The sequence below is a fragment of the Betta splendens genome, chromosome 2 (genome assembly GCF_900634795.4).
Source record: "Betta splendens chromosome 2, fBetSpl5.4, whole genome shotgun sequence".
Lineage (NCBI taxonomy): Eukaryota > Metazoa > Chordata > Actinopteri > Anabantiformes > Osphronemidae > Betta > Betta splendens.
This window is the reverse complement of record NC_040882.2, coordinates 27,329,085-27,468,694: the sequence shown is the minus strand read 5'-3', so window position 1 is coordinate 27,468,694 and position 139,610 is coordinate 27,329,085. Positions and strand designations below refer to the sequence as shown.

The 139,610-nt window shown below is 43.7% G+C and overlaps 11 protein-coding genes and 3 long non-coding RNA genes across 34 annotated transcripts in view; 5 read left to right on the top strand and 9 right to left on the bottom strand.

The window, feature by feature from the left end:
* The window catches only part of LOC114851323 (L-amino-acid oxidase-like), a 4,112-nt gene extending 2,238 nt beyond the window's left edge, over positions 1-1,874 (bottom strand). Inside the window, exons 1-6 of one of the 4 annotated variants that reach the window (XM_029143099.3) lie at positions 1,730-1,874; positions 1,292-1,515; positions 1,111-1,223; positions 822-1,023; positions 533-601; positions 298-434 (exon numbers count right to left, since the gene is read on the bottom strand). In XM_029143099.3, the coding sequence (XP_028998932.1) occupies positions 298-434; positions 533-601; positions 822-1,023; positions 1,111-1,223; positions 1,292-1,515; positions 1,730-1,742 (758 nt within the window). In that variant the 5' untranslated portion in view covers positions 1,743-1,874. Of the gene's footprint in view, positions 1-297; positions 435-532; positions 602-821; positions 1,024-1,110; positions 1,224-1,291 lie in introns of all 4 variants that reach the window. The other 3 variants (XM_029143097.3, XM_055513642.1, XM_029143098.3) reach the window with 3 other exon arrangements.
* A 5,199-nt stretch (positions 1,875-7,073) lies between these two features.
* LOC114846844 (low affinity immunoglobulin gamma Fc region receptor III-A-like) lies at positions 7,074-9,499 on the bottom strand. 10 transcript variants are annotated; one of them, XM_041068841.2, is made up of 9 exons: positions 9,382-9,492; positions 9,249-9,290; positions 8,630-8,890; positions 8,290-8,544; positions 8,079-8,228; positions 7,925-7,978; positions 7,799-7,846; positions 7,648-7,719; positions 7,082-7,533 (listed from the first exon to the last, which is right to left on the bottom strand). In XM_041068841.2, the coding sequence occupies exons 1-9, from the start codon at positions 9,410-9,412 to the stop codon at positions 7,526-7,528; spliced, it is 921 nt and encodes a 306-aa protein (XP_040924775.1). In that variant the 5' UTR covers positions 9,413-9,492; the 3' UTR covers positions 7,082-7,525. The 10 variants fall into 10 exon arrangements, with proteins under 10 accessions (XP_055369830.1, XP_055369818.1, XP_055369835.1 ...); XM_055513855.1 differs by having other exon boundaries at positions 7,074-7,719; positions 7,799-7,870; positions 7,925-7,975; positions 9,382-9,499; XM_055513860.1 differs by having other exon boundaries at positions 7,075-7,719; positions 7,925-7,975; positions 9,382-9,495.
* A 4,193-nt stretch (positions 9,500-13,692) lies between these two features.
* Positions 13,693-16,223, bottom strand: LOC114843769 (sialoadhesin-like). 2 transcript variants are annotated; one of them, XM_055514028.1, is made up of 6 exons: positions 15,960-16,223; positions 15,743-15,805; positions 15,405-15,656; positions 15,022-15,270; positions 14,284-14,442; positions 13,693-14,011 (listed from the first exon to the last, which is right to left on the bottom strand). In XM_055514028.1, exons 1-6 carry the CDS (start codon positions 15,988-15,990, stop codon positions 13,974-13,976), a joined length of 792 nt encoding a protein of 263 aa, XP_055370003.1. In that variant the 5' UTR covers positions 15,991-16,223; the 3' UTR covers positions 13,693-13,973. The 2 variants fall into 2 exon arrangements, with proteins under 2 accessions (XP_055370003.1, XP_028986431.1); XM_029130598.3 differs by having other exon boundaries at positions 14,284-14,439; positions 15,960-16,217.
* A 419-nt stretch (positions 16,224-16,642) lies between these two features.
* LOC114851033 (uncharacterized) lies at positions 16,643-18,429 on the bottom strand. Of its 4 annotated transcripts, none has more exons than XR_005897405.2 (5): positions 18,200-18,429; positions 17,669-17,980; positions 17,393-17,580; positions 17,056-17,212; positions 16,643-16,982 (listed from the first exon to the last, which is right to left on the bottom strand). It is a non-coding gene; the product is annotated as an uncharacterized LOC114851033 (long non-coding RNA). The 4 variants fall into 4 exon arrangements; XR_008696544.1 differs by having other exon boundaries at positions 17,393-17,612; positions 17,766-17,980; positions 18,200-18,426; XR_005897404.2 differs by having other exon boundaries at positions 17,393-17,612; positions 17,722-17,980; positions 18,200-18,425.
* Positions 18,430-18,891: 462 nt separating this feature from the next.
* On the bottom strand, positions 18,892-22,392 carry LOC114851032 (low affinity immunoglobulin gamma Fc region receptor II-like). The gene is made up of 6 exons (XM_055514153.1): positions 22,252-22,392; positions 21,869-22,117; positions 20,969-21,112; positions 20,327-20,398; positions 19,602-19,681; positions 18,892-19,361 (listed from the first exon to the last, which is right to left on the bottom strand). The coding sequence occupies exons 1-5, from the start codon at positions 22,346-22,348 to the stop codon at positions 19,611-19,613; spliced, it is 633 nt and encodes a 210-aa protein (XP_055370128.1). The 5' UTR covers positions 22,349-22,392; the 3' UTR covers positions 18,892-19,361; positions 19,602-19,610.
* A 6,137-nt stretch (positions 22,393-28,529) lies between these two features.
* On the top strand, positions 28,530-31,775 carry LOC114851031 (uncharacterized). Of its 2 annotated transcripts, none has more exons than XM_029142553.2 (4): positions 28,530-28,664; positions 29,266-29,341; positions 29,428-29,481; positions 29,968-31,775. In XM_029142553.2, exons 2-4 carry the CDS (start codon positions 29,275-29,277, stop codon positions 30,708-30,710), a joined length of 864 nt encoding a protein of 287 aa, XP_028998386.1. In that variant the 5' UTR covers positions 28,530-28,664; positions 29,266-29,274; the 3' UTR covers positions 30,711-31,775. The 2 variants fall into 2 exon arrangements, with proteins under 2 accessions (XP_028998386.1, XP_028998387.1); XM_029142554.2 differs by having other exon boundaries at positions 28,602-28,702.
* A 21,203-nt stretch (positions 31,776-52,978) lies between these two features.
* Positions 52,979-72,149, bottom strand: LOC114843750 (Fc receptor-like B). Its single transcript, XM_055503012.1, has 6 exons — positions 71,930-72,149; positions 71,710-71,772; positions 58,622-58,873; positions 58,227-58,487; positions 53,513-53,767; positions 52,979-53,336 (listed from the first exon to the last, which is right to left on the bottom strand). The coding sequence occupies exons 1-6, from the start codon at positions 71,958-71,960 to the stop codon at positions 53,071-53,073; spliced, it is 1,128 nt and encodes a 375-aa protein (XP_055358987.1). The 5' UTR covers positions 71,961-72,149; the 3' UTR covers positions 52,979-53,070.
* A 2,755-nt stretch (positions 72,150-74,904) lies between these two features.
* Positions 74,905-77,266, bottom strand: LOC129605065 (uncharacterized). The gene is made up of 4 exons (XR_008696553.1): positions 77,120-77,266; positions 76,182-76,253; positions 75,460-75,539; positions 74,905-75,208 (listed from the first exon to the last, which is right to left on the bottom strand). It is a non-coding gene; the product is annotated as an uncharacterized LOC129605065 (long non-coding RNA).
* Positions 77,267-77,743: 477 nt separating this feature from the next.
* LOC114843744 (Fc receptor-like B) lies at positions 77,744-78,924 on the bottom strand. Its single transcript, XM_029130576.3, has 4 exons — positions 78,830-78,924; positions 78,610-78,672; positions 78,272-78,523; positions 77,744-78,139 (listed from the first exon to the last, which is right to left on the bottom strand). Exons 1-4 carry the CDS (start codon positions 78,858-78,860, stop codon positions 77,877-77,879), a joined length of 609 nt encoding a protein of 202 aa, XP_028986409.2. The 5' UTR covers positions 78,861-78,924; the 3' UTR covers positions 77,744-77,876.
* A 7,634-nt stretch (positions 78,925-86,558) lies between these two features.
* LOC114843738 (butyrophilin subfamily 3 member A2-like) lies at positions 86,559-105,368 on the top strand. 3 transcript variants are annotated; one of them, XM_055513334.1, is made up of 8 exons: positions 86,559-86,634; positions 86,906-87,073; positions 88,036-88,151; positions 90,393-90,490; positions 90,555-90,896; positions 90,979-91,260; positions 101,546-101,668; positions 101,832-105,368. In XM_055513334.1, exons 3-8 carry the CDS (start codon positions 88,096-88,098, stop codon positions 104,654-104,656), a joined length of 3,726 nt encoding a protein of 1,241 aa, XP_055369309.1. In that variant the 5' UTR covers positions 86,559-86,634; positions 86,906-87,073; positions 88,036-88,095; the 3' UTR covers positions 104,657-105,368. The 3 variants fall into 3 exon arrangements, with proteins under 3 accessions (XP_055369309.1, XP_055369308.1, XP_040929256.1); XM_055513333.1 differs by lacking the exon at positions 86,559-86,634 and having other exon boundaries at positions 86,716-87,036; XM_041073322.2 differs by lacking the exons at positions 86,559-86,634; positions 101,546-101,668; positions 101,832-105,368 and adding exons at positions 91,347-91,469; positions 91,565-92,888 and having other exon boundaries at positions 86,792-87,073.
* Positions 96,716-99,770, bottom strand: LOC114868999 (uncharacterized). Its single transcript, XM_029172758.3, has 9 exons — positions 99,441-99,770; positions 99,039-99,272; positions 98,726-98,968; positions 98,581-98,649; positions 98,384-98,503; positions 98,177-98,242; positions 97,970-98,044; positions 97,752-97,801; positions 96,716-97,631 (listed from the first exon to the last, which is right to left on the bottom strand). Exons 1-9 carry the CDS (start codon positions 99,475-99,477, stop codon positions 97,605-97,607), a joined length of 921 nt encoding a protein of 306 aa, XP_029028591.1. The 5' UTR covers positions 99,478-99,770; the 3' UTR covers positions 96,716-97,604.
* Positions 105,369-121,859: 16,491 nt separating the features above from the next.
* On the top strand, positions 121,860-128,976 carry LOC114843730 (uncharacterized protein DDB_G0271670-like). Of its 2 annotated transcripts, XM_055513835.1 has the most exons (8): positions 121,860-122,259; positions 122,344-122,778; positions 123,403-123,438; positions 123,595-123,702; positions 124,942-125,247; positions 125,326-125,571; positions 125,644-125,838; positions 125,937-128,976. In XM_055513835.1, the coding sequence occupies exons 2-8, from the start codon at positions 122,748-122,750 to the stop codon at positions 126,041-126,043; spliced, it is 1,029 nt and encodes a 342-aa protein (XP_055369810.1). In that variant the 5' UTR covers positions 121,860-122,259; positions 122,344-122,747; the 3' UTR covers positions 126,044-128,976. The 2 variants fall into 2 exon arrangements, with proteins under 2 accessions (XP_055369810.1, XP_028986382.2); XM_029130549.2 differs by lacking the exon at positions 123,595-123,702 and having other exon boundaries at positions 121,866-122,259.
* Positions 128,977-133,242: 4,266 nt separating this feature from the next.
* LOC114843722 (high affinity immunoglobulin epsilon receptor subunit alpha-like) lies at positions 133,243-135,639 on the top strand. Its single transcript, XM_055514079.1, has 5 exons — positions 133,243-133,322; positions 133,589-133,627; positions 133,853-134,155; positions 134,234-134,478; positions 134,582-135,639. The coding sequence occupies exons 1-5, from the start codon at positions 133,292-133,294 to the stop codon at positions 134,675-134,677; spliced, it is 714 nt and encodes a 237-aa protein (XP_055370054.1). The 5' UTR covers positions 133,243-133,291; the 3' UTR covers positions 134,678-135,639.
* A 3,076-nt stretch (positions 135,640-138,715) lies between these two features.
* LOC129605078 (uncharacterized) overlaps positions 138,716-139,610 on the top strand; it is a 3,690-nt gene continuing 2,795 nt past the window's right edge. Inside the window, exon 1 of the long non-coding RNA XR_008696568.1 lies at positions 138,716-139,450. This is a non-coding gene — a long non-coding RNA (uncharacterized LOC129605078). The remainder of the gene's footprint in view (positions 139,451-139,610) is intronic.

Here is a 139,610-nt window from a genome sequence, read left to right as displayed (position 1 = left end):
ACAACATGTGCTTTAACTGCAGATTTCATCTGTAATTTGAGGGTGTTTACATCTAAATCAGGTGAACAGTTTGCATATGCCGTACATACGGCACATTCATGTTTCCTCTTGTATCTATTTGTAAATAGGCCACTTCTGGTTAGATACTACTGCTACATTTTGTTGACTTTGTACATGGACCTTACACAGTGAGAATGAAGTTGACTCTAATATTATCTACATTTAACATTTTTCCACTGAAATATTTGAATACAAGAACAGTGGATGTTAGTTGGAATTAAAAGAACTGGGCCTCACGTAATGTTGTCATTGATGTCTGCCTGGTCGTAGATCATCTCACTCAGCGCCGTGTACATGAGGCTCTGCTCGTTGAGCAGGTCTCCAATCATCCTCACGGCTTCAGAGCTCAAACACGTTTCTTCTTTCAGGTACTCCTGTTGGTGATACATGGAATTTATGCTGCAGTATCTGCACTGCGATGAAGGTGAGTCACATGATTTCTTATGTTCCGTAATATGTTAAATCTCCGCACCTTCACAGAGTAACGGTCGTATTTTCTCAGTGCAGCCAAACAGCCACGAGTCTTCACTTCCTCTTCCACCTGCAACACACAAAAATGAACATTGGCTCAGATAATATGAACATAACATGACATAACATAACATAACACATCATTTTTGCTTTTGTGCTAGAGAATAAAGGACAAAAACTGAGGAGAAAGTGAAAGTGAAGAGAGATTATAATGGATGAAGCTGCAGCAGTTGGTTGCCTGCTTATTAAATAGTCTGAAGAGCGGCGGCAGTGAGGAGCGCCTGCCGTACCTTCTCCAGCGCGTGCTGCAGCAGCTGGTCAGCTCTTTTCCCTTTTTCGCTGGTTCGTACGTTGTAGTGAAGGACGTCAGGGTGTGAGTTCGCTGTTTCTGTTCTAACCTTCTGTCCGTTAACCAGGACAAAGGTGTTTTTGTCCTCCATGATGAAGTCGTTGAGTTGGACGCCCAGGTGGTCAGCAAAGTAGAGAACGATGCTGTGGACAGACGGTCGGTGAGACTGGAGGACAGCAGTGTCTGTACTGGCCCAGTGTGGGCGGAACCAAGACTCCAGCTGTACTCACTGGTGGGGGTCTGGGATCCTCATGGCCCCCAGCTCAGCGTACCAATTCTCTTCTTCCTTCCTGTAGGTCTCCACTCGTCCTCCAACGCGACCGCTGGCCTCCACCACGGTCACCTTTTACAAACACAACCATTAAGTCCATGACGGACAGAAGACGTACTGTAGCAGCGCTGTGTCGGTACCTGGTGTCCTGCTTCCTTCAGCAGTTTGGCAGCCGTCAGTCCGGCCATGCCAGCTCCAACTATCACGACATGATGAGCCGTATTGATGGGCGTGAGGCCGCGCTTGGCTGTGCGGAGCAGCGTATCGTAGTCCCTGTCGTGCAGACAATCAGCCAGGATGTCTTTGACGCTGAGGGCAGCGCTGTGGCTGAGGCCCAGTGTGAGCAGCAGCACAGCGACGCAGGCTGTGAAACCATCAGGACGTTGTGTTTGAATGTGTCTGCGTGGCATTTTACAGCTGCAAACAGAACCGTCTGGACAAAGGTTTTAGTAATTTATTGCTCACTCAGCATTAAGTCTATCTGTGCTTTATTCTTGCAGTAGTTGTAGTCAGAGTTGAACACCTGTGTTAAATACTGCAGTAATTTTACTTGTGCTCAAGACTATCAGGATACTCACATAACTGATCCATCGTCCTTCTTTGGAGCCATGAAGAGAAAAAAAAACTGTTTCATGAATGAATGCGTCCACCAGCTGAGATATTATTAATTAGCATTAATATGAAGACTGCATCTCTTACCTGTCAAACCTTCAGATACTAACTCCCAAGGGAAATGGCCTCTTTTATACTTCTTAATGGAGGCAGAATAACTTGTCTTTCTGGCTAAAAGGTGAATAGGTTCTTTCTCGGGAACAGGTTTTATGTTTGTTGAAATATCATGGGCATCTCGCCAACATTATCTGAAAGAATGGAGTTACAGTTACACCTCAGACGAAGTGACTATTATTTACTGTGTGGCAGCACTACAGTACAGCTAGTTGTGTTTGAAAACTAATACTCTAACAAATATTACAGTTTTTCTTGATTGCTAAATCAATCAAGTAGACTGTAGACTGTTCAGTAAAGCCAGACATTCTAGGGATCGAAATAAACAATTTAACAGTAGTGTCTAATAGGAAAATGTTGTCTAGGCTATGAGGGATATCTGAGAATGGTTTTCATTCTATGCACAACGTCCTAGTGAAGCACTGGAGAGCGTTCGGAGCCAGATTCAGACTTCAAAAGAAAACCACAGGAAGTCTTTTCTTTCTGTGGTCAACAGTTTTTATAGCTCCTCCCTCTGAGATCTATGTAATCAGACATTCCTTCATATTCATATTGGTTTCTTATTTGTAACTTCTTCTACTTATATGTATATATTTTATTCTATTTATATGTCTGTATGTTCGATTTTTATATGATCTGTTTTATATGTGCAATTTCTTATCGTATATGGAGTATCTGGGACAAAAGTAATTTCCCCTCAGGGATTAATAAAGTATTTCTATTCTATTCTCTTTTAAGAGGCCTCGTTACACCATCTGAAGGATTGGTCAGGATTGGATTGATTTTCTTTTGTTTCTGTAGAAACGTTTCACCGGAGCTTCTTCATTCTGAGGGAAGTTGGCTGAAGGCCACACATTTCTCCTTCAGTGAGGTTTCTCCTCCCACATGTAACGATGGGCTCGTTATGAGAACAGGTGACTGGGGGTGAGTAAGGGTGAACTTTCAGGTTCCTCCTCCATCGTTACAGAGTTGTTGGGTTTGTGTTTTCTGTTGGACCTGTGAAGTGGTCTTGATCTTCTTTGGAATAGATGAAAGGACAGCATGATGAATGGAGACAGACTGAGTCTGAGGCCTCATCCTCTGTTGAGGGAGGGTCCATTAACTTGTACATGTAACGCTTCCCTCACCCCTCTCTTCCAATGTACAGTTCTGAGCACTTTTCACTGCACTGGACTGCATAAACTATCTTGCCCTTCTTATGTCTGATCCTTTGGGTGAACAAGTTTCTGTCTTGTGTGACTGACTTGACCTGACTGATAATCTCCACTGGCATCCAAGCTCCTCCTCCATCTTTACAGAGTCGTTGGGTTTGTCTTTTCTGTTGGACAGAAAGTACAATGCTGTAGGTTCCACACTGTAGCAAAAATAAAAAAATAAAAGTGGTCTTACAGTACATAAAACTGGACGTGAAGCAAAGTTTACCACCAAAGCATCACTAAAATCTGCAGATGTGAAGGAGAAGACACTGTGTTCAGATTGTAATAGGAATTAAACAACCGACTAATGCAGATGCTGAAGACTGGATGTACTTTGGTTGCGCACAGGTTTTATGCACAAATAATATTAAGGCCGTTAAATTATTTACTGACCAAGAAGCCACTGATCTGGAACCAGATTCAAATATGATACAATGAATGTCAATGTCACATGTCAGAAGAGAAAGAATGGTGTGCTTGTTTTTAACGTAACTTTATTCTTTTTTGATTTTTTACACGTAATGAGCAGATCGAAATTGTGTTGATATCTGGTGAAGGCAGTAACCAGGTCAATGCAGCAGATTTCAGTGCAAGACAACTTATGAGACCACCCATCTCCCATGCTACAGTTAGCAAACTGCTTGCTAAGTTTCATGAAATGGGTTCAGTGTTGGATTTGCCAAAATGTGGATGCATGAAAACTGTCACTAATGAAGAAACATCAGTGGCTGTCCTAGCTTCATTCAGCAAGAGCCCACAGCGTAGCACTCGCCACATGTCACTGGAGAGTGGCATTAGTCGAACATCCCTTCAGCGGATATTAGCACCTTACAAATGGCGCCCTTACAAACTCCAGCCACTGCAGCATCTCAGCAACAATGACCCAGATCAGTGCACAGAATTAGCAAAATGGCCAAAACAAAACAAAAAACAGTGAAATATGTTGCAATGACCTGGTTACTGCTTTCACCAGATATCAACACAATTTCGATCTGCTCATCACGTGTTAACTTCAACATGTCAATGGCTTTGAACAAAGAGAAACTTGCAAATAACTCATGAAAGAATAAAGTTAAAACCAAGCACACCATTGTTTTTTTGTGAAAAAAGAATAAGTTTGATGTGTCACATGACCCTTTTTTCTATTGAAAAAACAAAAGTTAGATCCAAGATGGCCGACTTCAAACAGACACACAAACAGCACGTTAATATCACCAACTATTCCCATTTTATTTATCCATAGTGTATCCATATAAATGGCCCACCCTGTACATCCACTATCTAGACCAGACCTGGACATCGTACCCCCGGGGGTTGACTGCATGCATGGACTAAAGCTGCATTGCTTTCATTTTGAAGTTGTTTTTTATTCACATGAATAATGGCGTGATACATGTTGCAATGATAGTTTTGACAAAATGACTTTAGCTTTGTGCTAAAAATAAGAAAAGTAGATGCTGAATGCAGGCTCTTCAACAAAATTTGGACCACTAAGTATTTGTTTACTGAAGTCAGAGGTAAAGCCGTGTGTTTAGTTTGCGGGAAACAGATCACAGTCTTTAAGGACTACAGTTTGAGTCTGCATTACGAGATGAAGCACAAGGAGAAAGACAAAAACATGACTCGTAGCTTTGGAAGCTACGCCAAGTTCTTTTTTTTTAAACTGAAAGAACTCACACCATCATGTGATCACCTCCTCAGGTACTCATCCATGTTACGTACATTGCATTGCATGGTGAGTTTTCAAGGCAATTTGAAGATCTCAGAACAATTGTAGATGAAATGCACATGATTTCCTCTCCCTTTACCATCCCTTTTACATCCCTGATGTAGACTAAACTGTAGTCTCAATAACGTAATTCAAACAGTGATGGGAAAGTGTGTGCTGCAGTAGAGAAGACACCCAGCAACTGTTTCGGAAAGAGCACGGCGACGTGGGAGCTATTTTTAAAAGGTAAGTCAAAATTATTAAAACACATCAGTAAGCTGTTAGTCTGTCTGAAGTATCTGACATTGGTTCAAATATACATAATTTATGACAAATTGTCTAAATGTGTTTTGTTTTTTTGCCCTCCGATGCTGTCATTACAATGTACATGATACTACATCATCAAATGTATGGAAAACAATGAACACAAATGCACCAGAGTGATTGGGTGGTGGTGGAACAAAGATAGAACTTTAAGTGTTTCTGTCCATTTTGTCTTCCAGCAGACAGGTGGCGCTGTTTCATCCAGTATTTACCCTGTTTGTTCATTTGTGGTGTCACGTGATTTTCAGGTTTGGTTCCTGTTTGTAATAGAGGTAACTTGTTTTACATGTGGCATTAGTTTGGTAAGTTAGTTTGATTCATGTTTAGTGTCAATTTTAATGACAGTGTGAGTTGCAATGTCTGTGACGCAATATTTAACCAACATAATTGTTATCTTTACATTTTTTTGGCATATTTATTGTGTGTCTGTATTTATTCACTACAATGTAACGTTGAAATAACGCTGCCCCCTCAATGTTGATTCACCTTTCAAAATCTAAAAATAATCCAATGGTTTTTCAACCATAATTATAATGTTGCCTCAACTTTGAAATACCTGCTGGGTTTTCACGTGATTAACAGTTTCCCAGTTTCACCTCTTCATGTCTCTAATGGACCAATAGCTGTAGAAAAGTACTTACGCCGGCCAGCGAGCTGCCGTAGATCTGCACACGTTTATACTTCACGTAGTTATCGATACATCTGACCGTAGGGTCTGGGTTCTCGTGCGTTAGTACCCTTCGTACATGAGGCCCCTGGTTATAATAATAACTAGGTTATAATTAATAATGGTTTCCAATAAAATATCCTCTTGCACAATAATTTGTCTTTCTGACGTTTTTCTTTAGCAATTTATCTGCATAAAAAGTTCACTCATGAACAGATAATGTTGTATGTTCTTTTTTAGTAATGTTGCTAAAAGTCTGACAATGATCTTGTAAAACTGGAGAAACCTGAACAGTTCATCATAATACAGTCAGATGTTTATTACTTTCGCATTAAAGGTTAAATAAACAGTGAATTTCATCAACATGTAGTAAGTGGATCAACTGGATGACTCACCCTCAACTGACAAAATTCCATTCCTGGAATTGAACACAGTTTAGGTTCAAGTTCAGACCTGCTGTTACCAGCGTATTAAGCTCAGATTCTGGCTTTGTGCTTGTGCATTTGTAGGTCTATTATCCCGGAATTTAAGGAAAGGAATATATATAAGAGAAACACAAACCTGATTTTTGATAAACCTTTATCTGGATTTTAATTAATGAATTAAAAAATGTCAAGAACAGTGTTTGCAGGGAGATATTTCATAAAAAAATGTACAAAACCACCTAACCTGAATTGACCTGAATTTTATGAAGATTCTGTTGAAAATACACCTAAGCAGTTATTTTCTACATTACTTTATGTAAAGAATATCCAGACGAGGTCCAAGGTCATCACCTGGGGGCTCAAGAATGAAACAACATGACCAAAGGTCTTGACAGTAGAGGTGTAAATCAATTTTTATATGAACACAATTTGATAAACTACTCATAAGTGAGGTCAGTGAGTCATAAGTGAGTGAGTGAGGTTGTGTCTGATTGATTCAGATGGATCTGCCATGTTCTCCATCTTGAGGTGTCATAAATGCCTGCAATCATTCAGGGTTTGTGTTTATCAGCGCTTTCTGATTGGCTGCAGAGGAGCAGGAAGCGTTCAGCTGCGTCTCTGTGAGGCTGTCACAGCGAAATGACACAGACAAGGAAACTGGATGTGTGTCATGCAGTCCAGCCCACGATGCGCTCCAACCGGCTCTGGCTGGATTTCTGCTTGTTAATATGCAGAGCTAGTGTTAGCATATTAGCTGCTAACAGTGGCCCAGAAATAAATAGGAACAAACTTATACCAAATACCAATACCAGAGTATTGTCAAGTTATCATAAGAATAATCCACTAAAACATCATCCTGGGTTCAGCGGCTGCTATGACAAAGCTTTATTACATTAATCTCTGTGTTATTTTAGCTAAAGGACGTGGAAGCAACTCCTGACCTGGATGCAGGACATATAGATTAGATCAATATTACAGGTAATAAATGAATACATTTAAATTTGAGTATAGTCTTTTAATTTTGCAGAGCAGAAATCACTGCACAGTTTGGGAACAAGTAAAGTTCCACCACAAACCAGACATCAGGAACTACAGACATTTTACTTTGGTCCTCCACTACTGTAAGCTATGGAGTATAGAAGTACAGGAGGAGAACGGAAGCAGTAAATAGTGGTATGAGGTGATCAGTGGATCTGAGTGAGCTTTCATCAAGGCCAAATGAACTTCTTGTTTCTTGGTAGAAAGCGTCACCAGCAGCTGCACCAACAATGACACAAGACCAGACCAACAACTGACAGAGCTTAAAATGAAACAACCTCCCCTTCCTCTCAGAAATCTGTAAATGATAAGGAACAAAACTAATTCATCTTCATTTATTTTGACATGTGCATCATAGGAACACAACCCGGTCCCTAAATGTTGGACCAGCGCCTCAGGGTTCAGGTTGTACCTATGACAGAGTAGAAGGCGTCCTCTGGGGAAGCGGACTGGGACCCAGTGGAGGCGGCCGACGACGCGGCTTCTGCATGAAACAAACGGTGTTGTTTGAGCCATGTTGCACCCTTTCCTGTGAAATGGAAGCTTCCTGTTGATGCACTCACCCAGCGGGGACTCACACAGGTGCACCAGGTAATAGGACGCTCCATCCTCTGAGGAGACAGAGGCAGAGAAGGCTGTGGTCTGTAACTGAGCAGAATGTCCTGGGTCCAGTGGCTGTAGGTTCTCACCTGTGTGTGTCCTGCCTGATCCAGGTGTTGGTGCAGACGGGTGTCGATCTACTGCTGTACGGAGAACAGAGAAAAGTAACGCGCTTCAACCTTAGCAACAGTCAACGTATTCCAGTTCCGGCCACACTGCTGAATCCTTGCTTCTATTTGTCACCTCTGCGCCTGTTTGCTTTGACGAGCTTAATAAATCCCATCACCACCAGCAGAACCGCGAGTAAAACCGTGACCACGAGCCACGAGGTGAAGGATGAAGTGTTGAACTCATGGACGTCTCCGGTGGAGAGAGCGTCGCCTGAAGGAAGACCTACAACACGCTGCAGGTGTCACATCTGAACATGTTCTATCCACATGTTGCCTCCTCTCACCTCGCTGCCGTGACACGACCACCAGCCGGCTCTGTGCTGATGCTGCTGCTCCAGAGATGCTGCACCCGTAGAGTCCTTCATGCAGGCTGCTGACCCTGTGGATGGTGACATTTCCTGTGGAGCTGCTGCTGATGAAGACTCCGTCTTTATAGAAATGAGCTAAAGGCGATGAAGCCGTCCTGTTTCTGCATCTCAGAGTCACAGCATCTCCCTCCATCACAGGAAGAGCAGGAACCTCCAGCATCACAGAACCATCTGAGCAACAAGCAGCGTGTAATGAGTCCTGTAGTAACGCCATCGCAGGGTTGAGCTCGTAAAGATACTGCTGGATGTGAGTTACCAGTGACAGTGATGATGACGCTGTTGCTTCTTCCTCCTCCTCCATCGTTACACCAGTATTCTCCACTGTCGTCTGCATAAACATTTGTAATGGTGCAAGAGGAGCCTGTGGGTATTACTTTATTTGTTGTTTTACATGAAGGAATTGTTCCTCTTAACTTGTGTACGACTTCACAATAAATGACTCCGTCACAGTAAAACGTCAGAGGCTCATATTCAAAGAGCTGTGCTCTGTTTGGCTCAATACGAAGAGAAGCTGCATCTGCAAGAAGAACGAGACACAGTAAACAGAGCAAAATGACGTCAGGGAAACAGCCTGTGCATTAAATAGGTCAAAGGTCGGGACTTCTGAATTTAGAGCAGATGTGAATAGAAATTCTATTTTCTGCTGACGCTTTGAGGTGAAACAGTTAATGTGGGTCAAGAAAAAGCACCATGAGACACTGTCACATTCAGTGATGATGGACGCTGCAGTGGTGACGTGTGTTTAAGAAGGTAATGATGGTCATCAAAAGCAGACATGACCTTCTTCCTTCAGCACCAGAACCATTAGAACGAATCTACCACCACCTGAAGGAGACCCCGTCTGAGCCGGAGGAACGTTCTGCGTGGGAACTTACCCGGTGTGTGGGCTTCACACAGCAGGATCATCACATTCAACACTAGAGTCAAAGCAAAAGCCAGAGGTGCTCATCAGACGTCTCCTGCAGCTGCAGCTCCCATAAACACAGGGACTAAGATACAGACTCTCACCCAGGTTCCTGCTCAGAGCTCCGGCCTCCATGATGTCCGGCTGCAGAATGTTCAGACCGAACGATCGGGAGCTGCAGAGGTGTCACTTCCTGTTTTATGGTTGTTGCTGTGATGTGCGTCATGATTGTACTGTTGTTGATGAGGTATCAAACATCACGACAAACACCAGGACTATAAATACACACGCAGCCTCCAGTCAGTAGCTGTAACCAGTGTTTGTGCTTCTCAACCCAAAGGTCACGGAGGCATCAGCATCGCGGCATAAATGGATCTGAAGCCCGTTGGACCCAGGCTGAACAGCACGTCCACCATCAGCTTCTCTGTTCCCTCTTCATCTGCTTCCTCCTTTCTGTGGTTTAACTCTGTTACCGACCACAGGCACCTGAATTCACCACAAATATTTAAACAGGTAGGAGCTGCATGTCAGATAAATACTGCACTAATGTAAAAGCTACGCTCATGAACAGACGTATTTAATGTGTGTAACATCAGCCACACACCAGATGCTGCTGCTTTCACAGACACAGACGTGTACGAGGGGTCGTCATCGTTCTGTTTAGAGAAAAGTGGAAGTCAGCGCTTTCAGAGCTCCTGAAACCAACATGTCACAAACAGGCTCAAGGTTTGCATCAAACCAGAGACAACACCGTCCAAATGACAGTGAATGAGTTTAGTGTGAATAATAATCAAAGCAAAATAACGGCCTGGAGGAGAGACAGGCAGGGAGAGCGGGGGGGGGGGGGCGACCCCCCCCTCCATGAGCTAAGAACCTCAGACAATGACACAACTGTTGCTCAGTGGTTTAAGGTGTTCATACAAACTAAGCGTACGTCACCAAAGGGTCGTCCTCCATCTTCCCACAACTCAGCAACCTTAAAGAGAAGTGAGAGAGGACCAGAGCCATGAGGGCTGCAAAAGCCTTGATATTTTTAAAAATAAAGTGAAAATGCAGCTTGTACCTGATAAGCTCTTTGTGCTGCATTTCTATGTATGAAAAGTGCTGTATGAATAAAGATTCATTCATTCATTTATTCATTTAACAAAGGAAGTAAGCAACAACTATCTGATGGGTGCTCGGGACAAAGCATCAGTCATTACATTAACACTGCTGATGTGAGTTTTACGGCTGAAGAAGTAGCATCTCAAAACCTCTGGTTTGGATTCTGCAAAGACTGAAGGAAGGTTAGAGGAAAAAGATCTGAAAACAAGCAAAGGAAAACCTCTAGAGCCAAAATAAAGCTCAAAATGTCGCAGAGCTCTCTCTCTCTCTCTCTCTCTCTCTCTCTCTCTCTCTCTTTCCTCTCTCTCTCTCTCTCTCTCTCTCTCTCTCTCTCGCTCTCTATGACTCAATAATTGTCATGATTTTCTAGCGATAAAACCCACTGGACAATCACCCCGTGCTCATTCTGCTGCAACAGTACGGCTCCAGCCCCACTGGACTGGCGTTGATCCAAGCGTGGAGCAGGACAGGATCTGAACAGAGTCGAGTTTTTAGACATTAAAAAGCATTCTGACAATGTGGGGTCCAAGTGAATTAGCTTGGGCCTTCACAAGGTCAGTCAAAGGAGAAACAACGGAGGAAAAGTTCTTACAAAAAACACGGTAGTAACTCATCATTCCAAAAAGCGGCTCCTTTTAGTGGAGGGTTTTCCCTCCATTTAACACTTTGTTCAAAGGAAAGATGCAAAATCATGGAGAAACACACAGTTCAGTGAAAAAAAAAGTAAAGATAAGACTTGGCTGTTGAACCTGTTGTCTACCAGAACCACGAGCTGGGTTTGGTTCACTGCACACAATACTAGTAATCCACTAGATTTAACTACAGTCCAGGCTGAGACCAAATTAAACACAGTCACTGCTTATGTCGCATCCAGCTGCAGCTGCAAAGACAGAATCTGCTTAAAAGACCAGCACAACATCTGTCATCCACCGCTACACAAACAGACACAAGCCTGATCTTCATTCCCAACCAACACCAGTCACACATAAAGCAAGTTCAGTTAATCGTTTAGAGACGAATGTAAGGTTCCAAAAAATACTAATATGTGACGTCAATAATAATAATAATAATAAAAAGGACAAAGGAATAAACACTCTGTCTTTTTTCTATTGTGAAAATCGTTGAATCACCTTCATTACTCACCTGAGTCTCATTCATCTTAGAGGCACTTAAGAAAATAGAAGGTCATTAAATATTAACTTTGATCCTTTGATTATTACAATGTTACCAATATCATCACTATTAAATTGAACAACAATGCTGCCAACTTTCTAAGAACAACCATAGTTCTGTATCAAACTCAAACCATGTGCTCTTTATTCTCCACAAACAGCTGGTGTTTGTGACGACGCGTTCACAGCACCGACAGCAGCACGAACACGCAGAAAATGACAGGAGGAGCAGAACCAGCGGGTCCAGGTGGGTTCTGGCTGCTGGAGGAGCGAGGAACAGCTGGAAAACAAGGTCAAAGGTCATGTTCTTAAATGGACGCCATCCTTATAGAAATCTGCTGTACTTTCAAGGAAACTTCACAGCATCATCAGACCAACACATGATGAACATAGATCACGTTCAAGCGTAAAAGTAAAGAGGTAAAAGTAAAAATCACTTGTTGAATTGAGTTTAACCATTAGAGTCTTGGCTTTTGTTTTGATACAGGGTTAATATTTACTCACGTGCGTGTGAATCACCAGATCATCACAACAGACATCAACATCACACTCATCCCTGTAGAGAAGACAAATGCAAAGAATGAGAGGCAGAAGGTGTTTTACATGATAATTCTCCCGTTTCCAGGTGTAAATGCAGATAAGTGAGCGGCTGCTGGTCCTCGTGTTCTGACCCAGTCTGAGGCTCATGACGTGTGACCACAGCACAGGTCAAAGAGGTGAAGGAGGCGCCTCCTCCACACGCTGGGTCAGTGTGGTGTCACAGAGAAGCAGCTGAGGGACAGAACATCTGGTGAGGAGCCAGTATGTGCTCAGTCAGACACATTTACTATTAGACAAACCTCCAATACGTGAAGGTTTTTACCTCCATTAAAGGTTTCACTTCATCTTTAGGGGCCCTTTGGTTGAAGATGTGTGGTTTGTGCAGTGAGAACAGTCACTAACGTCATAAGAACCTGCTCTGAATGTGTGTGTGTGTGTGTGTGTGTGTGTGTGTGTGTGTGTGTGTGTGTGTGTGTGTGTGTGTGTGTGTGTGTGTGTGTGTGTGTTCTGGTTTCTGCTCGTATTAAAACACTTTGTCTCGCGTGGTTTCTGTGTGTTTCTCTGTAAACGCTGCGTCTGTGACCTCTCAACCAAACCACAGCAGACAAAACGCAGTCACTCATATTTAACTGAGCACAAACCTCTGCTCTGAGGCAGCAGCAGCGTCTCCATCACGCGCTGGAGCTGCGTTGCCATGCCAACCAGGTCAGAGCTGAACGTCCAGCATCACCGCACACTGACAGAAACAAAGCTCCGCTTCACTGAGCTTCACTCACAGCAAAAGTATCAGATACTGTAATGATGGAAACACACAGAACCACAAACTGGAGGCAAATAACAGTGACTGGTTGTAGTTGAGGAAGTTAACTTTAGTAAAGGTGGTACCAATAATAAGGATGAAAAATGAAAAGGTTCTAAGCTGTACTAAATGTCACTAACTGAATATGAGAATTCATCATCATCATTGTATTTCCCACTAAAATCCGAGCATGAGACCTTGTGTCTGAGAAAACAGTGCAGCTTCAATGTTGATACACAGTAGAGACGTATACGAGCTCAAAGAGCCTCAGTTCACATCTTTATGTACTTCACTTCATCGTAGGTTGGATAATGTGTCTCACCTGAGACCTGCAGCCAACTCTCTGCTCCATGAGATCCTACAGAACCGCACACGTGGAACCTCCATCGGACCAGAAGTGCTGTGAACGCTCCTGGATGGAGCTGTTACTGTCACCGCTGAAGGAGACGGAGCTGTGGACAAAGAGCTGCAGTCTGGATGGAACCACTGAGACCACGCTCCACGCCATCAGCCGCGTTCTGTAAAGGTGCATCAGCAGAACCGTGGAGAACATGAACGAGTCGCGTCACCGCGTCCATGCACTGGAGCAGCAGTGACGGAAGCTGTGGAGCAGCCTCCATGTCGTCCTCCTGCAGATCCACCGAGCAGCAAACGCAGACGCTGCTACTGCACTGGAGGGAAAACCTGATGCTTCACCTGGAGACGAGCTGCAACCACCGAGAACCACAGAGAACCAAAAAGAACCAAAAAGAACCACCGAGAACCAAAGAAAACCAAAGAGAACCCAAGAGAAGTTTGTCTTTAAGGCTGAAGTCACTTTATTGGCAATGTTCAATTTACAGAACAAAAAGGGCTCATAGTTGTTGAATGCGACCTCGTCAGAAGGTGCTGAACTTTAAGCAATAGTTACTGCGACGATCTGAGGATCCACAGATGAAATGATGGATCTGGAACCTAGAATGTTTTCATTCATCAGATAAAACTGGGCTGGAGCGTCACAGTTTGAGATCAGATCACTGTGATAAAGCACTTTGCTCCTCAAAGTTCCATGAACGATGATTCAACAAACAGGGGTTGTCCATTACTTTTTCCTTTCTGTGGCTAATTGTTCCCAGCAGCCTAGAAAACATGAAAAACAACCAAATGAAATGACAATTAATGGTCGTTACAAATAACCACAATGACAGAAAAACACAGAATTGTTAACAGTTTTGCAGATTTCTTAAGACGTGTAGGTTGTAGGTGAGAGAAACAGACAGACACAATGATCTACACTTTAATAGTGACTGGAGATGATCCAGCGTAGGAGCTCTGTCTCTTCCACTCATTCTATGTGTTGAACCATGAATCAAGTCATTTTGTACTTTTGACAACGTCTGCGTTTTCTGTACCTCTGTGTTTCCGACACTGAAGGAGTCCCACCACCAGCATCATCATCATCATCATCATCATCAGCACAGACACACGGAGGAAGAAGAAGACAGGACTCTGAGACGTCTGTGGATCAAACGCTGGCGTCGTCTCTTCAGAGGAAGGAGGAATAAATGCTGCTGAAAAAACAAGCAGCTTTAATCCAGTTTGTTTATACAAACCCCATTCTTCAAGTCAACTAAGGGCGCAGCAGTAGAAATCATCTGTATGAACAGCACCAGCACAAGCTTCAGTTGCAGTGAACAACTCATCAGGTCCAGAATCAGCAGCACGTCTCCATTTAAAACACAAAGGCTGGAGACAACAACGTTCACGTTCTGGACCCAGAGGACGAGTTTGACTGGAGTCAGATGAACATCCATCCATCAACAAGGAGACAAGGAGCCTCCGTTCATCATCTGTAGATCAACTATGACGACCCTGGACCCGTGGAGGAGGTTTCACACCTTCACTCACAGCAGCACTTTAGCTTCTCTGAGCTAAAGCTGCTACTGTAGGTTTACATTTAGTGATGTAGTAACATGTTGCATATACACAAACACCTGATTGATGAACATATAATATTCATATTCAACATTAATTCAATTATTATTGGTTTAAGGTTTGTGTCACCTGTTACTGCACAAACAGACAGAAACAACTGAAAACGCTTCATAGTTCACATCTTCATGTAGTTGATGCATCACACTGAGTCTGACCTGTGACCTGCAGCCAACTCTCTGCTGATTCTCCCTGAGATCCTGAGATGCTGCACTTGTAGAATCCTCCATCAGACGCAGAGATGCTGCGAATGGTTACGCTGCCTGTGTGTCCAGTGTTGATGAGGCTGCCGTCTTTGTAGAAGTCAGCTGGGAGGTTGGAGGGGGATCCTTTCCTCCTGCAGCTCAGACTCACAGCTTCTCCCTCCACCACAGGCAGAGCAGGACTCACCAGGATCACGTCAGCAGCTCAACAACAAAGCAGACAGTGTTAAACAGGACCCTGATGTTTGACACAGTCGTACAGTCATATTATTTAAACACATGGATCAGATCAGAATGAATCACACATCACATGTGACAACATGAGCCGTTGAACCCACCAGTGATGCTGATGTTGACAGATTTGCTCCTGTTTCCTCCTTCATCCTCACAAACATATTCTCCACTGTGTGAAACATAGGCAGGTTTGATGATCATTGATCCTGTTGATGTTTCCCATCGATCAGAACCTGAGGAGTCCGTTTTCATCACTCTCCAATCAGCTGCTTCATCAGAACCAGCACAACTTAAGGAGATGGATTCATAATCAAAGAACTGCAGCCTGTTTGGATCAATGAGGAGAGAAGCTCCACCTGAAACACACACAAACAGAGATTTAACCTGTGTGAAAGTAATATGTTAATGTTCACACATGTCCTTCAGTGAATCAGTCTCTGACCTCCTTCCTGCAGGTTAAAACTGTTCTGACTCTGAACCGTGAGCAGCAGCAACGTGTGAAACACTGGAGAGAATTACACATAGAAAAACACATGATGTACAATAACGCACAACATGAAGCTCTGAGTGTAAAAGAGTCTGAGCTGCTGATGTGTGAAGGTTAGGAAAATAAAAGCCTCATAGATCAGTTTAAAGCTGTAAGTGGAGGCAGGACTCACCCCACGCTGCTCTGACTGCTGTGACCTTCATGCTGCCTGGTTGTGACTGACGTTCAACAGAGAAGCTGATGATGAAGAAGAACCTCCTCTTCCTCAGCAGGAAACGCTGGTTACAGCGTTCAGGCTGTTTCTGCCTGTTTGGTGACTCAGAACTGGTTCATACCAGTTAATACCAGTAGGTTGTTGTGGCTGAGGACATGTATGTGTGTGTAGAGCAGCTGGTGCCTTGCTCATGGGTGGAGCAGCAGAGGAAGAGGATGGTTCCTATTGGCTGCAGAGTTTGACATGAACGCGTTTAAATCTCACTCTAATTCAGTTCAATTGAGGAACTGAGGAAAGTTTGAACTATTAGGTTAAACAGACGCGTCTGCTAAAGTCAGGACCAGAACCTCCACAAGCTGTTTGACCCAGTTTGATGCTCAGAGGCTGCTTGGTTGGTTCAGTTTAGCTGCTGTCGTCAGCGTCTCTGCTAAACAAACACGTCAACGTTCTCAATCATCTGTAAACTAAACGTCCAGAGATCAGTGAACGCATCTTAAAGTATCAGTATCTGAGCAGAGCTTCAGACTGAGACTCATCAGTTAAAACCACTCGTTCCATGAAGTATTACTATAAGTATTTATACCATGTGCGTGTTTTTATACGCGTGTCTCTTATTTTTTAGTGAAATGAGACCAGAGTCATGACTTTAACCTTTTATTGATGCACATGAAAAATAAAAAGCTTATTATGTTAAGAAGCATCAGTTGATCATCATGTGATGCGTTCACAGACTCTAATGCATGTGTTAGTGGCGTCGTGTGGTTTGTGTTTCTCAATAATCGCTGACCAGAGGAGACGACGCTCACTGTGTATTTTAACACTCGTATCAATGAGCTCCAGTGTTTGTATTTAGCTGTTTTCTGTTGCGTTTGCCACAGTGAAGCCGCAGCAGCAGCAGCAGCTGCAGAATCACCATGACGACGGTGGAAGCTGCTCTGACCAGGTGGAGACGATAGAGGCGGTCTGAGCAGAACCGGGTCTCTGTGGGAAGAACAGAGCCTCATCACACAGAACTAGAGGAACGGGTCCAGATCCTCACGTTTACTCCTCTCACCTGTGACAAGCAGCCTCCGCCCGCTGACCGTCCAGCTCCAGACACCTGACACCTGTACAGGCCTTCATGGGTCTTAGAGACCCTGAGCAGAGACAGGGTTCCTGTGGAGCTGGTGCCGATGAAGACGTCGTCCTGGTAGAAGACCGCTGGGACGGCGCTGAAAAATGGACACTTGGTTTAAAACAGGAAATTAAAGATCTAATGTCCGAGTTCAAACATTATAAAACAAAACACAGCAAAAGAATATTCATGATTCAAGTTGTACAGACAGGTGAGCTTCACATCTGAACTTTGGTTCTAAATTAAATATATATCAAAATAAATAATAGCTACAAACCTATACGACGTCTACAACAGAAGATGAATAGAGAAATATATTTTCCTGTACAACCAAAGTAAACAACAGCCATAACAGATGGTTATTATCGTTTGGACCCGTCCAACATGTGTCATTTATTCCAGTGCAGCTTCAGTTTCCCACAGTTATTCAGTCCAGCAGCAGAAACACCATCACTGTCGTGAAACCTGAGCCCAGATGAGACAGAGGCCTGTGTGAGCTGGAAGACAGAGGAAACACTTCATTACATCCATAAAGTGTAAAGAGTGTTTTTACCACAGTCACTGAGTGAGTAACACATCACGTAAGACAGTCTGTGTGTGACGGACTCAGTGACTGATGGGACGTCCTGATGAACATTGACCCTTCTGACCCGTCACCGGCTCCGTGGCTCTGACTGACGAGCAGCTCTGTGCTGATTCTCCAGAGTCATGGATGCTGCACCTGTAGAGGCCTTCATCAGGTTTAAGGAGCCTCTACTTCAACCAGGAGCCGTCCTTCACAAACCTGCTTCTGCAGAGCAGAGTCACAGGTTGCCTCTCCAGCACCTGATGGACCGGACTCTCCAGGACCACAGAACGTGTCAGACTTGGGCAGGCGTCGGACCCACATGCACAGCACAGAGGCAAGGTGATGATTAAACACAGGTTTATTTTGTAATGCAGGGTCAGACGGTCCAGGTCATACACAAAAGGCTCAGCAATGAAGTACAAAGAGGGAGCAGGCAATCTCGAGTCCAGTACGCAGGCAAGGTTCGATACACGGAAGATCTCGGTGACGGTACAGACAAGGGATAAGCAAACTCACGGTCAGTTGGTTAGTCCAGGTTCAGGCAGGAAACGACGGTCAAGGAAATCAAGATCAAAAACACTAGGGAACTAAGAAACTCAACAATCTGGCAAAGGACTATAGGAATAGGTGGTGGCTAAATACACAGAGTGATTACATAATTACTGACAGGTGTGGATACTGGGAACCGGTAAGTGACAGCTGACAGAGACAGGAAGTTTAACAAAATAAAACAGGACGTGGCGAGACACATGGCGTGAAACATGACAGAACGCGCTGGTTACGGACATCAATACACTGAATGCAGCGTTTATTTACCCCCCAGGGAGAGAGTAAAAATGCAAATGTAGGAAGCTCAGAAATTATTATCTAGACTATTAATTACCAAACAGATTAAACTTAAACATTTATATTATCAATTATGTTATTGAATGGCTTCACTTAATATCTTAAGTTAAGTAAAAGCAACATTTTATCACTAATTTATAATTAAATTAAGATCATTAAATCACTGAAATCATCAAAAACAAGAGACACTCAAAACAAATGTATTGTTGTCCTACTTTATTTTAAATTCAAAATCAGAATCTACCAGAATGGTAGATTCTGATTTTCTGATTTCTGATTTTCTGAACAGCGGTGAGACCCTCTGCTTTGAATCAAACTAAAGCTAATGAAGGTATAAAAGACAGTGAAACATAGTTTCTCATGCATCAGTCATTTGAATATAATAAACAGGAGCCCCCATTGTAATGCACCTCGCAACCAGACTGTAAGTATGCCATACAATGTACCATGTACAGTAGATAGTACATTATGTACAGTATATATGTTAATATGTATATAATAGCAAACAGTGTAACATCACAAACTAAGAAATTAAATATGAAACAGAGATTTACAGAGATGTTCATCCTGAGAGTGCATTTTTTCCTCAGACAAAACAGAAAAAGTTTAGTTTTTTGTTACAAAGGTCCACAGCAAAATAATATTAAAATCCAGATGAGGGTTTATGAATAAAATTATCTCGGGTTCGTGTCTGTTACTTTGCTTCAGTAGAACTGCATCAAATTCTGTTTCTTTTTAAAAACTAGGAGTTTCATAGACAATGAGACCAAGATCGATAACATAGACCTCATTTACAGTAGAAGCAAACAGTTTAATTTGAGGAGTTTGTTCTCTGTAACCTAGAAAACAGAAATAAAAAGTGAATTACAATTAATGCAATACAAATACAAACGAAGAATGCATTTATATGAAATCACTGTTGTGTTTCTAATAACCTTTTTATGAATAATAGATTTTTGTGCAGATACAGACAGCTTTACTTTTATTTAATACTGGTGTTCTAAGAATCATATGAATAAATGAAGTAACCTTAAATATAAATATAAAACATTTAAACAACATGAACACTGACCACAGAAGCTCATTCCTTCCTCGGGACGATAACAGCATATGTTGACTTGTTTGGATCTGAAACGTTTGTTGACCTGGAAACTGAAACGTAGGAAGAAAATAACGAGAACATCAGACTTTAACCGTTGATAAAAGTCTGTGAACGAAGGTCTCTGTTATTAGTAACGTTTCATCTGTCATGAGACATTAAGCAGATTCTTTCTGTAATTGCGTTCCAGACTTGAACCATCATGTGCTTTTCCAGTGTAGATTCTGAGGCTCCATCAGTGGTTCAACACGTCTGCATGCACTAATGTGTCACCTTTGTGCTGCATGATGACGTATCACCTGACTGAGGTTCTGCTGCATCTCATCAGGCTTCAGCTTTTTTAGCTCGTGTTTCACGGTTCCCTTCTCGTCATTCTCGTCATTCTTGTTCTTTTCATTGTTGTTTGTGGGGTCAAACCACCGGCTCTGAGACGACGTCTAAAAGCGGGTCCGCGTGGACCCAGACGGTGGTTTGGTCCACGCGGACCCGCTTTTAGCAGCATGTGTGAACATGTGGAGAAGACGTTTAAACGTGGTTCATCTGTTCTGCTCAAAAACCACACTTACAAACAGACACTGATGCTGAGTTACCTCACGTCACACAAAGACTTGGTCTCATATGAACGTGAGTTACATTAATAACAGATACTGACAGTTTAAACGTGACCGACACTAAAATAAGACCTCACTGGAACTTACCTTCCCTCTTTCTCTTTGCTGTGACAGTAGAATAAGTCACATCGTTTGGATCAGCTGCGTTTTGCTCTGGACCTGAAAAAACAACAAATCATTTCTTTGTTTATTCCAACACACAATTAGAGTGAGAATGCTGTTAATATAATACCAAGCGATGGCAACATCAGGAAAAAGGAACATGAGAAACTAGAGAAATACCAAGGGCTCAGAGAAGAACTGGAGAAGGCTTGGAAGGTGAAGGCCACAGTGGTGCCTGTGGTGATCGGAGCACTGGGGGCAGTGACCCCCAAACTGGAGGAGTGGCTACAACAGATCCCTGACTCTATTCAAATAAACTAGTATAATGATGTTATGATTATTATGGTTTGATGCAGCGTTAGCGTTCAATGTCTAAACAGTGTTTCTCAATGACATGGCTGCAGTGAATTCTGAGACATCTGAGCAATTGGGTGAAATAATACTACTACTACTACTACTAATAATAATAATAATACTACTACTAATAATAATAATAATAAATATTTGATTTGTTTACTTGCAAATTATCCAGCGTAGATCATGTGACCAGAACAACGTTCTCTAAGAATTATCCTGTTTTACCTTAAAACATACTTGTATTTCTGACGACTACTGTGTTTTCTGTACCTCTGTGTTTCCGACACTGTACAAGTCCGACCACTAGCAGCAGCACAACCACAAACGTTAAGGTGAAGACAGCTGTTAACACAGGAAGGAGCCTGTTGGAGCCAGGACTTGGAGACGTCTGTGGATCATCTGCTGCTGTTGTCCCTTGAGAGGAAGGAGGAATATGTGCTGGTTAAAAATAAAGTCATGTCTTCACCTAAAGTGAACTAAAGACACAGAGTGAGAAACTTTACAGAATAAAAAAAACTCAACTATGAAAAACAAAGAAGAAGAAGAGGTAATTTGAAAGAGGAGTCCAAAACAAACCTTCCTTCAACAGAGGAGGATTTAGACAATGTAATATTTATTACAGACTTAAGAGTTATTTGTCCCACAGTGAAGAACCTGTCTTCAATCATCATCTGTCCCCATAAAAATCAGCCATTATCGACTCTGCAACGATGGACCTGCTCTCTACCTCCAGTCCTTTGTCCACATAACGTGTTCTCTACAGGTGTGAAGTGAAGCTAAGGAGGATTAAGGTTGGACTTAACTGGACATGAGGTAAAACGTTTCTAAAGAAGACAACTGTTAAAACGAGTCAATGTTGAGTCACGTTCACCTGGATGACAACAACCTCCACTTACAGCAGCAACTTAGCTGTTTCCTTCCAATGACAGGACTTAGGTCACACTGTTCAGTTGTTTAAATGCTAATAGTAATAATAAATGCTGCAGCTTTAAGAAGCTGCTACGTTAACATTTAGTAATACACCATGTTAGTGGTGACATACACATGCAACTTGGGATCAGTTCATTCCAGTTATTATTCTGTTTAATAAATATATAATATTCAAATCATCATGATTTTAAATATTATTTGTATAATAAATAATATTATTTAGCTATCGGTTGGTCTCACCTGTGACCTGCAGCCAACTCTCTGCTGATTCTCCCTGAGATCCTGAGATGCTGCACTTGTAGAATCCTCCATCAGACGCAGAGATGCTGTGAATGCTCATCTCTCCTGTATAAGTCGTCCTGATGAGGCTGCCGTCTTTGTAGAAGTCAGCTGGGAGGTTGGAGGGGGATCCTTTCCTCCTGCAGCTCAGACTCACAGCTTCTCCCTCCACCACAGGCAGAGCAGGACTCACCAGGATCACGTCAGCAGCTCAACAACAAAGCAGACAGTGTTAAACAGGAGCCTGATGTTTGACACAGTCGTACAGTCCTATTATTTAAACACATGGATCAGATCAGAATGTATCACACATCACATGTGACAACATGAGCCGTTGAACCCACCAGTGATGCTGATGTTGACAGATTTGCTCCTGTTTCCTCCTTCATCCTCACAAACATATTCTCCACTGTGTGAAACATAGGCAGGTTTAATGATCATTGATCCTGTTGATGTTTCCCATCGATCAGAACCTGAGGAGTCCGTTTTCATCACTCTCCAATCAGCTGCTTTATCAAAACCAGCACAACTTAAGGAGATGGATTCGTAATCGAAGAACTGCAGCCTGTTTGGATCAATGTGGAGAGAAGCTCCACCTGAAACACACACAAACAGAGATTTTTTAGAGATTTATTCATATTTATACATTTTCTTCAGTTAATCAGTCACTTACTTCCTTCCTGAAAGCTGTGAATTGGTTTTTGAACTGTGAGAAACAACAACGTTTGAAACACTGGAGAAACAACAGATACACATCAGATACAATTATACTGAGCACAGAGTAAAAACACATCATGTACAGGACAGTACATGAACCTGAGCTCAAACCCAGTTCTTTCACTGTAATGTGACTGCTAATGCTGATGGTTAGCAAAATAAGAGTCAGAGTATCATATATTGGTTGAAACTCTACAGTAAGTGGAGGCAGGACTCACCCCACGCTGCTCTGACTGCTGTGACCTTCATGCTGCCTGGTTGTGACTGACGTTCAACAGAAAGGCTGATGATGAAGAAGAACCTCCTCTTCCTGCAGGAGACGCTGTTTCTACCTACAGTATTATAGTGTCACAGTGCTTTCAGAACTACTAAAAAGGAAGAAGAGTTGGTGGACAAGTGATGAAACAGGAGGCACAATAAGAAGAAGAAACTGAACTGAACCCAGAGCAGGTTGTATGAGGATCCTACACGATGACACGAGGGTTAGATTTTGTCATCCAGGTGGAGAAAGTTGACTTGAGTGGACTTGTCAGTTGGTCCTGTAAAGACCACAGTGGTAAAGACCATGTCAAGACTCATGTGAACTGGTCTTGACATGAGCAATTTTTCTGGGCAACATTTCTGCAAGCCAGTACATATATTTATTACTGTGCAAAAACCCTCCAATGACCTTATACTCACTGTACCTGTACTGTACTGCGTTGCACTGTGCCAACACAAACTGTTCTGTCTCTGTGTTCTCTAAATCTGTACTTGCTGTTGTGTGAAGTAATTTCCCCACTGTGGGACTTTTAAAGGTTTTTTTTATCTTGTCTTTTACAGAAACATGTCTACACAGCAGGGAAACGACCAGACTTCACAGAGCAACTAGACTACAACCAGTACACTTACTAAACTCTGCCCCCTTCTGACCCCGTCCCCATCCTGCTGGACTTTATGATGCAATCATAGACCAGTCATAGCTCTATTTTACATACGTTTAACAGGCTGAGAAAGGGAAGGGAGCAAGATAGAGCAGAATCAAGTGAAAAGTCATGTCTGCACATGTTTAGCCTTTATTTGAATTGAGTGAAGTGTCCAGTAGCATTATAGTGAGCACCTTGAAATAACCCTATTAGCTCTAACGCATAGAAAACAGTCTTTCTTCAGTAAGACAAGTATTAGAATAACAACACACATACAGTAGTACTATAAAAGTGATGGGTTTATCAAATAAACTCAATGTTTTATGCCTCAACACTGTTGTGTCTAATTTGTTTGGATGTTTGGACCATTTTTGATTTGATTCCTGCATGAAAACGTTACCAGATAGTCAGGTTAGTTAACTTTTTGCTTCATTCACACATTCCACAGATTAAATAAAAACAATTTTTGTGTTATTGTAAATGATTTTTAAATTATTTTAAAAGTCACAAATATTGTTTAAAAGAAAACTACACCGAATTTTAATAGGAGTTGAAAAAAAAAAAAAAAAACACTTACACAACTGAACCCAACAAATCCCACATACAGCAAGCATTTAATTAAGACAGCAACAGTGGAAAAACTCCCTCTGTAACGAGGAAGAAACCTCCAGCAGAACCAGGCTGGGTGTGGGCGGCCATCTGCCTGGACCGGTTGGGGTGAGAGGACAGAGAGAGAGAAAAGCGCAGCAACAACAAGTAGCAACAGAGCACAGGCAGGATGGTTGGACCAGAGACTGGACACAGGTGGGGTGGTTGGATCCACAGCCCATCACAGACACGTACCTCTGAGTCCGAGATGGTTCCTGTGACTAACAATCAGTGCCAGTGACCTGAACCATCTCTAACTATAAGCTTTATGAAAAAGGAAGGTTTTAAGCCTAATCTTAAAGGTGGAGAGTGTATCAGCTTCTCGAACGTGAAGAGGGAGCTGGTTCCAGAGGAGAGGAGCTTGGAGCTAAAGGCTCTGTCTCCCGTTATACACGTCCTTATTTGGACATGAGGAAAGACCTTAGGTAGTGGTAAAAGCAGGCCTTCACAGGCTGGGGTTTTCAGAGCTCTTTGTAGAGGGTCCGCTGGTAGCACACAGCAGACCTTTTCCGACCTCTCAGTTCTCTCTGCAGAGGAACAAGCAGGTGAATTCGGTCTCTGCCTCTCTTGCTATTACTCTCTTGTAATCATTATCTGATTGTATTATTTACCATATATAATAAATCTGTATGCTATTGATTTAAACTTCAAAGTTGAGTCCGTGTGAAATCTCTGCCGTGGTTGAAGCAACAAAAATACACGACAATAAGAAGGAGCCTTATTATATTATTATGCATTGAGTACTTTGTAGGTGAGTAGGAGAATTTTAAATTCTATCCTACATTTTACAGGCAGCCAGTGCAGAGAAGCTAATGTAGGAAAAATGTGATCTCTCTTTCTAAGTCCTGTCAGAACTCTGGCTGCAGCATTTTGAATAAGCTGTAGGCTTTTTAAGGAGCTGTTAGGACATCCTATGAGTAAGCAGTTACAGTAGTCCAGCCTAGAGGTAACAAATGCATGGATCAGTTTCTCTGCATCGCTCTGAGAGAGGATGCTTTTGATGATTGATTTTGATGATGATTTTAGCTATATTTCTAAGGTGGAAGTAGGCGGTTCTGGAGATTTGTTTAATGTATGATGTAAAAGAGAGATCCTGGTCAAAGATGACACCAAGGTTCCTCACAGTAGAATCTGAAGCTAATGTTATGCCATCCAGGGTGGCTATCTGACTCAATAGTGTCTCTCTCAGATTTCTAGACCCAACAATAAGAATCTCAGTTTTATCTGAGTTTAGTTGAAGGAATATTTGGGACATCCAGGATTTGATGTCTTTTAAACAACCCTGAATTTTGACTAGTTGATCTGTTTCATTTGTTTCCAAATACATATATAGCTGAGTATCTGCGTAACAATGAAAATTAATAGAATGCTTTCTAATAATCTCACCTAGAGGAGACATGTATAGGCTGAACAGAATTCTAGTGCTTTTTTAGACATATTAGACTGTCCTTCCATGCAATGCAGTTTACATTTATTTTGTTATAACGCCAATGCCTTTCTAGTTGCGGTCCTGTGTTTTAGCCTCACAAACTGTGGCCTGTCTGTGAGGTTGTTGATGGTTCAAACAGCCAGATGTTGGTCCACACCTGCCACCTCCAGCTTCCTCCGCATCAGTGCAGCTGGATGGTGTTAAAGGCACCGGAGAGCCGCTGCAGGTAGATCAGGGGTGGACAGTCCTGGTCCTTGGGGGCTGACGTCCCTGCTGGTTTTCCAACTCTCCCTGCTGATCACCTTCATCAAGTGTCACTTAGCTTTTTCACCTGCTGATTGACGGAACACACCTGATCGAGGTGATCAGTGGTAACTGGGGCAGATAGAGTTGGTGAGTAGTGTGTTGCATATGAATTTACAAAAAATATTATTAGCCATGACTTTAAGCATGCGGCGGTGCGGTGGTTATTCACCTCACAGCAAGGAGGTCCTGGGTTCGATTCCCGGAGGTGACCGGGGTGCCTTCCTGTGTGGAGTTTGCATGTTCTCCCCGTGTTCGTGTGGGTTCTCTCCAGGTTCTCCGGCTTCCTCCCAAGGTCCAAAAACGTTGGTTGATTGGCTTCTCTCCATTGCCCGTGAGTGTGTGTGTGAATGGTTGTTTGTCTGTGTTTCCCTGCGATGGGGTGGCGACCTGTCCAGGGTGCACCCTGCCTCAGACCCATAGCCAGCTGGGATGGGCTCCAGGCCGTTGTTTGGAACTGTGTATTTCAATGCTCACAATGCTGGACAACTAACACACTCACAGGACCTGTACCACCATCAGCCTCTCTCCCAGTGCATAATTAAGTAACAGATTTATATTTTCATCTCCAGTCGATATCGACTAAAATCAAACTGTCTTCAGGTTAAGTTTTCGAGAAGATAGAATACAAAGATCAGACATCCGTTTTCTCGTTAAAATTGCTATAAGCGCAAAAGGAGGAAAAAGGAATTTATTCAAAGCACAGTGGTAAAAAAAACTATAAACCAGCTGAACATAGTTTTTTCAAAATCAGACAAAGAAATTAATTTGAAGCCTTTCGCATTTTTGAGAAAACGGCTTCTCGTTTTCCCAGCTTTAAATCTGGTGGGGAAAATGTGGGAAGGTGAACACGGAGGAGATGCTAACTCCAGACAGAGAGGCCCCGGTCCTCCTCGGGAATGGAACCCAGGACCTTCTTGCTGTGAGGTGATAGTGCTACGGTGATCAGGTTCATAAACACTGGGTCATTTTTCAAATTACACACATTACAGCATTTTGTCTGATTTGGTTCATCAAGTGTCCTTTATCTGATTTAAACATAAATAAAAATTGTATTTTCTTTTAAATGTTCCCAACAGCGTAGAAAACATGTAGAAAACTAATTAAATGACAGTTAATGTTTGTTATAGTTGGTTTATGATTCTCTTTTCAACACAACTATTATGACAAAACACAGAATTAGATTCCACATAGATGGATTTAGAAATAAAATGTTAACAGTTCCTAATATGATTATATATTTTTTTATTATTAAACTCTAGAAAAGTGTAATTTGTTTTCACTGATGATTCTTACCTGAATCTGGTGTCTCAGAAGAAAAGCATCCAACTATATGTAAAGACAGGAAACAAACTCAATCAAACCCTGTGACTGTCACAAACGCAGCTGCTCAAGGACACAGCACTCTGTACAGAGGCAGTGGAGCGGTGGCAGGGACCGTATTCAGCCACTAGATGTCGCTGTGTCTCTTAGTGGGGAGTGTGACTGCGCTACGACGCTCTATTTAAGACACATCTGGTGCCGGAGGCGGGTATTGAAACGAAACCCTTCTGCTTCCCAGCTCCACCTACTGAGCTGCTGGACCACATCATGCATGTCTATTCCAATGAGCTGTGATGATGTTATAATTATGGTGCTTCATGTCTCAACACTGTTTCTGTGGCTGCAGTGAACAGAAAAACCACAGGTCAGAGTCTGAGTGAGTGGATGAGATCAATAATAAATACTGTATCACAGCTTTGTTTAAAATAGCAGCATGTATGAAGTGAATGTGTCTTCAACCCACAGTTTGACCTAAAGCTCGTAGAGTCTGATCGACTCTAAAGTTCTACAACTGCAAACAAAGACGTGTAGGTTGTAGGTGAGAGAAACAATGATCTGCACTTTAATAGTGACTGGAGATGATAAAAGCGTAGGAGCTCTGTCTCTTCCACTCATTCTATGTGTTGAACCATGAATCAAACCTTTAGTCATTTTGACCTTTTGACAACGTCTGTGTTTTCTGTACCTCTGTGTTTCCGACACTGAAGGAGTCCCACCACCATCATCATCATCATCATCATCATCATCATCATCATCATCATCATCATCATCATCATCATCATCAGCACAGCCACACGCAGGAAGAAGAAGACAGGACTCTGAGACGTCTGTGGATCAAACGCTGGCTTTTGCATGACCCAGCTACATTCTTGCATCCACAGATGCTTTTCATCACTGGTTTTCTTGTCTAGTTTATGTTGGTCCCACATTTTATGGTTTTCTGTTTTAACAGTGTGCCTTGTTGGTTCCACTGAGTATTTGATTATTTAGTCCCTTTGTTAGTTTGTGCGCAGGTGTTTTCTATCATTGTGTATATTGTCATTTGTCTTTTTTGTTTAGAACACCTTGTGTTACTGTGCCTCTGTTGCCAGTGCTTTTAAAACCACCCCAGTTTTCTAGTTGTGCATTCGGGTCCAATCAAACAGGTGCATTGTAACAAAACGCCTCCACTGGGACTGTTAATAGTTAATGCGGTGTAATAACTAGAATAGTGTCATAAATGAACAACATCCATCCTTCAGATGGCATCAAGTCTAAAGTTCAACAGTTACTCATTTACAGAAGAACGATAAAGTTTGTAAAAGTGAAAGAAAAGCTTTGTGCAGTCACTATTATAGTTTCCACCTCTTGTAGTGGGTGGAGTATTTATTAATTTTATAGTCTTCTGTGCATTTGTTGCTGGTCAGATGATGGTGGATGACACCGAGTCACTGTGAGTGGTGCTGTGCTCAGTGTTCATCGTTCTAGTTGGTTTGTAATGTCTCTTATTGCTTTGTGCGTCTTGTTACCAATTTATCTTGTTTTGTCTGCTCAGCAGTGACTTTAGTTATTCAGGAAGTGTTTCTTGGTATTTGTTGGTTAGTACCTGTTTGCTAGTATTTGTTTGTAGTATTTTGTGATTATACACAGGCCTGTGCAGTGCTCTTTTTTTTTTTTGCCTATTGTGTTTTGTTGCCTATTGTGTTATGTTACACTTTCTAGTTTACAGGTCCTTCCCTTGGTTGTGTTCTTGTGTGCTGGTGTTTGTCTGACTGTCAGCAGCCTCATCACTCGGCTCTGGACGAGTACTGTTCATTGTCCTTCTGCTCCAGTTAGCGGTTCTAGCTGGTTTCTAGTTGGTTTCTAGCTGGTTTCTAGTTGGTTGGTCGCCCCCCTCCCCACTTTGTAGAAATGTGATGAGTTCTTACATGTTTATTCATCTTCAGTCATAGGCTCTCTGTTTAACACATTAAGTAATTGGTGATAATGATGAATATTATTCTTGTTATTATTTCATATTGTATAATTTGTCTGATGATTTTTTATGTTTACAGAACTTCAAAATGAAGAAGGCGAGTCTGATGTTGTTCTCAGGTTGTTTCATTGGTTTATTGATCATAGTGAGCAGAGGTAAAGACACACATTAATTAAACCATGAACCTACGCTACAGAATATGTGTACTAAGGTTACATATTACTACATTTTTTCATTCCAGATGCATCTGTTTCAGCATCAGAGGCCAGTGAGGAGCAACGTGAAGCGCAGAACGGTACGTGTCCGGATTTGTGTTGGGCCTAAAATAATGTCTACTTGTTCTGGTAATATTTTCTTCATCAGATTCTATGCTTTTACTCTCTGGTTTATCACTTTATTATTTTAGGAATTTTTTACAGAATTGTACTAAAAACAAGTCTCTGACATGGCTTAAGTAAAGTAAAGAGGTCGGTACAGAGAATAGCTTAGACGCAGCCAACGGCTCAGACGGGTCAGTCTCCAGGCAAAGTCCAATCACGTGGCAGAGGTGCGAGAGACAGTTGCTGTGACATTCCTCAGTTTTACAAACTATTCAGCCAGAAAAAGAAAATGACAATTATGATTGTGCTAAAAGAATGAAGTTAATTGATCAAACCACACTATACTGACACTATGACATGTGATTTATTGGTTGTTGTCAAAGGACACTGTAACATGAAGGAAGGAAGAAGCAGGAACCAGTCTGAATGATTTGACGGATTTTGTTTATGTTTTATTTTAGGTGGGTTCTCATTTAATAGTCACCTGACACCTTTTGAAGTGGTCTCTGCTGTGATCATTGCTGCGGCCGTTGCTGCGGTCTTTGCTGAAGTCTTTGCTGTGGACTCTGCTGCGGTCTCTGTTGTGGTCTTTGCCTTTGTCTTTGCTGCGGTCTTTGCTGTGGACGCTACTATTGTGGGCTTTGATGAGGTCACTAATGTGGTCTTAGCTGTGGTCTTTGCTGTTCTATGTAAATACTTGGTTAAAGAAATATCAAAATTGAATAAAAAGGTAGTGGATTTGACACAGATACAGAAACAATCCCAGTGTATGCTGGAAGAACTGGGTGGATGGGAGACAGTTTTCTTTTTACTGACACGCCTGAAGCTGGACCAGGAAAAGCAGAGACAGGAGTTCACTGAGAAACTGAAGAGAACAAAGAAAGAGATGGAAGAAACAAAGCAACAGCTGCAACTGGTTGAGAAGGAAATAAAAGAGAGTGAGAAAGAAATGGCAACTGATAAAACAGAAGAAGGTTTGAGAAACAAACAAAAGGTGTTAGATGCTCTGAGGAAACTAGACGAAAGAAAAGGGGATTTAGACAGACGGATAATGAATGTGGAGAAACTGCAGCTGGAGACAGAAGCTGCAATCAAAACAGCAACACAAAGAAAAGAAAAAGTGGAGAAGTACAAAGAAATGATGAAATCACAGCTAAATGGAAAAGAAAGTCAAAGTGAATCAGTTCATCTTCACAGCGACTAAAGTCTGTGACACTGAGGTCCAAAGTCAGACATGTTTCATAATTTGTAATTAAATCAGACACGTTTATAATCACATTGTAACGTACTGTAGATCATTGTCTGTTATTGATTAGTGCAACAGCTAAAATTCAACTTGTTATTTGTGTGTGGTATATTTATGTACCATATTATATTTTATTACACATACTGTGTCTGCTGCACGTCTGAAGAATCAACAATGGTCATGTTAACATTTGTATTTTGACAGAATTGTTGTTAAAGGAATTTTTCCAGGAAACAGACATTTGCTTTTGAGTAAACACCAGTTGTTGATCACACTGGGCCAGAAGTTAGAATAGAACCAGATGTCCAGCTGATGTTTGAGGGTCTAGAAGCTCATGCTTGAGTCTGAGAGCGTGGTCAATGACTCGTACCTGGAACCGTAGGGTTCTGAGGCTGACGCTTCTGCAGGAGAACAGCTTCTCTTCACACTCTGCTGGTTTTCGTTCTCACCCATGTTTTGATAATTACATGTCATCAATTGTAATAAATCTAAAAGTATTAGTTTAAATGTTAAAGCAGTGGTGGTGTGAGTTTGTGTATTTCAGTCAGATTTCTGTTTTATCACTGTTTTATCTCTGTGATGTTATAGAAACTTAATTATTTATACACTGCTCCTATTGATGCTCTGTAATCAGTGCAATTAGTGTTTACGTGTCTTTCTTCATTAAAATTAAAAATTAGATTTTTGTTGAGTGAGTTAAAGTTTATTACAATAGAGATGGCATCAAGAAAACACAGGTACTGTAGACGTCTGTGTTCTGCGCTGTATTGATCTTTATCCAGCAGGTAAAGAAGAAAAAGACTGAAGCTCAATTGTTAAAAAAAAAAAGAAAAATCAGTTTTGGCAGTGAATCAGTTCAATGACCCAGATGTTAACAAGAACCGGGCATTTAGTAGAAGTTGGATGAAACTGAGCTAATTTTTTAGACTGGGCTCAGAATAATCTGACAGTGCATCTCCGTCTAAATGACAAAGGCCTCGTTTGAGGACAACAATATTCACACAGGGAAGACAAGTGGTTGGAGGGCGAATGTCGGCCCCTGGACAACGTTCCTCACAATAGTAATAATTGATTACTGCTAGCTATGGATTACAGTTAAAATCAGGGGTTTTATATGGTTATAGGTGTGTGTAGGTAATTAAGTAAGGGAAAACAAAACATGAGATCAATTTTATTTATCTCACAGTGGGAACATTCGGTTTCTGGAGCTGCTACAAAGAAACAGCAAGATGCAGAAACAGTTGGTAAATAGGAAATGTGGAAATGGAAAATAATGTTTTTCTATGTTATTATTTAGAAATAAACATGTAACGTGTAAACTAACATGTAACAGATCTGTGACGCACATATTTATGGTGTATATTTTAAAGTGCTGCAGACACTTGTGTTGTCCAGTCTGACAGTGAAGGACTAGCGCTCCTTCCTACACTGAGAGCATCCGTCTCCACTGAAGGAGCTGCTCAGAGCTCATTCATGTGCAGTGGATGAGAGGATCGGTCCGTGATGGATGTGAGCTCATCCTCCTCCAGAGTCCAGTAAACAGGGCCGACCTTCCTCTCCTGCTTCTTCAGTCTTTCCTGCCTGCTCCTCAACAGACCACAGCTTCTGTTGGTGCCTGGGTTAAAGGGGCCTGTTGTGTTTAATGTGCAGCACCAGCACAGGAACTGGCTGCTTGTGTGTGTCTCTGCCACTGAGAGCGCTGTGCATCGTGTTGGGGCACAGGTATTGACTTTGAGCCTCAACAGTAGATGTTGAGCGGCTTCGGACGTTATCACGCCATTCAATGGTCATTATCAGTGGTTATCAGCCCATACGTATGAGCTGGTAGGTTCCCATCTACCTGCTGGCAGCGGTGAATAGGTGCAGTAGGTCGCTGTCATTGATCCATAAGGTTGATCACGGCTCGGATGATTTAACAGCAGAGTCAGTGGGGGCTGTTGAGCGGTTGTTGTTCCGACGGGAGGATCGAAGTTTTTGATTTTGATTTATTAGCGAGCATAACTTAGCAAGTAGCTAGCGGTATTGTGTTAGCTAACTGTAACCTGAACCCCCACCCGTTATCCAGCCCTAACCCTAACCACAATGACCTCTAAAGCTGCTGAACGTAGCAGCTTAGCTAGCTGTTAGCTGTTAGCGAGGAGGCAGAGCGGGAACCTACTGGCCCGTACGGATGCGCTGATAAGTTCTGATCAGCCCATTCCTTATGGCTGATAACATCCGAAGCGGGTGAGATGTTTATGTGCACCAGTCCAGTGCAGCTCAGTGCCCCTGAAACACAGCAGCATCACAGACTGGGTCTTCATTATTACCTGTCAGTATAAACCAGAAAAGCATTATTAAATCTGCTGAAACAAATGCTTTCTGTACAACTTCACAGAGGATAAAACACAACCACTCCTTTTGTGTATGTGGATATGACGCCATAAAACTACTGCACCGTTTCTTTATCACCTGCTCAAAGTCCTCCTGCTCTGTTTTATTGTTGTTTTGTCAGTGTAGCTCACTGGTTCCTATGGTGCAGTTCAATTATCACTAGAGTTCATAACTTAGAGCTATTTATTTGTTATGAGTTTGTTACATAACTAGAAACCAGTTTCTGTTAAAGAATAAATTATCTTCATCACAAGGTTTCACTTTCAGTCGTATGTGAAGCTAATTCTAGTCCTGCGAAATATTAAAAATCCTGAAATGCACCAAAGTGCTTTGTATTAAACTGCTTATATTTCGTGACTTATCATGTAATTATGACACAAGAACGTTTTTAATGACTTTTAAAAGTTTAAAGCAGATTCTGTCTCTTTCTGACATCACTCAGATTACAGCTACATTTATACAGTCGTAGCACTTCAAAGCGACCACCTTTTTTACCGCAGTACGTGCGCGTCGCCAGCGCGCCACGGGTGCGTCCCCGACTAAGGATTCTTAATCCTGCAGCCAGCTGAAAAAAATCAGGGTGCTAGTCTCGTGTTAACCACCAGGTGGCGCAAAGATGTGAGGTCCGACTGTTCATTTCTATCTGTGTCTGCACATTAAGCACAAAAAACGATGTCATGGAATTGTATCATTAAATGTAGAGTAGTTCATTTTTAAATATTATAGATTATTATGCGTCTTTGCTCGCTAGTGTGGGCTAGTGTTTGTTGTCAATTGCCGAAGCTGCTGATGTTTTTACAGTTTTCAGGCCAGCCGAGAGACACAGTCCCTCCTCCAGCCAATCCAATAGAATAATATAAGTATAATAACATAAAATAGGAATCTATATTTATTCATCAATCTGTGTTATAAATGTATTTTATATGTATATTTATACTCGTCTTCTGGTTTGTTGATCATGAGGAAAAAACACAAAACAAACTTGGTTTTCGTTTCAGCTCGTAATATTAATTAACGGAATTCAAGTGTTGTTGTTTTTTTTTCGACACAACGCACGGAGTTGGATTTAAAGCTGATTTTTCGTTTTGAGAAAAAAGCAGAGAACGAAAAACTAATTCTATAATGACCTATAGTTTGCTCTGATTCTGAATGAAACGTAAGAGCCTGAAACTGCGGTCAAGTGAGCCGTCGTTCGTTCGTCCGTCGTTCAGCCGCGCTTCAGAAACGTCTTGCGCCCGTATTACGCGCTTTACAGCAGAGCACAAAACACGCTCGTCGCGACTTCCTCTTTTCATAGCGAGACGTCTGGTTTGTTCAAAATATGGAAAACTACGAAACAAAATATTGCATATATAGAAAAACTGTCGCCTAATAAAGATATGTGTACTTTTACTGTAAAATTAAGCATTTATTAGTATTTAAAACTACCATGTCATACTGTGAAAATTTTATAATTAATAACTTAACTTTGGTGCATAGTTCCAGGCTCAGACCACTTTCTCCTTATTCTACTAGAGGTGTACTATTACCCCACAAAGATTTGTGTATTTTTACTGTATAGTTTTGGATTCATTAGTATTCAAAACTACCAGTTCATACTGTAACTGTATAGGCCGTATAGTCAACTTTAATGATCAATAACTTGACTTTGGTGCATAGTTCCAGGCTCACTTTCTCCTTATTCTACTAGACGTCTACTATCACCACACAAAGATTCGTGTATTTTTACTGTATAGTTTAGGATTTAGCAGTACTTGAAAGTACTATGTCATACTGTAATACAGTCAACTTTCATGATTAATAACTTGACTTTGGTGCATAGTTCCAGGCTCAGACCACTTTCCCCTTCTTCTACTAGTGATGTACTATCACCCCACAAAGATTTGTGCACTTTTACTGTATAGTTTAGGATTCATTAGTATTCAAAACTTCCAGGTCATACTGTAATACTCTATGGGCCTTATATTCAACTATGATGATGAATAACTTGACTTTAGTGCATAGTTCCAGGCCCAGATTATGTGACTTTTCATATAAAAAACTGTGAGTGAGGCTAAGCACACACACATTAAATCCTTTTAACATCTGTTAGGACTCCAAAGTGTGACTTTTAATATTGAAACTAAATGTTTAATGTTTAATATAAAGTCATGGAACAGTCAAAAACTGAATATTTATGTGTGAAACATACATTAACGTGGTGGAGGAGTTTGTGTGCCTGAATGACCCTGGGAGCTATGTTGTCGGGGGCTAAATGCCCCTGGTAGGGTCTCCCAAGGCAAACAGGTCCTGGGCTGGGCTGAACTGGAGGAAGTGTCCGGAGAGAGGGAAGTTTGGAGTTTGCTTAGACTGTTGCCCCCGCGACCGCCCCCAGAAAAAGCGGTTGAAAATGGATGGATGCTGAAATCGTTATTTGTTCTCATTAAACCATTTCCCATGTCTGGAGTTTGTTTTATCAAAGTTATTGCCGTCTCTGTTCTTACACATTGTAATATCTAGTTTTGAACACTAAAATGTAAATACAAAATGTATATAACCAAATATTCAGGATTAGATTTAATGCAATTATTCTCTCTTCACAATACAGACTTAAAACAATAAAAAAGAAAGTTACGCAATACACTGTTTGTAGTGCAGTACTTATTGGTTTTATGCTTGACTGTAAGGGCCATTCAGCATAACATGGTACTACTAAAATCCTAAACTATACAGTAAAAGTACACAGATCTTTGTGTGGTGATAGTACATCTCTAGTAGATCAGGGGGAATGTGGTCTGAGCCTGGAACTATGCACCAAAGTCAAGTTATTGATCATCAAAGTTGACTGTATTACAGTATGAACTGGTAGTTTTGAATACTAATAAATCCAAAACTATACAGTAAAAATACACAAATCTTTGTGTGGTGATAGTACACCTCTAGTAGATCAGGGGGAAAGTGGTCTGAGCCTGGAACTATGCACCAAAGTTAAGTTATTAATTATAAAAGTTTCACAGTATGACATGGTAGTTTTAAATACTAATAAATGCTTAATTTTACAGTAAAAGTACACATATCTTTATTAGGCGACAGCTTTTCTATATATGCAATATTTTGTTTCGTAGTTTTCCATATTTTGAACAGACCAGACGTCTCGCTATTAAAAGAGGAAGTCGCGACGAGCGTGTTTTGTTCTCTGCTGTAAAGCGCGTAATACGGGCGCAAGACGTTTTTGAAGCGCGGCTGAACGACGGATGAACGAACGACGGCTCACTTGACCGCAGTGAGCCTGAATGACAGATGATGTGTCCAGGTAGAGCTTAACCGGAAATGTATGCTTGTCAAATGCAGCAACAAGAGAATCGGGGAAGTGGCGTCACCGTCTGAAGCAGACAGTGATGTGACGTTCCAACGATGGTGCTGAGGAGCCGCTTATTCATAGGCAGATGACTTGGATCAAGTTGTCAATGCGCGCTAGTGTTTGTTGTCAGTTGCTGATGTCGCTGCTGTCTTTATACAGTATGTCCTCGTGTTTAAGTGTCGGGTCCGTGTACGTTTTAACGGTTCGATTTTCCCTCCAGAATAAAAGCTGGGAAGACGAGAAAACACGTCGTTTTAGAACATTTTAAACCCGGAGGACCTGTTAATGTGTCTGAACAGGCTCCCAGTAAGTCCAGTAACTTCGTATTGTAACGAGAAACCCCCAGCATCTCGTTTAAAAGGGACAAACGGCATTTATTCAAAGCAGTGTGTTAAAAACGAATAAACGAGCTGAAAACGGTGTTTTCAAAACCACACACATTAATGGATTTAAAGTCGTTTCCTGTTATCTTGTTTCGGGGAAAAACGAATCGACTGTGGCATTGGAGCATTTTGCCAGAATGAGTTTCGCAGAGAAAGGACATTTGGTTTCCAAACCGCGACCTAAGCGTCCCCTTAACTCCACGTTTGGGGAAGGATTTCTTGGTGGGGACCAATGATTATTTTCGAGGGGATTATGGATAGACAGTTTTTCGAGGAGTTCATAATCAAACGCACAGTGGGGCCATATATTAGAAAGTATTTTGAAACACCGCATCGGTTTTTCCAGGACAATGACCCCAAACATGTCGCTGCAGGAGCCTGTCTGGAGGCGGAATCAATCAGCTGGGTGCGAACACCGACAGAGTCCCCTGATCTGATCTCCTACTAATTAAACGACATCTTGCTTCTAAAACCAATGGTCTTTTTCTTATACTCCTGACATTAAAAACCTTTCACTTCACTGGTTTAAACGCCGTTCTTATGGACGTTCACATAAAATCTGTAAGAGGATTTTATTTAATATAAATAAATACATTGTATTAAATCTTTCTCTATGGCGCGTCAGAACGTCAGGACTCAGTAGATCAACAACGCATTAATGCAGCAGCTTGTTTGTTTTACATGTGCTTATTGCGCACGATAAACGTTTTTCACTGAATGAAAACGAAAATAACTCCTGCTCTGCAGCATGAACCACTTTGACCACTTTTAAGGTGCTCAATTAAACAGTTAAAACACTAAGACATAGTCAATGTGTCCTTTAAACGGAAGCTGCATTATTATACTTTACCGTAATGACATTTACCACAATATCTGCAGAAAAACAATGTTTTATTACACAGGCAACACAGTGGATTTGGAACTCGCTTCGCGCGAGTTACAGCGTCTGATGTTGATTCAGTTGCAAACTTCAGACCCCATCCCCTACTACGTATTTGCACAGAGACATTAACATATTGTCTCCACTCGGTCAATAGGTGTAAAATACATTAGCTCCGAGACAAAGAAAAGCTCCATGGGAGATCGAGCGCGTGATCAGCTGCACCTACGTAGCTGTGAGACGCCAAAACCTTTCACTTGACTTTTTTAAACGCTCTTCTTATGGTATTTCACACAAGTCTGGCAGACTACCACTGCTAACGAATATCATATAATACAAATAAATAAATTGTAATAAACTCTCTCTGTGGTGCCAGAACGCCAGGACTCAGCAGATCTCCGACTCATTAATGCAGCAAGTTGTTTGTTCTGCATATATTGATTCTGCAGAGTAAAAGGGCTGTTTTACACTTATTTGGCCGAAGACAAAACTCAAAAGAGTGACACCCATCAAGTTTTAACAAGTGTGCAATAAAAGAATATAAACAGAAAACGCTTGAAAGCGTTTCCGTTTTATATTCCGTTTATTTCGTTATTACTCCTTTCACCTGTAACACATAAAGTCATAGAGCTACAACCATGTTCCTACAAAGTTAACCAGCTGTTTATTTCGTTATTCCCTCTTTCATGTCCGTCTGTTGAATGAAAGTGGGCGTGGCCAGCCACGTCCCAGAGCGGTGACACTGGGGGAAGGGGAACGCGCATCAACACGCAGGACAAAGATCTGCGTTTCTCTGCTACTGTCACGGCTTCCGAGGTAGCGGACCCACATGCACAGCGAAGGCAAGGTTTGAGTGGTAACACAATTCACTTTAATTCGTGGTCAGGCAGGCGAAGGTCAATACACAGATCAGGCAGGTTCAGTACAGACAGGGGTTAGACAAGCGGTGGTCAAGGCAGGCTAGGGTCAAACTCACGGCAAGGCAGGATCAGAGATGAGACGAGAATCAGGGTCAGGAGAAGCGAGGTCATACACAGGTTCAAGATCATGAGGATAACGCTGGATTGCTGACTAATACACAAAGACAATCTGGCAACGGGTTGGTGTGAGAGGTGGTGCTTAAGTAGTGGCAAATGATGGCTAGATGGGGATCAGGTGTGTGGTCTGGAGCAGGAAGTAAAGCTGGCAGTAACTAATAATGGCTGGGGCAGGAAGTGACAAGAACATAAAACCGGAACAGAACATACACAATGGTGCAGTGACTGAGTCCATGACAGAACCCCCCCGTCTAGGGCGGATTCCCAGACGGCCCAGGGAGGTCCGGGTGGGCTTGATGGAACTCCCGAATGAGACTGGGGTCCAGGATGTCCCGTGCCGGGATCCATGATCTCTCCTCTGGTCCGTACCCCTCCCAGTCAACGAGGTACTGCAGCCCCCGACCCAGCCGCCGACTGTTCAGCAATGCCCGGACCGTGTAAGCCGGGCCCCCATCGATGAGCCGTGGTGGAGGAGGTAGGGGCGTGGGAGGAACCAGAGGGCTAGAGTGGAATGGCTTGAGTCGACTGACATGGAAGGTAGGGTGGATACGCATGGTTCTAGGCAAGCAGAGTCTGACAGAGGATGGGTTAATGATACGCTCTATGACGAAGGGTCCAATGAATCTTTGCGACAGCTTACGTGACTGGGTCTTGATGGGTAGGTCCTTGGTGGAGAGCCACACCTGCTGACCTACGGCATAGCTGGGTGCCTGTGACCGATGACGATCCGCTGCCCTCTTGTGGCGCTCTTGACTTGCGAGCATAGCGCGGCGCGCTCTTAACCAGGTGCGTCGACAACGGCGAAGGAGGGCATGTGCGGACGGGATGACGACCTCCCCCTCCAATGATGGGAAGAGTGGGGGCTGGTAGCCGTATGCGCACTGGAACGGTGACAGACCTGTGGAGGAGCAAGGCAGGGTATTGTGGGCATATTCTACCCAGAGGAGCTGTTGGCTCCAGGTGGATGGGTTGGTGGAGGCAAGAAGGCGAAGCCCGGTCTCCAACTGCTGATTGGTCCTCTCGGTCTGGCCGTTAGACTCCGGGTGGTATCCGGACGTCAGGCTGACCTGGGCACCGAGCAGGGAACAAAACTCATGCCAGAACCGAGAGACAAACTGGGGGCCCCTATCGGAGACCACGTCCTTGGGGAACCCATGGAGTCGGAACACGTGCTCAAGCACTGCCTGAGCCGTCTGCTTGGCCGACGGGAGTCTGGGCAGAGGAATGAAATGGGTTAATCGGGAAAATCGGTCGATTACTGTGAGGACGACTGTGTTCCCCCCGGAGGGGGGTAACCCTGTGACAAAATCCAGTGCTATGTGGGACCAGGGTCGATGAGGCACGGGCAGAGGCTGGAGGAACCCCGGAGGACGCTGGTTAGGGGTCTTGTGGGTCGAACAGACTGGGCAGGCTGCCACGTACTCCCTGATGTCTTTGAGGACTGACGACCACCAGAAACGACTGCCCACCACAAAAGCTGTCCGTTGGACTCCCGGGTTGCAGCTAAAGGTGGAGGTGTGGGCCCAGTGGATCACCTCCCCCCGAAGCTCCGGGGGCACGAACAGCCGATTCGGCGGGCACGCTGGGTGTGGAGGCAAACCCCGGGTGGCCTCCTTCACCCGAACCTCGATAGACCAGGTGACCGCCCCTACTAGGCAAGATGCAGGCAGGATAGTCAATGGCGTCTCCACCTCCTCCCCTGACTCGTGGACTCGGGATAGGGCATCCGGCTTGGTATTCTTTGACCCTGGACGGTAGGAGAGGTGGAAGTTGAAACGGGAGAAAAACAGGGACCAACGGGCTTGGCGGGAGTTCAGACGCTTAGTGGTATTGATGTATTCCAAATTCTTGTGGTCGGTGAACACCAGGAACGGCTGCTCGGCGCCCTCGAGCCAGTGACGCCACTCTTCCAGAGCCACCTTGACCGCGAGTAGTTCCCGGTTACCAATGTCATAGTTGCGTTCTGCAGGGGAGAGTTTGCGGGACAAGAAGGCACATGGATGCAGTCGCCCACCTTCAGGATCACGCTGGGACAGTACCGCACCCACGCCGGAGTCAGATGCATCTACCTCCACCACGAACTGACGAGCCGGGTCCGGCATCCGCAGCACCGGGGCCGAGGTGAAACTGGCCTTGAGCTGGAGAAACGCCCGATTGGCTTCTGGGGTCCACTGGAAAATTGTCCTGGGGGAAGTGAGAGCATGAAGAGGGGAAGCGATCGTGCTGAAGCGGCGGATAAAGCGTCTATAGAAATTTGCAAACCCCAGGAACCGTTGGACGTCCCGACGAGACTGGGGAACGGGCCACTCTGTCACAGCCTGGGTCTTGGCGGGGTCCATCTGAATTCCCTCCGGGGAGATCACGAAACCTAGGAACGAGATGGTGGTGACATGGAACTCGCACTTTTCTGCCTTGACGTATAACCGGTGCTCCAGCAGTTTTCTCAGGACCTGGCGTACATGATCACGATGTTCTTCTTCACTCCGAGAGAATACCAGGATGTCGTCTAAATAGACGAAAACAAACACGTTAATCATGGGGCTTAGCACGTCGTTCACCAGCGCCTGGAAGACGGCCGGCGCGTTGGTGAGTCCAAATGGCATGACAAGATATTCATAGTGTCCGGTGGGGGTGTTAAACGCCGTCTTCCACTCATCCCCCTCTCTGATGCGCACTAGATGGTAAGCATTCCTCAGGTCAAGCTTGGTGAAGACCTTGGCGTCGGCTAGGAGCTCGAAAGCGGACGAGAGCAAGGGTAAAGGGTAGGAGTCCCGAACGGTGATGGCGTTAAGCCCCCGGTAATCAATGCAAGGTCGCAGGGACCCGTCCTTCTTCCCCTCAAAGAAGAACCCGGCCCCCGCCGGCGAGGAGGATGGACGGATGAGGCCAGCGGCCAGGGACTGGTTGATGTACGCCGTCATGGCTTGGCGTTCCGGAGCGGAGAGCTGGTATAGCCTGCTCTTGGGTGGCGTGGTTCCGGGGCGGAGATTGATCGCGCAGTCGTGTGCCCGATGCGGCGGCAGGCGGGTGGCTTTGACCTTGCTGAATACGGCTTGGAGGTCATGATAGCAGGATGGTACCTCAGACAGGTCGATCTCCTCCATGCTGGACTCCGGGGACGGTTCTGCCGTGGTCTCGGGCCCTGCCCCGAAACATAAATCGCGACAGCCGGCACCCCACTCCACCACCTCCCCGGTCCTCCAGTCGAGGCGGGGGTTGTGTCGGCGAAGCCAGGTGTATCCAAGAACGACTGGGTGATAGGAGGACTCGACCACGTGGAAGTGAATCTGCTCGGAGTGGCCGTCAGCAAATGTCAACGTTACAGGGCCGGTGCGGTGAGTCACCCTCCACAGCCGGTCCCATCCAAGGCTGTTGCTTCCATCGAGGCGGGCAGGGGAACCGTGCTAACACCTAGCCGTCTCACAAGTCTGGAGTCCATGAGGCTGGTGTCAGCACCTGAGTCAACCAGGACCGCTTGCTGGACAGACTGGGGTTTCACGGATAAGGTGACGGTGGGCATGGGTCGGGCGGAGGCATGACACATAGAGGACTGGCTCACCACTATCCTCCGGGCTAGTGGTGAGCGGGGGCTTTTACTGGGCACGATACAGCGATGTGGCCAGGCTGGCCGCAATACAAGCACAATCCGAGTGCCCGTCGGCGATTCTTCTCGGCTTCGGGCAACCGAATCCGCCCCACCTCCATTGGTTCGCCGGTGGGTACTGACTTAACCACTTCTATGGGCTCCACCAATCCCGGGGCATAGGGCGTGGTCCGACGCGCGGTCGGCTGCGGAATCCCTCGTATCGTCAGATTGGGTGGGGCCGCCGCACTGCGAGACGGCGGTCGAAGATGGCGGGGGGGTGTGGCTCGCTCCTCCTCCCTGCGTTCGCGGTCACTGCTCCACAACCGGCGATCCACCTTGATGGCGAGCGCGATGACCTCGTCCAACTCCGACGGAAGCTCGGTGGCCGCCAGGCTGTTCTTGACCCGCCGCGCCAATCCTGCGAGGAACACGTCGATCAAAGCGGTGGAGTCCCACCCCGCCTCCGCAGCTAGTGTGCGGAACTCGATGGCGTAAGCCGCCGCGGGTCGGTCGCCCTGACGGAGACCCGTTAGTCGCTGGGCCGCTTCGCGTCCCGGCGTTATTTCTTGAAAAATGCGCTTCAGCGCTAGGGAGAAGGCAGCGAAAGTGTTCAGACAGGCGGAGTTATTCTGCCATTCGGCCGTTGCCCACAGCTCTGCTCTGCCCGCCAAGTGGGAAACGGCGTACGCCACCTTGGCTCGCTCGGTGGGAAAGTCCGGCGCGTGCAGCTCAAACTGGATCTCACATTGGGTGATAAACGCTCGACAGTCACCTGAATCTCCGGAGAAGCGTGCTGGAGCTCCCAGATGAACGTTCGGTGCAGGAGGACGCGGAGTCGGAGCGACGGGCACAGCTGGAGCGGGTGCCGGCGTCAGCCCCGCGGCGAGTTGCTGGGTGAGTAGCCTCAGTTGTTCCCCATATGCATTTACCTGCGCCTCTTGTCGCGCCGCGTGCTGAGCCAACTCCTGGAGCAGCACTCCGGTCTGCTCCTCCTGTTTGCGGATCCGTTCCGCCTGGGCTTGGAGCTCGGTTCGGATGGTCTCGGCGCTGGCTGGGTCCATGTTTGGCCAGATTGTACTGTCACGGCTTCCGAGGTAGCGGACCCACATGCACAGCGAAGGCAAGGTTCGAGTGGTAACACAATTCACTTTAATTCATGGTCAGGCAGGCGAAGGTCAATACACAGATCAGGCAGGTTCAGTACAGACAGGGGTTAGACAAGCGGTGGTCAAGGCAGGCTAGGGTCAAACTCACGGCAAGGCAGGATCAGAGATGAGACGAGAATCAGGGTCAGGAGAAGCGAGGTCATACACAGGTTCAAGATCATGAGGATAACGCTGGATTGCTGACTAATACACAAAGACAATCTGGCAACGGGTTGGTGTGAGAGGTGGTGCTTAAGTAGTGGCAAATGATGGCTAGATGGGGATCAGGTGTGTGGTCTGGAGCAGGAAGTAAAGCTGGCAGTAACTAATAATGGCTGGGGCAGGAAGTGACAAGAACATAAAACCGAAACTGAACATAAACAATGGTGCAGTGACTGAGTCCATGACAGCTACAGCCTCGGCTGCGTTGGGTTGTTAGTGTCCCTTTCACCTCTACCACATGAAATGTGTTCCTGCTAAGTTGATCTTGAGCTGCTATCAGAATCGTTTTTATTCCCCAGGTTTGAACAGGGCAAACATTATTTTTATTTACAAAAAAATTAAAACGTTCACATGTGATTTGCCCGCTTTGATGTAGACAAAACTCATGAAAGCATTTTACTTTACATTCCGTTTATTTCGTTATTAATATACATGTAATTGCAAATGCTGCACTGAGCTCTCTTTTACTTTGATGAGTTTTGTGTCTACGTCAAAGCGGGCAGAACAACGTCCATCCGTGCGTCACCGCTGAAAGCGGCTGGTGAACCTCTTGGGAACATGGCTGTAGCTCTGCAATGACTTTATGTGGTACAGGTCAAATGGAAAATAACGAAAGAAACGGAAATATAGAACGGAAACGCTTTCAAGCGTTTTCTGTTTAAATTTTTATTGCACATTTATTAAAAGTGTACTGTCGTTTTTTCGTAATTCTTGGTGACGTTACAGTGCAAACCGTATGGGATTTTTTTTTGTAAATAAAAATAAACCTGGGGAATAAACGATTCTGATTCTGAAAGCAGCTGATCAACTTCGTAGGAACACATTTCATATGGTACAGGTGAAAGGGAGACTAACAACCCAACGCAGCCGAGGCTGTAGCAGCAGAGAAACGCAGATCTTTGTCCTGCGTGTTGATGCGCGTTCCCCTTCCCCCAGTGTCACCGCTCTGGGACTTGGATGGCCACGCCCACTTTCATTCAACAGACGGACATGAAAGAGGGAATAACGAAATAAACAGCTGGTTAACTTTGTAGGAACACGACTGTAGCTCTGCAATGTCTTTATGTGGTACAGGTGAAAGCAGTAATAACGAAATAAACAGAATATAAAACGGAAACGCTTTCAAGCGTTTTTCTGTTCACCCAAACTTGATGGGTGTACAGTCATTTTTTCAGAAAAATTTTAGCATTTGCATGTTGTTATAAATGAATAACGAAATTAACAGAATCTACGTTTGAAAAAACTGTGCAGAGTTCCGTGTCTACATGAAAGCGGGCAGAACAACGTCCGTCTATGACTCACTGCTGAAAGCGGCTGGTGAACCTCTTGGTAACATCGCTGTAGCTCTGTTAAATAATACAGGCAGCCAGCCCTATTAATAATTTGTTAGTATCTTGTATGCCTAAATATAAAAATGTTCAGTAATAACAACTTCTGCTTCCACCGGGATTCGAACCCGAGGTAAAAAATTGACACATCAAGGCTGTTAAACAATAAACAAACCATTACACCACGGAGGCGTTGAACTGGGCCTCTACATGGGCCTATATAACATATGTATAAGACAGCGTCATAAAGGCCAATGTGGGGGCTGATCGCCACCTATAGGCCAAATAGACGTAACACAGCTCCAACGCGCTAAAAACCCGGTGATACCGCGCTGAAAATGCAAACAGATTGCCGTAAAGGCTGACACTTTTAAGTGCTACGACATTATGTCCTGCACAAAGCATAGGGCTCATCAGATAAGGGTGCTACACACCGGTACTAACTATTTCTTGCAGAGCAGAAGGGAGGAAAATTCAAAGCTATAGCACAGCTAACGAGGCTTCAGCAAACTATGTTTCAATGATTAAATGCAGTATTTTTCCAACAATCAGAGCAATCGCATTTCACAGAGAATGTGTCATATTCAAAGAACTGGAGCCGGTTTGGATCAAAACGAGAAACAGCTGAAAACAAAAAATAGAATTTTTTTTTTTGAACTAGTATCGAAATAATATGGACTTGATGTAATAAATAAGTCATGCATGCAGGTAAAAGCTACATACAAGTACAACACAGTAGAAGCTGACCAGTGGAGAGGATCAAAAGACTTCTCCCTGAAACCGTAAATACAAGACTTTAACAAACATGTAGGAAAAAGAAACTGGTTTGTTAACTTTCTTAGACAAACTGTGGACAATGAGTTTGAGTCAAAATCCCACAACTGATAATAATGTCAATAGTAATAAAAAACACAACCTGTTTCAGAATGAGCGCAATAAAAAGACAACACAGACTCTTCCTCTGTCAGTGTGTAACTGAGTGAGTGCACAGCCTCAACCCACGACCCATAGATGTGAACATGTTCTGCACAAAGCCACAGAAATACAGTCAAGAGTTTATTATGAACATGAAACTACTGAGCCTGAAAGAAAAGGTCGACTGATCGACATCCACAAACTGTAAAAAAAAAGGGAAGAAACCTGAAACACAAACATACGAGGTTGATGAAGCCTCTGCAGACGTTTGACACTTTACATCACAGAGAAACTGAATTTATTTTTGTTTTTTTTCAGAGGTTTTCTCAGCGCAGGAGGAAAATCTGTGGAAATTAAAGTAAAACATGTTTAATGTGTTCACATTAAGTAATTCTGAACCTTGCATCCTGCTTATTTTAACAGCAGGACACATTTTTAGTGTCAAATAGTCCAGTATCATGTGTGACTTTACGCTGATGACGCTCTTCTTCTTCTGCTCTGTCTTTTTTACCTTCACGTTCCTCCCGGTGCCGTCTCCTCAGCACCAGCAGCAGCAGAACCACCCATATAACGGTAACCATGGTCCTCATGAGCAGGTAAAGCAGAACAGGAAGCTGGTCATAGCACAGTGAGGCCTTCTTCTGTGGACACTCTGACAGCATAATAATATTACACAGATGTCAGGTGGAAGTGGATCAGATCATTCTTTACTTTTTTCACCTCTGACCTCTGGTCTCAGACGACGCTTGTGCTCCAGAGACGTGACACCTGTAGCTTCCTGCATCAGACTTGGTCACACTGTGGATGGTCATGTTCCCGCTGGAGTTGCCGCCAATAAAGAGCCTGTCCTTAAAAAGCTGGCTGTGGTGTTGGTGCCGATCATATGTTCACGTAAAGCGTAAAGTCACACCTTCACCTCCAGCTGGTGGTTAGCAGTTAGTGTTAGCATCACCAATGTAGCTTAAATCTCTCATCTGCATTTGTTTTTCAAATGTGTGCTACAACTGCGTCCAGAGCATTATCTGCATCTGCTGTGACCTTTGACCTCTGACATGGAGCCACCTCTCTGCTGACTCTCCAGCTCCAGAGATGCTGCACTTGTAAAAGCCTTCATCAGCTATAGTCACATTGTGGAGGCTCATTTCCCCGTTGTAGCCGGTTCCGACCAAGACGCCGCGCTTGTAGAAGTCTGCGATCCGGTTGGAGAGCGCTCTGTTGGTCCTGCAGCGAAGCGTGGCTGAGTCTCCCTCCGCCACGGGCCAAGCCGGACTCTCCAGCGCCACAGCAGCCGCTGAGCAACGAAGCAGCAGGTTTAACAGGTTTTAGGGTTTTATGGTTCAGCGTCGTCCTCACCTCTGACGTGGATGTTACGGGCGAGGGTCAAACTAGACTGAACGGTTTACTATTGTTAAAACGAGGGTCGAACTGAACTGAAAGGTATTCTAAAACACGCTACTTGAGCGGGGAGACAGACTACAATGACCTACAAACTGGAGGTAGGACCCAAATGCACGACCCACAGACAGGACTGACAATAAGTGATTTAATATATCAAACATGCAGACAGAGGACAACACGAACTAGGGACGCTGCGTATGCAGGATAAGCCAGAAAACAACAAAATGCAAACTAACACATAAAACTCACAGGTAAACTAAAGATCACTGCAGAGCAGGAAACAAAATAGCCATCCTAAAACACAAAACATGCAAACAACAGTATCTAACACAACCAGCAAACAAACACACAAACCTGGACAGAGCACGAGAGCACGATGACACTGTAACACGTAATGAGTAACAAGTAACAAGTAATGCACCAACAAAGACTGTGCACAAACTGAGACCTTAAATACCAGACAAGACAGGTGAACCCAATCAAACTAATACAGGAAACACAAGACAGGAAACAAGGACACAAAACCAAAAGGGTGAAACCAGGCTGCCCCTGGTGGCGTGGAAGCCGAGTCACAACAGAGCCCCCCCCTCAAAGCCGGCTCCCAGACGGCGAACGTGCACGAACTAGACGAGCCGGGCGGGCGGAGGGAGGCGAGGAGGAGGGCCAAACGAAAAGACAAAAACACAGACAGAAACGAGAACCCAACATGACAACCAGACAGTAAACACTCCAAACAAAAATAACCCATAACGTCACAAACACTTGTACGATCCTGATGATGATCAAACATAAGTTTTGATCAGGTCCAAAACCAATTAAGGTTGTCCATGAATAATAGGTCCTTCCCAGTTTCATGGTGGGTGCCAACGAGGCAGGGTCCGACTCAGCAGCCGCTGGAAGTCAACTGGCACTCCTGGTGCCTCCAAACATGAGCCCAGCTCTCTGGAAGGGCGCCGACGGTAGAGGCAGGGCCAGCATAGCAGCGGGAGGTTATGGCGGCAAGGCGACCAGACTGGTGGCCTAGCCCCCATGAGGCCCAAGGCCACTCGTGGATCACCGCGACGGCGAACGGGAACCAGCGGCGTCCTCCTTGGACCACCGCGACAGCGAACGGGAACCAGCGGCGTCCTCCTTGGACCACCGCGACGACGAACGGGAACAAACATGGCCTCCTCCAGACCACCGGGAACAGACGTGGCCTCCTCCAGACCACCGGGAACAGACGTGGCCAGACGTGGCCAGACGTGGAGCCAGAGCCGGAACCAGAAGTGAAGCCGTACCAAGCAGATCAATTGGGCTGGGAGGCTGAAGAGCCGCCGCTCCCAACGACAAACCAGAAGAGTGGAGAGCCGCAGGCCTAGAAGGCGTAGCTGCACCAGGCAGCGAGTCCTCCACTGCAAACAAAGTCTCAGAAGTGGGCGTCTCGGCAGGCCAGCAAACAGAATTCAAATCCACAAACAAACACCCCATACCCGGGATTGAAACGAGCCCAGGAGTCTCCAAGATTAGGTCCATAGCTTCTAGACAAGCCCTTCGCTTGGTCTGCATGTTTTGACTGTCAGTAACCTCCATGACCAGCTCACTCAAACGAACCCAAACCATAGGGGAAATCGCCCTCATGTCACTGTCCAAACTCAGTTCAGGCAAAACAGAGTAATCACAAGGTACTGGCTCCGCAAAGCGGAGCACAGGAACATGAACCGGTTCAGCGATGCAGATCACAGGAACGGGAACCAGTTCTGCAACGCAGACCCCCGGAATGGGTACCAAACTTAACCTGCCCCCATCAGCTGAACTGCACTCAAGCCCCGTTGTGGTGAGCTGAGCTGCTTCCCTGCTGTCACCATCCGGCACAAACTGTGGTTCCTCAACCTTTATGCGATGACCAGGGGCAACTGCAGCGCTCTGGGAGTTTACTGCCTTATCAGAAGCGAGCTCCAAACGCTGCGGACTACACGCCGCGAGCTCAAAGGCAAGCTTCTCCCTTAAAACAGGAAACCTGGTTACAGCCTCCGGTACCTCTGGAACAAGGAGGAATTCCGGAACGATTTTAATTAGATCCTCCAGCTTATTCAGCGCTACCAGTCTGATCAACGGATTTACACCCATACCAATCCTGTCCAACAGTTCATGGAATAAATCCACCCAGCGAGGGTTAATTTCAGGAACAGCTGATCCCTCCTCGACCAACTGGGCAGGACCCACTGCGCGCTCGGCCGTAGCGCTACCAACGGGCCCGGATTGTGACGCGGCCGTGATCGGCTGCCGCCCCTCCGTATCCGACGCCTCCTCCCATAGACGTCGTTGTAGAGGACTGTGAACGGCAGGGGTGGACTGCCGCAGGACGCCGCACGGTGCTTCCGCCCCAAAGCACCGTGACACTGACCTGGACGCAGAGGTGACTATCCTCTGCGACGACGAGGCGCGCTCCCGTCTCCTGGAGCGCGAGGTCGATCTGTCCCCTGCAGCGCTGGCCTTCGGCTGACAGGCGGACTCCGACGCTTGGTCCTCATCACCCCGTGGAGCAGCGTTCACCAAACGCTGCGACTTCGGGCTCGGCACCTCCCTCGGGGAGAACCGCGAGCCCGTCTCCGCCGGAACGGGCACCACCCGTTCACTTGCGAACTCCAGCACTTCGTCTGCGAAGCACCGGGCAGGGAGGATAAAGTCAGCTGTGTTCCCCAGCTGACTTCCCGCGAACCGCGCTCTCTTTATAGAGCGCCGGCTTCTCGCGGTGTGAACCGCCATAACGCCACAGCTAATAGAGCCCGTCCGTGGCTCAGGTGAACCATGGTATTTCAGCTCCTGCCAGATCTGTCGCGCCTCCTCCGACGACAGTCTAGTTTCCGGCTCGGACGAAGCGTCCCGTACCGGCGTTCCAACGCAGACGGGGCTATTAATTTGGGCGGTGAATGTCGGCGGTGCCATGGTTGCTCCGACAAACAAAACAAACAGTCACAAGCACAAGACGATCGCAGACAGACACTTAACTACAATAAAACACACTGAGCTACACTAAACGGGCCGACTTGTGGTTGGTGCATTCTGTTACGGGCGAGGGTCAAACTAGACTGAACGGTTTACTATTGTTAAAACGAGGGTCGAACTGAACTGAAAGGCATTCTAAAACACGCTACTTGAGCGGGAAGACAGACTACAATGACCAACAAACTGGAGGTAGGACCCAAATGCACGACCCACAGACAGGACTGACAATAAGTGATTTAATATATCAAACATGCAGACAGAGGACAACACGAACTAGGGACGCTGCGTATGCAGGATAAGCCAGAAAACAACAAAATGCAAACTAACACATATAACTCAGGTAAACTAAAGATCACTGCAGAGCAGGAAACAAAATAGCCATCCTAAAACACAAAACATGCAAACAACAGTATCTAACACAACCAGCAAACAAACACACACACAAACCTGGACAGAGCACGATGACACTGTAACACGTAATGAGTTACAAGTAACAAGTAATGCACCAACAAAGACTGTGCACAAACTGAGACCTTAAATACCAGACAAGACAGGTGAACCCAATCAAACTAATACAGGAAACACAAGACAGGAAACAAGGACACAAAACCAAAAGGGTGAAACCAGGCTGCCCCTGGTGGCGTGGAAGCCGAGTCACAACAGTGGAGCCACGCTGATGGAGAAATGGAGACGCTCCAGCTCCAGAGATGTGGCATTTGTAGAGGCCTTCATCAGAGGTGGAGACGCTGAGGAGGAGCAGGTTCCCTGTGTCGCTGCTCCGGATCAGGACCTCGTGCTTGTAGAAGTCAGCGGTGACGTTGGGTTCCTGCATCATCATTATGGTCATATAATTATCATAATGAACCTCAGACTCCTTATTAATGATTCATTTTCATCACTGTTCTTTAGAACATAATATTTCAGCTCTAACTTAGTTCACAGCTCGTTGTTGACGTAACGAGTTATGTGTTCTGCAGAAGTTCTCTGATGACTCTGCGATTGTCGGACTGATCACCGATGATGACGATGCAGAGTACAGAGGACTCACTCAGAACTTTGTGGACTGGTGCCAGCGGAACCACCTCCTGATCAATGTAGGGAAAACGAAGGAGATGGTGGTGGATTTCTGCAGACAGCAGCCTGCTGTCATACCACCGATGCACATCCAGGGAAGGGACATTGAGAGAGTGGACTCTTACAAGTACCTGGGAGTGCATCTGAACAATAAACTGGACTGGACTCATAACACGGATGCACTGTACAGGAAGGGTCAGAGCAGACTCTACCTGCTGAGGAGACTGCGGTCGTTTGGAGTGAGGGGGCCACTCCTGAAGACCTTCTATGACTCTGTGGTGGCATCAGCCATCCTGTACGGTGTGGTATGCTGGGGCAGCAGCATCACAGTGAGGGACAGGAAGAGACTGGACAGGATCATCAAGAAGTCCAGCTCTGTCCTGGGCTGCACTCTGGACACGGTGCAGGAGGTGGGTGAGAGAAGGGTCCTGGCTAAACTGACATCCATCATGGACCAGGTCTCTTACCCACTGGAGGACTCACTGTCTGCTCTGGAGAGCAGCTTCAGTAGCAGACTGATCCACCCTCGCTGTGTGAAGGAGAGATATCGTAGATCCTTCCTACCTGCTGCTGTCAGACTGTATAATCAGAACTGTTGACCACATCCCACCACAGTCACTCACCCACTGCATCAGTGGTTTATATAGCAACCTGCTCTGCACAGTATTTGTGTAAATCTGTGAACAATCATGTATAATGTTACCGGTACAAATCTTATACCCATTACTGTGCAATAACCCTGCAATGACCTCATACTCACTCTAACTGTACTGTACTGCTTTGTACTGTGCCAACACAAACTGTTCTGTACCTGTATTCTCGCTCATCTGTACTGCTGTTGTGAGAAGTAATTTCCCCACTGCGGGACTATTAAAGGTTTTCTTATTCTTATTCTTGACAACTCTTCAGATACTGTTGTCGTTATTTATTTATTTATTTATTATTTAATTATTATTTATTTTAACCTGTTCATTCAAAGCCACAAACTGTAGAGAGGCTGTGGTTGAGAACAGACTGTGTCACAGTCACACTGAGCATAAACCGTGTGATGAAGTAGACGCTGAGGTCTGAACTGTGAGACGTCAACAGCCGCGTGGTTAAAAACAACACGTGTCTTTATTTAGCTTTTGACAGAACCAGCAGGTTGTAGATGGTTTAAATGGGCTGAAGATCACAGAGCAAAGTCACTGTGAATACAATCATATGAAAAGATACTCAAAATACATGTTTGCTCTCGTTTCTCACGTTTTGCTTTGCACTGAGGAAAACACAGCATTTGACAACTACAAACAGAGATGATTCATGTTTGTTCACATCATCATCTAATACAACAGGAACAGGCTGTGTTTGTTTCATCACGCTGTTTTAATTGGTTGAGCTCCAGTCACAGATGTTCTGTACGAGTTTACATCTTTACATCGTTTTTATTTTGTGTCCCTCCAAAGTGAAGCCATGTCAGCGGCAGCAGAATCACCATGACGACGGTGGAAGCTGCTCTGACGACGTGGAGATGATAGAGGTGGTCTGAGCAGAACCGGGGTTGTGTCTGGTCAGAGCGACGGTCTGTGAAAGACAGAAAGGAAAATCTGCTGTGACTCCTTTTGTTAGCTGACAATGTTAAACGAGTAAATAAATCCACTGTTTCACATTTATTGTTTTTCTTGTCTCACCTGTGACAAGCAGCCTCCGCCCGCTGACCGTCCAGCTCCAGACACCTGACACCTGTACAGGCCTTCATGGGTCTTAGAGACCCTGAGCAGAGACAGGGTTCCTGTGGAGCTGGTGCTGATGAAGACGTCGTCCTGGTAGAAGACAGCTGGGACGGCGCTGGGTGAGGAGCTGAGCCTGCAGCGAAGGGAGGCAGCTTCTCCCTGGGTCACAGGAAGGACGGGAGCCTCCAGGACCACAGCGAGGGCTGGAGGACAGGAAATCACAAGACGGCGGTGATCATGACTCTAACCTTTACCCTCACATCACATCCACCAGTGGCCCCTGCAGTACGACAGTATTTGCATTCAAATGGACGCATTCATTTGAACGTATAGGCCTGGGCTTTAAACAGGCTGCAGCTCTCTCCTCTGTGACATCTACCTGTGACGCTCAACCAGCTCTCTGCTGACTCTCCTGCTCCAGAGTTGCTGCACTTGTAGAAGCCTTGATCCGATGTGGAAACTCTGTGGATGATCATGGGTGATGAGCTGCTGCTCACCAAACGTCCGTCTTTATAGAAATCCGTTCTGAGCTTTGAGTCGGTTCCTTGTTTCCTGCAGCTCAGAGTTACGTCTTGTCCCTCAGTCACAGGACGAGCAGGAGCCTCCAGGACCACACCACCCCCTGACAACAACACTGCTCAATACAGTATTTGATCACATTAAAACAAATCCTGTTCAGGTCAGGTGCATTTAAAGTCACATGATTAAGCTCAAACTTTAAGTAGGTGAAATATTATCACATCACTGATCTTCTGTTCTTCCTCAGCTGTTAGCTTAGCATTAGTTCATTGTTAGCTTAGCATTAGTTCAGTAGCTTCAAGTGAAACACATTTTAAATAACCAATGTGGTCGACAGAGCAGCCGGTTGATGGAGTGACAGATGGAGTGTGATGAGGCAAAGGGAACAAAGTGGTTCAACTGTTTTAATAAAAAAAAAAAAACAATGGACACTTGGTTTAAAAGAGGAAATTAAAAGGTCTAATGTCTGAATTCAAACATTATAAAACAAAACACAGCAAAAGAATATTCATGATTCAAGTTGTACAGACAGGTGAGCTTCACATCTGAACTTTGGTTCTAAATTATAATATATATCAAAAAAAATAAAAGCTACAAACCTACACGACGTCTACAACAGAAGATGAATAGACAAATCTAATTTCCTGTACAACCAAAGTAAACAACAGACATACAGTAACAGATGGTTATTATCGTTTGGACCCGTCCTGCTGAACATTGACCCTTCTGACCCGTCACCGGCTCCGTGGTTCTGTCTGACGAGCAGCTCTGTGCTGATTCTCCAGAGTCATGGATGCTGCACCTGTAGAGGCCTTCATCAGGTTTAAGGAGCCTCTACTTCAACCAGGAGCCGTCCTTTACAAAGCTGCTTCTGCAGAGCAGAGTCACAGGTTCCCTCTCCAGAACCACATGGACTGGACTCTCCAGGATCACAGAACGCACTGGTTACGGACATCAATACACTGAATGCAGCGTTTATTTACCCCCCAGGGAGAGAGTAAAAATGCAAATGAAGGAAGCTCAGTTATTATTATCTAGACTATTAATTACCAAACAGATTAAACTTAAACATTTATATTATCAATTATGTTTTTGAATGGCTTCACTTAATATCTTAAGTTAAGTAAAAGCAACATTTTATCACTCATTTTTAATTACATTTAGATCATTAAACCACTGTAATCGTCAAAAACAAAAGACACTCAAAACAAATGTATTATTGTTCAACTTTATTTTAAATTCCAAATAAGAATCTACCAGACTGGTCCAACAGCAGCGAGACCCTCTGCTTTGAATCTTGGCAAACTAAAACTAATGAAGGTATAAAAGACAGGGGAACATAGTTTCTAATGCATCAGTCATTTGAATATAATAAACAAAGGCCCCCATTGTAATGCACCTCCCAACCAGACATGCTGTAACTGTGCCATACAATGTACTATGTAGACAGTACATTATGTATGTTAATATTTATATATTGTAGCAAACAGTGTAACATCACAAACTAAGAAATTAAATATGAGAGGGAGATTTGCAGAGATATTCATCCTGATCGCACATTTTTTCTTCAGACAAAACTGCTTAGTTAAGATGTTCAATTAAAATTACATTAAAGTCCAGATGAGGGTTTATCAATAAAATTATCTCGTGTTTGTGTCTTTTATTTTGCTTCAGTAAAACTGCATCAAATTCAGTTTTTTTTTTTAAAAACTAGGAGTTTCATAAACAATGAGATCAAGATCAATAACATAGACCTCATCATTTAGATGCAAACAGTTTAATTTGAGGAGTTTGTTTTCTGTAGCCTAGAACACAGAAATAAAGTGAATTACAATCAATGCAATACAAATACAAACGAAGAATGCATTTATATGAAATCACTGTTGTGTTTCTAATAACCTTTTTATGAATAATAGATTTTTGTGCAGATACAGACAGCTTTACTTTTATTTAATACTGGTGTTCTAAGAATCATATGAATAAATGAAGTAACCTTAAATATAAATATAAAACATTTAAACAACATGAACACTGACCACAGAAGCTCATTCCTTCCTCGGGACGATAACAGCATATGTTGACTTGTTTGGATCTGAAACGTTTGTTGACCTGGAAACTGAAACGTAGGAAGAAAATAACGAGAACATCAGACTTTAACCGTTGATAAAAGTCTGTGAACGAAGGTCTCTGTTATTAGTAACGTTTCATCTGTCATGAGACATTAAGCAGATTCTTTCTGTAATTGCGTTCCAGACTTGAACCATCATGTGCTTTTCCAGTGTAGATTCTGAGGCTCCATCAGTGGTTCAACACGTCTGCATGCACTAATGTGTCACCTTTGTGCTGCATGATGACGTATCACCTGACTGAGGTTCTGCTGCATCTCAGGCTTCAGCTTTTTTAGCTCGTGTTTCACGGTTCCCTTCTCGTCATTCTCGTCATTCTTGTTCTTTTCATTGTTGTTTGTGGGGTCAAACCACCGGCTCTGAGACGACGTCTAAAAGCGGGTCCGCGTGGACCCAGACGGTGGTTTGGTCCACGCGGACCCGCTTTTAGCAGCATGTGTGAACATGTGGAGAAGACGTTTAAACGTGGTTCATCTGTTCTGCTCAAAAACCACACTTACAAACAGACACCGATGCTGAGTTACCTCACGTTACACAAAGACTTGGTCTCATATGAACGTGAGTTACATTAATAACAGATACTTACAGTTTAAACGTGACCGACACTAAAATGAGACCTCACTGGAACTTACCTCCCCTCTTTCTCTTTGCTGTGACAGTATAAGTATATTGCTGTGACAGTATAAGTCACATCATTTGGATAAGCTGTATTTTCCTCTGGACCTGAAAAGACCACAAATCATTTCTTTATTTATTCCAACACAAAATCAGAGTGAGAACGTTTTAATTTAAAAAATGGCCATAATCCTAAAAAATACACTAAATCAATTGCACCCAAACTATTTGTATAATACAGTAAGTACAAACAGAATTGTCTGTACTGTATGAAGGGATGGATGGACGGATGGACGGATGGACGGATGGATGGATGGACGGATGGATGGATGGATGGGATCCCAACCAGACATTGTGGTGGTGGACAAAGAACAGAGGAAAGCCGTAGTGGTGGATGTGGCAATACCAAGCGATGGCAACATCAGGAAAAAGGAACATGAGAAACTAGAGAAATACCAAGGGCTCAGAGAAGAACTGGAGAAGGCTTGGAAGGTGAAGGCCACAGTGGTGCCTGTGGTGATTGGAGCACTGGGAGCTGTGACCCCCAAACTGGAGGAGTGGCTACAACAGATCCCTGACTCTATTCAAATAAACTAGTATATATTATGATTATTATGGTTTGATGCAGCGTTAGCGTTCAATGTCTAAACAGTGTTTCTCAATGACATGGCTGCAGTGAATACTGAGACATCTGAGCAATTGGGTGAAATAATAATGAAAATAATAATATTAATAATAATAAATATTTGATTTGTTTACTTTAATAGACTGCACTGAATCTGCATTAAAGTTGGATGTGATACATGTTAAACTACTCTGACTCCATCACAACGGTCGCAAATTATGCAGCGTAGATCATGTGACCAGAACATTCTTTAAGAATTATCCTGTTTTACCTTAAAACATACTTTGTATTTCTGACGACTACTGTGTTTTCTGTACCTCTGTGTTTCCGACACTGTACAAGTCCGACCACTAGCAGCAGCACAACCAAAAACGTAAAGGTGAAGACAGCTGTTAACACAGGAAGGAGCCTGTTGGAGCCAGGACTTGGAGACGTCTGTGGATCATCTGCTGCTGTTGTCCCTTCAGAGGAAAGAGGAATATGTGCTGGTGAAAAATAAAGCTGGTTTAACTCAAAGTCAGCTAAAGGCACAGAGTGAAAAAACACAACTAAGTGTTTTGACAGAAAAGTCCAAATAATCCCTTTCCTCAACACAGCAGGAGGCTTTAGACAACCTATAAGAAAACCTCGTTTGTTCCCATAAAAACCAGCCATTATCGAACGGTGGAGGTTTTTTGCAGCTGCTCTTGGCCTCCAGTCCTTTGTGCACTTAACGAGTCTGTTCTTTACACGTGTGAAGTGAAACTAAGGAGGATTAATGTTGGTCTAAGTTTGCTCAGATTGAAGAAGCTGAAGAAACGTTTCTAAAGAAGTCGATTGTTACCCTGACATTCAAACAGGTTCACCTGGATGACGACAACCTCCACTGACAGCAGCAGTTCAGCTGTTTCCTTACCCTAACCCTAACCCTAACCCTGATTGATTACTGATGAGATGCAGGTGATGATAACAAGGACAGGAAGTAAAGCTGGATTGACTGGATGTGGACTAAGCAGGAAGTGGTAACAAAATAAAACCGGACATGACTGACAAACGTAACTAAGAAACATGAATTATGACACTTGTTTTGTTGTAATAAATGATGCAGCTCCAAGAAGCTGCTACATTTACATTTAGTCATGTAACATGTTTAAGGTGAAATACACACTCAAAATTTAACATTCAAAAAATCATGCATTTTAATATTTTTCATATATTATAAAATATTCAGTTGGTCTGACCTGTGACCTGCAGCCAACTCTCTGCTGATTCTCCCTGAGATCCTGAGATGCTGCACTTGTAGAATCCTCCATCAGACGCAGAGATGCTGTGAATGCTCATCTCTCCTGTATAAGTCGTCCTAATGAGGCTGCCGTCTTTGTAGAAGTCAGCTGGGAGGTTGGAGGGGGATCCTTTCCTCCTGCAGCTCAGACTCACAGCTTCTCCCTCCACCACAGGCAGAGCAGGACTCACCAGGATCACGTCAGCAGCTCAACAACAAAGCAGACAGTGTTAAACAGGAGCCTGATGTTTGACACAGTCGTACAGTCCTATTATTTAAACACATGGATCAGATCAGAATGTATCACACATCACATGTGACAACATGAGCTGTTGAACCCACCAGTGATGCTGATGTTGACAGATTTGCTCCTGTTTCCTCCTTCATCCTCACAAACATATTCGCCACTGTGTGAAACATAGGCAGGTTTAATGATCATTGATCCTGTTGATGTTTCCCATCGATCAGAACCTGAGGAGTCCGTTTTCATCACTCTCCAATCAGCTGCTTCATCAAAACCAGCACAACTTAAGGAGATGGATTCATAATCAAAGAACTGCAGCCTGTTTGGATCAATGAGGAGAGAAGCTCCACCTGAAACACACACAAACGGAGATTTAACCTGTGTGGAAAATAATAAAGTGTATAAAGGAGTTTCTAGATATTAAGTTTAAAAGTAATTTATTCATATTTATACATTTCCTTCAGTTAATCAGTCACTTACTTCCTTCCTGAAAGCTGTGAATTGGTTTCTGAACTGTGAGAAACAACAACGTTTGAAAGACTGGAGAAACAACAGATACACATCAGATACAATTATACTGAGCACAGAGTAAAAACAGATCATGTACAGGACAGTACATGAACCTGAGCTCAAACCCAGTTCTTTCACTGTAATGTGACTGCTAATGCTGATGGTTAGCAAAATAAGAGTCAGAGTCAATATCATATATTGGCTGAAACTCTACAGTAAGTGGAGGCAGGACTCACCCCACGCTGCTCTGACTGCTGTGACCTTCATGCTGCCTGGTTGTGAGTGACGTTCTACAGAGAAGGTGGTGATGAAGAAGAACCTCCTCTTCCTGCAGGAGACGCTGTTTCTACCTATTATAGTGTCACAGTGCTATCAGAACTACTAAAAGCAAAGAGGAGATGGTGGACAAGTGATGAAATAGGAGGCACAATAGGAAGAAAAAACTGAACTGAACCCAGAGCAGGTTGTACGAGCATCCTACACGATGACACAAGGGTTAGATCCTGTGATCCAGGTGGAGAAAGTTGACTTGAGGGGACTTGTCAGTTGGTCCTGTAAAGACCATGTCCAGACTCATGTGAACTGGTCTTGACAAGAGCAATTTATCTGTGCAACATTTCTGCAAGCCAGTACATATATTCATTACTGTGCAAAAACCCTCCAATGACCTTATACTCACTGTACCTGTACTGTACTGCGTTGCACTGTGCAAAACACAAACTGTTCTGTCTCTGTGTTCTCTAAATCTGTACTTTGCTGTTGTGTGAAGTAATTTCCCCACTGTGGGACTTTTAAGGGTTTTTCTTATCTGTTACAGAAACATGTAACAAACAGACTTCACAGAGCAACTAGACTACAACCAGTACACTTACTAAACTCTGCCCCCTTCTGACCCCGTCCCCATCCTGCTGGACTCTATGATGCACTCATAGACCAGTCATAGTTCTATTTTACATACATTTAACAGGCTGAGAAAGGGAAGGGAGCAAGATAGAGTACAATCAAGTGAAAAGTCATGTCTGCACATGTTTAGCCTTTATTTGAATTGAGTGAAGTGTCCAGTAGCAGCATAGTGAGCACCTTGAAACAACCCTATTAGCTCTAACGCATAGAAAACAGTCTTTCTTCAATAAGAGATGTATTAGAAAAACAACACACATACAGTAGTACTATAAAAGTGATGGGTTTATCAAATAAACTAAATGTTTTATGCCACTGTTATGTTTCTAATATGTTTTGAAAATTTTTGATTTGATATTTGCATGGAAACTTTAACACATAGTCAGGTTAGTTAACTTTTTTCTTCATTCACACATTACACAGATTAAATAAGAAGAATTTGAAAAAGAAGAAATTGTTTTCTTGTGAATTTTTTTAACAGTCACAAATATTGTTTAAAAGAAAACTACACAGATTTTCAATAAGAGTTGACCAAAACAATGTTGGGTAGTTTTTAAGATTGCACGCTTTTTTTTTCACGCTTTGATTCCTTCACAATTTATATGCAGGGAAGTTATCAGTCATTCCTCCTCCTTGACTTGCGGCTTATTTACTATGGGCTCACAAACTACAACTAGTGCTTCCTGGTGTCCTCTGTACCTGCCCTCAGCAACAGTCGAGCTGAGAGGGGGCGGAGCCAGCCTGCTGGACCGAGACTGCTGTCTGCCATTGTTTTTCCTCGCATACGCATACAGTGGGAGCAAAGTGAATAGCGTTTTCACTGTAGTACCGTCGAGTCGCCACGGTGCAGTAAGTGCGTTGCTGACTAAAGATTTTTAATCCTGCAGCCGGCTGAAAAAAATCAGGACGCTAGTCTCGCTTTAACCACCAGGTGGCGCAGCATTGATTAGAAGCCTCCAAAGCACTACAGTGTAACTGAGGTTCGACTGTTCATTACTTGCTCTAACACACATATAGTGTATTACACCAAACCTATGTTACTATGAAGAATCAGTTGTGTGTTCAAATGTGGGGAGTATGAAGCGCAACAACTCACTTTCAAATATCGTCAAATTGAGTCATTATCCAGTATCTAGTGATTCTACAGTACCATTCCTATATCCTTCGTTAGTCCAGTCGTTAGGCTGAATGACTGTTGTCTTGGCTGAGTTTGAGTTTGATCCGTTTTTATTGCTTTTACTATGCAGTTTTTTTCTTCTGTACCTTGTTTTCATTCTCCTCCGCTTTTTCGTGTCTTTAAATAGCAGACGTCTCATACACACCCACGGCTCTAACATCTGATACAATATATTGGCTTCACATAATTCCATGGCTTTGCAGCCATGCATCTTAACCACTAGGCCAACCAAGACTTGATCATTGCTTGTTCTACAAGAGGCCATATGACACAGTCAACTACGATGTTTTAGGACCAAAAGTGGGAGTCATTCGCCACCTACAGGCCAAAAGGATGTAACACACTCTCTCGCACAGTGCTGACAAGGTGCTGACGCAGCAGACTCGAAGCAAACCCCGGTGGGGGCCGACACTTTTAATTGCTGCAGCAGAGATGCATCATGTCTCTGCGCTGAACGAAGCACTGAATCTAACAGACAAACGCTCAGACATTGCTTTACATTTTTAACAAAAGGTTATATTGCCAGTCCATCGCAGGGCGACCACAGACAGACAACCATTCACACACACACTCACACCTACGGGCAATTCAGAACAATTAACCTAATACATGTGTACCTCTACCAGGTTCTAATAGATCCTCTAACAGATCATCTAACAGAGCTGTAGAATATATGTTTGCACCGTTTTGCTCATATTTTTATATTAGATTATTATTATTATTATTTAGAGATTAAATAAGAAAAATAAGATATCCTCTTGCACAATAATTTGGCTTTCTGGCATTTTTCTTTCGAAGGTTATCTGCCATGAAAAGTTCACTGTCATGAACAGATAATGCTTTGTGTTTGTAATGTTGGCAAAAGTCTGACAATGGTCTCGTTGATGAACTAAACTGGAGAAACCTGAACCACCACCCGCGTTCATCATTATACAGTCAAATACAACATAAGTCGTGAGCTAATTCTGTCTCTGCAATTTTAAGTTTGCACCTAAAATGTTAAAGTTGCTACACCATTATGACGTTTACTGGATATGATCTGATTATAGGGCGGCACAGTGAAGCGGTGGGTAGCACTCTCCTGGGTTCGATTCCTGAGGGCGGACTGGGTGTCTTTCTGTGTGGAGTTTGCATGTTCGTGTGTTCTGTGTTGGCGTGCGTTCTCTCCGGGTTCTCCCGCTTCAAAAAGGGTTGATTGGTCACTGTAAATTGCCTGTAGGTGTGAGTGTATCCCATGCACCACCCACAATCCCATGTAGATTAAGCAGTAGATGATGAAACAAGCTTAAGATTTGCTCCAAACTCAGCAGCCACTTTAAATAAAGAGGTGAATCTCATTAATTTGTACTCAACACTCAGTAAGTGCATCAATTGGATGACTCACCCTCAACTGACAAAATTCCATTCCTTCAAGTTCAGACCTCCTTTTACCAGTGTATTAACCTTAGATCCTGGCTTTGTGCTTGTGTCTATTATCCTGGAATTTAAGGAAAGGAATGAGGAAATGTTTAAGGAAACATATAAGGAAATTCATTCCCTACCTAAACTTTGAATAATCAACTCTTATACTGAATATACACACAGACATGTTGCATTGCAGCGGACTATTTGTTGCAATAATATAGGTACTAATTGTGCACTACTATATTTATTCACTTTAATTTTAGCAAAAAGATGAACACTGAACTAGAAGATCCGACATACAGCAAGCCTTTAATTTGACAGCAACAGTTGAGAGGAAAAACTCCCTCTGTAACGAGGAAGAAACCTCCAGCAGAACCAGGCTGGATGTGGGCGGCCATCTGCCTCGACCGGTTGGGGTGAGAGGACAGAGAGAGAGAGAAAAGCACAGCAACAACAACAAGCAACAACAGAGCACAGGCAGGATGGTTGGACCAGAGACTGGACTGGACACAGGTGGGGGGGTTGGATGCACAGCTGCCTATCACAGACCCGTAGCTCTGAGTCTGAGATGGTTCCTGTAACTAACAATCATTGCCAGTGACCTGAACCATCTCTAACTATAAGCTTTATCAAAAAGGAAGGTTTTAAGCCTGATTTTAAAGGTGGAGATTGTGTCAGCTTCTCGAACCTGAAGAGGGAGCTGGTTCCAGAGGAGAGGAGCTTGGTAGCTAAAAGCTCTGCCCCCCGTTCTACATTTAAAGACTCTAGGAACCACAAGTAGCCCAGCGCTCTGAGAACAAAGTGTTCTGCTGGGAGCATAAGGAACTATGAGGTCTTTAAGATAAGAAGGAGCTTTATCATTGAGTACTTTGTAGGTGAGTAGGAGAATTTTAAATTCTATCCTACATTTTACAGGCAGCCAGTGCAGAGAAGCTAATGTAGGAGAAATGTGATCTCTCTTTCTAAGTCCTGTCAGAACTCTGGCTGCAGCATTTTGAATAAGATGTAGGCTTTTTAAGGAGCTGTTAAGACATCCTATGAGTAAGGAGTTACAGTAGTCCAGCCTAGAGGTAACAAATGCATGGATCAGTTTCTCTGCATCACTCTGAGAGAGGATGCTTCTGATTTTAGCTATATTTCTAAGATGGAAGTAGGTGGTTCTGGAGATTTGTTTAATGTATGATGTAAAAGAGAGATCCTGGTCAAAGATGACACCAAGATTCCTCACAGTAGAATCTGAAGCTAATGTTATGCCATCCAGGGTGGCTATCTGACTCAATAGTGTCTCTCTCAGATTTTTAGGCCCAACAATAAGAAATACAGTTTTATCTGAAATTAATTGAAGTAGGTTTTGGGACATCCAGGATTTGATGTCTTTTAAACAACTTTGAATTTTGACTAGTTGATCTGTTTCATTTGGTTCCACAGACATATATAGCTGAGTATCATCTGCATAACAATGAAAATTTATAGAATGCTTCCTAATGATATCACCTACAGTACATGTATAGACTGAACAGAATTAGACCAAGCACAGAACCCTGTGGTACTCCATAGCTAATCCTTGTGCATGTGGAGAATTTGTCATTAATATGAACAAACTGGAATCTGTTCAATAAATAGGATTTAAACCATCCCAATGCTGTTCCTTTAATCCTGATTCTATGTTCTAGTGTCTGTAATAGAATGTTATGATCAATTGTATCAAATGCAGCACTAAGATCTAACAGGACAAGGACAGAAACTAGACCATTGTCTGAAGCTAATAGAAGATCATTAACCAGAGCTGTTTCTGTGCTATGATGTTTTCTAAATCCTGACTGAAAATCTTCGTACAGGTTACTCCCACTCAGGTGGTCAGATAATTGTTTAGCCACAATTTTTTCAAGAATCTTGAAAATAAAGGGTAAATTTGAAATGGGTCTATAGTTGGCTAGTTCTCCAGGGTCCAGAGTAGGTTTTTTCAATAAAGGTTTGACCACAGCCACCTTAAAAGCCTGTGGTACATAGACTAGTTGTAAAGATTAATTGATTTGATTTAATATGGACGAGATGATTAAAGGCTCTGTAAGTAAGACAGAGGACTTATACTAAAAGTCCTCTGTAAATTTATTAAAGTTGTTGGATCTAGACAGTGATTTCTGTCAATTAGAGGTAGTCACTGCTGAATGTTTCCTTTACTGGTGATATTTTTATTATTAGTAGTAGTAGTTAGCTCATCTTTGTCCTTGATGCTTGCTCTGTGCAGAAACTATTTCCCAATGAATCAGTGACCATGGCCTCAGTTAAGGAGGAATAACATGTTTTTCTAGCAGCACAAAGTGCTTTTTTAGACATATTAGACTGTCCTTCCATGCAATGCAGTTTACCTTTATTTTGTTGAAACGCCACTGCCTTTCTAGTTGTCTGGTCCTGTGCTTTAGCCTCACAAACTGTGGTCTGTCTGTGAGGTAGTTGATGGTTCAAACAGCCAGATGTTGGTCCACACCTGCCACCTACAGCTTCCTCCGCAGCAGTGACGGCTGGATGGTGTTGAAAGCACTGGAGAAGTGAAAAAAACATGACTATACAAGTGCTCCCAGTGGGCTCCAGGTGAGACAGGCCCAATGCTGCAGGTAGATCAGGGGTGGACAGTCCTGGTCCTTGGGGGCTGACGTCCCTGCTGGTTTTCCAACTCTCCCTGCTGATCACCTTCATCAAGTGTCACTTAGCTTTTTCACCTGCTGATTGACGGAACACACCTGATTGAGGTGATCAGTGGTAACTGGGGCAGATAGAGTTGGTGAGTGGTGTGTTGCATATGAATTTACAAAAATTATTATTAGCCATGATTTTAAGCATATTGACCTCAGTGAGATCAGTCATAACCACACAGGTTAGTACAGTATTTATCTATTTCTTTTTTTACTTTCACTTAGGCTTGATGGACAGCTCCACGTGTGCAGCAGGCTGCAGGACTATTGTTGGGTGCAAAGTGTGCACTGAGCTGTGGCAGAATGGGTCAACGCTGCCTGAAATGGATGGAGGAGCCTGTGTACACAGGTTTTGTCTGCAGCCCTTGAGTTGTTTAAGTAAGTGTTTAAGTAAAAATAAAATTGCCACTTTATTTATTGTGTGATTAATTAAGTAACAGATTTATCTTTTCCTTTACAGACGATATCAACTAAGATCAAACTGTCTTCGGGTTAAGTTGCCCAGAAGATAAAATACATAGATCAGACATCCGTTTTCTCGTTAAACTTGCTATAAGCGAAAAAGGGAATTTATTCAAAGCACTGTGTTAAAAACCAATAAACCATCTGAACATAGTTTTTTTCAAAATCAGGCAAAGAAATTAATTTGAAGCTTTTCCTGTTTTCGAGAAATTGGCTATTTTTCTGGTTTTCCCATCTTTTAATCTGGTGGGGAAAATGTGGGAAGGTGAACACGGAGGAGATGCTAACTCCAGACAGAGAGGCCCCAGTCCTCCTCGGGAATGGAACCCAGGACCTTCTTGCTGTGAGGTGATAGTGCTTCGGTTATCAGGTTCATGAACATAAAACACTGGATCATTTTCCATATTACACACATTACAGCATTTTGTCTGATTCATCAGGTGTCCTTTATCTGATTTAAACTTAAATACAAAAAAATTCTTTAATATTATATGAAACATTATTTGTCTAAATATTATATTAAACAGAATATTTGTGTTATTCGTTAGTTTTTCCTTGATGTGGCTACTTGTTCCCAGCAGCCTAGAAAACATAGAAAACTAATTAATTGACAATTAATGGTTGGTATAGATGGTTTATGATTCTCTTTTCAACACAACTATTATGACAAAACACAGAATTAGATTCCACATAGATCCATTTAAAAATAAAATGTTAACAGTTCCTAATATGATTATATATATTTTTATTATTAAACTCTAGAAAAGTGTAATTTGTTTTCACTGATGATTCTTACCTGAATCTGGTGTCTCAGAAGAAAAGCATCCAACTATATGTAAAGACAGGAAACAAACTCAATCAAACCCTGTGACTGTCACAAACGCAGCTGCTCATGGCCACAGCACTCTGTACAGAGGCAGTGGAGCGGTGGCAGGGACCGTATTCAGCCACTAGATGTCGCTGTGTCTCTTAGTGGGGAGTGTGACTGCGCTACGACGCTCTATTTAAGACACATCTGGTGCCGGAGGCGGGTATTGAACCGAAGACCTTCTGCTTCCCAGCTCCACCCACTGAGCTGCTGTACCACATCATGCATGTCTATTCAAATGAGCTGTGATGATGTTATTATTATGGTGCTACATGTCTCAACACTGTTTCTGTGGCTGCAGTGAACAGAAAACCACAGGTCAGAGTCTGAGCGAGTGGATGAGATCAATAATAAATACTGTATCACAGCTTTGTTTAAAATAGCAGCATGTATGAAGTGAGTGTGTCTTCAACCCACAGTTTGACCTAAAGCTCGTAGAGTCTGATCAACTTTAAAGTTCTACAACTGCAAACAAAGACGTGTAGGTTGTAGGTGAGAGAAACAGACAGACACAATGATCTGCACTTTAATAGTGACTGGAGATGATCCAGCGTAGGAGCTCTGTCTCTTCCAGTCATTCTATGTGTTGAACCATGAATCAAACCTTTAGTCATTTTGACCTTTTGACAACGTCTGTGTTTTCTGTACCTCTGTGTTTCCGACAGTGAAGGAGTCCCACCACCAGCATCATCATCATCATCATCATCATCATCATCATCACAGCCACACGCAGGAAGAAGAAGACAGGACTCTGAGACGTCTGTGGATCAAACGCTGGCGTCATCTCTTCAGAGGAAGGAGGAATAAATGCTGCTGAAAAAACAAGCAGCTTTAATCCAGTTTGTTTATACAAACCCCATTCTTCAAGTCAACTAAGGGCGCAGCAGTAGAAATCATCTGTATGAACAGCACCAGCACAAGCTTCAGTAGCAGTGAACAACTCATCAGGTCCAGAATCAGCAGCACGTCTCCATTTAAAACACAAAGGCTGGAGACAACAACGTTCACGTTCTGGACCCAGAAGACGAGTTTGACTGGAGTCAGATGAACATCCATCCATCAACAAGGAGACAAGGAGCCTCTGTTCATCATCTGTAGATCAACTATGACGACCCTGGACCCGTGGAGGAGGTTTCACACCTTCACTCACAGCAGCACTTTAGCTTCTCTGAGCTAAAGCTGCTACTGTAGGTTTACATTTAGTGATGTAGTAACATGTTGCATATACACAAACACCTGATTGATGAACATATAATATTCATATTCAACAATAATTCAATTATTATTGGTTTAAGCATTAGTTTGTGTCACCTGTTACTGCACAAACAGCTGCTCAAACAGACAGAAACAACTGAAAACGCTTCATAGTTCACATCTTTATGTAGTTGATAGATCACACTGTGAGTCTCACCCTCAAGTGGACCCACCATCCGCAGGAGGAACCATAAGGGGCCGGTGCAAAGTGGATTGGGCAGCAGTCGAAGGCGGGAGCCTAGGCGCCCCAATCCCTGGATAACCAATCTGGCTATTGGGACATGGAATGTCACGTCACTGGGGGGAAAGGAGCCTGAGCTTGTGCTGGAGGTCGAGCGGTACCGGCTAGAAACAGTCGGAACACTCACCTCCACACACAGCCTGGGCTCTGGAACGCAACTCCTAGAGAGGGGCTGGACCCTCTTCTACTCTGGAGTTGCCTGCGGTAAGAGGCGGCGGGCTGGTGTGGGCTTGCTCATAGCTCCCCAGCTTAGTCGCCATGTGTTGGAGTTTTCCCCGGTGGACGAGAGGGTCGCTTCCCTGCGCCTTCGGGTGGGGGATAGGTCACTCACCGTCATTTGTGCTTATGGGCCAAATGGTAGTGTGGAGTACCCGGCCTTCTTGGGGTCCCTGGAGGGAGTGTTGGAAAGCGCTTTAACTGGGGACCCCATCGTTCTTCGGGGAGATTTCAATGCCCACGTAGGTAACGACAGTGATACCTGGAGAGGCGTGATTGGGAGAAAGGGCCTCCCTGATCTAAATCCGAATGGTGTTATGTTATTGGACTTCTGTGCTAGACACAGTTTGACCATAACAAACACCATGTTCGAACACATGTCCATCGGTGCACATGGCACCAGGACACCCTAGGCCGGAGGTCGATGATAGACTTTGTAGTCGTTTCACCTGACCTTCGGCCATATGTTTTGGACACTCGGGTGAAGAGAGGGGCTGAGCTGTCAACTGATCACCACCTGGTGGTGAGTAGGATCCGCTGGCAGAGAAGGAGGCTGGAACGACTTGGCAGGCCCAAACGTATTGTGAGGGTCTGTTGGGAACGCCTGGCTGAACCCTCTGTCAGACGGACCTTTAACTCACACCTCCGGGAGAGCTTCGACCAGATTCCAAGGGAGGTGGGAGACATAGAGTCCGAGTGGACCATGTTCTCCGTCTCCATCGTCAACGCGGCCGTTCGGAGCTGTGGACGCAGTGTCTCCGGTGCCTGTCGTGGTGGTAATCCCCGAACCCGGTGGTGGACGCCGGAGGTAAGGGACACCATCAAGCTGAAGAAGGAGTCCTACCAGGTATGGTTGACCTGTAGGACTCCTGAGGCAGCTGATGGGTACCGGCAGGCCAAGCGTGCTGCAGCCCGTGCCGTTGCGGAGGCAAAAACTCGGGCTTGGGAGGAGTTCGGGGAGGCCATGGAGGAGGACTATCGCTCGGCCTCAAAGAGATTCTGGCAAACCGTCCGGCGCCTCAGGAGGGGGAAGCAGTTCTTTACCAACTCTGTTTTCAGTGGAGGTGGGGAGCTGTTGACCTCAACTGGGGATGTTATCGGACGGTGGAAGGAGTACTTTGAGGATCTCCTCAACCCCTCCGACATGCCTTCTGCTGAGGAAGCAGAGGCAGGGGACTCAGAGGCGGACTCGCCCATCACCCAGGCTGAGGTCACCGAGGTAGTTGGTAAGCTCCTCGGTGGCAGAGCAGCGGGGGTGGATGAGATCCGTCCTGAGTACCTCAAGTCTCTGGATGTTGTGGGGCTGTCTTGGGTGACACGCCTCTGCAACATCGCGTGGAGGAGGGGGACAGTTCCTCTGGACTGGACAACCGGGGTGGTTGTCCCTCTTTACAAAAAGGGGGACAGGAGAGTGTGTTCCAACTATAGGGGGATCACACTTCTCAGCCTCCCTGGGAAAGTCTATGCCAGGGTACTGGAGAGGAGAATTCGGCCGATAGTCGAACCTCGGATACAGGAGGAACCATGTGGTTTTCGGCCTGGTCATGGAACGCTGGACCAGCTTTATACCCTCAGCAGGGTGCTTGAGGGTTTGTGGGAGTTTGCCCAACCAGTCTACATGTGCTTTGTGGATCTGGAGAAGGCATTCGACCGTGTCCCTCGTGACATCCTGTGGGGGGTGCTCCGGGAGTATGGAGTCCAGGGCCCTTTGCTAAGGGCTGTTCGGTCTCTGTACAACCGGAGCAGGAGCTTGGTTCGCATTGCCAGCAATAAGTCAGACCTGTTCCCGGTGCATGTTGGACTTCGGCAGGGCTGCCCTTTGTCACCGGTTCTGTTCATTATTTTTATGGACAAAAGTTCTAGGCGCAGCCAGGGGCCGGAGGGGGTCTGGTTTGGGGACCACAGGATAGCATCTCTGCTTTTTGCAGATGATGTTGTCCTGTTGGCTTCATCAGGCCAGGACCTCCAGTGTGCGCTGGTGCGGTTTGCAGCTGAGTGTGAAGCGGCTGGGATGAGAATCAGTTCCTCCAAATCTGAGGCCATGGTTCTCGACCGGAAAAAGGTGGTTTGCTCTCTCCAGGTTGGAGAAGAGTTCCTGCCTCAAGTGGAGGAGTTTAAGTATCTTGGGGTCTTGTTCACGAGTGAGGGAAGGAAGGAGCGTGAGTTTGACAGACGGATCGGTGCGGCGGCTGCAGTAATGCGGTCGGTGTATCGGTCCGTCGTGGTGAAGAGGGAGCTGAGCCAATAGGCAAAGCTCTCAACTTACCGGTCAATCTACGTTCCTACCCTCACCTATGGTCATGAGCTTTGGGTCATGACCAGGGGCAAGGTCACGGATACAAGCGGCTGGAAGGAGCTTCCTCCGCAGGGTGGCTGGGCGCTCCCTTAGAGATAAGGTGAGGAGCTCTGTCACCGTGAGGAGCTCGGAGTAGAGTCGCTGCTCCTCCACATCGAGAGGAGCCAGTTGAGGTGGCTCGGGCATCTAGTTCGAATGCCTCCTGGACGCCTCCCTGGGGAGGTGTTCCGGGCATGTCCCACCGGTAGGAGGCCCCAAGGAAGACCCAGGACTCGCTGGAGAGACTACGTCTCTGTGGCCTGGGAACGCCTTGGGGTCCCACCGGAAGAGCTGGAGGAAGTGTCCGGGGAGAAGGAAGTCTGGAACTCTCTGCTCAGACTGCTGCCCCCGCGACCCAGCCCCGGATAAAGCGGTAGAAAATGGATGGATGGATGTGAGTCTCACCTTTGACCTGCAGCCAACTCTCTGCTGATTCTCCCTGAGATCCTGAGATGCTGCACTTGTAGAATCCTCCATCAGACGCAGAGATGCTGTGAATGCTCATCTCTCCTGTATAAGTCGTCCTGATGAGGCTGCCGTCTTTGTAGAAGTCAGCTGGGAGGTTGGAGGGGGATCCTTTCCTCCTGCAGCTCAGACTCACAGCTTCTCCCTCCACCACAGGCAGAGCAGGACTCACCAGGATCACGTCAGCAGCTCAACAACAAAGCAGACAGCGTTAAACAGGACCCTGATGTTTGACACAGTCGTACAGTCCTATTATTTAAACACATGGATCAGATCAGAATGTATCACACATCACATGTGACAACATGAGCCGTTGAACCCACTAGTGATGCTGATGTTGACAGATCTGCTCCTGTTTCCTCCTTCATCCTCACAAACATATTCTCCACTGTGTGAAAAATAGGCAGGTTTAATGATCATTGATCCTGTTGATGTTTCCCATTGATCAGAACCTGAGGAGTCCGTTTTCATCACTCTCCAATCAGCTGCTTCATCAAAACCAGCACAACTTAAGGAGATGGATTCATAATCAAAGAACTGCAGCCTGTTTGGATCAATGTGAAGAGAAGCTCCACCTGAAACACACACAAACAGAGATTTAACCTGTGTGAAAGTAATATGTTAATGTTCACACATGTCCTTCAGTGAATCACTCACTGACCTCCTTCCTGCAGGTTGAAACTGTTCTGACTCTGAACCGTGAGCAGCAGCAACGTGTGAAACACTGGAAACGAGAATTACACATAGAAAAACACATGATGTACAATAACGCACAACATGAAGCTCTTAGTGTAAAAGAGTCTGAGCTGCTGATGTGTGAAGGTTAGGAAAATAAAAGCCTCATAGATCAGTTTAAAGCTGTAAGTGGAGGCAGGACTCACCCCACGCTGCTCTGACTGCTGTGACCTTCATGCTGCCTGGTTGTGACTGACGTTCAACAGAGAAGCTGATGATGAAGAAGAACCTCCTCTTCCTCAGCAGGAGACGCTGGTTTCAGCGTTCAGGCTGTTTCTGCCTGTTTGGTGATTCAGAACTGGTTCATACCAGTTAATACCAGTAGGTTGTTGTGGCTGAGGACATGTATGTGTGTGTAGAGCAGCTGGTGCCTTGCTCATGGGTGGAGCAGCAGAGGAAGGGGACGGTTCCTATTGGCTGCAGAGTTTGACATGAATGCGTTTCAGTCTCACTCTAGTTGAGTTCAATTGATGAACTGAGGAAAGTTTGAACTATTAGGTTAAACAGACGCGTTTGCTAAAGTCAGGACCAGAACTTCCAAAAGCTGTTTGACCCAGTTTGATGCTCAGAGGCTGCTTGGATGGTTCAGTTCAGCTGCTGTCGTTAGCGTCTCTGCTAAACAACACGTCAAAAACTAAACATCCAGAGATCAGTGAACGCATCTTAAAGTATCAGTATCTGAGTAGAGCCTCAGACTGAGACTCAACAGTAATACAGCACCACCTACATTTAGTTCAAGATTCAAAAAACATTATTAATTCCAGAGGGAAATTATTTTGCACACTTTGATCGCTGTCACAGATGGAGGTACAAACAAGAAGGACGGGTGTTTAAAAATAGAACGCTAACAAATCTACACACACTAACATCTAATTACTAGCTAAAGTTTAATAACAGTTTTTCTCGCTTTAGTACAATTCTCAGTTCAGAATGAAATTTTCAAAACTATTTGTTCAATCTTCACATCATGATGTCACATGTGCAGATCATATAAGCAGTTTCTCACTACTTTGAACAATGTACCAAATGCTTTGGTACATGCATTTAAATGATTATGTACAATTCCCAGCTCTTTGCTACATTATCAATTGTTTATGTCATGTTGATCAAAATGCATTATATAGTTCACTGTGCAATAGTCTGACTCCTCAAAACATCTAGTCATTAGTTCATCGTATAAGTCATTAACTGCAAAATGGTTGACCAAGTTGTCAACCATTGACATGTGACAAACATATTTTTATACATCTCCGATTATATGTTCTTTTACTAAATCTGTCCTGATTTGGTAAATTGCTCTCAGGTGACTTGACTTTCTCTAACAAAGGTGCATCTCATTAACCATCAACTGGCAAGTATATATATATATATATATATATATATATATATATATATATATATACTTGCCAGTTGATGGTTAATGAGATGCACCTTTGTTAGAGAAAGTCAAGTCACCTGAGAGCAATTTACCAAATCAGGACAGATATATATATATATATATATATATATATATATATATATATATATATATATATATATATATATATATATATATATATATATGGCTGGAGCACAACACAATGTTCTATGTCTGACAATGGTTTGCTTACTCATATTCCCATACTGTAATTGGTCCATACAACACAGAGCATCTTATCACCTTTCTAGAAACTCTCTACAGAGATCTCAAACCTAAAGAAGAGAGGGGTCAGAGTGGAGATCACCTGCCAAAGTATGTGATAGTTTGGGAGAATGTGAGTTTTCATCACTCCAACATCATCAGGCATCAGGATGGAAAGTTATGATCACCAGCCACGTAAACAAATGACCCTCCTGGCTTCCATTATCCAGTCTCTTGCAATCAAACAAAAAGGTGAAACATTTTGCAGTAATTTTCATCCAAACTTTAGCCATAGTTTATGTCAGAACCTCCCTCCAAAGTAATATTGACAACATGACTAAGTAATTTGACTGGCTTGTTCGTAGACAATGACACGTTCAATGACATAAAGACTTAGATTTGAGAGATGAACTAAAGATTTTGAGCAAGTTACAGGCTTTTGCAAGAAATCCATAGTGTTTTGCTGTTTGTACAAATTGTTCTGAGAAATGCTCACACATATTTGCAAACTTCAATTCTGATCTGAGAATTGTACTAAAGCAACTAAGAAAAACTGAAAAAAAGCAATAGACACTTGATTTAAAGCAGGAAATTACAAGTCTAATCTCTAACTTCAAACATTATAAAACAAAAGAAAAAAAAAAGAATATTCATGATTCAAGTTGAACCTACACAACATCTAACAAAAAAAGACTATTAGACAAAACTAATTTCCTGTACAACCAAACTAAACAACTGACATAACATGTGTCATTCATTCCAGTGCAGCTTTAGTTTCCCACAGTTATTCAGTCCAGCAGCAGAAACACCATCACTGTGGTGAAACCTGAGCCCAGATGAGACAGAGGCCTGTGTGAGCTGGAAGACAGAGGAAACACTTCATTACATCCATAAAGTGTAAAGTGTGTTTTTACCACAGTCACTGAGTGAGTAACACATCACGTAAGACAGTTTGTGTGGGACGGACTCAGTGAATGATGGGACGTCCTGCTGAACATTGACCCTTCTGACCCGTCACCAGCTCCGTGGTTCTGACTGACAAGCAGCACTGTGCTGATTCTCCACAGTCATGGATGCTGCACCTGTAGAGGCCTTCATCAGGTTTAAGGAGCCTCTACTTCAACCAGGAGCCGTCCTTCACAAAGCTGCTTCTGCAGAGCAGAGTCACAGGTTCCCTCTCCAGCACCACATGGACTGGACTCTCCAGGATCACAGAACGCGCTGGTTACGGACATCAATACACTGAATGCAGCGTTTATTTACCCCCCAGGGAGAGAGTCAAAATGCAAATGAAGGAAGGTCAGTTATTATTATCTAGACTATTAATTACCAAACAGATTAAACTTATACATTTATATTATCAATTATGGTATTGAATGGCTTCACTTAATATCTTAAGTTAAGTAAAAGCAACATTTTATCACTAATTTTTAATTACATTTAGATCATTAAACCACTGTAATCATCAAAAACAAAAGACACTCAAAACAAATCTATTGTTGTTCTACTTTATTTTAAATTCCAAATCAGAATCTACCAGACTGGTCCAACAGCAGCGAGACCCTCTGCTTTGAATCTTGGCAAACTAAAACTAATGAAGGTATAAAAGACAGCGGGACATAGTTTCTCATGCATCAGTCATTTGAATATAATAAACAGAGGCCTCCATTGTAACTCCCAACCAGACATGCTGTAAAGGTGCCATACAATGTACTATGTAGATAGTACATTATGTATATATGTATTTATGTTACAATGTATATAGTAGCAAACAGTTTAATTTGAGGAGTTTGTTCTGTGGGACCTAGAAAACAGAAATAAAGTGAAAACAATCAACGCAAACATGTGACACAGTCAAATATAAAAAACTAATAAACGAAGAATGCATTTATAGTAAATCACTGTTTCTAATAACCTTTTTAAGAATAATGGATGTTTGTGCAGATACACCCAGCTTTATTTTCATGTAATACTGGTGTTCTAAAAAACCACATGAATAAATGAAGTAACCTTAAATATAAATATAAAAAACATTTAAACAACATGAACACTGACCACAGAAGCTCATTCCTTCCTCGGGACGATAACAGCATATGTTGACTTGTTTGGATCTGAAACGTTTGTTGACCTGGAAACTGAAACGTAGGAAGAAAATAACGAGAACATCAGACTTTAACCGTTGATAAAAGTCTGTGAACGAAGGTCTCTGTTTTTAGTAACGTTTTATTTGTCATGAGACATTAAGCAGATTCTTTCTGTAATTGCGTTCCAGACTTGAACCATCATGTGCTTTTCCAGTGTAGATTCTGAGGCTCCATCAGTGGTTCAACACGTCTGCATGCACTAATGTGTCACCTTTGTGCTGCATGATGACGTATCACCTGACTGAGGTTCTGCTGCATCTCAGGCTTCAGCTTTTTTAGCTCGTGTTTCACGTTTCCCTTCTCATCATTCTCGTCATTCTTGTTCTTTTCATTGTTGTTTGTGGGGTCAAACCACCGGCTCTGAGACGACGTCTAAAAGCGGGTCCGCGTGGACCCAGACGGTGGTTTGGTCCACGCGGACCCGCTTTTAGCAGCATGTGTGAACATGTGGAGAAGACGTTTAAACGTGGTTCATCTGTTCTGCTCAAAAACCACACTTACAAACAGACACTGATGCTGAGTTACCTCACGTCACACAAAGACTTGGTCTCATATGAACATATGTTACATTAATAACAGATACTGACAGTTTAAACGTGACTGACACTAAAATGAGACCTCAATGAAACTTACCTTCCCTCTTTCTCTTTGCTGTGACAGTAGAATAAGTCACATCGTTTGGATCAGCTGCGTTTTCCTCTGGACCTGAAAAGACCACAAATCATTTCTTTATTTATTCCAACACAAAATCAGAGTGAGAATGTTTTTAATTTAAAAAAAATGATCCCAAAACATAGACTAAATCAATTGCACCCAAACTATTTGTATACTACAGTAAGTACAAACAGAATTGTCTGTACTGTATGTATGGATGTGGACAATGGATGGTGGTGGACAAAGAGCAGAGGAAAGCCGTAGTGGTGGATGTGGCAATACCAAGCGATGGCAACATCAGGAAAAAGGAACATGAGAAACTAGAGAAATACCAAGGGCTCAGAGAAGAACTGGAGAAGGCTTGGAAGGTGAAGGCCACAGTGGTGCCTGTGGTGATCGGAGCACTAGGGGCTGTGACCCCCAAACTGGAGGAGTGGCTACAACAGATCCCTGACTCTATTCAAATAAACTAGTATAATGATGTTATGATTATTATGGTTTGATGCAGTTCAATTCAATTTGATTAGCGTTCAATGTCTAAACACAGTGTTTCTCAAGGACATGGCTGCAGTGAATTCTGAGACATCTGAGCAATTGGGTGAAACAATAATAATAATAATAATAATAATAATAATAATAATAATAATAATAATAATAATAATAATAATAATAATAATAATAATAATAATAATAATAATAATAATAATAATAAATATTTGATTTGTTTACTTTTTGCACTAAATCTGCATTAAAGTTGGATGTGATCCATGTAAAACTACTCTGACTCCATCACACCGGTCGCAAATTATCCAGCGTAGATCATGTGACCAGAACATTCTTTAAGAATTAATTTAAGAATTATCCTGTTTTACCTTAAAACATACTTGTATTTCTGACGACTACTGTGTTTTCTGTACCTCTGTGTTTCCGACACTGTACAAGTCCGACCACTAGCAGCAGCACAACCACAAACGTAAAGGTGAAGACAGCTGTTAACACAGGAAGGAGCCTGTTGGAGCCAGGACTTGGAGACGTCTGTGGATCATCTGCTGCTGTTGTCTCTTCAGAAGGAGGAATATGTGCTGCTGAAAAATAAAGCTGGTTTAACTCAAAGTCAGCTAAAGGCACAGAGTGAAAAAACACAACTAAGTGTTTTGACAGAAAAGTCCAAATAATCCCTTTCCTCAACACAGCAGGAGGCTTTAGACAACCTATAAGAAAACCTTGTTTGTTCCCATAAAAAACAGCCATTATCGAACGGTGGAGGTTTTTTGCAGCTGCTCTTGGCCTCCAGTCCTTTGTGCACTTAACAAGTCTGTTCTTTTACATGTGTGAAGTGAAACTAAGGTGGATTAATGTTGGTCTAAGTTTGCTCAGATTGAAGAAGCTGAAGAAACATTTCTAAAGAAGTCGATTGTTACCCTGACATTCAAACAGGTTCACCTGGATGACGACAACCTCTCACTCCCACTCACAGCAGCAGTTCAGCTGTTTCCTTCTATTGACAGGACTTAGTTTTTGTTGTTTATTTGTTTTGTTGTAGTAAATGCTGCAGCTCCAAGAAGCTGCTACATTTACATTTAGTCATGTAACATGTTTAAGGTGAAATACACACTAAATGTGTAACATTCAAATAATCATGCATTTTAATATTTTTCATATATTATAAAATATTCAGTTGGTCTGACCTTTGACCTGCAGCCAACTCTCTGCTGATTCTCCCTGAGATCCTGAGATGCTGCACTTGTAGAATCCTCCATCAGACGCAGAGATGCTGCGAATGGTTACGCTGCCTGTGTGTCCAGTGTTGATGAGGCTGCCGTCTTTGTAGAAGTCAGCTGGGAGGTTGGAGGGGGATCCTTTCCTCCTGCAGCTCAGACTCACAGCTTCTCCCTCCACCACAGGCAGAGCAGGACTCACCAGGATCACGTCAGCAGCTCAACAACAAAGCAGACAGTGTTAAACAGGACCCTGATGTTTGACACAGTCGTACAGTCATATTATTTAAACATGGATCAGATCAGAATGTATCACACATCACATGTGACAACATGAGCCGTTGAACCCACCAGTGATGCTGATGTTGACAGATTTGCTCCTGTTTCCTCCTTCATCCTCACAAACATATTCTCCACTGTGTGAAACATAGGCAGGTTTAATGATCATTGATCCTGTTGATGTTTCCCATCGATCAGAACCTGAGGAGTCCGTTTTCATCACTCTCCAATCAGCTGCTTCATCAAAACCAGCGCAACTTAAGGAAATGGATTCATATTCAAAGAACTGCAGCCTGTTTGGATCAATGAGGAGAGAAGCTCCACCTGAAACACACACAAACAGAGATTTAACCTGTGGGAAAGTATTATGTTAATGTTCACATATGTCCTTCAGTGAATCACTCACTGACCTCCTTCCTGCAGGTTGAAACTGTTCTGACTCTGAACCGTGAGCAGCAGCAACGTGTGAAACACTGGAGACGAGAATTACACATAGAAAAACACATGATGTACAAGAACGCACAACATGAAGCTCTGAGTGTAAAAGAGTCTGAGCTGCTGATGTGTGAAGGTTAGGAAAATAAAAGCCTCATAGATCAGTTTAAAGCTGTAAGTGGAGGCAGGACTCACCCCACGCTGCTCTGACTGCTGTGACCTTCATGCTGCCTGGTTGTGACTGACGTTCAACAGAGAAGCTGATGATGAAGAAGAACCTCCTCTTCCTGCAGTAGACGCTGTTTCTACCTATTATAGTGTCACAGTGCTTTCAGAACTACTAAAAAAGAAGAAGAGTTGGTGGACAAGTGATGAAACAGGAGGCACAATGTGTCACGATCTGGGTCTTGTGTCTAGTTGTTTCCTGTTTTATTTTGGTAATCTCCTGGTTTCTGTTCCTGTTTTAGCTTTACTTCCGGTTTTTGTCGTGTCACAGCTGTCCCTGCTCCACCTGGTCGTTATCCTCACCTGCACTGTATCAATAATCAAGCCACCTTGTATTTAACCACCTCCTGTGTCCTAAGTTCCCTGCCAGATCGTTGTTTGTGTGTTACCGTTGTTCCAGTTCGTTGATCCTGTCCGGCCGTGTTTTGTGTGTTCCTGTCGTAGTCCCGTTCGCTGACCTAGCCCCGCTGTAACCCGTGTATCCTGTTTGTTCGTTTACTCTGAGCCTGCCTTATCCCTGCCTGCCACGTCTGTCTGGATTATCTACTGTTACCTGTGTATGACCCCGGACCGTTGTGACCTGAGTTCTGGAATTAAATACCACTTTCTCGCATCGCCTCGCCTCACGTCTCGTCGCTGTGCATGTGGGTCCGTTCATTGCCGCACCCTGACACAATGGAATTGTATCCAGTCTGACTCTGTTTTTTCATACCCTTTTCAATTATTTATATATTATTTTTTGTTATAAACCCTTATATACATAACCTATTAGCATAAAAATAGTAAAATAAAATAAAGAAAAGATAGGTAAAAGGTAGGTAAATTAAATATGGCAGCACACATGTTTCACTGAGTTCAGCTCGGACTTCCTGGGGGAAGAAGCTGGCTTTCGCCCTCAGCGGCTGATTGGCCTCGGCAGATAGTCGACTACCACGTTCAGGAGCCAAGGTCTGTGCCGTGTTCTAAAGTTGACAGGTAGAGGCTCTTTCTAATAAGTTGTCTACTCGCGGTTATGCTCGCGGTATGCTGGAACTGGGACTGGAACTGGGACGGAAGTCGATGCAGACACAGAAGGACGCATCCTTCTCTGGGAAAATCACCACAGGACTGCACCACTCACTCGATGAGGCCTCAATCACTCCAAGGTCCTTTATCGTCTCGGTTTCTTTCTTCAATGGTTCCACCAAACACTCTGGTAGCCAGTGTGGCCTCTGCCTGGAAGGTATGGAAGTATAGCTGTGGGGGGGTGGATGGTGTAGTATTTGTGTGTGCCGGTGGTTTGTCACATACTTATACACTCCTCTTGAAAAAGCAAAACTGTCCATCACAATGTGACATTCAGCCTAATACATGCTACATCCTTTAGCTGGGCAGGTTCTACCGCTACGTCTAAGTCCACCAAGCGTGTGCAGTCCCATCCTAAATGCAGCCGGTGCAGCATTTCTCCCAATGTGCAGTTTGTGTTTTTTCTGACGCTACAATGCAGCCAAGCTAGTGTCGGTAATCTTCTTTTACCACGTCCAGTCTCTTCCCCACTGCAGCTCGGACATCACATGGCAACACACAGACAGACAAACACGCACACACACTCACACCTATGGGCAATTTTAGAGTGACCAATGAGCCTAATGCATGTTTTCGGACCGTGGGAGGAAGCTGAGCCACACAGAGAGGCACAAGGGCCGCCCCAGGAATCGTGAGGGCTGTGCTGCGAAAGCGCTACCACCATTCTGCCCCCACCATAATCACGGCTTCTTCCTGGAAGTTCTTTTATGGAGCAAAGAAATTAGGATGAGGCCTTCAATGACCTCACTAAACGTAGGACATTCCCCATATGATATGAGGTTTTTGGCACCGCATGCCATCAGCAGCTTCAGACCAGATGGCCCTCACGTCCTATCTGATGAAGACACTGGGAACACTGGTGCTGGGTCACCTCCGCTCTGCGGTGGGAACCTACCTGGACCCGCTGCAGTTCGCCTACCGACACGGCATAGGAGTAGACGACGCCGTCATCTTCCTCCTACATCGAGCTTTTTCCCACCTAGAGAAGCCCGGCAGCACTGTGAGGATCATGTTCTTTGACTTCTCCAGTGCCTTCAACACCATCCAGCCGGTCGATTGTCGGACTGATCACCGATGATGAAGATGCAGAGTACAGAGGACTCACTCAGAACTTTGTGGACTGGTGCCAGCGGAACCACCTCCTGATCAATGCAGGGAAAACAAAGGAGATGGTGGTGGATTTCCGCAGACAGCAGCCTGCTGTCATCCCACCGATGCACATCCAGGGAAGGGACATTGAGAGAGTGGACTCTTACAATTACCTGGGTGTGCATCTGAACAATAAACTGGACTGGACTCATAACACGGATGCACTGTACAGGAAGGGTCAGAGCAGACTGTACCTGCTGAGGAGACTGCGGTCTTTTGGAGTAAGGGGCCACTCCTGAAGACCTTCTATGACTCTGTGGTGGCATCAGCCATCCTGTACGGTGTGGTCTGCTGGAGCAGCAGCATCACAGTGAGGGACAGGAAGAGACTGGACAGGATCATCAAGAAGTCCAGCTCTGTCCTGGGCTGCACTATGGACACGGTGCAGGAGGTGGGTGAGAGAAGGGTCCTGGCTAAACTCACATCCATCATGGACCAGGTCTCTCACCCACTGGAGGACTCACTGGCTGCTCTGAAGCAGCTTCAGTAGCAGACTGATCCACCCTCGCTGTGTGAAGGAGCGATATCGTAGATCCTTCCTACCTGCTGCTGTCAGACTGTACAATCAGAACTGTTGACCACGTCCCACTACAGTCACTCACCCACTGCATCAGTGGTTTATATAGCAACCTGCTCTGCACAATATTTGTGTAAATCTGTGAACAATCATGTATATTGTTACCGGTACAAATCTTATACCCATTACTGTGCAATAACCCTGCAATGACCTCATGCTCACTCTAACTGTACTGTACTGCTTTGTACTGTGCCAACACAAACTGTTCTGTAGCTGTATTCTCGCTCATCTGTACTGCTGTTGTGAGAAGTAATTTCCCCACTGCGGGACTATTAAAGGTTTTCGTATTCTTATTCTTATTTTTATTGTGTTGTGCGTAATTCCCTGTTTGAGGGCCATGATCATCAGGCTGGTGAATCAAGGCCTTCTCAGGGTGTGCGCAGTCATGCTCTCTCGGCAAATACACTATACACCTTTGAAGCTCGATAACTGTGAAGAGGATCTCCACGATGTCAACGGAAATGGACACTAAGCTTTAAATATTGTGCTTCTGTGCTTTTGACCCTGTCTACGATGTTGTAAAAATCAAAAAGACGTTGTGCTGTTCTGATGTATGCATGATTGTTTAATGAATGTTTCAATGTTAAACAGGAGAGAAATGTTGGAAAAATACTGCATTTAATCATTGAAACATATTTTGCTGAAGCCTTGTTAGCTGTGCTATAGCCTTGAAGTTTCCTCCCTTCTGCTCTGCAAGAAATAGGGACTACCGGTGTGTAGCATCCTTATCTGATGAGCCCAATGCTTTGTGCAGGAAATATTTCCCACGTTCTGTGTTACTATGCACCTCCCAGAATGCAATACTTATTATGAGCTGAATCCTTGTCTTCTCTTCAGTGAGAGGAAGTTGCCTTTGCTTTAAACTGCTCACTCCTTGCAAGTAAAATCCTGAAGAAGGTCTCAACTGATTGTGTCTGCTTTGTTTAAGATTTACAAAGGGAACTAACAATTTCCCTAACAGTTTCTACTTCTTATTGATTCCAAGTGACAATCTTCAGTAGTGTCATATCTTACCTGACTGCTGTGGATCACTAGTCTTGTGTGTATGTAGTGTGACAGACTTTAGGTGTGTGGCTAACCTTAAGTACCTGTGTATTCTGAGTTGTGTTATCTATGTATGTGCACCTGTTTCCGTTGAATTGGTGCAGTGCGACAAGTTTTATGAGGGGTTGTCGAACAGAATAAAAGATGAACTGGTTGGTAATAAACTCCTCTCCAAGGTGCAGAAGTTAATAGAACTAGTGATGGAGCTGGGCCAGAGGATGAAAATACGGGCGTTAAAACGGAATGGAATTTTGTGTTTGTCTGTTTGGACGACATTTTGATATCTTCCCGAGACATGAGGGAACATGTGGGGCCACGTAAATGCTGTGTTACAGAGACTTTGAGAGAACAAACTGTTTGTAAAGACTGAAAAGTGCAAATTTCACACTGTCAAAACCTCCTTTTTAGGCTTCTTTCTGCAGCCGGGCAGCAGGGTAGCCATGGACCCAGCCAAGGTACTGTAGCAGCTGTGTCAGACTGGCCGGTACCCAAGGACCGTAAACAACTGCAGCGCTTCCTGGGTTTCGTCAATTTCAATAGGAGGTTCATCCGGGGCTTAAGTAGCGGCCCCACTACACGCACTCACATCTACAAAGGTCTGGTTTCTGTTCTGGCATTTCATAAACTAAGGGGCATGTTCACAACAGCTCCCATCTTGTGCTTGCCTGAGCCGTGTAACCAGTTCATTATAGAAGTAGACGCCTCTAGCTCAAGCATAGGCACGGTCCTGTCCCAGCGACAAAAAAATGATGGGAAAGTGCACCCTTGTGCCTTTTTCTCCCAACAGCTCACACCAGCAGAGGAGAATTATGATGTGGGTGTCGTGTATTTCATGTTCCGACCTTGCTAGAGATTTGGGAAATCGCGAACTGTTGGCCGTTAAGTTGGCACTTAAAGAATGGCGGCATTGGTTTGAGGGGGCAGAGCAACCTTTCATGGTGTGGACTGATCATAGAAATCTGAGTATGTACAGTAAGGATGTCTCGACGCCTTAACGCCAGACAGTCACGCTGGGCTATGTTCTATGCTCAGTTTAACTTCACCTTTTCCTACAGACCTGGCTCCAAGAATGTCAAACCAGACTCTTTGTCTCGACAGTTCGAGGATTTTTTAGGCTTTTATTCAGCCTCTGAGGGGGAGACCATCCTGCTGCAGGTGGCGGTGGTAGGGGTCTTATGCTGGGACTTGGAGGACCGCAAAAAGACTTTTTGCCATTCTCAGCCGATGCCTACAGGTGTCCCTGCTCATTGTTTGTTTGTGAGGGCATGACTCCCAGGTTGAATGTCATCCCGGGGGTTTTTTGGACTCTGGCCCTCATATCCCAGTGGTACTGGTAACCTTCTATGCAAGGAGACGTTAAGAGATACACAAGGTCTGTGCTCGCAGAAAGACTCCATACCGGCCACCAGCCGGCCTGTTGCGCCCCCTACCGGTACCTTTGCGGCCTTGGTCGCACATTGCGGTGTACTTTATCACTGGACTACCAGTATCAAGGGGCATGTCAGTCATTCTTATTGGATCGGTTTTCTAAAATGATTCACGTCGTAACGCTTACCAAATTACCTACAGCTAAAGAGATACAGTAGCAAAGCTGCTAGTTGATCATGTGTTTTGGCTGCACGGGTTCCCTGTTGATATATTGCCTGACCGAGGTCTGCAGTTTGTCTCTGCGATTTGGTCCAAGTTTTGTGCTGCGTTCGGGTGTCTCTCTCGCTTCAGGTTTCCACCCGCAGACAAATAGACAAACTGAGCGGATGAACCAGAAGTTGGAGACGCGGTAATGGAATTCGCCCACAGTTCCCTGCCGTCCTTCGCCTCGGGGTGCTCCCCGTTTGAGGCAGCCTACGGTTACCAGCCATCCTTATTCCAAGAGCAGCCGCAGAGGGCATCGGTGGCATCTGTGCGGGTCTTGGTGACGAGATGCCGAGCAACCTGGAGACGGGTACGCCGTGGGACTTGCCATCCACCCTCCAGGTGTCACCACGGACTTGCTTCTGCATGTGTTTTTGTTTTGGTTCTATGTTGGTCACATTGTCTCCCTTGTCATTCTGTGTCTGGGTTCCAGTCTTAAGATAGTGTTTGCAGCAATAATAATATAAATTGTGATATGAATCAGGTATAAGACAAAACTGTTTATTTTTATACTGTATGATTTGTGGTATTATTTAATGCCTATTTAATATTTAATTACTCACTTTCTTCTTATTATTATTTAATTACTATTGCACTAATACACATCAGAAGGGTAAAACTAACCTGACTCACAACGGTCTAAACCCAGCTCACGTTCCCTATTAGTGGGTGAACAATCGAACGCTTGGTGAATTCTGCTTCACAATGATAGGAAGAGCCGACATCGAAAGATGTTTTTGACACAGTGTTAAACTTGTTAATTTTAAGTAGATGACATTTCATATACAGTACTTAAGATTAACAAGTCTAACACATTTGTATACTTAAGATATTGTAGCAGTCCATGGGCTTAGATCTGCCTTAATCAGCTGAGGCTCATAAGAACAATAATGGTCCCTGAGTTCTTAACATTATAGGTAAGGATAGGAGTTAAGAAGCGTTGGCAAAGTTTTTCAAGACACAAGGGACCCGGACCCTAGGGGGTCCTGACGTTGAGAAAACACTTCAGAGCAGACTCTGCTGCCAGGTCTGGCTTCCTTTTTGTGGAGATGTCTGTGAAAAGTAGTTTTAGTTAATTGTTCTGGCTGGAACAGGAAATCTTGGGTTGGATACCACTGACCTCTGAAAGACGGGTTTGGGGCCGACTAAGTGTTACCACCACAGAACAACATTGTAGAATTAATGACACGTAAATATGGTGTTGAAGGCGTTTCATTTCTCTATGACTGGTTGAATAATTATGGGTTTAAACCTTGATTAAAAGTTGAGGTCATGGGGAGAACTAGATACAGTAAGTCCAACTTCTTCCTACTCCATTCAAGCATGTACTAGGTTAATTGAAAACTGTGTGTGTGAAATCATGTGAGCTGCTATACTGTACAGTATCAACTGCGTTTACATGTTTGAAGAATAATTACATAAATATATATAAATAATTGTTTAGTTAAACTGAATTAGTGAAGTGTTCATGTGTGTTTACAATGTGTTCTGTGTTGTTTTGTGAGCTGCACCATGAGGAAGAAGAGTACCCTAAGTGGACAGTGACGCAATTCATTGTCTTAATAAATGTGGTGGTTTTGCAGAGCTACCGCAGTAAAACTGACACTTTCTGTTCCTTCACTATCTGAGAGGATTGAACCTGCAACTTGTGTGTCAGCAGCAGAACACACAAACCAGTGCACCAAACAGCTGGGCTCATCTATTAACATTAACATATAAGTAAACACAAGAAGGTATTGTTGCCAATACCACATAGCAAAGACATACCAGTGGTTTGAGGGAGTGTGTCATTCTGTAACAGTAAGTTACAAACCAGGAAAATTAAGACTATATTTTCAGGAAACATTGCTTTATATTATACTATGTCTTTGCACTAAGATATTGCTTATAGTTCCATTGTACATTGTACAGTACTTTTAATAGTACTTAATAGTAATAGCGTGAGATGTCCACTGGAAGCATAGATATAAATCTTTATTCATTGACTCTATCCAATAGAAAATGAAAATGACGTGTTTTTTGTTTACAGTTTACCTTTTTCATCTATATTTTAATATACATATACTGTATAGTTGTTAACCAACACCTTGAAATAATGATTCAGTCATGAATATTGTATATGCGTATGTTCTGTCAATAGTTAACAATGTTTAATAATTAGCATAAATCAAGATTGCCTAAAAGATGGCAACAAGTCTAAAGTTCAACCATTACTCATTTACAGACAAATGATAAAGGTAGTAAAAGTGAAAGAACGTAGGTTGTAGTTGACTATTTTTCTGAAATGATCTGAGTCGCTGATGGAAAGGTATGAGCAATACTTTTTATATACAGTATATTGTATATTTATACACAGGCAGATGCATTGTTTATTCTAGAGGGAAATTTGTGCATTGTAGCAGTGTACTCAGTTACTCATGAGCCTAAACTCCCCTTTGGAGGAGCTCCTCTGACTGCAGATGATGTTGCCCAGCGAATGCAGTGGTTGATTGATTGTGCTCTGTAGGGACTCTGTTACTCTGTCACAGACTCTAAACTGCCTTCCTGATCCAGTCTCAAAAAGTCCCTTTGTTGTTCAGCACACCACTGCACAGCACAGAAGAGGACACTTGCCACAACAGACTGGTTGAACATCTGTAGCATCTGTTTGAAGGACGCCAGTCTTAGGAAGTAAAGGCGCTTCTGTCCTTGTCTGCAGTGACCGTGACCAGTGAGTGTCCAGTTGTTTCTTATCCAGCTGTACTCAGGTATTTAATTTAATGTATAAGTTCTTCATAATAACATTTATCAGATAATATTGATTGTTATTCAGAAAATTAATACGATACATCTGTGAATGATATTCTAACAATAATATTCATTCTTAATCTTTGTGAAAATCAGTATAAATAACTTCTAACTTAACTATTCATATGTTTTAATGAAAATATATGTTTGACTGCAGCATGTGCAAAACTAGCAACCACTTGTTACTACAGCTATAATATAACATTATTACATACATTTAAATATTATAATAAGATAATGTGATGCTGGGACAGCATAGCATAGACACTGGGTGGAACTTTTTTTTTTACAACAGCAATTATTTTCGATAAAAAAACATAACCTGAACACAAGGAATCCAATTTCTTTTAGACAGTTTTAGTTCATCATTTAACGGGTGACTTGATTAATGATAATGAATACTGTGTTTTATATTGTTCCAATTAACATAATAATATTTTATGATTACAAAACTTCAAGCAAACATTCATTTTGATTCCTGCTCAAAGTCCTGTGCAGAGGTAACAACAAACACATAAGTTAAACATGTTTGACAGGAGAATGGTTCCACATAAACATTATGTGTGTCAGATATCACATGTGCAGCTAGACTTCGAATTTCTGTATTTAGTTGCCATTTTCTAGTTTTCTGGGCAGATTAGTTGAGTCATTAAAGTCTTTTCAATCATTTTCAGGTAAACCACTCACATTTCACACCTCTCCCAAGTAGGAAAAAACACAACAAACTACTGAAAAACAAATACAAAAAAAATCTTGGTTATTATTTGTATATAAAGCGCATGAATAATGAATCTGACAGATGAAAACAACTCTTCATGGCATTATGGCAGACTTAACTACAAACTGAACCAAATCAACTATGTTTTCTTGATATATTGTTTTTATTGTAATGTGAGTTTTGACTTCTGTATGTTCTTTACAGGATCACACCCCTTGAACTTGGGCTCATCTATTCCACTGTGTTGTTTTTTTTTGCTGACTTATGTGTGTCAGGATGCGGCAGAGAGCGGACCCACATCCACAGTGCCAGGACACGAGGTAGGTGGTGAAAAATCAGAGTTTATTCCAGTAATCGGTGTCACAGAGAGTACAGTCCAGGCCATACAAGATAGAGCGTAGGGTTTAAGTGCAAATGGATCAGGCTTAATCAGGTCACAGGAAACAGGCAGAGTTCAGCAACAGAAGCCAGGAGTTTACAATACCAGTCGGGATCAGACGAGAATCGGTGGTCAGGAACACAGAACAGGGTGAAGAACGAGGTGAGCTGAACTGAGAACTGCTGGAAAGTGATGTCATGCATTCAACCATCTGGCGACTGGCTATGGTAACTGGTGGTGGGTAAATACACAGGAGTGATGACTAAACTAAGACAGGTGTGTGTAATGCAAACCGGAAGTAAGACTAGAACAGACACAATGAGAACAGAAACCGGAGGTACTACAAAATAAAACAGGAAATAGAACCAAAACATGACAACTTAGGCAAAACAGAAAGTCCTTCAAAATAAAACAAGAAACAAAAACCCAGATCGTGACAATGTGTGTATTATGCTCAGTCTGTAGTTTTATCATCTTTAACTAGTGAGTGTATTTGTTATAACACAGAAGCCTGCTTTACTTAATAGTTACAAAGCATAAAATGTCTACTGTAATTTTTAGAAGAGAGGTATTATCACTTTTATAAACACTTTTCTATAAAAGAAGTCAATTGTTCAGTTGTTATTTGTTTAATTTTAAATTTATCTTTGCAATCCTTTTATTTCTCACTAAAAAGATAAAAAAACAAATTGAAATATTTAGGTAAACGTGGAAAGATTTGGCTGGAAAGATGAATTACAAGATGGCAGATTTGGATCAAAAGATAGCAGATTTGTTTGGAAAGATGGACTATTTGGGTGGAAAGATGACAGATTTGGATGGAAATATGATCAAAAGATGGCAGATTTGGATAAAAGACGCTGAATGATAATATGGCAGGTCTGATGCAGCTAAAGCTGGATCAGTAGAGAAAGGAATCCATTGTGAAACTAAAGAGAATAAAAACAGAAATTCAGAAAATGAAGCAACAGCTGCAACTGGTTGAGGCGGAAATAAAAGAGAGTGAGAGAAAACGGGCAACTGATAAAACAGCAGAACTTTTAAGTGAAAAACAAACTGTGGTGGTTTAGATCACATGGTTCTAAAAAAAAAAAAACACTGTTGCCTGACATTATTTTTAAGAATTTTTAATTTCAAATTTAAGACATAACATTTGCTGACTGGCCAGAGGCAAAATAGGCGGCCGCTTAAAGAACAAAACTAAATATTAGTGATTTTATATTGAATCATTCATTCCACTGCACCAAAGGATCTCTCTATAACCTCAGAGTTTTATGGATTATAATAAACAACTCTACAGTTTGGATATGACACCATAAAACTAATTCATCATTTTCATTTACGTTGTAAATCTGGTCAAAGTCCTCCTGCTCTGTTTTATTGTGGCTCTTTGACCTGAAGCTTCTCTGCTGCAGGTACGAACCAACTGTCTAATGTTTAGACTTTAATTTAGTTGTTGTTTTCATGACTGTGAAATAAGGTGTGACTGATTATAGTCGATCACACTACAAATTAAAACAGTGATTTTATTTTCAATAGAGTAACACACTGTTTACTGTGGTGCAGCTCAGTTACTGTATCACTAGAGTTTTTAATAGTTACATATTAAAAAACAGTGAAAGTCTCAAAAGCTCTTTGTATCAAACTCCTTCGATTTCATGGACTATAATATGATCTAATTAAAACACAAGAATTCTTTCATTTAATGGACAAATCTCAAAGCAGTTTCCTTTTTGTCACGTTTTCACTGCACTTTGCCTTCATCACTGAGATCACCAACAATTGAGGATCAAATGTGAGGCAGCCATTTTAAATACACATATTCTGGTTTTACAGTTTTTTCTTGTATTTTATACCTGCACACACGTTTTGTGGCATATTTGGGCACAATTTAAAGTTCACAAAATCAAAGAAAACTAAAAACCCAAACCAGAAAATGCTTTAATTATAGTATTTAAACACAGTGTGGATTGATATCTGTTTCATATCTATCGATTATATCTATTTTACCCAGAAAGCAAATCCATTGAACTGCTCAAATAGATTCAGGGACAAAAAGATTAGACTGATTTAGTGAGATAATGGTTTTAATAAATGTGTTTTTTAACGTTGGTATCATTTTAAATTGTATTTGATATAAACGTATCCATCCTCTATTTTGACCTCTTCTCCTCGTCTTCAGGATGTTTTCTCTAAACAGTGGACGTCTCCTCATGTCCCTCAGTGCCTTGGTTCTTCTCTGCTCCGTGATCCTCGTTCTACTGACGGACTCTAGTTCAGGTATTTAAACACAGTGTGGACCCACGGCTCATTTCATCACACACTGACCTCCTGCTCATTTCAGCTCAGCCTCTGGAGGCTGCATCATCTCACACTGTGACGGCTTTAGCTGGTGAAGACGTGGTTTTGCCGTGTCACCTGGAACCAGCTGCAGATGTGGTTTCTCAGAGTCTGGAGTGGGGAAGACTGGACCTGAATCCAAGATTCATCCACGTGTGGCACGAAGGTCAGGACCTCCTGCTCAACCAGAACCCGTCCTACCGAGGCCGGACCTCCCTGTCCACAGAGAAGCTGAAGCACGGAGACCTGTCGCTGACGCTGTCTGCTCTCACACACTCCGACAACGGCAGATACAGATGTTACTTCCCCTCCACGGCCAAAACCGCTGAAGTGGAGCTGCTGGTTGGTCAGTTGTTGCTGTTGTTTAATGAAGCTTGTATAGATCTGCATGCATTGAATATTCATTATATGTGTCTTCTCGTCCTCAGGTTCCGTCTCTTCACCCGTCATCGCCGCCGTCACCGTAACCAGTGACGTGGTGGTGCTGGAGTGTAGGAGTGGAGGCTGGTTCCCAGAGCCTGAGCTGCTGTGGCTGGACGCTGAGGGAAAGCTCCTCTCTGCTGGACCTACAGAGACAGTCAGAGGTTCTGATGACCTCTATACTGTCAGCAGCAGAGTGACTGTGGACAAGAGACACAGCAGCAGATACACATGCAGAGTCCAGCAGACCTCCATCAACCACACCTCAGAGGCTCACATTGAAGTTACAGGTGAGAGAATCATCAAATCAGTGTTTAAACGTTTCAGCTGATTCTGAATAACAATCATTTGTGTCTGATGTGTCTCATCTTTTTAGCTGAATGCTTCGCACCGACATCTTGTTCTGTTCCTCGTCTCAGCATCGTCTCCACTGTTTCAGTCGTTTTTATTTGTGCAGCAGCATTTTTTGTGTGGAAATGGACACAAAACCTAATCAAAGGTACCAGAACACATTTTTCACACTAATTCAAAACAAGCAAATTTTGTGTTGTGAACATGAACATTGGTTAAAAAATATTTTTCATGTTCACACAGAAACAAAACGGCTCCAAACTGATGAGAAAGAGAGAAAAGAACTTTTAGCAGAAATAAAAAAGTCAAAACTTGATAATGAGCGACAGAAGAAGAAGGAAGAGAGGAAACATCTGGAACATCTGGTGGATGTGTTGATGGAGCAGAGGAACGAACTGCTGAACCTGAGTGAACAACTCATGAATCAACACAAAGACATGGACACACAACATAAAGACACTGATGAGAAGCTTGAGTCAGCGGATGAGGAGTCAGACAGAATGAAGAGGTTCATGAAGCTGAAGGAAATCACCATAGAAAACCAACAACAGCTGAAGAACAGACAACGGCAACACGAAGAACTGGAAATGAAGACTCGTTCACTGGCAAATAACACAGAAGCTGTGATTAGGAAAATGAGAGAGGAAATAAATAATGTGAGTGATTAAATGAAGGAGACAGATGATGTGAGTGATGGAATGAAGCAGGATCAGAGGTAGAAGACACTGAATGAACAGGTTCATCATCACAGCTACAGGACGCTAGTCTCCAGTTAGCTCCATTTGTCTGATAATGATGAGCAGAACCAGCAGAACCAGCACAGACTCTAAACACTGACCACTAAGCTGCACTGAATCCACTTCATTAAACACAGAGTCACGCGTTCAGTCAGAGGTTCATTTAAAGTCACGCTGTGAAGACTCCAGCTGACAGATGAGACCTGTGGCCACGTACAGGAAGCTATTCATTCTATGTGAAGACATAAAAAGAAGAAATAATTGGCTCTTTGGTGACATATGATGACATGGTATGGTATGATATGGTGAAATATGATATCTGGACACGAGTTCTCATGCTCCATATTTAGGTAAATTGAGTTGTTTTGTTTTTTTTGTCTTCAACTGATTCTTTGTGTTGTTTTCTACCTTTACATGATGACTTCAGGACAAATGCAAACTACATGCACGCATTGGAAGTTTGCATTTCGTCCTCTGCTCACTTACAAAAAGCAGAACGAGCGTCTGCAGGTGCTTTTAACCACCTCCTTGCAGAAGTAAATCTCATTTATTATATAAAAACACTAATTTTAACTGATTTCTAAACCTGCATCATTTCTTTCACATCTTGAAGCTTAGAAGAGTAGAGTCACAGTTATACACAATATGTGAATATACAATGACACTCATGTCTCATTGATTTTTATTGGATTTAGTTTGTTATAGAAATAAAACCATGAGATCAAACATCTACTGTATTCTGTCATTTTTCCCTCTTGCAGATTCAACTTTACTGTCAAACATCTTAGTGCAGCGATGACTTTATGATATTTAGCATTTCCAGTTAAAACGTATTCCACCATCTTTGCAGTGTGAACTTAAATGTGCTCATTTGGACGCGAGGTGATGAAGTAACAGCCTCCATAGTTTAAGCAAGTTCACATAAGACGAGTTACAGACAATAAAAACCACTGAGCGCTGATGAACCTGTGGTTTTCTCAGACGTGTGGTCAAACTGTTTTAAACATCAGCACCATGAAAAATAGCACAAAGACGAGTGAGAGGAGAGATCAACTCTGGGATGAACTCAGACACAAACAATGAAGCCCATAAACACATAATAACTAGTGAGGTCCTTGTTGAGGTCCACGTTTAACAGCAGCATAGACGGTGTGAGCAGCGTTCACCTCCTCACAGGCTGTGAAGGAAACAGTAACACTCTATTATTCACCATGTCACAGTGCATTAGACCCCCCCCCCCCCCCCCCCGTCACACAGGGGCTAGTGTGAAGTGCCTTGCTCAAGGACACGCCTGGTGCGGGGCTCAAACCAGCAGCCACTGTGCTGCTGCTGCTGCACGTGTGTCATGGACTCACCTGAAGCTGCAGCTGACGTCACAGGAGAAGTCTCTGCAGAACAGGACGTTAAAGTGAATGAAGCTTTATCCTGTGACAGACATGGTTTTAATGAGGTTTACCTTTGTGTCTGCAACAGTAAAGACGTCCAAGCAGCAGCAGCAGCAGCAGCATCACAGCCACAAACACAACAACCGATGCAACGACCAAAGAAAGGACGTGGAGTCGAGGGACTTCACTGGATGGAGTCGACTCTGGAGCGTCTTCAGCCAAAACAGCGTCTGTTCTCATCAGGAAACAATGTTGGTTCCTTTGAATCCACACATGGAATGACTTCTACTTCCTGGTTCATGAAATAATCATTTACAGTTCATAAACTGTGTTTGTGTTTCATTAGACTTGGGTCTCATTTGATCAGTGCTGAATTTAAATATTTACATTTGCATGCAGGTTCTTTGAACCTACGATAGACAACATTTAATGTAACAACACAAAAGAACAATAGTCTGATAGAGATGACTGTGAATGAATGGGATCCAACCCACAGAACACAGATGGAGCATATGACAGAACTGAGCCCAGAGCAGCGGGTCGCGTGCTGCAGGTTCTGGTGTCTCACCTCTGACCCTCAGCCAGCTCTCGGGTGATTCGGCCTCAGAGATGATGCATTTGTAGAATCCTTCATCGGACGAGGAAGCGCTGATGATGCTCACATGTCCTTCGTAGCCGGTCGTCAGCAGGACTCCGTCCTTGTAGAAGTCGGCTGCTCGGCCGGAGGCCGTCATCCTGGTTCTGCAGTGCAGAGTCACATGGTCTCCCTCCATCACCGGAGCAGCAGGAACGTCCAGGAGCACAGACCCAGCTGGACACAAGCATGGATGAAGGTTCATGTGAGCGTCAACAACCATCTTATAACTGACTCCAACCTGTGACTGAGATGTTGACGCTTTGGCTCCTTGTTCCATTTTCACTTTCACACCAATATTCACCACTATGGGACACGAAGGCAGCGCTGATGGTGAAGACTCCTGTTGTTTCCCACCTAGTTGCACTCATTGGATCTGTCTTCAGCCTCTTCATCAGCCTCCACTCACCATCATCATCACCATCACATTTCACAGAGAATGTGTCATATTCAAAGAACTGGAGCTGGTTTGGATCAAAACGAGGAACAGCTGAAAACAAAAAATAGAATTTTTCAAGAACTAGTATCGAAATAATATGGACTTGATGTAATAAATAAATCATGCATGCAAGTAAAAGCTACATACAAGTACAACACAGTAGAAGCTGACCAGTGGAGAGGATCAAAAGACTTCTCCCTGAAACCGTAAATACAAGACTTTAAGCAACAAAACGAAGAATGTGTTTAAAAGCTGGTGCATGTTATAAACTCAAACTGACTCTGGGCCTTTTTGTGTAACTATGTTTTAGTATAAGTTCAGAGAGACTCACACAGTTTGGAGCGGAGAGCAGAACGTTCCATCGTGAGACTGAGACTGAGGTGAAGAGCTCAGACCCTCCTCTTCCTGATGAAGTCACAGACACGAAGGTTTTCTGTTTCTGAAGGTTGTAGTTGTCTGTTTTATCTCGTGTGTGTGCGTGTATGCGTGCGTGCGTGCGTGCGTGCATGTGTGTGTGTGTGTGGAAACAGAGTTGAACCCAGACTTCTCTGTTTAAGATGTTTAAGCTGCTTGTTGGAACTAAATGTGGATAAATGCTGCTGGTTTTACATGAAGTGATGCACATTTTAATTTATTCTGTTTCTTTTTGTGGAACCAAGTTAGAAAAAAGGCTGAATTGAGACTGAGATGATTGTTTTCATGTTCTTCAAACATTTTGAGCCACTTTATATAATAAAACCTTGAAGGTGTGTGATTCCTGCCACACTACAGCAGGAGGCGGTGGGCAATAGACCGATGTGGAAGAAGAAGGACTCGGACCTGAATCTGTGATGGAGCTTTAACCCTGGAGAAGGCACCTCCTACACAGATCTGAAGGACCATAGTGACAACAGGGGATGCTTTACTGTAGTGATGCTGATTTAACCAACATGGCCGCATGCTGACACTGTACAGTTTAACACATCATGTCCAATGGTGGCAGTGTTGAAATGTTACGCTGATATTTCTTGCTTCAAACCTTAACAACTGAAGACTGAAGTGAACATTGATGGTGGTTTTATTACTAATTATCATGTGAATCCAGCAACAGAGGGTGAGAAATTATGAACTAACATAAAAATCTATAACCAAACTCTTTAGTCTCATCTTTGTTTTCAGCTGAACTAATTCTAAACATGCTGTAGTTACTGTAGACACATTAATGCAACAATTGAACTCACTCAGATCTCAGATATTATAAAGTTTACGTTGACCTGTTCATTCAAAGCCACAAACTGTAGAGAGGCTGTGGTTGAGAACAGACTGTGTCACAGTCACACTGAGCATAAACCGTGTGATGAAGTAGACGCTGAGGTCTGAACTGTGAGACGTCATCAGCCGCGTGGTTAAAAACAACACGTGTCTTTATTTAGCTTTTAACAGAACCAGCAGGTTGTAGATGGTTTAAATGGGCTGAAGATCACAGAGACAAAGACTCTAAATACAATCAATATATGCAAAGATACACGTTTGCTCTCTGCTGAGGAAAACACAGCATTTGACATCTAGATACACATCGTTAAGAGTTATGATAGTGTTTGTTCACATCATCATCTCATACAACAGGAACAGGCTGTGTTTGCTTCATCAAGCTGTTTTAATGAGTTTAGGGCTGCAGTCACAGATGTTCTGTATGAGTTTACATGAGTTCACACACGTTGATGAATTCGTCAGCGTTCCTCACCTTCTTCCACTGAGTCCAGCTGTTAAAATCCTCACAGGTGAAAATGAAGCATTCATATTCAAAGAACTGCACTTTGTTTGGAAAGACATGCAGAAAAAACAAGTGAAAACATTAATTAACAGCTTATAAATATTCTACCTGTTTAGTTCATTCAGACTTTCTAAGCTCATTCATAAACAGCAGGTGTGAGGTTCTAGGGAGCTGCTACCAAGCGTCCATGGAGCTCCAGCTGCTGCTGCACTTTCACAGCTGGAGACAGAGCAGATGTGATGTTTTAATAAGATGTTGGTTCAGGACAATAAACCTACTGTAACAGTCACGACTCACACATGACGATGAGCTCTGGCCTCCGTGACGCTGCGCTGCTGACTGTTCACAGCTCCACATTATTATAAGATACTTACAGTAGGTTAAACAGTCTCGTTTAGATGCAGATGAAGAGATGAGAACCAACAGTCAATAAACTAAACACTGTAAAGACTCATATGATCCAGTTTATTAACATATATAGATAAGACATTTATTACAATCTGATTAGTTTATATTGAATAAACAGACCTTTGAAAAACGTATTATTATTATGGTATAAAATATAATATTAAAAATAATAAAATAAACAAATAAAATACTTTATTTTACATCAAATCAATATTATCGGATATATTTATGTCATTTACTGTATATTAGAGTAAAGCTCAGCATATTTGTAATGGTAAATACAATAAATATATGTTTTCAGAATCAATATATATTTTCTTTTTTTGCACTGCATGAGGCAGGTACAACACTGCGATGCAGAATCCGAAACATAGTGGGACAGAGTGGGAACAAATTACTGTGTAAATGACAGAACGTTCACAGAGCAGGAAGACATGAAGCTCAATGACGCTGACGCTTAACAGAAGAGAACGGTGATGGCCTTAAAACACAGCAGGTCAATGTGATGGAACAGGAAGTGATGTAAGACCAGAGGAAGACAAGACAGAACAACACAGACGCCCCAAGGCTGGAGGTCAGAACCACAACATGAGCTGTTACTTCAGAGAAACGTATACAGAGAAAAGTCACTTAGAAGCAAATAACAGACAAAACAAATGTATCAAACAGAATCACTGTAAAAGTTTCACCTCACAGCAGAACTAACCTCCGCTGCTGGACATTTGGTGGAGAAGAAACAAAAGCCTGAAAATATACCAGAATCTGATTAACTACGTTTAAACCAGGATCTTCACACAGCAGCTGAGGACACCTGGTGGTGAGGAGGCGCCGGTACACGATGCAGAGCTCATTCTAAACAACTGCTGCCACGTTAGAATGGGATGCATTTACTGCCACGTTCTCAGCATCACTGTGCGACTGCATCGCTCAGTTTGTTGCTCTGTTTTCTGTGACCTGCAAAAAAAGAGATAAAATATGTAAATATCTTCTCAGAACACGATGAGCCTTCATCCTATAACAGCTGAGACGTGTGATGACGGCGATGCAGGTTTTATGTCAGTGATGGACACACACCTCCATGACAGCAGCACCGTCTGAGCACTGGAAGCTGGAAACTCCTGACTCTGCATTAACAAAGGAACGGTGTCAGTCTGCAGTTACACAGCTTCAACAGGAAGCAGAGGAGCGGAGCTTGGCCTCAGTCTGAGGTCACAGTCATAATCTACTGTAGCTGGTCCTGTGACAAGAGGTCCGACCTGTGGGTCTGAACAGGGGCTGGTTCTGACTCTCACCTTCTCCACCGCGTGGTTTCAAGCTGTGGTTCGTCATCAGGCTCAGACTCAAACAATCATCAGCGCCTGTCGAGTCTAAAACCAAACATGCATCAGCTGAACGTGTGAACCAGCAGTTCTCAAACATCTGCTTCTGAGCAGAAAATGACCACAGCTGTTGAACCACACCTGTTGAAGCACAGCTGTTGAACCTAAATGCAGACTCACCTGCTCCACCGTTGCTTTTCGTACTCAGGCCTTTGTTTGGATGCGTCATCTGCAGCTTCAGTGGAACTGAAACCAACAGAACATCAGTCACGTTATTGAACCAGTTCTCTGTCCAGGTTTACGACAGCTTCATTTAAACTAAGACCAACCAGCCGAATGCTGAGTGACAGAACGGATCAGAACCTGATCAACCCGGTCCTTATTTACCCAGACGCTTCATGCAGCAGAGCAGCCCAATCACCAGCAGCTCCAGAACCACCACGGCAGCAGCGCTGACCCACAGCAGGAGGTGGACGTCAGCAGAAGATGGAGTCAGTGTGGGAGACGCTGGAGGAGCACAGCATTTACCTGTTCAGACCCGGTTCTGACTCGGAGCCGGGCGCTGCTCATCATCCTCATCTCACCTGTCGCGTCTTTGTGAACAGTTGAGTCGTCACCTTTTGTTCTGGAGTCATCGACGTTCGGCCTCCGCTCTAGAATTGAACACGCCTCCTGTGAATTCAGGGCCGTTGGAGGTTCGACTGAGGCTTCGCCTCCAGCGCCTCGTACCTGTGAGCCTCAGCGGACTCTCTGCTGACTCTCCTGCTCCAGTGCCACATCTGTAACGTCCCTCCTCAGACGTGGACACACTGTGGAGGCTCATGGTTCCTGTGGAGCTGCTCGTGATCAGGACGCCGTCCTTGTAGAAGGCAGCTGTGAGGTTGGAGGACGCCATCTTGCTCCTGCAGCTCAGAGTCACGTCGTCTCCCTCCATCACAGGACGGACCGGACTCTCCAGCACCACGGGTCCGGCTGAGCAGGACGGCAGAACCGGGTCTCAGGTCACAGGTTGAGGAGGACGGACACGGATCAGTGAACCTACCAGTGACGGTGATGCTGACGGAGCGGCTCCTCTCTCCTCCACCTTCACACCAGTATTCTCCACTGTCTGACACCAGGGACACTTTAATGGTGCAGTCGAGGTCTGAGCACGGGATCGACTGCTTCATGTTCATCACCTTGAATCCAGCAGAGGCATTAAAGCCCAGACAGGAGAACGACACTGATTCATATTCAAAGAGCTGAAGTTTGGAGGGAACGATGTCAAAAGCTGCAGCTGAAACAAGGGAAGAGAGAAATGATCAGTGAGTAGAAGCTTTAAAACCAGCACAAGCTGAAAAAAAACAAAAAAAAAAAACAGCATAAGCTGAAAAAAAACAGAAACAGCTGAAAAAAAATAAATAAATAAAAACCAGCACAAGCTGCAGCGGCGACTGTTCCTCACCACAGGTTAAACATGAGAGCAGCACCAGCGCATCCATCACTGGAGAGAGAGGTCAGAGGTTTATTACAGTCAGAACAGAGGCAGATTCAGTACTCACAGTGTGACCTTCATGATGTCTGTTAACGTCTGACAGCATCGGAGCTGAATGTGATGAGAACTTCCTGTTTCTGGTCAGAACACGACGCGGTTTTCTCCTCCTCCAGTGATGAAGAGCACAGAGAACAGACAACAACAAGCTGAAGGAACGTTTGGGTGTTTAATCACAGACCTACAGTATTGTAGTATTATTAGTATTATAGTAGTATTTTAGCAAAGCAGGATGATTATGACTCTTGACTATCACCTCATTTTATAGGAAGTTGATTTGCTCCAACATCCACAGGATGAGATGTAAAACTGTCTGAATTCACATTTCTTTAGTTTGAACCATTTATTCACAGATGAGACGTGACTTCTTCTGTCTGTTAATATCTATTTACAGTAATAAACTGTGATCTGGATCCAGATCTGCTGCAGAGTTAAATGCTTTTATGTCATCATCAAGTCTGATAACAGGCTCAAAGTTCAGACGTCACATTCGATTAAGGAACAGCAGAAACGGCTGCAGCTCAGGGTCAGTGAATGCAGTCACTCCTTTTGAGCCAAACCAGGACGAGGCCAAACTACAACTGCTGTCGATCGGCTCTGAATGTGTGGAAACAGGTGAGAAACGGTCTCTATTTCACCTGTGACACAGTGTTAACAGACTCCTAATAGTTGCTGCACCGGTGGCTGTGATTTGCGTTTCAGCTCCTCCAGACGGACACAATGTTCAGGTCTCGACCTGCTTCAGTCCACGCTGGGATTCTTCACTGTGCTGTTGTGTTTTTGCTCCTAACACTCACTGAAGCAGGTAATGAACCACTATGACTGCACGTCCTCAAACCAGCTTAAAGGCTGTTGACTTTCCTCATGAACGTATTATTCACATTAGGACAGTTCATGTCATTTCCTCTGCAGACGCACTGGTTCACTCCTGTAGAGAGTGACGTTCCAGCTCGGTCCCAGTGGGGGTTCTGTTCTGCTCACTGGTCAAAATGAAAGTGAAGCGTGGTCTTTGAAGGCAGATAACAGAGATAATGGACTCACTGGCTTCTCATTAATCATTACTCATTCCTCAGTTTACTGCTAAAACGTTCACATGCAGTTGATCATTTACCAGATGTGACACAGGAAGGAGGGGAACGTTTGGTTCGACACACATTTAAAATGTTAAAATGCTTGTTAACTGTTAAAGCGGGTAAACGCTACATGACAGAACCAGCTGTGGTCCAATCACTAAACGTACACAGAAGTGCATGTGACGGTTAAAGCCCTCGTCTCTGTCTCTCAGCGGAGTCTCAGACGCTCCAGGCTTCGGTGGGTGATGACGTCACTCTGTCCTGCCTCGTCATGGACGCCGTGGACCCAGAGAACCTGATGGTGGAGTGGTCCCGACCCGGTTTCAGCCCCAGGTTTGTCCATGTGAGGAGGTTTGGGTCAGACAGTCTGACTCATCAGAACCCGTCCTACGAAGGAAGAACGTCAGTGTCTGAGGACGGAGTCAAACACGGAGACGTGTCCCTGAAACTGTCCAGGGTGAAACTGTCCGACGAGGGAACGTACAGATGCTTCGTCCCCGAGCTGAAAACCGAGTCTGTCGTCCAGCTCGTCGTGAGTAAGTCGATGTAGATGATGCTGGATGTTTCTGCGTGGGCGACACCTAGAAGCCTGTTCTCATCTCCAGGAGCCGTAGCGGAGCTGACGGCAGTCGGCAGCGGAGTCCTGGAGTGTAGGAGTGGAGGCTGGTTCCCAGAGCCTGAGCTGCTGTGGCTGGACGCTGAGGGAAAGCTCCTCTCTGCTGGACCTACAGAGACAGTCAGAGGTTCTGATGACCTCTATACTGTCAGCAGCAGAGTGACTGTGGACAAGAGACACAGCAGCAGATACACATGCAGAGTCCAGCAGACCTCCATCAACCAGAGAACAGAGGCTCACATTGAAGTTACAAGTGTGTATGTTACTTAGTTATGATTTATTAATAGGTGACATTTTATTTAACATCACCTTCTGTTTTGTCATTTCAGATGATTTCTTCCCTAAAACACGTTCATTTGCTCCAACCATCGTTGTTGTTGTTGTTGTTGTTGTCATTGTTGTTGTACTTGTGCTTGTGGCTGTTGGATGGAAGTGGAGACACAATAAGTCCAGTAAGTCACTGACTCATCATCTGAACCACGTCTCCTCTGTTTAATAATTTAGTCACAAAGTCATTATTACAAAATATATTACACAAACATGGTCATATGACTTTGTGTTGTCGTGGTTACAACATAACGTATACATTTGTATAATTAATGTTTCTGCATTCAGATAAGAAGCCAAACCGTGATGAAGAAGCACAGAGAAGCCAAGAGACAAAACACACTTCTATCGGTTCAGAACAAGCATGTTTGTTAGAAAATGAAAGAAGCAACAGTGAAAATTATACAACTAATGGACAAGAGGCAAACGTACAAACATCATATGATCCCAACAACGGACACAACAGAGGAATGAATGAAGCTGATGAAAACGCACAAGATGACGTCACATCAGGAGAAGGAACAGTGAAAAGGAGAGAGACTCCTGATACAGAACATGAAGAGGACACAAACACAACATCTGGTCCAGTGGAGGCTTCAGCTGATGACAACAAATCCAGTGTCAACAACAGAGACACACACGGTTCAGGAGATGCTGGAACTAATCAGAACCCAATTAATCAAAGTGATAGTTTGAAGAATCAACATGAATATGAGAAAAACAAGCCAGGAAATCAGCCTCCTGCTGAGGACGAATCAAAGCCTACCAACAACAAAGACAACACAAATTCAGTATCTGCAACAACAGAATCCTCCTGTAAAGATGAAGGAGAAACAGAAGATCAACCAGGGAAGAAAGAAAACAGTGGTGATGGAAAAGAGCAAAGAGATCAAACATCACACCCGAAGGGCGAGAACGGACAAAACCTGAAGGTTGATGAAGAAGAAAATGGTCACAACACGTCAGAGAAAGAAAACAACCAAACAGCAGATGTCGATCAAGCTGATAACAACAGAAGAACAGAGGACGTTGAACCAGACGGAGAAAACAGCAAACAGACAGTAGATGTGAGTGCGACTGCAGAACATGGAGAGGAGAAGAATGATGGGAAGGACACAACATCTGGTTCAGGAGGTGCTGGAACTGATCAGAACCAAACTAACCAAGGTGATAGTTTGGAGAGTCAAGATAAAAATGAGAAAAACGAACTAGAGATGAAGAAGGAAAATGAAAAAAATGGTCACGAGGAAGATAAAAAACAAAAAACATCTGTAGACAACAAACCAGCAGCTAAGAATGAAGCTGATGGACACAAACAACAAGATGATGTCACATCAGGAAAAGGAACAATGAAAGAGACTCAGACTCCTGATACAGAACATGAAGAGGACACAAACACAACATCTGGTCCAGTGGAGGCTTCAGCTGATGACAACAAATCCAGTGTCAACAACAGAGACACACACGGTTCAGGAGATGCTGGAACTAATCAGAACCCAATTAATCAAAGTGATAGTTTGAAGAATCAACATGAATATGAGAAAAACAAGCCAGGAAATCAGACTCCTGCTGAGGATGAATCAAAGCCTCCCATCAACAAAGACAACACAAATTCAGTATCTGCAACAACAGAATCCTCCTGTAAAGATGAAGGAGAAACAGAAGATCAAACAGGGAAGAAAGAAAACAGAGGTGATGGAAAAGAGCAAAGAGATCAAACATCACACCCGAAGGGCGAGAACGGACAAAACCTGAAGGTTGATGAAGAAGAAAATGGTCACAACACGTCAGAGAAAGAAAACAACCAAACAGCAGATGTCGATCAAGCTGATAACAACAGAAGAACAGAGGACGTTGAACCAGACGGAGAAAACAGCAAACAGACAGTAGATGTGAGTACGACTGATGCAGAACATGGAGACGAGACGAATGATGGGGAGGACACAACATCTGGTTCAGGAGGTGCTGGAACTGATCAGAACCAAACTAACCAAGGTGATAGTTTGGAGAGTCAAGATAAAAATGAGAAAAACGAACTAGAGATGAAGAAGGAAAATGAAAAAAATGATCACGAGGAAGATAAAAAACAAAAAACATCTGTAGACAACAAACCAGCAGCTAAGAATGAAGCTGATGGACACAAACAACAAGATGACGTCACATCAGGAGAAGAAACATTGAAAGAGACTCTGAGTGCTGATACAGAACATGAAAAGGGGACAAACACAACATCTGGTCCAGTGGAGGCTTCAGCTGATGACAACAAATCCAGTGTCAACAACACAGACACACACGGTTCAGGAGGTGAAAGAACAGAATCTACATGTGGAGAGAAAGAAGAAACACAAGAAGATCATTCAGAGAAGAAAGACAGCAGAGATGGAGAGAAGGAATCTGAGAACACACAAAAACAGGAAGTTGGAGGAAATGCAACAAATAGTCTCAATGGGACAGAGAAAGAAAAAGAACAAGAACATCCCATAAACAACCAAACAGCAGATGTCAATCAAGCTGATAACAACAGAAGAACAGAGGACGTTGAACCAGACGGAGAGAACAGCAAACAGACAGTAGATGTGAGTACGACTGATGCAAAACATGGAGACGAGACGAATGATGGGGAGGACACAACATCTGGTTCAGGAGGTGCTGGAACTGATCAGAACCAAACTAATCAAGGTGATAGTTTGGAGAGTCAAGATAAAAATGAGAAAAACGAACTAGAGATGAAGAAGGAAAATGAAAGAAATGGTCACGAGGAAGATAAAAAACAAAAAACATCTGTAGACAACAAACCAGCAGCTAAGAATGAAGCTGGTGGAGACAAACAACAAGATGACGTCACATCAGGAGAAGAAACAGTAATAAGGAGAGAGACTCCTGATACAGAACATGAAGAGGACACAAACACAACATCTGGTCTAGTGGAGGCTTCAGCTGATGACAACAAATGCAGTGTCAACAACACAGACACACACGGTTCAGGAGGTGAAGGAACAGAATCTACATGTGGAGAGAAAGAAGAAACACAAGAAGATAATTCAGAGAAGAAAGACAGCAGAGATGGAGAGAAGGAAGCAGACATGTTCATGAAAATGCAAATTAATTTATAACTTTTATTGAAATGCATTTTTTCTGGATTTTTTGTTATTGTTGTGTCTCTCACTGTTCATTGTACCATTGAAATTATGGACTGATCATTTCTTTGTAAGTGGGTAAACTTAAAAAATCAACTGGGGTTCAAGTGCTTTTTCTCTCTGGATATTAAAAAAAAGAGAATTGTGCATAAGATGGGATCTAGGGATCCCACCAATGAAGCATTCATACGATTTAAATTGTTAAAATTCTTTGATCTAGTGGAATAAGTGTGCTGTGTTTGAAGTTATTACCTGATGGAATTCAAAAACGATTTAAAGAAAGAGATGGGTGATATATAAATTTTAAAATTCATGCTATACTGTACACAAAACCAAAAAAAATATTTTGTCTTTCTACAAAATTTGTACTGGAGTAAAACTATGGATAAATTAAGCAAAGACATAAAAAATAGTAATAGAATTGATGTATTTAAATATAAAGGCAGGTGTCAATCAAGATACAGGCAGGGACAAGCTACAGTATGATTAATTAGATAGAACATTGTTGGTGCATGAATGAATGTATGAATATTAACATTCTGTAATATTTTTTTTACTGTAATACTTTATGTGATGTAAGAAATAATACATGTATAACTATTAATTACAAATAGTTGAAATGTGAGGTCATGGGTTAGGACTAGATAAGTCTAATGTCTTCATAATCCATTCAAGCATGTACTAGGTCAATTGATTACCATTTTTCTTGTAAATGTGGAAAATTATGTGAGTTGATATAGCAACTGCAATGTTTGAAATAATAAATAAATACATAAATAAAAATAAACACACAGTAGATCTGCATTTTAAAAGGCATTGATTTCAATTCAAATAAATTTTTAGTCAATTTGATTCATATGGCACAAAAAAGGTTGTTAGTGTCATTTTTTCAAATTTTTAACAAAGAAAGTCAAATATTGTTTACATAAAAAAATGATTAAAAAAAGTAAAATAAAGCTACATTTATTTTATCCTATACTAAACCAGCTTACTAAATTGATAGTTTCAATAATGCAAAACTATTATTGATCATTGTTGACAGAAACCAGCTCTTTGTGATACAATAAAATATATACCCATGTAATATAACATGTAATATTCTGTAATATACATATAATTTATATGAATACTTTCCTACAAATAAAAGCAAAATAAATGAATAAAAAATACTTTAATACTTTCCTACAGTAAATAAGATAGTGAAATCAAAACAAATTGCTGTTATACGTAACAAAGTTGTTTATAACTTATCATTGTTCAGTTTCTGTCTTATTAACACACTGAGAGATTAATGTGCTTCGTCTTGTCTCATTGTCACAGGTGGAAAGTCTAACAGCTCAAATACAGAAGAAGGGAGGAACTGGACAACAGGGACAAAGAGTTGGGTCTGTTCACTCACACACTGTTCTGTTTTAATAAATCTTAATTAATCTTTCCATTGATTTGAAACCTGAGACCAAAAAAAATAGACTTTACATTAAAACACAAGTAAATAAGTTATAAAGGAAATAAAACTCAAGTTAACTGGAGACAAGAGTCTCACTGCCTTGACCTGAAGAGATCATTGATTGATCTATGACCCTTACATTCAGTTTTAGGATTCTGGTCTTTTTTACACACAGCAAACATTTTACAGTAAAAAACAGTTCATGTGAAATGTTGACGTCACAAAAATGAACTTATGGATGTTTCTGTCTGACAGTTGAAAAAGGATAAGAGGAAGATAGAGGAAAGCAATAAGCAGGTTCATATTTTTAAACTTATAGTGTAGTATATTTAGGGGTTAGAGAGTTTGCTTAAACTGGGTTCACAGAGTCTGTGTTCGCAGAATCTGTTGTCTAACAATGGATATCTGAGTTATTCAAAGAGGTTGAAGAGGTTGAAGCTGGGCCAGATGGATCTGGGAGCCGGACAGATAACACGGCCCAGCGCCAGGACCTTCCAAGTAGCCTTATTTGGACATGTGGAAAGACTTTAGGTAGTGGTTAAAAGCAGGCCTTCACAGGCTGGGGTTTTCAGAGCGCTTCGCAGAGGGTCCGCTGGTAGCACACAGCTGACCTCCGACCTCTCGGTTCTCTGTGCAGAGGAACAAGCAGGTGAATTCGGTCTCTGCCTCTCTTGCTATTACTCTTTTGTAATCATTATCTGATTGTGTTAATTTGTCATATAATAAACCTGTATGCTATTGATTTAAACTCCAAAGTTGTGTTCGTGTGAAATCTCTGCCGTGATTGAAGAAAAGAGAATACACGACAGAAATTGGCGTAACTCCAAGCAGGCAGGTCATAGCCGGGTCTGGAACCGACAGGTGCCCGACTGCACTCAGCCCGAGACAACTCGTCACTGGTGGCCACAGGTGAGATGCGCTTAAAGCTCTTACATGACGATTCTCTGTGTTGGGGGCAGTGTGGGCAAATGTTGGTTATATTAGAAGATTCTAAATTCTGATTCGGCTGTTTCTAGAAAACAATCTGTGTGGGAATAAGCAGAGAGAGGCAGTGGAGAATTTGCTTGTATAATTTGCTGTATATAAATATAACTAACCAACTGTTACGAACGAGGGTCAAACCGGACTGAACAAGATTCTAAAACGCGCTGCTTGAGCGGGGAGGCAAACTACAACGGCCACCAAACTGAACTGGGAGGACCCAAATGCACGACGCAGAGACAGGACTGACGACAAGTGGTTTAATAAATAAAAGAACATATAGACTGAGGACAATACAAACTAAGGACGCTGCGACTGCAGGATGAACCAGAAAACAAAACATGCAAACTAACACCTAAAACTCACAGGTAACTCAAAATCGCTGCAGAGCAGGAACCTAACTAACTATCCTAACACAAAACATGCAAACAACAGTATCAAACGTAATCAGCAGACAAACACACAAACCTGGACAGGACACGATGGCACGGTAACAAGTGACGAGTAACAAGTAACAAATAACAAGTATGAGTAACACATAACGAGTATGAGTAACGAGTAACAAGCATGAGTAACACATAACGAGTAGTGAGTAACAAGTAACAAGCAATGCACCAACAAAGACTGTGCACAAACTGAGACCTTAAATACCAGACAAGACAGGTGAACCCAATCAAACTAATACAGGAAACACAAGACAGGAAACAAGGACACAAGAGCAAAAGGGTGAAACCAGGCTGCCCCTGGTGGCGTGGAAACCGAGTCACAACAGAGCCCCCCTCTCAAAGCCGGCTCCCAGACGGCGAACTTGCACGAACCAGACGAGCCGGGCGGGCGGAGGGAGGCAAGGAGGAGGGCCAAACGAAAAGACAAAAACACAGACAGAAACGAGACCCCAACATGACAACCAGACAGTAGACACTCCAAACAAAAATAACCCATAACATCACAAACACTTGTATGATCAAAACATAACCCCACTAACATAACTTCCAATAGTTAACCAAGTCCAAAACAAACTAAGGTAGTCCACAAATAACGAGTTCTCCACCAGTCTCATGGTGGGTGCCAACGAGGCAGGGTCCAACCCAGCAGCCGCTGGGAGTCGACTGGCACTCCTGGTGCCTCCAAACATGAGCCCAGCTCTCTGGGTGTCATGATCTGGCTTTGCGTTTCTAGTGGTTTCCTGTTTTATTTTGGTAGTCTCCTGGTTTCTGTGTCTGCTCAAGCTTCACTTCCGGTTCATGTCCTGTCACAGCTGTCCCTGCTTCACCTGGTCATTACCCACACCTGCACTCTGTTAGTCATCAAGTCACTGTGTATTTAACCACCACCTGTGTCCTTAGTTCCCGGCCAGATTGTTGTATTCGTGTTTCCTCAGTGTATTCGTGCTTCCTCAGTGTTTCGAGTTTGATTAGTGTCGCGTGTTTCATGAGTGTTCCGAGTTTCGTTCGTGTTTCTTTGTTCCAAGTTCCTTGTGTCTTCGTGTATCCTGCCTGACCATGGACTAACTATCCGACCGTGAGTTTTTGCCTGATCCCTCTCTGTACTTTTGCCAAGTCTGCTCGTGTACCGAACCCTGCCTGGACCTTGACTCTGAGATTGCCTGCTTCCTTGTGTATTGTCTACTGGAACGAACTGTGTATGACCTGGACCGCCTGACTCTGTATCACCGAATAAACCTGCACTTAATCACATCTGTGTTTCTGCGCCGTGCATGTGGGTCCGACACCTTCCCAAGCCTGACACTGGGAGGGCGCCGACGGTAGAGGCAGGGCCAGCATAGCAGCGGGTGATTACGGCGGCAAGGCGACCAGTCCGGTGGCCTAGCCCCCATGAGGCCCAAGGCCACTCGTGGACCACCGCGACGACGAACGGGAACCAGCGGCGTCCTCCTTGGACCACCGCGACGACGAACGGGAACCAGCGGCGTCCTCCCTGGACCACCGCGACGACAAACGGGAACCAGCGGCGTCCTCCCTGGACCACCGCGACGACGAACGGGAACCAGCGGCGTCCTCCCTGGACCACCGTGACGACGAACGGGAACCAGCGGCGTCCTCCCTGGACCACCGCGACGACAAACGGGAACCAGCGGCGTCCTCCCTGGACCACCGCGACGAACAGGAACCAACGGCGTTTTCCATGGACCACCGCGACGACAAACGGGAACCAGCGGCGTCCTCCTTGGACCACCGCGACGAACAGGAACCAGCGGCATCTTCCATGGACCACCGCGACGAACAGGAACCAACGGCGCCCTCTTTGGACCACCGCGACGAAACGTGGCCTCCACTGGACCACCAGGGACCTCAAGGGTCAAACGTGGCCACCCTCAGAGGAGCGCCCTTCTTGGAGGGCAGACGTGGAGCCGGAACCGGAGCCAGAGACGAAACCAGACGTGGAGCCGGAACCGGGGACGAAACCAGACGTGGAGCCGGAACCGGAGACGAAGCCAGACGTGGAGCCGGAACCGGAGACGAAACCAGACGTGGAGCCGGAACCGGAGACGAAGCCAGACGTGGAGCCGGAACCGGAGACGAAGCCAGACGTGGAGCCGCAACTGGAGACGAAGCCAGACGTGGAGCCGGAACCGGAGACAGAGACGAAACCAGACGAGGAGCCGGAACCGGAGACAGAGACGAAACCAGACGAGGAGCCGGAACCGGAGACGAAACCAGACGTGGAGCCGGAACCAGAGACGAAACCAGACACGAAACCAGACGTGGAGCCGGAACCGGACCACCCTCAGGAACGGACGTGGTCTCCACCAGACCACCAGGAACGGACGTGGTCTCCACCAGACCACCAGGAACGGACGTGGTCTCCACCAGACCACCAGGAACGGATATGGTCGAACGTGGCTTAATTGTCCGTTTAAAATCCACCGTTCCAACACCCTGTCCCTTCAGCTCCCTCCATATCCTTCGAGCCGCGGAAGGAGAGAGATAAACAACTCCGGGCACGGTCTCCCTCTGAGTGACGGGAGCCGTCTGGCGGAGCTACGGCAGACACTGCTGCCGGTTGGGAGTCTGTTGGCGCCCCTGCATAAAAATAGCCCACCGCAGATCTGGCCGCTGCCACAAATCCAGACCGCAGTGCTGGATATCGCTGTGATGGCGAGCGTCCGGCCAGCTGGGCAGCCAACTCCTCCCGTAGGGCGGGGAACCACGTGACCAATTCCGGAACTCCCGGAATTGCGTGGAACTGCGGCACGACAATGATTAAATCGTCCAATAGACTCAATCCGTACAGCCGGCCCCATGGAGCCGGCGATGTGCACGCAGCCCTGACATGCTGACAAAACAGCCCCCAGAAGCGAGGGTTGATCTGCTCTGACGCAGTCGTAGCCATGTGGACACTCCGGTGCAAAAACGAAACCAAACACAAAGCAAAAACAAAAGCACGCACACAAAACACAGACAAGCTAACACGGACTAACACTTAGCTGGCTAGCTAACCTAAACCAAACACGAACTAAACACAAACTATGGGTCGGCTGGGTCCAAATGGTTGGTGCATTGCTTGTTACTTGTTACTCATACTCGTTATGTGTTACTCATACTTGTTATTTGTTACTTGTTACTCGTCACTTGTTACCGTGCCATCGTGTCCTGTCCAGGTTTGTGTGTTTGTCTGCTGATTACGTTTGATACTGTTGTTTGCATGTTTTGTGTTAGGATAGTTAGTTAGGTTCCTGCTCTGCAGCGATTTTGAGTTACCTGTGAGTTTTAGGTGTTAGTTTGCATGTGTAGGGCAGTCATTTGGTAACGACCACTAGGTGGCGCCGCGGCTGTAGTAGGGCTGGGAGCGCGGATTGTCCCTCGCTGGACACCGTACTCCCGGACCCGTTGTATTCTGGGTGCCGCGGGAGTTTTTTTTATGTTTTCTTGCTTTCTGTGGAAAGGTGAGCACCTGCATGACCACCGGGTATTATCTTAATAATGGATTAAGTTCTGGCATTCATCGGGGGCATGTATTAGGTCTTATATTTGTGTTAGACATTGCACTATATTTTGTTTTCGGAATTTATGTGTTTGCACTAAGCAAATTGGTTATTTACTTAAGTGTCTTATAATATCGGACAGTAGCTTCGCCTCAGTTCTGTGTTGAATATATAATTATTTTCAATGGCTGTTTTTCATTTAGATTTCATAACTGTCCTGTGGTATTATTTATGACAGATAGGAATTTCTTTATTTATTTCTGTTTTTGTTGATTAGAGATATGATGAGATACGATGTTTTCTTGCTTTCTGTGGAAAGAATAAAAGCGGAGCCGTAGGTTCCGGCCGCAGCTTGAATACTCAGCGTCTGGTGTCCTTGTGCTGCCCACACCCCTCAACAAATCACGACCAGAACACAGCGCAGACAGCCGGAGGGGTCTGGACGTCCCAAGCACGACAGAGACCGAGAGGGCGGGTTACACATGTTTTGTTTTCTGGTTTATCCTGCATACGCAGCGTCCTTAGTTTGTATTGTCCTCAGTCTATATGTTCTTTTATTTATTAAACCACTTGTCGTCAGTCCTGTCTCTGCGTCGTGCATTTGGGTCCTCCCAGTTCAGTTTGGTGGCCGTTGTAGTTTGCCTCCCCGCTCAAGCAGCGCGTTTTAGAATCTTGTTCAGTCCGGTTTGACCCTCGTTTGTAACACCAACTGCTTTATTTATTGTGGGGAAATAGAAAATGACATGGCCTATTGACCTCTAGACGTTGACCTAAATGTTGACTTAAGGCAGACGCGGATTGGACACTCTAATATTAAGGGCTTTGAAGTCTGTATTTGGTTAAGTAAATATAAAGTATATATAAAGGCTGTGTAAGTACCATAACTGATGCCGATGGCTTCGGCCCAACAACGCTGAAGTGGCAAAATATATGCACATTTTTTCACTGGACTGGACACTCTCTATTTACTCTTTTATAGGGTAGGAGCTATATTATGCCATTTCAAAAGCGTACACCAAATTTACAGGGGGGGGTGCGTAACAAGCATCAGGTTGCGGTGCAGCCTCAGTGCATTAGGAAATAGAGTGTGACCTCGTGCTACACATTCAATCAAATTTTGGTTTTAGGCACTGTAGGTTTATGTGCGTATGAGGAGACCTACATTAAGCTTGGGACTGATCAATCCAAGTGTAGATTTTCTCATGAGTTGTGAGGCCTGAGAGACATAGGGAAACCGGTAAAAGCGCTTTCTGTGATATGCATATGAAGTGTGCTGGCAATAGTGTATGAAGTTTAATCAAGTGTGTATTTGTGTATATACGTATGTGAAGTTAAACAGCGTAATAGTTGCTTGTTGCTGATTTAAATTTGAGTAGGCTGGGTTGACAGCGGCTCCTCTACTCCTCCGGTGCAGAGGGAGTGTGTGTGTGTGTGAGGGAGAGAGGAAAAGAGAGCAGGAGGGCGGGGGAGTGTGTGTGTGTGTGTGTGTTTGTGTGTGTGTGTGTGTGTGTGTGTGTGTGAGACTAGAGGCAGATCCCCGCTCCTCTTACTGTACGTGTGTGTCTTCAGATAGTTGGAGGGAGCCGTTGGCTTGGTGCCAGGTGGCGACGAAGTTTAAATTTTGTAATAGCTTAATACTTTATTATCCTAAATCATGTTTACTTTTCTTTGTACTTTTATAATCATCTTGACATAATCTGAGTATTTTAGTGCATTTTTTGTAACGACGTGTCTGCACTGTGGTTGGAAGTGGTCAAGCTGGTCACGCTGTGTAAAGACCGCGGCTGCTTTGTTTATTAAAAAAAAATAAAAAAGGGGGGAGTTGTGAATTGAGGCGCGGTCTCTGAATTTGGTGGAGGCGTCAGCTGTGTGCTTCTCTAAGAGCAGAATCAGACTGGAAGTACAAAGACAAACAGAGTACTTACGAGCCTCCATCTGTCTGAGGCTCCGCCTCACCCCTCCCCTGAGTTTTCACCAACTTTTCAGATCAGATGTATGTATGTATAGACTATTAGTGCCTGGTTAGTATTAGGTGAGAATAAATGTCAGTAATACAGTAGGTGAGAATAGAACCACAAGAAGGGGTTTATGCGACGTACATGCTAGTGTACTAGTAGTGGTCTGCAGCGTGTTGGTTATACTTTATGTCAGTGTGTATTGGTGGGATTTAGCTTCTATTTTGTCATTTTCAGTTTCCATTTTGTCTGGTTCTAGGTTAACTAAGTTATTTGGGCAAAGTTAATAAACATTCCTCCATTTATATCAAAGGTTAGCAGCTGCATTCTCATGAGCAAGACCACCATTTGTGACCTAATGTGGGTTAGGCACAGCATGGGACATCACTATCACATTAAATCAAGTGTTTCATTTACGCTGATTTTGTATAAACCTAGTAATATAAACAAAGCACATGATCAGCTCCAATAAGACGCTTATAATTTTTCTTCAGCAGTTGCTCTGAAGCGGGCGTTTCTGCAGTGGTTTGGTTTATCTTTGCATCAGACTTACTCTTTTATTCAGAACAAATCAAAACTCATCAGCTCAACAGTCACTAGGAATGATTATCGGGCCAGTTGCTTAAAACAGAGGTAAAACCAAGATACCCAGAAAGGAAGAGCGTCAAATTACAATTTAACTGGTTACTATTTATGTTGCTTTTCACTAACTATGGGTTGTAAAGACAAGGAACTTACTTCAGTTATGAACACTGATTGAGATTAGTTCAGTTACAAGTATAATTAGGTGTAATTAGGGTTCGAAATCATATCTTCAGTAAAGGTACATATTCAATAATGAGATCTGTGGATGGGAACATGTCTCCAGTCGAGGTGTTGATGAAGGAAATTCAGAAATGCTCAGACAAATGGAGCAAGCGGACACATGAATCCACGTCGCCCTGGACGTCAGAGGGGACATTTGATCTGAGGCAGTGTGCAGAGATGCAGGGTTTTATAAAAACCTATAAGATAAAAGACAAATCTGTAAAGCGAGGCCTTAAACGGGAAAGAGAAAATGTAGTGTTGCAATTGTTTATTAACTGTGCAAAAATGATGGGCAAAAAGACGACTCAATGTGGTGATAATCAAATTAATCAGATCTCTATAATTAAGTCTCTTTCAGATGCGTCCCAGATGGATGCAGAAGAAATAAAACCATTACGGACAAAGAAGCCAGTTCACCCTGTAGCTGATCTAGAAGGGACAGACAGGGCAGTGGAAAGGGATGAGTTGTTAGAACTGCCCGACATTTATTTAAAAACAGAGAAAATCTTAATTGGAAATTCCTGCAGTGAAAGTGATCTGCGTGACAGAGCAGTTAGATCACTGTGGGCTGAGTCAGATGAGGAATCAGTGTGTGTGGGTGACGGACGGGTAAATGAGGTTTTTAATGGACTTCCTCTGCTGGTCAAAGGGGCAAAGCGTCAAAATCTGCCCTGGCCTTCAAGACCAGATCAGAAGGATCTGACTGACACTGTGGGACTTTGCAACTTGTCACTGGAACAAATAACTGACCATGTGATTCATGCTGCTGAGCTGCGTCAGAAGCAGGCAAAGGAGGCAGTGAAAGAAGCAACACGCCAGCAGCAGCGAAAAGAGGGGGAGAAAAGAGAGAGGAGGATGGTGTCTGCTCAACCAGCCAGCGTGCCTCAGACCCCACCTACACCACCAGGCATGGCCACACCTCAGATGATGTACATTCTACCAGGAGGGTGGACAAGACGACCTCCTATGAGGAGAGGAGGGTTCCCTGCAGACAAAGGCAGAGGAACAGGGGGCAGCCACAGAGGAGGCGTGAGATGCTACTGCTGTGGGAAGACTGGTCATGTAAGAAGCCATTGCTTTGATTGGCTACGAGGCTCACGAGGAGTGCCGAGACCAAAGAGGTCCGTTGATCAATGTGGAGTCTACTCAACTGGGTACTAGAGAGGACCAGACACCTGCAGGATTCATGAACTTTGTTGATGGGCTCCATCAAAAGCCAAAAAGCCAGATGCCTCTGAATCTGTGACTTCACCTTGATGCACACTTTAGTACTTTGAGACTCAGACAAATATCTAAAATTGGGAAACAAAATAAACAAGTCGGGCTGGTCAAAATAGCTCAGTCCTTAAACCTGCCAAAAGAGTCAAAAATTAAAAATATGCCTATTTTACTAGGCAAGGGAAAGACAAAGGTATAGAGAATATTTCAAGATAAAGTTCCCAATTCAATCACTCTGCTGACAAATGCTCCACCTGATGCTCAGTGGGTGACGGTGTTAAAAACAATGTGAATTGAAGTATGTGGATGAAGGGACTGTGTGCACCAGACTTTGAGACATGCCTCAGTCCATCTCTCCAACTAACACTAACTGTAGACAGTTGTCTCATGGTATTGGTAAAGACTCATTCACATTAGTGAGGTAAGAAAGTTTCACTAGACAAGCCTCAACACTGTAGGAAGTGCCTCCCACATACCATAAAGTGAGTGAAGTATCTGAGGAGGTCAATCAGCTAAAAAGGGAATGAGGAGAGTGTAAATGTTTCTCTCATACAGTAAACAGCAGTTTGATCCCTACAGTATGTAAGCTAGCATAACGCATCATGCTCTCATGTGTTACAGAAAACATCAAACTTTAAGGTGACTAAAACCAGGTGTGCCTTTCACTGCTACTGTGCCAGTTCCCCAATAGATAGAAAAACCAAACCATTCAGAACCCGCAAGGTGTAACTGTTGCAACAATGCTTAGTCTTCTATAGTACAGTATTGTAATGCTATGGATTGTGGTGCTGCAAGCAGCTACAGTTCACTACACTACACTTAGTATTTGCACAGTCCGTCTACCGTTTAAGCGAGGCTGCAGTTTTAATGATCACCTTGACATGTTTTGATGAGGTTCCACTTAGTTCTTATCATCATTATCATTAATATATTCCAACAGAGCAGAAGACACATTTAGCAAATGTGTAAACCAGGTCTCAGTTCATTTTTTCTTTCCATCCTTTTGCTAAACAGTTGACATAGATGTCATCAGTCTGCAGGCCTTAAACAAATGTGACAGGGCTGTGGTGTTCTTTACGGCATGGAAGGAGAAGGTCTGGGGAAGAGACTAAGTAGCAACAGTGACGGTGCTTTATCCTCCAAGAGGGGTGACTGTATGTGGGTTTATATGGACTTTCTTTAATAGCTTACAATACTTCAGTGTTCGTCCACAGCTGTTTTGTTATCACTACAAACTCTGACAGTCACAGGGGAATTATAATTAGATGTAACAATAATTGTGGGGTTGTTTGAATTTCTAGGGTATAGCTTTGCATTTCCAACAGTTAACTAGGTTGTGTTATGTCCATGTGTCATTTCTGATAGTTTGTGAGGATTCAGCTTATTTAGTCTTTACGTTAATTTTGTCATAAAGTCACTTAATGCATGCATCCGCAATGCGTCTTGAATTCAATAAGGTTTCCTACAACGCAATGATTCTGTGTTCATAATGAGATTAGTTCGTGTTGATGTTATAGTTATTAAGGTCTAAACATGAGGAACATAAGGTCTTGTTTCTCCTATTGACATTGTCCTTAAGTTCACTCAGTTTATTCAGGGATTGATGATGATCCCTGGTAAGGATAAATACGTAGGATAAATAAGAGTAGGAAATTACTTTTAAGGGTTTTGCTAGTGTTCTTTTATCCATCCATCTTAATTTAATGATTTAATCGGCTTCAAATTCAATGGACAGTTATCTGTCTATTGAGGGGGGAAAATGTATTGTAAAAAATTGTTTTGATTATTGCTTTATGACGGTCCCTAGTAACTGGGGAACTTGTGTGTGTGGCATCTGCTGTGAGAATGGACTATTCTGTTTCTGTTGTGTTTTATCCCAAGTTGGTAAACTTAATCCATGGGGGAAAGGTTGTGGTCGAGTTGGCACAAAATTTGATTGGGTATATACTGTAAATAGCTTGCGCTACAGAGGAGTATGATCTTACAGCGGGACTCATTGTGGAGTGATAGGAAAAGTGACAGGAGCAGGGTATGTCAGGAAGGAAAGGAGTTAAGGGAAGTCGAAGAGTGAATGAAAAGGAAAGTGTAAATGTGACAATGACAATAGAGGGACGAAAAAGTACTGTGAACATTGCATTTCAGTGTGTAGCTTGTAAAAATATGCCGAACGCATAGACTAACATTGCATGAAGCTTTGCTTGACAAAACAGTGTTTAATGCATCAACCAAGTTTCTATGTGAAACAGATGATTAATATACGCAGGAAAGCTGTGTTGTTCCATTTCAGGAAAGAAGAGGACAAAGAAGATCAAACTCCGGATCACTGATGGGCCCCGAGTGACACTGCTGACTCATTTAGCAGAACAAGGTCACAGGCTAGCCTTTCTAAATTATAGTTCTCATAGAGCAAGAGGGCTCTCTCTTAGCTCACGTGCACGACAAAAACCCTGAGCTCATGACATGACTGACTGATATATACTCTACGGACTGACCATGACACATGTCGATGATGTTTATTGTTGTTGATTTTATATAATGAGGGTTTAACAATTTTCATTCTGCATCTCAGTGTGTTGTTGTACACAGGAAGCTCACATTAACAACTTCAACCCTTCTCTCTACACAGAGTTGCAGTGGAGAAACTGTGTCAGCATAAACATCTCGCTTAAACTAATTTTCTTTCCTAACCAACTTCTCTCCTACTCTTAACCTCCATCCACAGGTTACTTCAGTATCAGAGGAGGGTGTGTCTTATGACCTGCTACGACTGTGGGTTTTTATATTCTCTGATCTTTTAATTTCTACAGCGACGACCTGGAACAAAAAGCAAACTATATGTTCTGTTCAGCCTAACCCTAACCCTAGCTCTGTAGGATGGTTTATGCTGCACTATAGTGCAGATCTTTCTGCCTCTCAGCTATCAGCTCTCAGGTCACAGCTGGAGCACCAGTCTGAGGGGGACAGAGGATGGTGCAGCAGAAGTGTGCAGGAGCCCTGAACGGTCCAGAAAAGAGGGACACTGTGTTCAACGTGAAGGCAAGCTGGGCCAACTGGGTCGCTAGCAGAAAGGCAGGGCATCAGATGAGGTTCCTAGGACAACGCAGAGGGTGCAGTGCCACAGCTTCCAGAACAACCGTGACGGATGAAGGAGGAGTCGATGGAGCCGAAGGAGCTGATGGAGAGTCCAATATTCCAATTCCAGCTACACCAACAATCCTCATCCACCTAACATTGTGGGGCTGCGCTGATCAACACGGCTATAGGGTGTGGGCGGAGCGCCGCCCATAGCTGCATCGTTGATATACACTGATGTTTGAATTTGCACGTACATGAGCTGAATTGCAGATGCTGGATGACGTGGGATCACAGACCTTCATGATTGACTGTGGTTGGTGTGGAGTCTGTGAAGAATCTGTTGTGATAAAGAGGACACTGTAGTGGGTGTAATATAGAATAAAAATGTGAGGCTTGTTATTAAATGTACTTGTTTACAGGCAGCGTGGGAGGATCACCTGTTGGAGCTGAAAGAAGAGCTTAGGTGTTCTATTTACTACAGATTTTGTGAATCTTTAACTTTGCTTTGTCATCTTAATGTTGAAGTTCATGTCTATTTAATATAATGCAGCATGATGAGTCAAAGAGGAGCTTTCTTGGCCGCTCGCTCTCAAGATTGATGGGCATTAAAATGCCCATGAGGAGGGAATTTGTAGTATATTTAGGGGTTATAGAATTTGCTTAAACTGGGTTCACAGAGTCTGTGTTCGCAGAATCTGTTGTCTAACAATGGATATCTGAGTTATTCAAAGAGGTTGAAGAGGTTGAAGCTGGGCCAGATGGATCTGGGAGCTGGACAGATAACACGGCCCAGCGCCAGGACTTTCCAAGTAGCCTTATTTGGACATGTGGAAAGACTTTAGGTGGTGGTTAAAAGCAGGCCTTCACAGGCTGGGGTTTTCAGAGCTCTTTGTAGAGGGTCCGCTGGTAGCACACAGCGACCTCTCTTTCCGACCTCTCAGTTCTCTGTGCAGAGGAACAAGCAGGTGAATTCGGTCTTTGCCTCTCTTGCTATTACTCTTATGTAATCATTATCTGATTGTGTTAATTTGTCATATAATAAACCTGTATGCTATTGATTTAAACTCCAAAGTTGTGTTCGTGTGAAATCTCTGCCGTGATTGAAGAAAAAGAGAATACACGACAATAGTTATAAGAAAAACTTTGATCTCTGGTCAAAACTCCAATCAGAGAACAGATCTCAGCCTCTTTCTTTCTTGTCTCATTCTACAGTAAATGTAAGTACTGTAAATGGACTTGATACAAGTCGACTTCTCTCTTCATCAGCTGCAGGAAGAGAAGAAGAAGCTGAACACAGAGGTAAACTTTACCCGCAGTCACAGGTTGGTTCATCAGTCAAACCATCAGCTGCTTCGTCAGCTTGCTCTGTCACAAAAAAATGTATTAGCAGCGGAGCCTAAGACAAGTTCCAGAACACATTCACTGCTTTGACCTGATGAGCTCCTGATCATGGTAACAAACATGTATGAGAACCTGATGGAAACTGATGCTTCTTCAATGAACGCCAAGAAATACAGTCTTTGTTTCTCTCTGACAGCTGGAGGAGGAGAAAATGGAGGAAAGTCTCTTTTGACTTGTGCTGCACTGATTAAATTATTAAATCCTCTGAACAGAATCTTTCATCATCATTCTCTATCCATTTCATGCTAATGCAACAATAGTGTCCATTGCAGCTCAGATATTTGAAAAGATGAGGACACAAACTAGACCGTTGAGTTAATAATCTATTGACGCACTGATAAAAAGTAAAACCAGCTTGAGTAACATAGTTTGAATTAGATCTTAGAGACATGTGGATGATTTAGATGAGTTTATTCCTGAACGTAACTCTGATATATGGGAGAAAAAAAAAGATAGAAGTATAATAATGCACAACCTGAACATGGAGGAGGAATCTGATGACACTATTCAAGTATTAATCAGTTCATCACAAATAAATGTTAAAACAGAAAAATTGATTTGGTGAATAATTATGTTTCCTTCCTCTTTTACAAAGACACGTCTGTAACTAAATAAAATGTACAGTAAATGTTAATAATGATTATCGTCACAGACCAGCTCTCTGATCCACCAATTGTCTCCTCTGATTTTAAGAGGACCAAAGGCAACCAAAGGCTGAAGACCAAGGAAAAGAAGACAAAGCAACTGGAGCCACAGACAAAAAACAACCAAGGTGTTTGATTTCTACTCATGATGACTTTATTTTTGTCATACGTATTTGATTTTATATGTAAATGTAAAATTTACTTTACTTTACAAAGATACACAAACATATACAGAATGAGAAGAGAGTCCTCACCTGTGGACAGAAGTTAAAAGAAGTTAAAACAAAAAAGAAAAATTACATTTACTTAATACTGTCAAGGACTCGGGCAGGCGGCGGACCCACATGCACAGCACGGAGGCAGGATAGTGATTAAACACGGGTTTATTATCCAGGGCAAGGTCAGACGGTCCAGGTCATACACAAAGGGTCACGGCAAAAATACAGGCAGGGATAAGGCAAACTCACGGTCAGTAGATAATCCAGGGTCGGGCAGGATACACGGTGCAAACAGGAATAAAACACGAGAAACACGAACACTCAGGGAACTCAGGAAACTAGGGACGCTCAACTCAACAATCTGGCAGGGAACTAAGGACACAGGTGGTGGTTAAATACAACGGGACTCGATTACTGATGACGTGCAGGTGTGAATAATGACCGGGTGAAACAAGAACAGCTGTGACGTGACATAACCCGGAAGTGAAGCTAGAACACAAAACAGAGACCGGGAGATTACCAAAATAAAACCGGAAACGGAAACTAGAAAACCCAAGACATGGTAATGTGGCCAAATGAACAGAGTCCTTTCAAAATAAAACCAAGAACGAAAACCTGACAAATACTGTATGTAGGAGTCGTATGCCTTACATATTCACTTACCATCTTCAAGTATTCATGTTGTTGTTTATTAATGTTTTTTTATTTTCTTTCAGTCTTTTTGGCCTCTACAGGTCAGAGGAAAGAGTGGTTAAAGGTTCACCACTGTTGACAGGAGGGAGGGCGCTGGAGAGCAGGGGGCGAATGGAGAAAGGGTGCAGCAAGTCAGCAAGCGTCAAGTTCATTGTTGTTTAATACAAGTAATTGTTGTTTAATACCTTTATTGTTTGGAACTTGAGTAAACCTGACATTATATTCTGGGTTCCACAGGGTTTTTTTATGTTTTTCTGTTACAAATTGTAACGCTGCTTAAATACAAAACATAATGAGAGAACAGCTAAGAGATCACATGACTGCAAAGTAAAAATACACAGAAAAAGACACAGGAACAAAATCGGAAGACAAAATAAAACATGAACCCACAGAAAACAAGACAATGACACTAAATCCATGACAACACCGGGTTTTGGTGCATAAGTGCCCTTTGTACATGAGGCCGCACATAGTCCTGACCACATCATGATCAAACACAACGCAACCAGAGGGTTCTGGACGTTTCACTTTCCACCCAACACACGACCCAGACAGAGCGGAAAGGTCACATGAACAGCCAGTGACGTCACAGAGGCCTTAAAAGAGGCGTTTCCTTCACGTCATCATCACGAGCTTCAGCCGACACGACTCCACCACACGACCACACGAGGTTCAGGTCAAACCCAGAAGCCTGAACACACGCTCGTAAGACTGAGTCACACCCAGAACCACACAACTGTTCTGAAGTGGCCTGACTCAAATCCTGCTCAGACACTGGACCGGAACCAGAACACTGGACAGGAGCCTGTCCACATCAGCTGATCAGAGGAGTTCTGTCCCGGTCGCGTTCACGAGTTTGGTTTCAAATGTTACTTTACAGCTTTCACATTTATTCACAAACCTTTGATTTAAACTAATTTCTTGTTGAATTGACCTAAAAGTTGTATTTTGATAGTAAATCTGTGGTTTTTGTAGCAAACTATTAACAGTGATGATGATCAGTAACTGTGTTTTTACAGCCTTGAGCCTTTTTCAGTGTTGAGCCTCACGTTAACTTCTAGTTAACAGGAACATCAAAAGTCACCAGCGCCGCCTCAGTGTAAAGACAGAAACCACGTAGCGACAGGAAGAGGACACACAGCCACAGACCGGAACCGCTGGTCCCCAGGACGGTGGACGGGTCCGGTGTCATCGGTACCACAGACACATAGAAGGACACACGGTGAATGACGTGTTTTGTACCAAACTCAAACTAACACGTTTGTCATTTCTCGTCAGCTGTGATCTTCCTGCTGCGCTGCTCATCGAGCCAAGGTTAGTAAAATGCAGCACATCAGGTCTGTTACAAGTGGAAATGTTTAATTCATAGGTTTGATGCCCTCAGTGAATCTAGAATGATCATAGTCATGAAAATAAAGCACAAACACAAATGACTTTAATTTCTTAATGGAACCTTAAATATTAATCTTCAGTTGTGGTAGATTCTATTGCCTGCTTCACTGGCTATGAATGTACACAATATATTATAATAATGTTTGATTTGGTTTAGATTTTTTATTTAGATGTAGTTCATTACTCAGTAACTGAAGGATGAAAGGCAGAAGCACACAGCTAATAACGGACTGAAAAGCAGAAGGAGGAGGGTTTAATGTCAGACTCTCACACAGTGTCTAAACAGCACAATGACGCAAACATCACGTCTGCGGCTTCTCCGTAAGTAAAATATTTCATATATATAGTGTGAAACACCCGCTTCGGATGTTATCAGCCATAACAAATGGGCTGATCAGAACTTATCAGCGTATCTGTTGAGTTTTACTGTAGCTTTGAGCAAAACAAAAAATGTCTGTGAAATCCATGTTCTCCAGGGCAAGAGACAATAAAATATACTAACTTTACTGAAATATGTGTTAAACAGAAGAGAAAAACAATGTAATAATTAACCATGTTAACATTTAGTGTATTAAAGAATTACATTAAGGCAAGAAAACAACATTTGAAAGGGAAAATTAAAACACATTATAGACAGTATTCTTCTGTTTGCCTTTATCTGATAATAACACACACTACACATAATACACACATGATTTCAACAGAAACTACCTTAATGTGTTTTCACACATAGGGAGAACATTTTAAATGCTGTGTTTCTGTAAAGTCGAGGGAGTCGACAGAAAAGAAGCTTAACAACAAAAGCCAGAAACCAGACGTTGCATTGTTGATGACAGTTGGAAATGTTAATTAAAGCTCTGTCCTCAGTGATGTAAATGATGCATTCAGTGATGTTTAAAACTGTCCTGAACTTGAATTCAAACTAACTCTACAAAGTCTCTTCAGTGTTGACCTCCCTGTTGTTCTTCAAAGCAACGCAAGGTGGGAACGTTTTTTTTATTTAAACATAAGAATGTTTTTATTGAGTTGCCTGCAGACAAAAACATTCATTAAGGGTCATAGAGGTCAACAGATATGTTGCTACAACAGCAAATATGCTTTACACTAGAACATCACAGATCATGTACATTTTTACAGGAGATAAATCTGTCACAGCCCGGAGTCGCAGGTCTCAGAACAGTCGAGCACATCTGGTTCAGAAGGTTTTAATGTCGTCGTCACAAACAGGCAGACTTTGGTCCACAGGTGAGCAGAGGCGACATACAGACTTAGAGCAGGCAGAGATTCACACACAGAGAGGCTCAGGTAACAAACATCCAAGGAACAGGCAATGAAAGGTCAACACAGGCACAACTATCACTACACGGACTGGACTTACACAATGAAAACACTGGAATGATGGCAGTGACGCACAACTGAACAGTGTGACTGATCTTAAGCACTGAGTAAATGAGTATCTGACGGTGCAGCATGAGACCAGGAGCAAAGCTGAACATAGCACAACAGGAACTAAAACAGGAAGCAGAAGAAATAAAACCAGAAGCTGGACCGAGAACGGGCTAATGAGCAGGAACTGTGACCAAATATAGACTGCAGGACGTTCAGCATGTCCAGAATGAGGCCTGTCACCGCCCTCCAGTATTAACTGATAAATACTGATACTGATAAAATCATTACACATGGTGCATATTATGTTATGAGCCAAACAAAATGCCAGAACCCTGGATCCATTTACAGAAATGTGTTTATACTGTAATAGGGCAGCGCTGTCACAGCAAGCATGTTCGGGTTCGGTTCTGGGGCGGTCGGGTCCCTCTCTGTGTGGAGTTTGCACGTTCTCCCGTGTCTGCGTGGGTTCTCTCTGGATTCTCCACTTCCTCCCACGGTCCAAACACATGCATTAGGTTGATTGGCTGCTTTCCATTGGCCGTAGCTGTGAGTGTGTGTGTAAGTGGTTGTTCGTCTCTGTGTGACAGACTGCGACCTGTTCAGGGTGTAGCCTTCCGCACTCAGTGAGCTGTGATGAGTTCCAGCCCCGTGACCCCGAACGGGAGGAATCGGTAGAAAATGGATGGATGGATGTTTGTAACAGCAGCTCCAGAGGATCTGCTATAATAGTTACTACAGGAGACACTGGCAGTGTTAGTGTCCAGCCAGTGGGACAATGAAATGGTTTAGTTGTAATCTTGAGCAGGCTTGAACTGGAGAAAAGCATAAATGAAAACAGAGACTGAGATAAAACACATAAGTTACTGAGCAGAGATAGTGGAGACTCAGAAACCTTAATAGTGGCAAAGGAAATAAAGAAACCTCTCACAGACCAAGCTGAAAGTGGAGCAAAAACATAAAAGATATAATGTTGTTGAAACATAACTTTTAAAGACAAGGTTAGGATACATGGAGCAACAATGAAAGACATTGATGTAAAGAACACAATAAACTATAAAAATGTAATTTAGTTGAAACTACAATAAATCTTTCCAGCTCGTCTCACTGTGAGTCCCAGCAGGTCTCAGTTCTTTAGAGATGAGTCTGTGTCTCTGAGCTGTGAGGACGACGGATCTGGAGGATGGAGACTGAGGAGGAACACGAGCAGAGAAACTGGAGCTGAATGTGGAGATGAATGGGGAAGATCATCTGGTTCCACCTGTAACATCAGCTACGTGGACCCATGGGACAGTGGAGTTTACTGGTGCGAGTCCAGCTCTGCATCCAGCAGCAGCAGCAGCAGCAGCAGCAGCAGCAGCAGCAGCAGCAGCAGCAGCAGCAGCATCAACATCAGTGTCTCTGGTAAGATCACACTGTGGACTTAGTGCTGATGAGTGTGTGTGGACATGATGAAATGCTGTGGTTTGTCTCTGTGTTGAGGTGGATCAGTGATCCTGCAGAGTCCTGTCCTCCCTGTGATGGAGGGACATGATGTCACTCTGCACTGTCAAACAAAGAGCCCTCCCTCCAAGCTCCCAGCTGATTTCTATAAAGATAGCTCCCTCATCAGGACTGAGCCTACAGGTCACATGACCATCCACCGTGTCACCAAGTCTGATGAAGGAGCCTATAAATGCAGCATCCAGGCTGGTGGAGAGTCTGCGTCCAGCTGGATGCTGGTCTCAGGTCAGCAGCTTCAGTCTCATCCAGACACTGATTCATCCACATCTGAACTCAACGACTGGATTCTCTCCACAGAGCGACCTACGACCTCAGCTCCACCTACCACCACATCTGTACCTACGACCTCAGACCTGCTCCTTACTTTAACCCCTCCTGCCTCCTCCTCCTCCCTCCAGCTCATCTTCATCCTGCTCCTCTTCCTGCTGGTGTTCTGTCCCTACTTCATCTCTTCTCTGCTTGTGGCGTCTCTGTATCGACACAGAGCTCCAGGTAACACTCTCTGAACCAGTCACTGACTTTGTAAACCATCACATTTGTCTCTTAATTAACAGTTGGTAACTTTTCTTTCTCACTTGGTCTGGTTGTAGGTCGTCACACATCCGTTTCCATGGTGACAAGTTGGCAGGCTGAGCAGGGACTGAATGATGACTATGATGATGTCATGGCTGCTGTAAGCACAGAGCATCACTTCTGAACTGGACCCGTCTCGCTTGGTACCAGAGGCCAGAGATGGTTCTGTGTCACATCAGAGTCCAAGGCTGAGTGTCAAGTCTCTGGACTCGTGTTCTAGGTCATCACTCACTCACTCACTCACTCACTCACTCACTCACTCACTCACTCACTCACTCACTCACTCACTCACTCACCTCAATGACAATCACTGAGCTGCCTCTGTGCTCGTTCCACAGTAACTTCCTCAGAAACAACCTACTGTACATTTGATTCCACAGTAAAGAGTTTGATCACAATCAACAGCTCATTTACATTTAGAAAGTTAAGTAAAAGAAAGTAAAAGAAAAAAACTAAAGTTTCTTCTGTTTGTTAGACTGAGATCGTTTCTCCAGAAGAACACAGAGGCATCGGTACAGTTCAATCAAATGTTTTAGTGTTTATTATAATTGGTGGGTCAAAATCAGAGGTACCGAGTCATATGTGCACATGGAACTGAAAGAACAGAAATCTTCTGCGATAATAAACACACAAACATTCACTGCTTTATTTTGAATTGTTTTCATGACCGACCCACAGTACCAGAACCAGAACCAGAACTGGTGTGAGTCTGCTTTCATGCAGGGGCCACTCTGATTTACTTTTTGTTTAGTGTCCTCTTGGTTTGTTGACTGTATGCGTGCGTGCGTGCGTGCGTGCGTGCGTGCGTGCGTGCGTGCGTGCGTGCGTGCGTGCGTGCGTGCGTGCGTGCGTGCGAGTTGTCTAGTCTGGTTCTGTGCTGCGGATCTGAGTTCAATTCAATTCAATTTTATTTATATAGAGCCAAATTACAACAAAGTGATCTCAAGGCACTTTGCAAAGTAAGGTTTAAGACCTCACACAACTAAACCCAACAGATCCCACATACAGCAAGCAAGAGTTGAACCATGGAGCTAACCTCTGATTCACTGTCTTCTTCAGAGGAGCCACTGTGTCTAATATTGTACGTAGAGAAGCTGCAGCATCATCTACAAGACAGTCAACCTGTTCATAAGGATTAAGGTGACTGTTCTCTGTGTATCTACAAGACATTGAGGCAAAAGATGATGGAATCATTTGCTTGAATCTGGCAATAATAACATTTCTTTCCAGCTATTGTAAGGTCAATTGTGCTAAATTCAAAAGTTAATAAGAAATGGTCAGATAACAGAGGGTTTTGGGGAAGAACTATTAAATTATTAATTTCAACCCCATATGTCAGGACAAGATCGAGGGTGTGGTTAAAACGATGAGTGGGTTCATTTACCTGCTGTGTAAAACCAATAGTGTCTATTAAGGAGTTAAAAGCAGTGCTGAGACAGTTGCTGTCAACATCTACATGAATGTTAAAGTCTCCCACTACAATAACTTTAGCTCTGCTAAGAACTAAGTCAGATAAGAATTCAAAGAATTCAGTTGAGAACTCTGAATATGGAGCAGGAGGACGGTAAACAATACAAAACACAACCTGGTGGTCTCCCATCCACTACTAACCAGGCCCAGCCTGCTGAGCTTCTGAGGTCAGATGAGGTCAGGTTCTAAGGGACGAGTGGCAATAAGGTAATAGACTCTTTACCATTCCAGATCATTCAGTCCATAGGATCAAGCTTCACAAAAAAGGCTCCAGAGTTTCTGCTTGTGTTTGATTTTTTAATAATGTTGATAAAATCAGGGCCACGTTGGTTCTCGAGGTTGACTGAAACTATGTCATAGCACAAAAACACTGCAGCTCTTGTTTAGTTCAGGTCACGTCTTCTTGTCTCCTTCATATAAAAACAGGCTGTCAGTCAGTGAGTGTTTGCTTGTGGACAGAACCTCAACTATTTTAAATGAATTCAACTTTTACTGGTCTGTAAAAGTCTGTCTACATTTAAGCCAACCCATGGGGGGGGGGGGTGTCTGCTGGTGCCAGAGGCGGGGATCAAACCAGAGACCTTCTGTTTCTCAGGCCAATGTTATGTACCTGAACTGTTCCAGCTGCTGCATGAGTTGAAAACAACTGTTAGGAACAAAGATACAGATGTTTGAGAAACAATTTGTTTTACGTATAAAGAAGATTTAAAGCTGAACGGTTAAAATGATAAAGTGAAACTGTCTGTAAATAAAGTTGAGTTTGTAGGTGTCAAACTGTTACGAACTGTTACGAAGCCCCGTCGGCTCCGAACCGGCGGGGTTTGACAGGGAACCTACTAACTCCTCCCGTCGGTTCGGAACCGACGGGGCTTTGACGGAACCCTGGGGCAGGAGAGGGAATGCGGTGGAGAGAGACGGTGACAGCACCCGCTCCAAGCGGGGAGAACTACGGCTCTCACGGAGCCGGGAGGAGAACGCGCTCACACTGAGCGGAGGCTTCAGGCACCACGGCCGACGTGCTTCCAGCACACAGCTCTGTGTAATCCCTCACACAGACACCTGGCCGCAACCGGCAGACCAGGTCGCAGGGAACACAGGAGAGGGAAGACCCCAAATGCACGACCCAAACACAGCGTCTTAACAGTTAACATAAAATGGTTTATTTAAGTACAAACAAAACTCACTGCACCGCAGGACTCAGTTCAACACAAGGAACAACTAAAAATCACTGCAATGCAGGAAAACGATTAACAACCTAAACTCACTAAACTAGACGCTCCGTACACTACGGGCAAAAATCCTAAACATGAAACATAAACCCTAAACATGAAACATAAGACACTCACAAACCTCACAGGACATCAAATCAAAACGCAGGAACTCCACTTCTTACTCTCCTCTCTTTGGACATAACTTGGTGTAGCATCCAGCTACAACCGCGAACACACCAGCAATGTGTCAAACAAAAAACATCCCTTAAATACAACAAAACAGGTGGGTCAACTAATCACACAGGAAATTAAACTCAAACACAGACCCACAAAAAGTCCCAGGAGCGCCTCTAGTGGCGCGGAGGCTGAATGTCACACAAACAGCTTCTGGTGAATTTATTTTCTTAGTGTGTTTATGTTTGTTCCTATTTTAGGTGAAGGGTTAGGGTTAGGGTTTGAGGTGCTAAATGATATCATATCTTCTGCATGGAAATATTAAAGTTGCAGATCTGCCCTTTATCAGCACCAAAATCAAACATCACAGTTGTTACCAGAGCATTAGCATAAAAGCATCTCTGCAAGCCTGGTGGGAGTTTCTTAAAATTAATGGGTCTTCGCTTACTCTTTGCCAAAACACACCTCTCTGGAACAATCCAGACATCATACAAAACAAAAGGCAATACACTTTCCAACTTGGCATATCAAAGGGATAACACATCTGAAACATGTTTTCACAAGAGACAAGTTTACCTCTTTTGAAGAACTAGTGTCCCACTATGAAATCACTAAGGCCAATTTCTTAGAATACCAACAACTAAAGTCAATACTTAATGCAAAAAGCAAGAATACTCCCATCCACATGCAACCACCACCAGTAATAGAGCGATTTATTGATATATCAGGGAAAAGGACAGTATCCAAAATCTATATCTTAATTTCCAATGTAGACCAGACAGTGAGCCTTCCGATCTCTAAATGGGAAGCTGATCTCAACATCACCACTAATTACACGTTCTGGAATAACATATTTTCTAATTTATTCAGAATGACAAAAAATACAAATTTACAACTAATACAATACAAAATTCCTCATAGAACTCACTATACAGGACAAAGGATGTTCCAAATGGGTCTCACAAACTCAAATATTTGCCCTCACTGTACAGATAACACAGCACATAGATTCCTACATGCATTCTGGTCATGCTCACCTGTGCAGCAATTTTGGCAAAGAGTATGTGAACACCTGTCAACCCAGTTAAGCTGTCCAATCCCAGCAGCCCCTGCACTTTGTCTTCTAGGAGATCTAAGTGGGTTTGATCTAGAGACAAACTCATCACACACACTTCTTTCTGCCCTCTGTGTCGCAAAGAAAATCATCCTCATGAACTGGAAAACTAAAAAGAAATTAAGCATTACTCAGTACCTGAACAGCTTGTTAGATTATACCACCTTAGACACATTGTCTGCTTCATCAAATCAATGACCAAAACTATACTCTGATTGATTCCATTTCCAGGTAAGGATGCGTGGGGCTCGGGTACTGAGCAAGACTGGGTAAGTGTTAAAGAAGGGTGAGGATGGCTCTGGCTGTGCTGCGTGTGGCGCCTGGGCAGTAGTACCGCGGTCCCTGGGTCTCGGCTGTCCCTTCCTGGCTGGGGGTTGTGGGGGGTAGTGGGATAGGTAGCAGAGCCAGTCGGGAACCTGGCTCTGCGGACCCTGGTGCTCTGCTTCCTAACTACATTTCTCCACATTCATCCACTTAGGTCTGCAAGGGGCGTCCTGCTGATGGAGGGACCGGTGCTACCGGGAAGTGGTTCCGTCCCTTCCAAGTGGGATGCTTTGCAGTTTTAATTGCATTAGTCATACACACTTGTCCAGGAATCTGGGGGCTCCTTCCGGGGGGGCCAGTAGACTTCCCATTGATGGCTCTGTCTGCTGGACCCCTCGGAGAATTGGGTATCTCCCAAAGTTCCTCATACTTAGTCACATACACATACATTTAGGGCCGGGGGTGGGCTCTTTCACTGGGGCCTGGGGCTGAGGCCAGTTGTGGCCTCGCCCACTGGCCCTGGTGGAGAGATCACCACCCAGTTTTAACTGCAAAAATTTAGGGTGAGGGGGGGCACTGTCCGGGGGACACACCGTCAGCCAGCGGTTGTGCTCCTGGAGGTGTCACCCACCTTCAGTGCACTTTAGTTCCACACACTCACGTCCAAGCTGGGTTGCAGGGTTGTGGGGTGCCTTTTTCTGCTGCCCTCTGCTTCCCCCGGCTTGGGGGGGTTGGGCGGGGCTCGGGAGGAGCTGCGGTCCCTGCCTGGGGCCACATGGACAGCAGGCCGGAGACCTACCCTCCCCACGAATGTGTTTAAGCGAATGGTGTGGGTGCGAGAATGTATCTGAGAGTGCATTGGTTCACGTATGATCCCCACTCTGGGCGCGGGGGCATCTTCTGGCGGGCTCCCTACGCACCGTGGGTCCTCGGGCTCCACTCTTTCAGGTCGACCCTCCCGCCGGGGGAGTGTTTGCCCCTGGTTCTCATGGGGCGGACAGCGTTGACCTCCAGTGACCCACTCTGACCTCGGGTACTGTCTCTGTGGCTGCTGCAGCTCTGTGGGGGGCTCTGCGTGACCCCCCCCACCCCCCACCCTCCTGCATACACACCCTAAAGCAGAAACCTAACCTGTCCACCAACACAGCAACATCACACATATTTTGGATTAGCTAAATAAACCGTTAAATAAACCATAAATCAAGAAGAGTATATATATTCTATATATATACTCTTCTTGTTAAAGCAAAGCTGTCCATCACAATATGGCATTCAGCGTAAGATATGCTGCTTGCTAAACTGCTGGACAGAACAAAAAAAAAAAGATATCATATCATGTGTGACTTATCTGTGGTTTCTACTTCCTGTTTGAGGTTCATTTCCTGGTAAAACTGCAGCTGTTTGTGAAGTTGTTTCTTTGAACTGTATTTGCTTTGTTTAAGTAAAGTTTGATTCAGATCTAATGACTGAGGCCATGGTTTGAACTATGCACCTTAAAGCCTTGGGTTGCTTTCATATGAGCTTAATAAAGTGTCAGCCAGTTATTATGAATCAATTGAATGAATGTGAGAACATACAAAGTCCAAACACTTGAGAATTAACTTGAACTGAATCTATGACACCACAGCATCACCGCCACAGACAGAGACCTGGTAACTCAGCTCCTTCATCAGAGGAGAGCTGTTAGAGCCCTGAATCCTCAGGGTCCATGTCCTCAGTGTGGGTCCACTGTGTCTCCTCCTTCAGTCGATGCAGTCGTTCTTCCATCAAATCAGCTTCATGGAGTTTCTTCCACTGATCTACACTGATCCGTCTGCTGAGCTACTGAAGGTCCACTCACTGCACCTGAATACACTCATTACTGTCAGGATGGGAATCTGTTCAATGACTTCATTCATCTGCCACAAACCATTTTATAGTGTGTTTCCATTAGTTCAATGTTTGCATGATCATCTTAGAAACGCTGTGTTGGTTTATTCACTTCATGTCAGAGCATAAAACAAGCTAGAGCAGCAGACGGCTGCAGTAGTGATGACATCATCACCATCATGGCCACCAGAACCACCAGAACTACCAGAACCAGCAGAACCACCAGAACCACCAGAACCCGACACAGCTTCTTCCCCCAGACTGTTTCTGAGCTGAACTCTCCCGGTCACACAATACAATGACTCAATGACTCTTACAGACATAAACATAAATGTGCAATAACCACTGTTGAATGTGACACAGTGAGCTGCAGTTTAATTTGTTTAATTATTTATTTTATTTGTGTAAATAACTATAATTAAACTTGTAAATACTTGTTTTTGCCACAAGCGGGAACAAAGATGGAGTCAGACCACATATAATTCCCTGGTTGTGCAGCAAAAACCTGGCCATTAAAGCTGATCCTGATTCTGATCATCAGGTCCAGCTCTGCTGATACTCAGACCAAACATGGCCGACGCTGAACAACAGGATGTGATGATGGGGAACTCAAACTCACCACATGCTGCTGGTGGCGGCGCTGTGGTCAGTAACTCAGCGTCTGCTGCTTCCTGATAAACTGGGTGTGAAGTGGAGACTGAGTCAGACAGGAAGTTGGTCTAACTGCTCATGTTCCACATTCATTTACTCTGACCAGTAACATGACAAACAACAATAAACAATAACAATAAACAGAGCTTCACCTGTTGGGTTCATTTAAAATAATTAAATTTTATTTATACAGACAAGAAGGTTGATAACAACTATGATGAATCTCATCAACAGACTCAACACAGACCTGAGTAAAGCTGGACCTTCACTCTGGGTTTAATAATCACAGTGCTTTAATCAAATGGATCATCTCAGGTTGAACACTCACATCTTCACTGTAGTGAACCACGATAAACAGGCCGTCATGAATCTGTTATAGTGACTTTAAGTAACATTACTGTACATTACTATTAGTATTTTATTGAGCCAATAAATAAAACAAAATAAATAACCACATTTATATTGTTCACATCTTAGATTATTATTGTAAACAAAGAAAAAAGGTTCAGCGCTGCCTCAGAGCAGGAACTAACTGAGACTGGAGTCGATCAGAGAGAGAAGCAGGTTTAAACCAGTGACAGACGGATCACATCACATCACATCACATCACTGTCAGACGATGGAGGAACCGGCTCTGCTGTGTCTGCTCCGTGAGTAAAATGAGACCCCGGACACTATTACAAAATGATGCGTGATGAAAAAGGAGCTTGTTTCTGCTGTTAAATGTGTTTAAATGACTAGATTGCAATAGTTTCTGTTGTAGTCGTTGTCTTTCTGGAAGGAAGCATCAGCAATAGTTTAAATCCTGACTGTTAAAGCCTGGATTTATGTCTGAGTCATGATGTGTTTTATGGAGTCAATGTTCACCTGTTGCTGCTGGAAGTAATAAATGAATCTGAGTGAGATTTCTCTTCAGTCGTGGCTTCTCTGCGATGCTGTGCTGCAGCAAAACAAGGTCAGTCAAAAGAAACACAGATTCAATTTGTTTAATTATTACAAATAATTAAAAACAAATGTGTGTACAAAAGGCCTAAAACAGAGAAATATCTATAAATCCTCCCATAAACATGTATTAAAAGTAAAAAAAACAGCAGAGCTGCAGCCTGTTACATCCAGCTCAGTCACTGTATGAACAGAAAACAAGTAGAACATATTGGAAACCACGCTGATTCTTCTTCAGCTCGTCTGACTGTGAGTCCCAGCAGGTCTCAGTTCTTTAAAGGAGAGTCTGTGTCTCTGAGCTGTGAGGACGACGACGGATCTGGAGGAACGAGACTGAGGAGGAACACGAGCAGAGACACTAGAGCTGAGTGTGAGGAGTGGGGAGAAACTGAAGGTTCCACCTGTAACATCTCCTCCATGGTCCCATGGGACAGTGGAGTTTACTGGTGCGAGTCCAGCTCTGCCTCCAGCAGCAGCAGCAGCAGCAGCAGCAGCAGCAGCAGCAGCAGCAGCAGCAGCAGCATCAACATCAGTGTCTCTGGTAAGATCACACTGTGGACTTAGTGCTGATGAGTGTGTGTGGACATGATGAAATGCTGTGGTTTGTCTCTGTGTTGAGGTGGATCAGTGATCCTGCAGAGTCCTGTCCTCCCTGTGATGGAGGGACATGATGTCACTCTGCACTGTCAAACAAAGAGCCCTCCCTCCAAGCTCCCAGCTGATTTCTATAAAGATGGCTCCCTCATCAGGACTGAGCCTACAGGTCACATGACCATCCGCCGTGTCACTAAGTCTGATGAAGGAGCCTATAATGCAGCATCCAGGCTGGTGGAGAGTCTGCGTCCAGCTGGATGCTGGTCTCAGGTCAGCAGGGTGAAGCCTTCACTTCATATTACTGTTAACAGATGTGGTCTTTATGATGAGACGATGGACACATATAGTTTAATAACAGTGTGTTTTCTTTCAGAGGGACCCTCCACCACCACTCCTCCTCCTTTTCCTCCTCCTCCTCCTCTTCTTCCTCCTCCCTCTTCGTGTCCTCTCTGCGTCTGGTGGCCTTTAAAGTCTCTCTTTGTTCTGGTTCTGATGCTGATGTTAGTGATTTTCCTGCTGAAACCGAGAGGTTCAGAAGAATCTAAACATGAAACACGTGTTTCTGAATTGAAGTCTTCACCGTAACATTTAGTTTCTCCTCATCTTCCAAATATTAAACTAATAACCTACATTCTGTTGTTCTGGCTCTAAATGACTGGATGATAATCATCATTACAATCATCAATAACCATCATTACACTGTGAGGACGTCTGGGCTCAAACACTGAGATCATAGCAGCAAACAGACGCTTTGTTACTGGGGTCCAGTGAGCCAGGTTCCAGACTAGCTCTGCTACCAATCCTTCTATTGTGGGTGGAAGCTGCACCTGTACTGAAGTATTTTCAGTTTTAGCATTAAGTATTGACTTCAGTTGCTCATATTCTCAGAAATCGGCGCTAGTCATTTCATGTCAGGACATTAAATGTTCCGGAGAGGTATAATTGTCTCTTGTGAAACATGTTTGAGTTGTGTTGTCCCTTTGACGTGCCAAGTTGGAAAGTGTAGTGTCTTTAGGATGTCTGTATTGTTCCAAAGAGACGTGTACCTTGTTTTCCCTATTGTTTTTTAACTTTACCACATTTATTGGCATGATCAAAGTTTTCATAACGTAACTGTTCAATCTGAAACTGAGTTTTGCGATCATGTATTATTGAGTTCCTGCTTTAGATTTCTTGGTCTTCTAGGACATCATTGGTTGCAGAGGCAGCATATTTAACCTCTAGAGAGTTTATTTTTTGCTCTAATTCTAATTCAAGTAACATGTCCTTTTTTTCTTGTGTGATAAATATGAAACTGCCTTCCCAGTCTCCCAGAGAACACAGGCTGAGGTTCCTGGTGTATCGTTGATTTCTATAAAGGTGTCCCATTCTCTCCTCACATAACTGAAGTCTTGATCATTGAGTAATGATGTGATAAACCTCCAATTCCTGCTTGTTTGTGTATCTGTTCTAGTCAAGGAAACAGAAACGGGTGCATGATCACTGATGGTGATAGAGTGGATGCTGGTGTCAGAGACATGTGGTCGTGTTAAAAAGGCCAGTGCCACTTATTCTGCCCCTGTTGAGTGGTGTGTTCTGATCAGACCCGCTCAGTATGAAGACATGGGGACAGTTTCTGAGTCCAGCGACTTAAAGAGGTTCACTGCAACTGTTGCATTTATTTATTTATTTATTTATTTATTTATTTATTTATTTATTTATTTATTTATTTATTTATTTATTTATTTATTTATTTATTTATTTAGTTCTGTCCAGCAGTTTAGCAAGCAGCATATATTACGCTGAATGCCATATTGTGATGGACAGCTTTGCTTTAACAAGAAGAGTATATATATAATATATATACTCTTCCTGATTTATGGTTTATTTAATGGTTTATTTAGCTAATCCAAAATGTGTGTGATGTTGCTGTGTTGGTGGACAGGTTAGGTTTCTGCTTTAGGGTGTGTATGCGGGAGGAGGGGGGGGGGGGGGGGGGGGTAAGGGGTGCAACCAGCTGCTGAAACCAAGCAAATCTGTTAAGTAAACAATCGGAGCAAAACAATAAATAAATAAATAAAAAAAATAAATAAGAAGCATGGATGTACCTTAGGCTAACACATTCATAACTAAACAATTTTTGTACTATGGTTTACCTTGGAGATTAATACTAATACCAATAATAGTGCTAAGGTACTGTATGTGCACATACTAATTCAAACATACATATCACAACCACATACATATCATATACATACATATGTGCATTATTATACATATCCCATACTACTTAATAAAAGTCATGACATACAACACCACAAATTCCATATTCACACATTATTCATATTGGTAGTGATAAGTATCAATAATACTTACAGTTGGATTTGGAAAGTGTCCCACTACAAGGTTAGTAAGGCTGTAGCTTAACATTATTCACCCAAAGGGTGAGGCAGACGTTGGTGCATGAACAATGCCACTTGTGGAAGCCAGGGTGATGTGAGGGGCTCCGCCACTACGCCCATCCAGCAAGCAGAGGAAGGAATCCCAGCAGCCAGGGAGCCCACACACCTTCAGTTCCAGGAGGGCAGGTGTTGCGACCCAAGCCGCCCACACAGAGCCCCCCAGGCAGAGCTGCAGTAGCCACAGAGACAGCACCCGAGGCCAGAGTGGGCCACCGGGGGTCAACGCTGTCCGCCCCATGAGAACCAGGGGCAAACACTCCCCCCGGCGGGAGGGTCGGCCCGAAAGAGTAGAGCCCGAGGACCCACGGTCCGTAGGGAGCCCGCCAGAAGATGCCCCCGCGCCCAGAGTGGGGCCCGCCCCCAGTCCACCCCCACACGGGCGGAGCGGGGCCAACCCCATTGGCCCGACCTCATCCCCTGGCGCTACAGCGGCCTGCAGCACAAGGCCAGCAATTGGTGGGGTCAGCAGAAAAGAGACCACCCAGGCAGACGATCATCGTACCCCGGGCGAAAAACCGGACCCCCCACACTTCAACCGCACCACACGCATACCAACTCACACAAACACAGACGCATACACCCACCCACATGAGCAACACACATCATCACATCAACACACACACACCATAGACTCTCTCACAACAAACTAGTCAATCATACGTGAACCAATGCACTCTCAGATACATTCTCGCACCCACACCATTCGCTTGATCACATTCGTGGGGAGGGTAGGTCTCCAGCCTGCCGTCCATGTGGCCCCAGGCAGGGACCGCAGCTCCTCCCGAGCCCCGACCAACCCCCCCAACCCGGGGGAGGCAGAGGGCAGCAGAAAAAGGTCCCCCGGAACCCTGCAACCCAGCTTGGACGTGAGTGTGTGGAACTAAAGTGCACTGAAGGTGGGTGACACCTCCAGGAGCACAACCACTGGCTGACGGTGTGTCCCCCGGACAGTGCCCCCCCTCGCCCTAAATGTCTTTTTGCAGTTAAAACTGGGTGGTGATCTCTCCATCAGGGCCAGTGGCCGAGGCCACAACTGGCCTCAGCCCCAGGCCCCAGTGAAAGAGCCCACCCCCGGCCCTAAATGTATGTGTATGTAGCTAAGTATGAGGAACTTTGGGAGATACCCAATTCTCCGGGGGGTCCAGCAGACAGAGCCATCAATGGGAAGGCTCCGTCTACTGCCCCCCCCCCCCGGAAGGAGCCCCCAGATTCCTGGACAAGTGTGTATGACTAATGCGGACCGCTAGGGCAGGCAGCGCCCCACCCGAGCAGGGGCAGCGCCCCAGGGGAGAGATACCCCTCCGGGCACAGGCAGGCACCCCCAGAGGGAGTCCCCTGGACGCAGGTTACCCAGGTCTCCACCCCCAGGTCCGCCCCCGCACACCGGCAGGGAGGCCCGCCTCCGGCTCCCCGGAGACAGGCACACGCCAACCCTCAAAACTGTCCCACTCCGGCACAGGGCCGCCGGTCTCAGCAGCCACCACACCCCCGCAGCAGGGGACCCATGCGGCCAGCCCAGAGTCCACCAACCCGTTGTCCCGGTTCCTTAGGCAGGCAGGCACCACCAACCACTAGTCACCCCCCCACCACTGTGCCAGACATGACGCAGCACCCGAGCCCCACGCATCCTTACCTGGAAATGGAATCAATCAGAGTATAGTTTTGGTCATTGATTTGATGAAGCAGACAATGTGTCTAAGGTGGTATAATCTAACAAGCTGTTCAGGTATTGAGTAATGCTTAATTTTTTTTTAGTTTTCCAGTTCATGAGGATGATTTTCTTTGCGACACAGAGGGCAGAAAGAAGTGTGTGTGATGAGTTTGTCTCTAGATCAAGCCCACTTAGATCTCCTAGAAGACAAAGTGCAGGGGCTGCTGGGATTGGACAGCTTAACTGGGTTGACAGGTGTTCACATACTCTTTGCCAAAATTGCTGCACAGGTGAGCATGACCAGAATGCATGTAGGAATCTATCTGCTGTGTTATCTGTACAGTGAGGGCAAATATTTGAGTTTGTGAGACCCATTTGGAACATCCTTTGTCCTGTATAGAGTTCTATGAAGAATTTTGTATTGTATTAGTTGTAAATTTGTATTTTTTGTCATTCTGAATAAATTAGAACATATGTTATTCCAGAACGTGTAATTAGTGGTGATATTGAGATCAGCTTCCCATTTAGAGATCGGAAGGCTCACTGTCTGGTCTACATTGGAAATTAAGATATAGATTTTGGATACTGCATATATTTATAGTGTGCGCGTCCATTGAGCTGTGAGTCAGTTATTATATGTTTATGTTTCTATTCATCTATTCAGCAGATGATGACTTTGTTAATTGCTCGCTCTTTAAGTTGATTGGTCACAGACCGTCTGCACGTTTCTAAGACTGTGATTTAAGGCGCATTGACAAATTTATTCTGTATTGAGCATTGAGTTCTCATTTGTGCTGATATTACGTACCAGTTGTTATTGTTAGTATGTTTGAGTCGCTGGTTTAGCAGACTTGTATTTGCTTCAGTTTTGGGACTCAAACAGGAAGAATCATTGTGATGTAATTGCTTCATCTTGTGGCGGTGATGCGCATAACATGTGACATGTAACCGACGTTACAGGAAACGGTTTGATAACGAGTCGTAAGTGTCTGCTTACAGTTGAGCTGTGTTTGTGTTTCTTTCAGAAACCACACACTCCAATATTTGACTGTAAGAAAGAATGCTGGAATAAAGCTTTTCTAAAGAACGCTGAGTCGTCACTGAAGCATTAGAACCTGAGTACACGGAGAAGCCATTGTGTCCATGTCAGGTACAGTAGCACTGAGCTGTTCACTAAAATATAATCCATACGGCAGTGAGAGTGGTGAACTGGACCTTTTAGACACGAGGATGAACTTATTAACGCCACAGTGGGAAAATTCAGTTATTAAAGGATCTACAAGCAACAAACAAGATGCAAAAACAGTGAG

Excerpts from the sequence above, each read along its gene's own strand:
- LOC114868999 (XM_029172758.3), bottom strand. The coding sequence starts at position 99,477 with ATGGATGCGCTGGTGCTGCTCTCATGTTTAACCTGTG. Across the intron at positions 98,650-98,725 it reads GAGTCCGCTGAGGCTCACAG|AGCGGAGGCCGAACGTCGAT; the intron begins GTACGAGGCGCT and ends GTTCAATTCTAG. Across the intron at positions 98,504-98,580 it reads TGTTCACAAAGACGCGACAG|CGTCTCCCACACTGACTCCA; the intron begins GTGAGATGAGGA and ends GTGCTCCTCCAG.
- LOC114851032 (XM_055514153.1), bottom strand. The coding sequence starts at position 22,348 with ATGATCATTAAACCTGCCTATGTTTCACACAGTGGAGAATATGTTTGT. Across the intron at positions 20,399-20,968 it reads ACAGTGTCGGAAACACAGAG|GTCCAGAGCAAAACGCAGCT; the intron begins GTACAGAAAACA and ends TTGTTTTTTCAG. Across the intron at positions 19,682-20,326 it reads AGCAAAGAGAAAGAGGGAAG|TTTCCAGGTCAACAAACGTT; the intron begins GTAAGTTCCAGT and ends CCTACGTTTCAG.
- LOC114843744 (XM_029130576.3), bottom strand. The coding sequence starts at position 78,860 with ATGAAGGTCACAGCAGTCAGAGCAGCGTGGG. Across the intron at positions 78,673-78,829 it reads AGCAGTCAGAGCAGCGTGGG|TGTTTCACACGTTGCTGCTG; the intron begins GTGAGTCCTGCC and ends TCTCGTCTCCAG. Across the intron at positions 78,140-78,271 it reads TGTCAACATCAGCATCACTG|CTGCTGACGTGATCCTGGTG; the intron begins GTGGGTTCAACG and ends TTTGTTGTTGAG.
- LOC114851031 (XM_029142553.2), top strand. The coding sequence starts at position 29,275 with ATGAAGAAGGCGAGTCTGATGTTGTTCTCAGGTTGTTTCATTGGTTTA. Across the intron at positions 29,342-29,427 it reads ATTGATCATAGTGAGCAGAG|ATGCATCTGTTTCAGCATCA; the intron begins GTAAAGACACAC and ends TTTTCATTCCAG. Across the intron at positions 29,482-29,967 it reads GCAACGTGAAGCGCAGAACG|GTGGGTTCTCATTTAATAGT; the intron begins GTACGTGTCCGG and ends GTTTTATTTTAG.
- LOC114843738 (XM_055513334.1), top strand. The coding sequence starts at position 88,096 with ATGTGTGTCAGGATGCGGCAGAGAGCGGACCCACATCCACAGTGCCAG. Across the intron at positions 90,897-90,978 it reads TGAAGTGGAGCTGCTGGTTG|GTTCCGTCTCTTCACCCGTC; the intron begins GTCAGTTGTTGC and ends TCTCGTCCTCAG. Across the intron at positions 101,669-101,831 it reads GTGGAGACACAATAAGTCCA|ATAAGAAGCCAAACCGTGAT; the intron begins GTAAGTCACTGA and ends TTCTGCATTCAG.
- LOC114843730 (XM_055513835.1), top strand. The coding sequence starts at position 122,748 with ATGACGCAAACATCACGTCTGCGGCTTCTCC. Across the intron at positions 125,248-125,325 it reads CATCAACATCAGTGTCTCTG|GTGGATCAGTGATCCTGCAG; the intron begins GTAAGATCACAC and ends CTCTGTGTTGAG. Across the intron at positions 125,572-125,643 it reads CAGCTGGATGCTGGTCTCAG|AGCGACCTACGACCTCAGCT; the intron begins GTCAGCAGCTTC and ends TTCTCTCCACAG.
- LOC114843750 (XM_055503012.1), bottom strand. The coding sequence starts at position 71,960 with ATGAAGGTCACAGCAGTCAGAGCAGCGTGGG. Across the intron at positions 58,488-58,621 it reads TGTCAACATCAGCATCACTG|CTGCTGACGTGATCCTGGTG; the intron begins GTGGGTTCAACA and ends TTTGTTGTTGAG. Across the intron at positions 53,337-53,512 it reads GAGCTGGTTGAGCGTCACAG|CCCTCGCTGTGGTCCTGGAG; the intron begins GTAGATGTCACA and ends CCTGTCCTCCAG.
- LOC114843722 (XM_055514079.1), top strand. The coding sequence starts at position 133,292 with ATGGAGGAACCGGCTCTGCTGTGTCTGCTCC. Across the intron at positions 133,323-133,588 it reads GGCTCTGCTGTGTCTGCTCC|TCGTGGCTTCTCTGCGATGC; the intron begins GTGAGTAAAATG and ends ATTTCTCTTCAG. Across the intron at positions 133,628-133,852 it reads CTGTGCTGCAGCAAAACAAG|CTCGTCTGACTGTGAGTCCC; the intron begins GTCAGTCAAAAG and ends ATTCTTCTTCAG.
- LOC114846844 (XM_029135992.2), bottom strand. The coding sequence starts at position 9,412 with ATGGAGGCCGGAGCTCTGAGCAGGAACCTGG. Across the intron at positions 8,891-9,248 it reads GTGTGAAGCCCACACACCGG|ATGCAGCTTCTCTTCGTATT; the intron begins GTAAGTTCCCAC and ends TTCTTCTTGCAG. Across the intron at positions 8,545-8,629 it reads CGTCATCATCACTGTCACTG|ATGGTTCTGTGATGCTGGAG; the intron begins GTAACTCACATC and ends CTTGTTGCTCAG.
- LOC114843769 (XM_055514028.1), bottom strand. The coding sequence starts at position 15,990 with ATGAAGGTCACAGCAGTCAGAGCAGCGTGGG. Across the intron at positions 15,271-15,404 it reads TGTCAACATCAGCATCACTG|CTGCTGACGTGATCCTGGTG; the intron begins GTGGGTTCAACG and ends TTTGTTGTTGAG. Across the intron at positions 14,012-14,283 it reads TCAGTGTCGGAAACACAGAG|GCTGCTGGGAACAATTAGCC; the intron begins GTACAGAAAACG and ends CATGTTTTCTAG.